The 144179-nt window shown below is 39.1% G+C and overlaps 1 protein-coding gene and 1 long non-coding RNA gene across 11 annotated transcripts; one reads left to right on the forward strand and one right to left on the reverse strand.

Annotated features, from left to right (window-relative positions):
- Nucleotides 1–11262: 11262 nt before the first annotated feature.
- On the forward strand, nt 11263–110990 carry LOC104088809 (sugar transporter ERD6-like 8). Of its 10 annotated transcripts, XM_070187376.1 has the most exons (18): nt 11265–11669; nt 11807–11869; nt 35118–35207; nt 36055–36114; nt 68132–68197; nt 68360–68425; nt 70527–70602; nt 70686–70750; nt 100288–100380; nt 100485–100565; nt 100953–101037; nt 101134–101177; nt 101523–101585; nt 101756–101815; nt 101908–101961; nt 102382–102441; nt 102580–102694; nt 110559–110990. In XM_070187376.1, exons 1-18 carry the CDS (start codon nt 11514–11516, stop codon nt 110672–110674), a joined length of 1413 nt encoding a protein of 470 aa, XP_070043477.1. In that variant the 5' UTR covers nt 11265–11513; the 3' UTR covers nt 110675–110990. The 10 variants fall into 10 exon arrangements, with proteins under 10 accessions (XP_070043482.1, XP_070043483.1, XP_070043478.1 ...); XM_070187381.1 differs by lacking the exon at nt 102580–102694 and having other exon boundaries at nt 11263–11669; XM_070187377.1 differs by lacking the exon at nt 68132–68197 and having other exon boundaries at nt 11264–11669.
- A 3390-nt stretch (nt 110991–114380) lies between these two features.
- Nucleotides 114381–116853, reverse strand: LOC138900523 (uncharacterized). Its single transcript, XR_011411589.1, has 3 exons — nt 116456–116853; nt 115459–115814; nt 114381–115104 (listed from the first exon to the last, which is right to left on the reverse strand). It is a non-coding gene; the product is annotated as an uncharacterized lncRNA (long non-coding RNA).
- Between the last annotated feature and the right edge of the window lie 27326 nt (nt 116854–144179).

Genomic DNA, 144179 nt, shown 5'->3' on the forward strand with positions numbered 1-144179 from the left:
TCTTTTCTTTCAATCTTTTACATCTTATAACAAGATTTCAACCTAGAATCTAGAATTTTTATGATGAAATTAGGATTTTTGGGTAGAACTTAGGAATTTTAAAATTTGGGTATTTAGACCACGAATTGAGGTAGGATTCCAAAACCAATTGTATATCCGGGCTCGGGGGAGAATGGATAAATGGATTTTGGTCCGAATCTCGAGTTTGGACCAAGCGGGCCCGAGGTCGGTTTTTGACTTTTGTTTGAAAAACTCAGGAAAACTGTAATTATGCATTAAAGTTGATTCCTTTAGCGATAATTGATGATATTAAACTAATTATGATTAGATACGAGTGGGTTGGAGGTGAATTCTAAAGGGAAAGCGGTACTTGAGCAGTGAGTGGCCTGCGAAATTGAGGTAAGTGTTGTGTCTAACTTTGGCTTGAGGGAATAGGTATTGTGTGAGTATTTTCTACGTGTTTTGTTGTTGAATACGATGTATAGTTGAGGTGAGTAGCATCTATGCATTGTGATCAAGTCATAGCATGCGAGTGAAATTTCATTCTTGCAAATTTTTAGTCTTAAATCTTGTTATCCATACTTATTGTTGTTGTTGAAATGTTAGATAACTTGTATCCGGTTCTACCAAGGTTGATAAAATTGTGAATATTGATTCGAGGTTGAGATGTTAAATTGTGAAAGTAATCATTGCTGAAATATTGATTTCTTTGTGAAACTTCTCTCTATCCGTTGTTATTGATTCTGTGAATTGTGAGGAAGAGTGTAAAGAACGAAGGGTGATGTCATGCATGATTTATTTATATTATGAGGAAGAGTGTAAAGCATGAAGGGTGATGCCGTGTGTGATTTATTTATATAGTGAGGAAGAGTGTAAATCACGAAGGGTGATGTCGTGCATGAATTATTTATATTATGAGGAAAAGAGTAAAAGTACGAAGGGTGATGCCGTGTATATTATGAGAGTAAAAGTACGAAGGGTGATCCCGTGTAGTTTTCCTTGCTGTTTTAATTGCTCAATTCGTTTAAGGATTTGCGGTTTAGTTCTGTTTTTTCATTATTCTCACTCTTTATGTTATATTCCCCCACTGTATGTTTCCTTCCCATTATTTCTGCGTTATTTTTTTATTTATTGTTGTTGCCACTAGCATGATTATATTGTTCAGGTTATATGTGAGTGTCTTGTCCTAGCCTCGTCACTACTTCGCCGAGGTTAGGCTCGACACTTACCAGTACATGTGGTCGGTTGTACTGATGCTGTACTCTGCACTTTCTATGCAGATGTTGATACCGGTTCAGGTTGATCGAGATTTGCTATAGGTCCGCTGTCCGAAGACTCAAGGTAGATCTGTCGGCGTTCACAGACCTTGAAGTCCCTATCTATCTTTTATGTCCTACTGTTTTCTTTCATTCAGACAGTTGTATTTCTTTCAGGCTATTACTTATAGTAAATTCTAGAATGCTCATGAATTGTGACTCCAGATCCGGGTGGTAGTAATTAATAAAGTTTTATAATTATTGTTATTTACTGAATGGACATAAGGAATTAGTTTAACGATTTTCTAACGTTGGCTTGCCTAGCAAGTGAAAGGTTAGGTGCCATCACGGTCCCGTCGGTGGAAAATTTCGGGTCGTAACATATATATACGTGTATATAATGCCATCTTGTCATGTGTCAATTTACATGTATAAATAAATTAAATGCATATGAAATACGTCAATAAAATCTCTAGGAATGTAATAGGATCATTATGCCTTTGATTAAAGTCTTGAAATAAAATTTATCAATTTACGTATTTTTTGAGACCCATGAACAGATGATAGAATAATAAGACACATGGAGAATCAAAAATATAGACACCCCTAGTATTTCTATTAATAGAGTCATTTATGAAAGTTACGTATTTTGCTCGTTTCATTTGTATCATTTGGATCATGCCAAAAAGAAAGAAGGGATAGCCTTGACATACCTGAGCCGATTCTCTTGACAACCCCCTAACACACGTCAATTCCGACAACACGTAACGGCGAATCGAGTAGGAAAAATCCGTATGATATTCTTGGAAAAGATTGCAACGTACTCCCTTATAATTACAAAATCTAACGTTCTGAACTGTTGAAGATGCTATGAAATCTCACGTTGAATTCTTGAAGATGCATATTTTGGCATTTAATATATGCTTAAAGTAGAGATGTCTTTTGTTGATGCTTCATCCGTATGTTTGTGAAAATTTCACAAAGTCGTAAGACTTTTTCACTTTGTGAATTTAGAAAGGCATCCTTAATAGCAATTTCCACCCAAAAATGAGATATGGATGTTAGTAGTGCCACCACCTCCTTAGGCATGATATTGTTGGCAATTTGCTGCCAAACCTTCATGATCCCACGTGGATTATTGTCCCCCAACAATTATCCAAATCTTTACTTAAATAATTAACCACAAAATTTAATTACAAGTTAATCTCCCACTTAAAAATCCATAATTACCCAATTATTCACATAATTAAGAATTATCTCAAATTCCTTAAAATACTAATTACTTTTAACATACCTTATACACCTTACTATCATGGTCATGTTATACCTTGTATGGCACTAGTCCATAAATACCGGATATTTTAGCTAGGGCCATATTTTACCCCAAAATGTCAAACTTTGACGAAATTTATTTTCTTCGATTTGCTTATCCTCTCACCTTCACGAATTAACTCATCACTTGTTTGAAATATCATAATGCTTATAGTCTCCAAATAATCTCATTCCCGAACTTGTGTCGATTAATTTACGACGAAACTTTAACGTACGAAAATGTGGGATGTAACATCTCATTTCCGAGTTTCCATCAATTTACTTATAGCGTACTTTCACATACGAAAACATGTGGTGTAACATCATTCCCCCTTTTGGAACATTCGTCCTTGAATGTTGACTGATGCACTTATCATTTACATAACTTATGTCTTCCGAATACTTTAGTACTCTCCTTGCCATCTAGGCAACTGTTCTGTGAATAATTCCAAAGGCCAGGGCATTCCCCCCTTTAGGCCTCTTTCTCACACCATGACTTATGGTCTCGTAACTTTTGCTACCTTCTATCATGCAGACTGTACGACTATGACCTTATAAGTGCGCCTATGCCTAGGCCTACTCCCCTTTTTCCTCTAGTTTTTAGCCCATATCTAGGCCTCACTTTGTAAACATATATAGAGCTTGACAAGATGTCCCTCTGGGAATCTATAGGTATACTGAAGTTCTTCGCTCGGTACTTTGTCGAACTTACGAATATTGCTATATCTTATTTCATAGGCCCGGTTATCTATCCGCATGACGTTATTGCATCTAAGTAGGTCATAATATACCATAACTCATACCTCGATTTATTGTTACCGAGGTCTGCTACCAAACTCTAGGTTACGTTCGTTGTTTATCCCATATGTATAAATCTATGTCCTTTAATGCTTCCTCAATACTATTCATCTTAAGAATGACGGCCTAATCTCACTTTATATTTTGTGACTTTTGTCCATCCATTGTTGATTCACCTTAATGTTGATCTATCATCTACCACTGATAACTTGATCTCTTATGTAACACTGCCGCTAGGGCTCACGTCTCATCGAGGACATCTAGAGTAATTTGACTGATCCACCTAGAGGCGATACTATACTTCCATAACCGTATTTCATAGCATCCCAATGTGATTCACTTACGTGGGTATTTTAATCCAGTACAATTCTTGAAATCCCTTTTCAAGTCATTACTCAATCGAAGGCCCAAACATCATTCTTCATCTAACACAATTACACCTTCATTCTACTACCAGGCTAGCATTCCATCTCTTCTAAATGCTACTAGTCTTAGATTCCTTTGAGTTCATTCAGGCTATACTGAGCTTTCTAGAACTTAGAGAAGACATCTACTCTCTTGTTTTCATGGGCTTAATCCCAAGGACTCATCCTTTTCTCGTTACCTTCTCATTCGCCCTTTCTTGTCCTTACTCCTGTCTTCCTAAAACCTTGTCGCTCTATCATACTTTAGCTTGCGATCTACACATATCCATTTATACTACATGCAACCTTCCTTCAACTAGCTTGCACCATAGATTTCCTTATGTTATTCTGGAACATCAAACGAGACATCACATCATCTCTAACACTTCTTTACTCTCTTGGCTAGATCTCTCGGTACCTAGAAACCAAAGGCTGGAAGATATGCTACTGACGATGCCCCTATATTTCTTGGATACTGAATCCCCGCGCTTCTAGCCATTTATCCGAAGTATGGACTATTCACAACCTTCTGCATTTGAGTATTTCGTACGTTGTTCACCTTTACCTTACTACCTTAAAATCTTGCATCGTATCTTCTATTTCTTTTCATGATCTCCCTTCCACATAGGTATAATTTACATCCATAACTTGAAGTTCTATTATAATACTTGCACCTCTGGTGCATCTACAATCCGGTGAGAGTGTCGTACTGACTTCTTATGAGGCTGGTACTCTTCTAACTGGCTTTATCGTAGAGCCGTTATAGAATGTGGGTGTTGTACTATTTCTCTTGTGCCTCTGACATTAAGGATGATCCTGCAATATTCTCAATCATGATTTCTATAATATTTTGGGTCCAATAATCAGACTCTTGATTTACTTAGTTAATGTAATTCTTTAGTTTCCTCTTCCCTCTGATCAGCCTTCATGTAGGCTTAAGCTATCTTCCGATCTGCGGCTCATGGTATTAGTTATTGCTTTAGCCTTTCATTGGCATTCTAGAATATCCATGATACAATCTTCTAACAATTCAATCCTTTGCCTATGCCCTGGGCTCAATTCTTTCTTTTAACTTATACCGAAGACTTCTATGTCTGTATGATTGTCAACATATATGATGTATGTATAATACTCTGAAATCTTAAGTGCGTTCATAATATAATATCTCCGGATCATTGATAGAATAATTCCTTTCGTTCCTTCTCAACTTTCTTTAATTGCAAGCAATTGCTTTTCCTAGTAGTTATGCCATCTTGTTGCGCGCATACTTAGCTTATCTTTGTTCCCACGCATGCCAGAATTTTTGTGCAACTCATATGATCTCGAATATTACTTTTAATTTTTTTACTCCCCGTTCATTAGCCACGGTAGGTGCCACTTTCTTATGGAGTGCATACGATGTTGTTGTGAGACCATTTTCTCCTTAGGTTACTGAGCTTAGGTTGAAGCCTTCTTCCTTACTTCCTCAGCTAGTCTTTCATTGTAGTATTTAGGGAGGATCCTCTGACTCTTGTACCGCTGTGAGCTAATTACATTGTATATTCGACAGACCTTTTGATGTCCTTCTTTGCCTATAATTATCCATAGTTACTTACTTCCACGCCCCTATGCTTGTAGGGTTGTTTCTGAACTGATATTTTGACTGTCTTCCTAGTGGTACTCTCTTTTATTTCTGTGGCACTCTCTTTTATTTCTGTAACACTCATTTGGTACCTTTAACTACCCCAACTCCTATCTGAATATTTCTGAAGGATCACGATGTCGTATCTGTGAGACTGAATTCCCCATGTTGGGGTTCACTATGTTCATCTTGCACAATCTGTTGATTTGTCTGTGTCCTCTTGTTTAGCCATAACTAGGCTCTTCCTGGATCAACTACTAACTACTCGTTGGCCCATTCTCATATCAATATTCCGCGTATTCTTCTTGGGTTATCTCCTTTATCTTAACTTACGTCTCGCACATGCTTCTTATCTATCAATAACATCTCGGGAAGGAACCCTTACTTCCTCTCCTTTATGTCATATTTGCATAATGTTCTGGAATCGTAGCATATCTGTAGCATTTGAATAAGTGCAACCTTATCCCTTTCTCATTTTTATCGCATTCTCCCTTTACCATTCCATAGTTACTAAAACCACTTAATTCTAACTTAATGCCACATCACTCCATATTTCCCCTTTAGGGGAGTACTAAGATCTAGTGCTATGATGATCTACGTATAGATATTTTATTTCTTCATCTTTGGCATCTTTTCATATCATCGATGACCCTTACTCGCCTTGCGGTAATCCTTCTGGACCAAGGACAACAAATTTCCTTGCGAGGGTGTAACTTGCACATATAGTCCCTTAAGCTTAACTTTGCTCAACTTTCTTGTTTTAGAAAAGCGTCTTCCTGAATGACCTTTAGTCTTGTAAGAAATTTCAGAGGTTGGAAATTGGGTTCCAAGGTTCATAGGCTAAGGGTGAAGGAAGAATCTCCGATTATGTTGAGTTGACGGACTTGTGTGGATTGGGGTGACGTGGGATATCCCCTTGGTTTATGCATAGTGAGTTTACACAGCGATTTGATGGTTTTGTAATGACTCTTGGCACGTTCAAGGACGAACGAATGTTAAAGTGGGGGAGAATGTAATGACCCGACCGGTCATTTTGAGCATTTGCATTCTGTTCAGCTGTTTAAAGTCTTGAGTAGCTTCATATGATGTATTATGACTTGTGTAAATCGTCGGTCTTGGTTTTCATGTAATTCGGGATTGATTTGGAAAAATAATTTTCAATTAGGAAACTTTAAGTTGGAAGAGTTGACCAAGTTTGACTTTTGTGTATTTGACCTCGGATCGGAGTTTTGATGGTTTCGTTAAGTCCGAATGGTGATTTTAGACTTGTGTGTATGCCCGAATTTGCATTTGGATGTTTCTAGAATATTTTGACAATTTGAAGGTTTTGAATGTTCATAAGCTTGACGGGGAGTTGACCTTCATGATATCGGGTTCGGATTGTGGTTCCGAGAATATGAATAGCTTCGTTATGTTATTTGGAACTTATGTGAAAAATTTGATATCATTCCTAGTTGATTTGATATAGTTCGGCATGAGTTTTGGAAGTTGAAAGTTCAAAAGATCATTAAGTTCGATTTGAGGTGCGATTCGTGATTTTGATGTTGTTAAGTGTGATTTGAGGCCTCGAGTAAGTTTGAGTTATTTTATGGGACTTGTTGGTATGTTCGGACGGGGTCCCGAAGGGCTCGAGTAAATTTCGGACGTGATTCAGATCATTTCGGATGGTTGTTGTATTGTTGATTGTTGGTGTATCTGCAAAGCATCGCGATTGCGGAGCCAGACTCGCAATTGCGAAGGGGTATTCTGGAGCTGAGTAATTTTCTTCTTCGTGTTCGCGTCACCAGGAACACGTTCGGGTAGGTTTGTGATAGTTACTGTTCACATTCGCATATGAGGCATCGCGTTCGCATAGAGCTGAGCTGAGAGCTGGGAGCTGGTGATTTCTCTTTTGCGTTCTCGTGGTATTGTCCGCGTTCGCGGAGAGTTTGCATCTGTGGGCATCGCGTTCGCATAAGTAAGCTCGCGAACGCGTAGAGTGTTTCAAGGCAGTGTGATTTTTCTTATTCGTGATCGCAATGGTATTTCGGCGATCGCGATTCATATATTTGTCCAGTGATTATAAGTACTCTATTTTCGAAGGTGTTGGACATTTTAGCATATTTTCAGCTATGGAACTCGGATTAGGACGATTTTGAAGGTGATTTTCACCACATGGAATGGGGTAAGTATTTTCTACTCGGTTTTGATTATATTCCGTGATTCCATCTTTATTTTTGGCATTTAATTGATGATTTCAAAAGGGAGTTTTTGTCTAAACTTTCCTAAAGTGAATTTTTGAGTTTTGAACATCGATTCAGAGTTGGGTTTGAGTGAAATTAGTATGGTTGGACTCGTAATTGAATGAGTTGTCAGATTTTTTAAGTTTTGTTGGGTTCCAAGTGTAGGCCCGTGTTTGACATTTTGGCTGACTTTGAGTAAATATGTAAAGACTCAACCTTTATCATTTGGAATTATTTTCTTAGGTATTATTTGATATTTTTGAGTTGCTTTGGGCTAGTTTCGAGTCGTTCAGAGGTTGATACGTTCGGGATGGCATTTTTAGAGTATTGTTTGGCTTGCTCGGTATTAGATTTGGCTTGTTTGAGGAAAGTAACATATCTAAACTTGGATTTGAGGGTATTTAACCCTGGGAACTATGTTATATGAGTTGTATTGGGGTGACGCACATGCTAGTGACGGGCGTGTGGGCGTGCACCGGGGTAATAATGATTCAAGTTGACTATTAGACCATGACCGGACTTGTTTTGCGATTATATCTTGTTGCATCCATGTTCTCCCTACTTGTTTGATTATCTAAGATGTGAATCATGTTAGAAGACATGTTTAGGCTATGTGGCTATTTGGTTGAGACCTAATGAGACTATTTCTGTTGCTTTGAGTTATCTGATTTAAATGTAATTGTACACTCAGTCATGATTCATCATTTGCTTATCATATCTCAGTCTCTGTTCATCATTCATTTTTACATCGCATGTTATCATTTATTTTTCATATGTGGAGTTGTTGGGCTGAGTGGTACGAGATTTTTAGCCATTGAGACTTGAGAGATTGCTGACTAAGGTGGGCTTGAGAGCTGTTGTGAGTGTTATTGTGGATCGAGTTGTACGCCGCAGCAGGCCATACTGGCTTTATTATTATCTATTATTATTATTATGGATCGGGCTGCACATCGCAGCAGGCCTTATTGGATTTATTACTATTGTGGATCGGTTGCACGCCGCAGCAGGCCTTATAGGCTTTATATTAGCGTTTGGGCAGGATCCGCCTCTCCAGAGTCTCACATACCAGCAATGGGCGCAAGCATGATGATATATATATACACGTGTTTTGGTGAAGGGCTTATGAGCCAGGCACCCGTACAGTGCTGAGTGATTAAGCGTACGTGTGATGAAGTGGGCATTTGAGACAGACAGCTTGAGTATGTTTGAGGGTGAGAGTACCTGAGAATATCACCGTGAAATTATTCTTTTGACATGCATACTTTGCATGTAGGCATAGAGATGCATTTTCCTCATGCTATACGGTGTTGTGACATTTATGATTTGACATGTAAATTCGATATATGGCATTGAGATATACATTCCTCATGCTAGACGATATGTGATAATTGATGACTTGACATGCATATTGATATGTAAGCATAAAAATGTACTTTCCTCATGTTATCTGATAATGAAATATCTTATCTGTTGTTGAAAGTTTGGGAAAAATTAAAGTTTTCTGATTTACCCTCATATTTTGGTGATTTCGGTGAAGATCTGGTTTTGAATATCTATCCATATAGAATAGGAGAAGAAAAATCACTATATTAAGACAAGCGGCATAAAAGCCAAGTGGCATTGTTAAGTCAAAATAAACTACCTTTCTAACTAAAAAGCTTTTTGAATTTTAAACTTTGAATTAATTAGTTACTCTAATTGAATTAATAAATATAGATATCTTATAATTATCTATTAAAAATAAGAATATAAAAAAAATACACTACTCATTCAAATTGGAGAGTAGTTTTAAGTTGGAATAAATTATTTTAAAATTAAAAAAAATAACAAAAAAATAAAAATAAAAAACTACCAATTCAAATTGGGGAGTAATTTCTTCCTAATATAGTAGAGAGAGAGAGAGAGAGAGAGAGAGAGAGAGAGAGAGAGAGAGAGAGAGAGAGAGAGAGAGAGAGAGAGAGAAGTAAATAATTCTATGATGTCAAGTGGCATAACCATAAGACGACACGTGTAGATTTTTAGAACAAAGCTCCAACAAAGTTGGAGTTTTAAATATAAGACTTATAATTAGAATTATTATGAGAAAATTCGTACATATACACATAACTAAAATCATAATAAAACAATAGTCGTAAAGGAAGAATACTAAAAAACATCAAACGATAGTATAAAAATATATATATATAGTAATTAAAGTTCTCATGTAGGAAATTTCAATTAATAAATAAAACTCATAATTTCATAATAAAAAATACAAAAATATAAAGAAACTATTAGGATATTATACATAAGATAATATATTATATGTAAAACAAAAATTATTAATTATTAAAAATATTAGTAGTTTTTTTTATAAAAATAATAAAAGGCTTATCTCTTTATACTTTTGATGAATTCAAAATTATAATTTAGTAAAAAAATTATATTATTTAAATTTTCAATAAAATACAAAATGAGAAAACTAATCAAATATTACAGTAGAAAAGAATGTACCAAAAAATGGAGATAATGATAATTTTATAATATTTATATTTTGAATTAATTAATTAATTAATATAAGATAAATAAATAACACTCAAGAAAATTATTGAAAAATTTAGACAATTGAAGAATTTTGAACAGTATAACATAAGTATAAAAAACAATTCCAGAATAAGAAAAATCTATACTTATGTTCAATTAAAAGAGAAGTAGTATCAAGATATTAAGCCAATTGACAAGTTACAGCTTGTTTGGATTGTTGTTACATGTCGTTTCATCATGTATTGTATTTATTATATTGTATTGTATTGTATTGTATTGCATTGTATTGTATTATTTGATGAATACAACGCTTGGATAGATTGTATCGTTTGCTAGCGTTTTATGATATCACACACTAACAATATGAAGAATAAACTTGCAACATTACTAAGAAAAAATAGGATGCGGAGGAGAATTATTATATAAAAAAGTAGGGTAAATGATAAAATATGATTATTTAATAATAAGGAATGGCAAGATGAGAGAACAAAGCAAGGAAACAACGCCACCATACCAAATCCGTCGTTCCATAAAGTGGCGCTTTTCGTCGTTACATAACGATGGATTTAACGATACGATACAATAAAATTTAAGTAACAATCAAAACAAACATTGTATAAAGTAACAATACGATACGATATAATAGGTAACAACCATCCAAACAAGTTGTTAATAAAAAGTCACATTAGTAAATGTATAGTACTAAGAACTTGCTAATTTAATAAAGAATAAACAAGGAATAAATAATTTATTTGATTATTATATGATGTGTATCCTTTGATTTTGTATAGATTTTGTTATATTTCTGTACACTACATTAAATAATAAAATAATAACTACTAACATTTATTCAAATAATATGATATATTAGATCATAATTTTATAAGATTAATATTCTGTCAAATTTTTCGCGCATCGCGCGGGTTGTAACACTAGTTGGATAGCAATAAAATGTTATCGAAATTCTTGGAATCATTAGTTTGCAAATTGAATGAGTCTTTGGGTAAATAGAAAATCTATTGGCTATAAATTGATGCAGCTAAATCGGATTTGAGAGGACGAGCTGAGAATTTGCTGGTGACTCGGCATTGTTAAATTGGAACTCTATAGACCTCTATTTAATTTTATTTTCATCTAACCCTCTCTCAATATATAGATTTTGAGTTTCTTCGTTAAAGAAAAGAAAAGAGATTTGGATTCCTGACCATGTGCTGCATCATGCTTTAACATCATCATTTTTCTATTCTTCTTCATGATATTTGAAAATTGTATGGCACATTCTTGGGCGTAGAAAAAGTAGCAAAAATTAGAGAAATTATTTTATAAGCTGGTCGATTAAACCCCAAAAACAAAAAGGGAAAAGTTGAGCAAATACAAAATGGCTTCTAAATATCAGGAAAATGGCAATGGAGATACAGAGAAGCCTCTCATAGTGAAACATGATGCTGATCAAACAGCTCATAAAGAGGAGTTAGTTATGGTTTATTTGAGCACTGCTGTGGCTGTTTGTGGCTCCTATGCATTTGGAACGTGTGTAAGTTCAGATACAATTTTAAATCATATAGTATACTCTTTTTATTTGTTTCCCTGCGGTGGTACTCTTTTTTATTTATTATCTCCTTAAGTTTTCTGTTGTATAATTTTTTCTTTGTGATGTTGGCCTTATTGCAGGTTGGATATTCATCGCCAACACAGTTTTCTATAATGGATGAACTTAACCTCTCGTATTCTCAGGTTTCCCATCTCCCTAGCTAGCTAATGGATTTCTCGCTTATCTATATTATATTAAAATCACAAAGGCCCTTGACGAAATATCATTCGCCTTTTTAACCCTTGAAAAGTATATTTCATATTGGATAAACCAGTAAATTAGTTATTTTCCTAATTTGTAGAACTTTAAAATTAACTAAAATTTTGATTATTTGATCATTCCTTATTTAAAATGATACCAAAATGCACTAAATCTCCTTTTATAAATAAACTACGGAGTAATATTTAGGAGTTTGAGATCATTTATAAATTTGCCACTTTTATTCCCAAAAAAGAAAGTTCAACGTCTATATGAATGGAAAAAATCTTAAAGCCTACGACACCCAAGTATGCTTCCAATAATCCTACCAAATCGGGTGGCAATTCACCTAAATACAAAATTCACCAACAAAGTTTTACCTTTCTCCATTTATTCCAACGAATGACTAAATGTAGTTTTTATTATATTAAGTTATTTGTGTTAGTTGATAAATCTGGAGAAATTGTGATAAAAGCATATGAAGTAACAAATATCCATAATTTTAGGATTTAATATTAGGCCATATAACTAATAATATTTTTTAAAAGATATATTGAAAGAATCTATTCAAATTCACGCGAAATTGATTGATCAAACCCTTATATAAAATTGAACGACCTTTTAACCTTAAAAAGAAGCACTCATTCCATAACATTTATGTACAAAAAAAAATAAACATATTCTAATAAATTTTTTCCATTACCCGCTATTATAAGTCTCTTAATTCAATATCAAATCCTAGAAATAATTCATTAATAAAAACACACTTAACTATTGCACATCAAGTTCAAACGATATAGTATCCAACATTAGAGGAGACAATGATATTATTATTACATCCTTATTATTTAATTTATGTAAATCAAGTATATTCTATTAATTAATTCCAAAATAAATAAGAAAATATAACTCCAATAACGTAGATACTAAAAATGAAAGTCCAAAATCGTCACCATTTAATTTTGAACTTCATTAGAATAATAAATGGAACTATAAATAGCACGCGAATCAGTAATTGTATACTCGATATCATCATTTTCCCAAAATCATCATTTAATTTTTTTCTAATATTTTAAAGTTTTTAATTAATTAAATTTTGTGTATTAAATCCTTACTTATTTGAACTATATATAAATTTTTAATATTAAATATATCGTATAAATTCTTTTCTTATTTGAATTATGTAAAATTTTATTTTATAACTCAAATATAATTTTAATATAACATTTATATAAATATTTTAAACATACTATTGAGATGAGGTACACACGCAAAGCGCGTACCCTAAAACTAGTAAATAAACAAATGATAAGCGGGTCGGGTTGTTCCCATCTATAAGTTAACTTGGAAATGTTTACTCATGTCATGGCTTTACATTCAGACGGACTACCGGTTAATTGGAGTTACAAACATCTAAGGATATATGCATTACATTTAGGGCTTGTTTATTATTCTAAGGTGCAACAGGAAATAAATCGAAGAATAAAACTTACTTTGCATTATTATATATTTGACGTATATTCCAGATATAACCTGTTATTGGTTTGCTCATATGCATCTTAAAGTTTACCTTTGCAAACTAAGCCTCCATCTTGCAAATCTTTTACATTCAATGTTTTCTTTCACTCACATCTAGCAACTCTCTTTTTGCTTGGTCTCACAACTCAAATGATCTCCTCTATAAAAGGGTATTTGCTACTCTCTTCTGGAATATTGCTACCAAATTTTTCTACAATATTACTCTAGAATTCTCATTCTGGAGTTATTCTTTGACTTCTCTAGAATTATTTGAACAATAAGTAAAGTTGGTGATGATTTAGTTTAACACTCCCCTCATCACCAACTCTATTCATGCTCGCAACCAATCCAAGAGATTATATTCTCGTAATATGATAAATTTCATGTTGTCTTTGTAAGTATGATCGTTACTTGCTCGTCCATTTTAATTGGCTTCACCAATAAAGAACTTTTCTCGAAAAAAGTAATCCCGATGGGAAAGACATGATTTTTGGCCAACATATATATGTAGCCACAATATCCTCCATTGGTCGATGCAAGTCCCTCGTGAGTTCTTCTGCTGCCATTGTTCGTGTTTTTTTATCATTTAAAGTGAAACAATTGAATCTATTTTGTTGTACCCTGATATATTAATATCATGTGGTGATGTTCGAATATCATAGTTACCAACATAATTCACAATATTCAATTATTTTCATTTACAATAAACAATTCCCTAGTCAATGGTTCCTTTCACATACCTTAATTAGTACTCTTAACGTCTTTGATTTCTGCATAAACCTACTAATGCGTACTTCAGATGTGAAAGGCAATATCTTGTTCGGTCAATGTTAAGTATATGAGACTACCAACAAGTTAATATGTAATTGTCCAATCCTCCCAGTCTTTGCCTTCTTCCGATCGAACATATGTCAGGACCCAATTTATCCAAGCCATGATGGCTAAAAGTAAGAAAGTACAACTACCTCAAATACACAAAACTCTCTAACATAAACAAAATAAATAGGATAGTGTGAATGAAAGCAAGAAGCACACCACTGGAAATTACCAAAGCTCGCTCCCTAGTAGCACTAGCACTCTCTGGTCTTTATATACAAACAGTGCAGAAGTATAGCATGAGTTGGGGAAGTACTCAATAAGTATCATAGACCGTGCTCAATAAGGTGATTGTATCGAAAATACTTACTTTCATAAACTTGTGTAGTTAATATTAACATTACTAACAGTCTAAATGCATAAACAACGCATATGTAAAATATGCACAAGTATAGCATTAGTAGAAATGCATGAAACATTATAAAGAATCATTGAACAGTATAAAAATTCAACCGTGACATAAAAAACAACGGTATTACGTATCAAACTTGGGCATACAGTACCCGTGGTAATCGGGTAACAGTGACTCGTGAGGGATAGGTCTAGATCAATACGCAACGGGAATGTTAGTCCACAAGCCCCAACTGATACATAAATCAAATATGAATCCACATACCCCCAATGGCTAACCAGATATGATCTCACATATCCTTAACAACCCAGATATGTGTTCACATATCTCTAATATCATCTCATACAAGCAATGAGAATTACAGTGTATGATTAAAATAGTTCAATTGTGGAAATCGGTATCCATGGAGGCAGGGGCGGAGCTACAATAGTGAATGTGGGTTCGGGCGAACCCAATATCTTTTTCTCGAACCCTGTATTTGCATTGAAAAATTTATTGAAAGGATATAAATATACAACAACGAACCAAGTAACAAAAAGGCTTTGGATTCAGGGGTAAGAGTTCTGCGTTCGGAGGCAACTCATACGGACCACGTTTTTTTTTCGATACTGCCGAGTAGCAGAGCAATTTTAACTCATTTTAACTACGTTTCCTCTTCTTTTTTTTTTTTGAAAAAACCCACAAACTTATTACTAAGGTAAAAAAGAAAAAGACAAAAGCTCCAAAAACAACCCGTCTTTCACTTCTTTGATAGAGTTATTCCCCAATCAAAATCAAAAGAAAAGCGAGGGAAAGAGTTAAGGTTTTTAAAGTTTTTATCATTACTTAAAATCAAAATCAAAAGTACCAACTAGTCATATTTTTTTTCAAAGTCCATACATGCTATTCCATCTTCTTTTATTTGTTTGCCTTTCTTTTATCTTTTGATTTTTTAAGTAAATGTTACTTGATTTTAAAATTTTTGATTCCAAAGGCTGAATTTTTCATTTCGACTTTTTATATTTGTATTTGTCAGCATCCCCTAAAATCTTAGACCGATCTCTTAATTTTTCTCAGTTTTGCCACGTGAATATGATTTGTGTATTAATTGGAGGGTGGACCATATATTTTGTTCATTTCCATTTCTTATAAATTTTTATAATATTTATATATGGCTTCAAAAGTTTTATTAACAAACACTAAGCGATTTAAATTCTTCACCTCTTTTATTTTTATTTATTTTATTGTGCAAAATCAAATTAAAGTGAGATATTCAATTTGTAATGGTTGACTACAAAATAATTTTTTAAAAATAAAAAAAATTATTTTTCATATCAATATTTGTTCAGGCTAGAAAAGGATTTGGGCATTAAGCTGGTGAGGAAACTTTGCATCATATGATAATCTTCATATATTAGCAAAAAGAAAAAAAGGAAAGTAGAAAAGCTTTTCTATGCATCTAGTATTCATTATTCAATGAACTTTTAGAACAAATATTCACGAGATATGGAGACTTGTTTATTTGCTTAAATTTGATATTTTCTTTGGCTACTGCAATGGTAAAAAGAACTTTTGCTTTTATGAAGTTTTGCATTGATGATAATATTTTGAATGATTGTTTATTTTTTTTTATACAAAGAAGAAAATGTTGAAACTTAAAGACCTACCTACTGATGTATCATTTTTTATTTTTCAAAACATGACAAGTCGTCAAGTGCAATTATAACGATAATATTTATAGTCATATATTGTGTTAACTGGTCGTTACTTTTTAAATATATATTAAATATTAGTACTCGTTTCTTAGTGTTATAATTGTGTATATTAACTTGAGGTCACGGTCATGTCTTAAAATTCTGAACCCATACACTTAAAATTCTGGCTCTGCCTCTGTATGGAGGCTATAATATTAAACTAGAATGTGAAGAATGTCTATTATACTAACAAGAATAAGATGCTCAACTAGTCATATAACAAGTTTAACAGATAATGCATACAAGATATAATATGATATCCCTAACATATAACTTCGGTATCCGTATATATACTTGTCGTCTTATATATGGTACCCCATATACATAGTATATGTGAAAAAAATATCAATTAAAAAGAATTATAGAGGTCAAAGCCTTAACTTACCTCGACCAAGTAAGCTCTAGCCTTCAAGAATGCCCTTTCCTTGCCCAAATCCACCAAATGATTCTAATCTACTCAAAAGATTACTCAACATGATTAAACTAAATTTCATAATTTGAAAAATCGGCCAAGGTCAAAGTCAACTCTAAGCTCACATAGTTAAACCCCGAAATAAATGTCAAATTCGGATTATCCAGAACCTCACGAGTTTAAATCTATGCTTAGATTTCTGCTAGGCCTATTTAAATGTTTAAATCTCAATTTAGGTGGTTCTAGGTCATAGTCCAAAAATTCCCTAAGTCCACTTTCAAATTTCATATTTTAGTTAAAAAATGATTGGAGAATTAGAATATAAACTCAAATCGATTTTTAGAACAATTACAACTAATGTGTAGGTGAAAACCTTGCTATAAATTGTTCAAAGCTGAGCTCAAAATGTCCCAAAATGGCAGTGGAACAAAATAAATCCTGAAACTCAACATTTTATACGCCAAGTGGGCCTTCTATGTAATGACGGAACTAGCCTCGAGATTGTGATTTAGCCGCTCCTAGAATTGCGTAATCATGGCGTATAAGTCCTTCACATTCGTGGAGATTAAATGACCTATACCTCTGACCTCTCTTTAACCCTACTCGATCGTGAGCCCACCTCCATGAGTGCGGAGAAGCCTTGACCAACACCCATTTGTGATCGCGATCCTAGATTTGCAATCGCGGTGTACAAATAAATTAGAAAAATATTCAACTGCCAACATAATTTTGAATTTACCGAAATGCCCCAGAGTCCCTCAATTGCCAAACCAAACCTACCAATAATTCCAAAATATTATATGAACCTATGAGAAGTCTCAAAACATGAAATAGGACACTAAAGCTCAAAATAAGAGGTGAGTTATTATATTCTCCCCCTCTTAAAAATATTTATCCTTGAACGAGTTTAGAAATATACATGGATTGTCAAACAAGTGCAGTTATCTATCACGCATGTCACTCTTAATCTTCCAAGTAGCCACCTAGTCCCATTATTTTTCTAAAGCACTTTTACCGAGGCGATCTTTTTTTATTTTAGCTCTCAAATCTGCCTATCAATAATAGCCAATAGCTTCTCCCCTCAAGTCAAGTTTTTGTTTAACTATATCGTGTGAGACTTAAAGATGTATGACTTGTCCTAATTACATCAAGAAAGCATGGATAAATAAAATAGCGGATGTACCCCCAATGACAAAGCAAGTCTATAACCTACATCCATGATTTGGTGCAAAATGTCGAACGACCAATGAATTCCAGACTTAATTTGACCTTCTTGCCAAAATGCATCACACCGGAAAACCTTCAGAAGTACTTTTTCACCCTCTATGTACTCTAAGTCATGAACCTTTCCATCCGCATAACTCTTTTGGCAACTATGAGCTGTGTGAAGCCACTCCTATATCACCTTGACCATTTCCAAGGCTTGATGTACCAAATTTATACCCAAAAGTTTGGCCTCATCGAGCTCAAACTATACAATGGGAGAACGATACCACCTACCATATAAAGACCCATATGGCGTCATCTAAATACTGAGACTAGTAAGTATTATTTTAGGCAAACTCTGCTCCAGAAAAAACTCATCCCAATGACCTCCAAAGTCAATGTCATATACTCTCAATATGTCCTCAAAGAACTGAATAGTGTGCTCTAACTGACAATTAGTCTGTGGATGAAAAGTAGTGCAAGCATAACCTATGCACCTAAATCTCACTACATAGACAACTAAAAACAAGTTGTGAACTGTGTCTCTCAATCAGAAATGATAAAAATAGGCACCATGTACAGCTTTACTATCTTTTGGATGTAAATATGTACAAGCTTCATAAAAGAGTAGGTAGTCTAAATCGGTAGGAAGTGCGCGAACTTAGTCAACATATCAATAATGACCCAGATTGAGTTAAACTTTCTCAAGGTATGTGGCAATCATACCACATAGTCCATAGTAATACGCTTCGACTTCTACTCGGGGATATTCATATTCTGAGTCAAACCTCTAGATTTTTTATGCTCATACTTGGCAATTCAAACATTGTGAAAACATAGCCAACAATTTCCTTCTATATCCTACGTCACTAGTAAGCACATAAATTTTCCTTTGAGTCGTATTACCCCGTCTTCACCAATGATAATAGTAGTAGCACCGCCTCATTGCACCGTGTCTCTAAGTGAAAGAAAATGAGTGTTCTTGTATTGATAAGCTTTAATGTGATCTACTAAATACAATTGGAAAATAATACAAGCAAGAACTTTGTTAGGCTCGGAAACATTCTCAAAAATTTATTAGCTATGGCCTAACCATCCATGGCTAGAGACCGCTCCTCAGCTGAAAGATAAGACTAGTGTCACGACCCAAATTCCACCAAGTCATTATGACACCTAACTCAGTTCTCTAGACGAATCAACCTGCTCAGACATAACCAGAATAGAAGATATCATATAAATGATAAAGGAAAAATGCAAAAATTAAATACACACTAAGAGTAGATATCACAAGTTATGAGAAACTAAGAGTAGATTTACAATATTGATATAAAAAAAATTCATGATCTATCTGAACATATATAAACAGAAATATAAGATTCTAGACTACCATGAACAAATGACAGCTACTAACTAGAATATTGATATATCTTCAATGTCCGCTCTCGAACTCCATAACAACTCAGCTTCAATATCTTCACACAGGGTGTAAAAGTGTAGTATGAGTAAACCGATCCCAATATTTTAAGTATCTCTAACTTTTCTCCCAATGAAGTAGTGGCGAGGGTTTATCAAAAATGTACTCATTTTAATAAATATGTGCAATTCATATACATCACAACAAAAGAGGGAGTGTATAGAAGAAGCATAACAAGATAATCACAATCAAAATGTATAATGATATGGACAAATAGAGGATATGAAGTGATGCATCCTATCTCAATTAAGCAATTCCCATGCATATCAATGCATTCAAATAGCATATATAAAGATATGCATCAAGTAGAATTTATATGAAATGCATCACCAAGAGCCTAGTATCTGAGATGTATGATAATGACCCAACCTTTAAATCAAACTGATACTTCTCAAGCTAGTCCTATGGATGTCTAAGAATGCATCAAAAGCATATATATACGATATTCATGAATAAAACATGTAAAAATGCATGAATATTCATAAAGGATCATTTAGCACAGATTTAAAGGTTCTACCTTTATGCTCAAAATCATTAACTGCTAACAAGGTACATATAAGAATTAGTATATGACTAAGCAATTCTATCATGTAAAACAGGTACATAAAATCCATAAATTAAACTAGTATATGAATGATGCTCATAATATTATACTAGTATGAATAAGATGCTCATGTAGTCATACAATAACTAGTCATGATATTAATATCCTATCATGTTAAACTAACATAGGAAAGATGCATATAACATGATACAAGTATGTAAAGATGCACAAATAGTCATACCACAAGTAAAGCATATGAAGATTATACTTCTACCCAAGTGTCACGATCAAAAACTCAATATGTCGTGATGGCGCCTATCATAGTACTAGGTACCGACAACCACAAATAACCACATATTTTTAAATTAAAAATAAGATAAAACAGGTTTAACAGTAATAACTCTCATAAATAGTCGATAAGAAATACTGCGACTCAAATACAACATTTCCAAAATCCGGGTGTCATTGAGTACATGAGCATCTAAATGACAATACAGTCTAACTGCTAAAACAACTGTCTAGAAAGATAGAACAGTGCTAATGAACTGAAAAGAAGGAGAATCGAGGTCTACGGACGCCAAGGCAGCTACCTCAATAGTCTCCAAACGGATGAAGCTCCAAATCTAGCAATCGTCGTGCCCAAAGATACCTGGATTTGTACACGAAGTGCAGAGTGTAATATGAGTATAACTGACCCAATGTACTCAATAAGTAACAAGACTAACCTTGGGTTGAAAGCAGTGACGAGCTCAGAAAGGTACAATCCAAATCCAGATAATAAAAACTCAGATATGACAGGAAAATAACAATAATAACCCAGTGAAAAACCTCAGAATCAGTTTGTAGACAGTTCAGAAATGTAGACATGCTTTCAAGTATTTAACAGTTCGAACTCAACACGGATAAAATATGTCAAGTATGACTAATATGAGGTATGCCACATCTCGATATCTACATGTCAATATATGCATGTCAATTGTAATGCAACACAGTGATAAAGTCATATACATACTCTCAGAGTATTCAACCTCACATCACGCTCAATCACTCAGTACTCCCAATCACTTAGCACTCTTAGTCACTCAGTACTCCCAATCACTCGTCACTCACACTCGGTAGGTATATGTGCTCACTGCTGGTATGTCAGACTCTGGAGAGACGGATCCTGCCCAAACGCTCATATAAGCCAATCATGGCACAAATTAATAAAGCATGTTGCAGCATGCAGCCCGATCCCATAAATATCACTCACAAATCAGGCACTCGGCTTAACTCAATCATCAATCTCTCTAGTCTCTCGGGCTCACAAATCTCATGACAATCAGCCCAACAATGATAATATGATATAACAATAAATGACAATGAAGACTGAGATATGATATGCAAATGGTAGATGTGACCGAGTACATAATTGCAAATTAAGTAAATAGTTCAACAACAAAACGACCTTTGTGGGTCTCAAGAGTACCAACATATTGCCTAAACATGATTGCTACCATAAATCACGGCTCAATTTTTCTAACATATTGAGAATACATAAATAACAACAAGATTAGATGACTACACAGTTCCACGAAATCAACCGAGTTACAATTACTCAGAATCCAACAAAATTTATAAAATCCGAACACCCATTCAATAACGAGTCCAACCATACCAAAATTACCCAATTCTGACATCAAATCATCACTCAGATCCCCAAATCTTACTATGCAATCCCTAGTCCAAAATTCCCCAAATTCCACCTTAAAAACACATAATCGAGGTGGAAAATTCAATATTAATAGATAAAAACGACCAAAAGTTGGTTAGAGCTCTTGAATTCTAGCGGAACCTCTCTCAAACATTGCCTCCAACCGAGCTCGCAAAGTCCAAAAATGAGAAAATAACTCAAACCGTCGACCTTATGAATTTTCCAGGCATCTCGCACATGCGGTTCACTTAACCGCTTCTACGGAGTCGCACCTGTGACCTGGGCTGCGCTTCTGCGGAAACTCCTCCCCCTCGCCACTTCGCACATGCGCTCCACATCCCGCGGATGCGATCTCGCAAATGCAGCTAAGACCTCACACCTGCGCATCCCCTCAGCCCAACAAAAATCCGCACCTGTGATGCCAAACACGCTTCTGCGATCGCGCACCTGCGACCAAATCCTTCGCAGGTGCGATCGCCCCAGACCTGAAACTCTTCAGCAATCTTTTAAGTTTAAATTGTTATACTCCATATATTCGTACGTGAAAGTACGCTATAAGTAAATTGATAAAAGCTCGGGAATGAGATGTTATATCCCGCATTTTTGTACGTTAAAGTTTCGTCGTAAGGTAATCGACGTAAGTTCGGGAATGAGATTATTTTGGGATTATAAGTATTATGCTACTTCAAACCAGTGATAAGTAAATCCGTAAAGGTGAGAAGGTAATCGAGTGAAAGAAAATGAGTTTCGTCAAGTTTGACATGTTAAGGTAAAATTCGGCCGGAGCTAAAATACTCGGTATTTATGGACTAGTACCATACAAGGTACCACATGGATATGATAATAAGGTGTATAAGATATGTTAAAAGTGAGTAGTATTTTAAGTAAGTTGAGATAATTCTTAATTATGTGGGTAATTGATTAATTATTGGGTAATGGAATATTACCTAATTAATTGGGGATATATTGGATAAGCATTAAAGAGAATAAGGTGGCAGCCCCCATGCAAACCAAGTGACTCACAACTTAAAATGGAAGGTGGCTATCTTAAATATCATACACAGGACACTTACATGGGTATATTAAAAGTTTGGCATCTTGGGCTTCATTAGCCTTTAAATAATCAAGGTAAGTTTATAGATTTCTTCATAAGCTCAATCATTTGCAAGAATGAAAGTTAATCTCACTCCAACAAGAACGGACATTAATCTTGAAACAAAACAATTCCAACGAGATTTCTTAAGCACCGTAGCAACGTAAAATTTTGCGATTCTAAAAGAGTACGGTGCAACCCTTTCTAAGAATATCATACGGATTTTTCCCTACTCCAGTTATGTTAAGGCTATCTCTTCTTTCCTTTTGGCATGATCTATACGACACGAACGAAATGAGCAAATGCACAATTTCCATAATTGACTCTATTCATAGAAATATTAGGGGTGTCTATATTCTTGATTCCCCATGTGAATTATTATTATATCTTCTGTTCATGGGTCTCAGAAAAATACGTATTTGATAAACTTTATCCGACATGCATATTATTTTTATGACATTCCGAGAAAATCTTATTAACGTATTTCTTAAGGCATATTATTTTTATGACATTCCGAGAAAATATTATTAACGTATTTCTTATGCATTTCATGCATTTATACATATACATTGGCCCATGACCAGATGGCGTTATATACGCGTATATATGTAAATTATATGTATATGGAATATGGGAAAAGGTTATGGCGTTATACATGCACCACCACCTGATCAGTTGGTATACATTGATGATTTGCCTACAATGGCTGAAATGATATGATGGGATACCCTCAAAGGCTTGATGAAGCTATGAACGCATATACCTATACATGGTATGATATTTATATGCATATGCATGACATTATAAAAATGAAATGAGTCACAGAGCTATACACACGTACATGTCGAGTCTTTTACTCTATTTTTCTCTCATGTCTATTATTTACTGACTTTTATTCCTTACATACTCGGTACATTATTTGTATTGACGTCGCTTTTGCCTGGGGACGCTGTATTTCATGCCCACAGGTCTCGATAGACAGGTCGAGAGTCCTCCAAGTAGGCGATCAGCTCAGCAGAAGATATTAGTGCACTCCATTTGCTCCGGAGTTGCTTGTTTTGTCAGTATGATTAAGATGTGTATGGTTTGGTATGGCGGGGCTCTGTCCCAACCTTTATGAAAATTATGTACTCTTAGAGGCTTGTAGAAATATGTCGTGTACGTGAAAGATTGTACGTCCTTGTCGGCCTATGTTTTGAGTTTATAAATGATGATGTTGGCCTATTAGGCCCGTATGTCACGTATATATGATGATGTAATAAGAAAGATACGTTACGTTAGTACTCGGTTGAGTAAGGTACCGAGTGCCCGTCGCGGCCCATGGGTTTGGGTCGTGACAAAAGTGGTATCAGAGCAGTTCTATCCTAGGGAGTCTACAAGCCGTGAGTCTTGTTTATGGGTGTGTTGTGCACCACACTTATAAGCAGGAGGCTACAAGGCATTTAGGACTGTCACTCTTTCTTCTTACTCTAGATCGTGTCATAGAGCTCAATTGTAAGAACTCAATTTTCTAACTCTATCTTATTCATAATACGACGATGCCTATGATGGTAAGAGATATAGCTGTGGAAGAGTTGAGTCAGAGGAACTCGATTTTTGCATCATGCTTATGATGGATAAATATGAGGTATTCAGCAAATCATGTGTATACTAAGATGTGTAAGCTTCTTGATAAGGATCCTTAAGGCAAGAATGCCAATCCGCTCTCACGGTAAAAAGGAATAAGGAAGGAGACACAAGTTTCAGCAAGTAAAAGAAGTAAGATGAAGAAGGGTACGAGGCACCCAGTTAAGGAAGATTATCAATATTACAGTTCCGGCAGAAAAATATAAGCATTGTGAGTTACCCTCAACAGTAACAGAGGTATGTGTAATTGGCCACACCCATCTTAGTTATACCTTATTGGGGGCTAACATGTGTAGATTAAGAAAAGGACGGGATATCAGAATCCGGCTGGGATTAGAGTAACCCAAAATGGTGAATTGATTGTTTGCGTTAGTTGACATTTCTGAAGGATATTGCAAATGTGCTAACAGGTCTCCTTGTGAGATACCCAGATGGTGCACTCTAGGATAGTATAGCTAGATATGAATACTAGAATGTCCAAGGACAGGCACTGAAATCCTGGAAGGAATAAATATTATCTTAGTATGGCTCCCGTCCCTAGTATAGAGATAATGCTAGGCAACCCGAAGGGCTAGTGGAGGGAGCAAAGGGGAGCTAACAGCAAAAGAATATCTTGTTGAAGTTTTCAGAATAAAGTGATAGACAGAAATGTTAGCAGGAAATAAGAAGAGAGCTAATGAAGCATTAAGAGTAAGATATGATACATGGATGACAACGGTAGATCAAAAGATGACAGTATTACAGAATCTATAGTCAAGTGAAGGAAGAGACGATAGGTGACAGGCCTTAAGACAACAAAAGAGTTTAGCCATAAAGTCATATCCTCACTTCGAGATATAAGTTCGTGACTCCAACGCAACTACCAGAAGGAAAAGTTAGACCCGAGAATAATAGGAATCAGTATGGGCTCGTGAACAAGATAGACTAAACATGAATTAGGGACTGAGTGATTGGATAATAGTCGGCATCATGAGAGTTTCAGATTTCGTTCCTACGATAATAGAATGGACAACAAAAGAAGATTCATGAGAAATTCAGAGAATGGTTGTTCAGGAAGACGCTTCCCTAAAGCAAGCAATGTGAGCAAAGTTAAGCTTAAGGGACTGTATGTGCCAGTTATACTAGGTGCCTCCCTCGTGAGCAAGGAATTTTGTTATCCTTGGTACAGAAGGATTACCGCAATGCAAGTAAGGGTCATCGATGATGTGAAAAAATGCCAAAGAGGAAAAGGTAAAACATCTATAAGTAGATCGTCATGGCTTCAACTCTTAGTGCTCCCCTAAAGGGGGGAATATGGAGTGATGTGGCATTAAGTCAGAATTAAGTGGTTCTAGTAATTATGGAATGGTAAAGGAAGAATGCGATAAAAATGAAAAAGGAGTGAACTTGCACTTACCCAATCCTACAAATATGCTACGATTCTAGAATATTATGCAAGCACGACGTCAAGGAGAGGAAGTAAGGGTTTCTTCCCGAGATGTTATTGATAAATAAGGAGCCAGTGCGAGACGTATGTTAATGCAACAGAAATAACCCAAGAAAGATTACGCGGAATATTGATATGAGAATGGGCCAACGATTAGTTAGTAGTTGATTCAGGAAGAGCCTAGTTATGGCTAGATAATAGGATACAGACAAATCAATAGATCGTGCAAGATAAACAGATTAAACCCCAACATGGGGAATTCAGTCTCGCAGATATGACATCGTGACCTTGAGAAATATTCAGATAAGATTTGGGGTAGTTAAAGATACCGTATGAGTGTTATGGAAATAAAAGAGAGTCCCACTAGGAAAACAATCAAAACTTCAGTTCAGAAGATACCGTACGAGCACATGAGCGTGGAGGAAAGTAACTAAGGATAATTATATGTGAGTACGAACATCAAATATTCTATCAGGTATACGATGTAATAAGCTCACAGCTTTACAAGAGTCAGAGGGTACTCCCTAAATACTACAATGAAAGACTAGTTGAGGAAGTAAGGAAGAAGGTTTCAACCTAAGCTCAGTGACCTAAGGAGGGAATGGTCTTATAACAACAGTCTCACAACAACATTGTATGCACTCCATAAGAAAATGGCACCTACCGTGGCTAATGAACGGGAAGTAAAATCAAAAGTGATATCCAAGATCATATCAGTTGTATGGAATTCCAATATGCGTGGGCACTAAGATAAGCTAAGTATGCACACGAAAGGGGGAAGAAAGACCAGGAAATGTAAAAGCCTACGTTTAAAGAAAGTTGAGAAGGAACGAAAGGAATTATTCAATCAATGATCCGAAGTTAGTTACGTTATGGACGCACTTAAGAGTTGGAGTTTTATACATGCAGCACATACAGCCGTGGAAGATTCCGGTATAAGTTAAAAGAAAGAATTGAGCCCAGGTCATAAATCGAATTGTTAAAGGATTATATCATGAATATTTCACAACGCCCATGAGCATCTAAATTACAATACAGTCTAACTGCTAAAACAGTTGTTTAGAAAGATATAACAATGCTAATGAACTGAAAAGAAGGAGAGTCGAGGTCTGCGGACGCCAAGGCAGCTACCTCAATAGTCTCCAAATTGATGAAGCTCCAAATCTAGCGATTGTGGTGCCCAAAAGTACCTGGATCTGCACACGAAGTGCACAATGTAGTATGAGTACAATTAACCCTATGTACTTAATAAGTAACAAGACTAACATAGGGATGAAAGAAGTGACGAGCTCAGAAAGGTACATTCCAAATCTAGATAGTAACAACGTAGATATGACAGGAAAATGACAATAATAACCCAGAGAAAAGCCTCATTATCAGTTTGTAGACAGTTAAAAAATGTAGACATGCTTTCAAGTATTTAACAGTTTGAACTCAACACGGATAAAATATGCCAAGTATTACTAATATGAGGTGTGCCACATCTCGATATCTACATGTCAATGTATGCATGTCAACTGTAATGCAACACAGTGATAAAGACATATACATACTCTCAGAGTATTAAACCTCACAACACGCTCAATCACTCAGTACTACTCCCAATCACTCAGCACTCTCGGTCACTCAGCACTCCCAATCACTCGGCACTCACACTCGGTAGGTACATGCGCTCACTATTGGTATGTCAGACTCCGGAGGGGCAGATCCTGCCCAAGCGCTATAATAAGCTAATCATGGCATCAATCAATAAAGCATGCTGCGGTGTGCAGCCCGTTCTATAATATCAATCAAAATTAGGCCCTCGACCTCACTCAGTCATCAATCTCTCAAGTCTCTCGGGCTCACAAATCTCATGACAATCAGCCCAACAATGATAATATGATATAACAATAAATGGTAATGGAGACTGAGATATGATATGCAAATGATAGATGTGACTGAGTACATAATTGTAAATTAAGCAAATAGTTCAACAACAAAACGACCTATGTGGGTCCCAACAGTACCAGCATATAGCCTAAACATGATTGCTAACATGAATCACATCTCAATTTCTCTAACACATTGTGAATACATGAATAATAACAAGATTAGATGACTACACAGTTCTACGGAATCAACCGAGTCATAATTACTATGGTGCACGCCCACACGCCTTTCACCTTGCATGTGTGTCACCTCAATACTAATCACATAACACATATTTTAGGGATTCATACCCTCAGAACCAAGTTTAGAAGTGTTACTTACCTCAAACCGCACAAATCTCTACTCCAACAAGCCCTTGCCTCGCGAATCGCCCTCCGAACGACCCGAATCTTACTATAAGCAACTTAATACAATCAACACAAGCTATAGGAATCAAGTCCATATGATAAAGCTAGGTTCTTTAACAAAAGTCAAAAAGTCAACCCAAAAGTCAACTACAAACCTACGTCTCGAAATTCAACAAAATTAATAAAATCCAAATACCCATTCAATAACGAGCCAAACCATACCAAAATTACCCAATTCCAACATCAAATCGTCACTCAGATCCCCAAATCTTACTCTCTAGTCCCTAGTAAAAAATTCACCAAATTCCACCTTAAAAACACATAATCTAGGTGGAAAATTAAATGGATATTCAATATTAATAAATAAAAATGACCAAAAGTTGCTTACCTCTTGAATTCTAGTGGAACCCCTCTCAAAACACGCCTCCAACCGAGCTTGCAAAGTCCAAAAATGAGAAAATAACTCAAACCCTCGATCTTATAAATCTGCCAGGCATCTCGCACCTGCGGTTCACTTAACCTCTTCTGCGGCTCCGCAGGTGCGGCCAAGACTCTGCTTATGCGGTTTCCATGAAGGCCCATGCCTTTGCTTTGGAGGACCGGGCTCCACTTCTGCGGAGTCGCACCTGCGACCTGGGCTCCGCTTCTGCACCTGCGATGCCAACAAAAATTTTGCGATCGCGCCTGCTCATCCCCTCAGCCCAACAAAAATCCGCACCTGCGATGCCAAACACGCTTTTGCGATCGCGCACCTACGACCAAATACTTCGTAAGTGTGATCGCACCAGACCTGAAACTCTTCAGCAATCTTCTAAGTCTAAATTCCAACCCGTTAACCATCTGAAATTCACCCGAGGCCCCTGGGACCTCAATCAAATATACCACCAAGTTCTAAAATATGATACAAACTTAGTCAAAGCCTCAAATCATATCAAACAATAACAAAAACATGAATCGCACCCAATTCAAGCCTAATGAAACTAATGAATTTTAAACTTCTACAATCGATATTGAAACCTATCAACCCAATTCTGATTGACCTCAAATTTTGCACATAATTCATACTCGACACAACGGACCTATTCCAACTACCGGAAGCAAAATCTAAGTTCGGTAACAACAAAGTCAACTCTCAGTCAAACTTCTCAACTCTCCAAATTTCAACTTTCACCAAATCAAGCCATAATCACCTACGGACCTCCAACTCAACATCTGGACACACTCCTAAGTCCAAAATCACCATACGAAGCTATTGAAACCCTCAAAACTCTACTCCAGATTCATTTACATATAAATTAATATCCTGTCAACTCTTCCAACTTAGACTTCCAACCTTGGGACTAAGTGTTCCAACTCATTCTAAAACATCCCCAGAACCAAATCAACCACCCCGGCAAGTCACAGAATAAGCAATAAATGGGAGAACGGGACCGGATCATTACACCAAGCATGGAATCACATGACATCCACATATACTCTCGTCGCCTTGTATATATGTTACCCCCAAATAGCATAGCAAAATGTAACCAAGATAAGTTGGAAAAAATTTCCTCATTGAAGTCAGAGTTTCAACTTACCTCGTCTGTAGACTACCTTTATTTTTTAAAATTTGACTTTTCTTGCTCCAAATCGATCAAAAGAGCCTGTAACTAAAAGAATTCTCCATGAAGTCAATCCGAGTCATAGGACTCAATTCTGTTGCAAAGGATAGACGTATGACAAAAGTCAACCCACCCCCCACATGGTCAAATCTTGAAACAAGAGTCAAATCTCGTTGACCCACAATCTCACAAGACTAAACAAGTAATTAGATTCTCAATCTGTGTCAAAATTAATATTCAAATTATCAAAAGTAATATTTTTCTTCAAGTCAAAAACCCTCTTTTACACCTTTTGTTTCCATGATTCTAAGGCAAATTCGAAGATATATTCATATTATTATTATCATCATAGATATGAGTGGGTATCACTTACCCTATATTCTTCGGTGAAAATCGCTTTAAAAATTACCTCAACCCAAACTCGCTAACTCTCAAAATGATAAAATAAAATTAAGGTATGAAATGGGATTATTTATAGAAAGTGCAAAATTATAGGTTTGAAGGCGAATGTATTGCATGCTCGATGTGAGCACCATTGACCAGCACATCTGGTGCAAGTTTTTTGTTAGTTTTCATGCAAGAACCTCTCTCGAATTACAAACTTATCCAAAGGCTCAAAACATGAAGTGAAGTGGTACAATCCAAAATGACAACTCAAGTCAAACTTAAGAATCCTTAAAGTTTCAACTTCCATATAATATTGCTAAAATACTCTCGAGCCCCTTGAATCCTAATCCAAACATACGTAGAAGTCTAAAAATATCATATAGACTTGCTTGAAGTTTCAAACCATGAATTCAAGCGCATATATTAAACTTAAGGGTAAGGTTGCTAATTTAATCTTTAACCATAATCAAATAGTAAGGTAGTATTCCAAATCCTTCCCGAAACCTTTGGAATTCAAATCATCCATACTCGCAAGTCATAAAATATCTTATAAACCTACTTCAAGGTCTCAAATCACAGAATATGATACTAGAACTCAAAACAATTGGTTGAGTCATTATATCAAGCTGCATGTACTCTCAAACTTCCCACTTAAAGCATCCGCTATAGTATTAGCCTTTCCCGAATGATAAATTTTAGTGATGTCATAATATTTGAGCAGCTCAAACAATATGTAATGTCTCAAGGCCTCTAAATCTTAAGTGCAAATACAATCGTCGATCCACTCCTTATCGCACGTAGGATAATTCTTCTTGTAATTTTTCAACTTTCATGAAGCATACACAATCTCCCTACTATCATGCATCAACAGACACCGAAGCCCAATACGAGTAGCTTTTAAATACACTGTGTTACTCTAGAACCCGTTGGTAGAGTCAAAATTGGTGTGACAATCAATGCAGTCTTGAGCTTCTGAAAGCTTTCCTTTCACTCATTAGACCATCTAGACTGTACATCCTTATGAGTTAACTTAGTCAATGGGCATAGACAATGCATAAATAAAATATGCATAAGTACATCATTAATAGGAATACATGAAACATATATCAAGAATCAATAAATATAGTAAAGATTCAATATTTACTCATAAATTGATGGTATCATATATCAAACCTACACACAGGCTGCCTCCGGTAATTAGGTAATAATGACTTATGATGGACAGATCTATATCCATACGTGACAAGACATGAGTCTACATGCCTTAATTGATACCTCAAATCGGATATGAATCCACATACTTGCAACAGACAACCAAATATGAATTAACATACCCTCAATAGTCCAGAGACAAATCAATGTATCTCCAATACCATTTTATACGGGCAATGAGAAATACATATGCAAATTAGTGTGCATAATCACAGTGTATGACTAAAGTAGTTCAACCATTAAAACAATATTTATGAGGCTATAATGTTAAACTAGTATGTAAAGTATGCTTATAATATTAAACTAACAAGAATAAGATTCTCAAGTGGTCATACAACGGATTAACGAATAATGCATGACCTCCGCTAAATTTGTCCCACTATTATACCGTATAGAATCTAAATTTGATCCATTAGGAAATGAGGCTAGTTAAATTATAACTATTGAAAGTACTCTTAAGCATCAAACCATAGAAAGCAAGAATCACAATCACAATTTTTGCTATATTAACCTAAAATCAAAATAGAGCAAAGGTTGATTGTTATTATTGGAGACTAATTACTAAGTAGCGACTAGCAATAATTAAAGGATAATCTAGATCATGAATCCTGTTAATTATGGCTGGCTAATATATGTTATCACGAATTCTCTAAAGTTATTATTAGTCATCAAGACCTAACAACTTCTCGTTTGTTGTCAGTTCTATCTTATTCTCCCTCTCGTTTAGATGTTAATGTGTTATCTGATAGCCTGCTACTCTCTCTTGGAAAATGAGTTATAACATATATTTATAGGTTAGAATTAGAAGTTGACTTTGTGAATTCTCTCCTTTGTGAATTCGGCCTACCTCGAGGGTCCCCAAAGCTTGGGCTTCCCGAATCGCCCCTTCGAAAAAAGCGGGGAGAGTAGGCGAATCTCTGATTACTGTTGCCCCAAGCGAGTCGCTTGGGGAGTTCTCTTCGGTTCAGAGATATTCAGGGCCAGACCTTTCAGATATACCCACCATTTGTTGACTTAGGTGAGAGGCATCCTCTACCCCTAACGATTCGGGGACTCTTCCAGAATCTTTCTCCGATATTCCCCCAGTTCGAGGCGGAGCTTCATAAACCACCATCGATCCAGCTGCCTTTGGGGCATCGATGGTTTTCTTCGCTCGGGATACCAGAATAGAGCCGTCATTTTCTTCTTCTTCTCCATCCCTTAGACACCGAACTGACTCTTCGGTCAAAAGGATGGTATTCTTCCTCGGCTTACGATCCGCCCTTGTCTTAGGTTGTGGATCCTCGGAAGTAGAGGCCCTTTTCCTCTTATGGTCCTTCGACGGTTTTGGGACCAGGTCCGGCGTCTCTTCCTCACCAGACGGGGGCCTCAAAACCGCATCTTTTCCCAGGCCTACACATAACACAATTTGGCATCATATGAAAAACATTTCGGTCGGACTATCAAAGACTTGAGAAAAAAGCTTACCATGATTTTTGGCCTCCCATCGACCCTTTGATAAATCACGCCACGAGCGCTGCATCACATGATTTTGTACCCAGCTCTTAAGGTTAGGAATTGCACCAGGCATCCAAGGAACCGCTGCATCATAAAAGGGGATATCGGTGAGAAAGAAATGAAGGGGCAAAACAACAGGAGATAACAGAAGAAGTATACTTACGCTTCATGTACCATTCCTCGGGAAATGGCATCTTCTCGGCCGGAATTAGGTCTGAAGTCTTCACTCAAACAAACCAGCCCATCCAGTCTCGATCCTTGTCCTCATCGATGCTCGAGAATAGCACCTTGGTAGCCCAGCGCTGGAGTTTTATTATCCCACCTCGAAAGAGGCGGGGGTTATACAATCTAATAAGATGGTCGAGGGTGAAAGGCATCCCCTCGATTTTGTTCACAAAGAAGCGGATCAGAATAATAATATGCCAAAAAGAAGGATGGATTTGGCCTAGGTTATTCGGTATTGACGGCAAAAATTGTCGACAACAGGGTCGAAGGGGCATAACGTGAAAGGGTAGGTATACACACTTAAAAACCCTTTCACATGGGTAGTAATATCTTCCTCGGGAGCCGGGATTACCACTTCTTTGTTCTCCCAGTCATAATCTCTTCTTATCTGTTCGAGATGCCCCTCGGTTATCGAGCACATATACCTCGATACTGGCTCGCATCGACCGGGAACCGACGAGCCTTTGTCAATCTTAAAATCGGAGGTATGAACACACGCCCCGGGAACACACTCCTCAGGCCGTGGCTCCACCGGTGTTTTGTCGACAGCAGACTGTGAAGAAGTAGCTTTTTCTTTTTGAGGAACGATTTTAGTTGTTTTCGCCATTTTTGATTTAGAGATGGAAAATAGAAGGAGATGACAAAGATGTGGTGTTTTGAAGAAAGATTTTGCAGTGAAAATCACAGAAGAAAGGTATTTGCAGAAAAATCACAGACTTAAAGATGAACCCAGAACATACGAGAAAGAGCTTAGAAAATTTTGGAAGTTGGAGACGTAAAAGTGGTAAATGGTAAAAAAAAAAAAGGCGCTATTTATAGATTGAGCAACGACGGTTCAATATCAGCAGTGGCCGACCACCGCCTGACACGCATTTAATGCCTTGGTAAACTAAACCGACAGGACAGCTATCACGTACGTCATGGTCGGGCTCGATGCAAACGTCAGTGTATATCAAATCGATCCGTTGAGAAATCATATCGTTTCTCGCCACATCCTTCCCGAGAAACGAGGGGACTATCTGTATATGGTCAAAACCGTTTTCGACCTTCGTACGATTGGTGAAGACGGATCGAAGAGCGTCTTCATAATATCGAGGTGAGATTTGAAGAAGGCACGAACGAGCTTCGAATTTCGGGGTCCGATTAAATACCGAGCTCGATATCATTATCGAGCTCGAGTCCAAATCGAGCTATGATGAGAAGCGATGGTATCAAGCTTAAGAGCCAGAGATCAACCAACACCGAGCCCGAACCAATACCGGGCCCCAAGTCGGATCGAGCTCAAGCCCACATCGAGCTCTAAACCTGGAAACCGACCAATACCGAGTCCAATTAAGATCGAGCCAAAAGACAAGAGCCGTTAAACCCGCACTAAGAGAGAGAATCTGCGGAAATTAGGGAAAAGCTGATTTATCATATGTTTTTTACTATGTATTTTTTATGATATTTAAAGTAGGATCCCTCCACTATAAGAGGGATGTCTATTATTTCTGTAAAGACCATGTTATGAATACACTGCAACTCAAATATTATTGAGACATTCTCATATTGAGAGATTATCCTTTTTTAACTTCATACATAATTTCATTTTGCTTATTCATAAATTATCTTTCTTTCAACTCGGTTTGTATCTTTTCTTATAGTCAATATTCAATTTTTCCACTTTCTTTACGATTTGTGTCAAGTTATATCACATACCTCGTACAAATTCAACTAGATGCATTTTTTGGGTAAATACAATTTCATGTCATTCTTGGTGCTATTATTGAAGCATGAGTGTATTCGGAAACTTACTCGGCTGTTGGGTTCGTATTGTTTAGTCGATTCCTTGGGACCTGCTAGTACTTTGTTTGAATAGATCCGCCTCCTGCAGCTGCTTCATTTCATCAGACCGACTTTCTTTTTGAGATTGCTATGTGCAGTAGGGAAAGTGTGTTTCTGTCTCTAGTTTCTTAGAAGCTTTAAAATAAATTAAGACAAGTGGTGAATTTGCATATAATAAATGTTATCTTTCTTCATCTAAAGTTTTGTCAATGCAGTATTCAGTATTTGGGTCAATATTAACAATTGGTGCAATGCTTGGTGCAATCACTGCGGGACGGATTGCAGATCTTCTAGGCCGCAAAGGAGTAAGTGCTTTAAGAATTTGTATTGCAATAGTACTAATATATGTACTGAAGGGGTTCATAGACTCCATATTGAACTTCCCTCTTGTTAGGGTGTTAGATGATTAACTACAATATTAATTGTTGATTGTATAGCTTTGCTTTAACCTAAATGTTCCTCTCTATTCCAATTTATGTGATGTCCTTTTTAGTCTGTCACAAAAAGAATATCATATATTTACATTTACAAGTAATTTAACTATAAACTTCTTATTTTATCCTTAATGAAATAATTTATAGTCAAACAAATATCTATAACTTATTTTAGGCCACAAGCTTTAAAAGTTTCTTTTCCCTTATATTTCATGTCCAATGAAACACCACAACGTAATTTGGGATGGAGAAACTAATACTCCCTCTATCCCAATTAGTTTGATAAAGTTTGAACTTCTAGAGTCAAGCGAGTTTTTCTTTTTTCTAAATATGTAAATTTTATTTCACAAAACTTAAAGATTGTACGTCCGAATGCACGATCAAAATTGAAAAGCTTGATTCTCGAAATTCGAATTGTACCAAACAAATTGGGACGAAGGAATTAACTAATTATACTTGAGTTAGGTTGTTATTTAATTTGAAATAAATCTAGACCGTCAAGACTTTTGTTGTACATGTGCCAACCATCTGGATCTACTGTATTAGAGGAAAGTTCACCAGAAAAAAACTCAACACGATTAGAGGTGTTCTATTAGATTCTGTGTTATTATTATTAAAATAATTAATGTTTATACTTTATTCGAACGAGATAAAAGTAATCTGGGTATTATCACTATCCTGCCTTATCTTGAATTGTTTTACTTTGAATCTTGATCAGGCCATGAGGCTATCATCTGTAATATGCTCTGCTGGATGGCTAGCAATCTACCTTGCTAAGGTTTGTATCCTCTATACATATATCTTACTTATGTCTTTCGTTCCCCTTGATCTTCTCTAACAATTCGTGAGAGAAGCATGCAATATAATTAATTACCTCATTAATAGTGTTCACTTCGTTTGCAATAAAGAAAATAAGAAGCTCATAAATAAATACAGATTGTATGAACTGTGAAATTTATCTACTGTAATTAGGGATTTAGATCAATTTGTGGAGAGAACAGAAGGATGAGACGGAAGAAACTATGTTAGCTCAAATAGAAATGATTACATGTACATGTTTATATAGCTGGTAGCTCTTCTCTCTCACATGCTTCTCACGTGACTTTAACTAACTCTGTTAACTGACTATTAACAGCTAATTGACAGCTCATTAACAGCTAACTACTTCTAACTACCGGCTAATAATTATACAACTGCTTTCATATTCCAATACTCCTTCTCAAGCTCGAGGGTGGAAGATATCGAGCACCCCTAGCTTGGAAAGAAGAAGATGATGTTGGCTTACACCCAACCCTTTGGTTAACAGGTCTGCAGTCTGAGACTAGGTAGCAAGATAAGTGGTTTGAATCATTCCTTCCTTCACTTTCTCACGTACAAAATGACAATCAATGTCAATATGCTTTGTCCTTTCATGAAATGTGGGATTTGCAGCAATTTGGATGGCAACTTTACTATTATAATGAAGTGAAACCGGTCTAGAAATGGACACTCCTAGGGCTTGTGACTGAACAATCAGTCATACAATTTCTGCTACACAAGCTGCCATGCTTCGATTCTCAACTTCTGCTTGGCTTCTACTGACAGTATATTATTTCTTCGACTTCCAGGATATCAAGGAGTCATCTAATTTGATGGCATATCCTGTGATTGAGCGCCTAGTGTTAGGGCATGCAGCCCAGTCAGCATCACAAAATGCAGTCAAGTTAGTTGTGGAGTTCTTAGATAAGAATATCCCTAAACCAGGACATCATTTAATATACTTGATCACTCTTAATGCAGCATCCTAGTGAGACCTCTTTGGTTGTTGCATGTTTTGGCCAAGAACATGGACTGTGAAGCAGATATCTGGCCTTGTGATATTTTCCCACCAATTTTTTATAGCTGCTTATGTATTCCAATTGAGGGTCATCTGTATATCCTATCAGCTTGTCATATTCTGCAGTGGTCAGTTTGATGTTGGTTTCAAGTGGTGTGGAGACTGTCTTTGCACCACTTAATCCTACATCTGACACTAACTCTAAGGCATACTTCCTCTGATTGAGTAGTACCCCTTTCTGTGATTTAAGCACTTCAATTCCCAAGAAATATTTGAGCTCATGTAAATCCTTTACTTTGAAATTATTGTATAGAGTCTTCTTTGCCTCATCAATAAGTCCTTGGTACTCCCAATGATGAGGATATCATCCACATAGATCATGATGATCACAATACAGTCTCCCTTCTACTTGGTGAATAGAGAATGGTCATGTGGACTTTGACAGTATCCAGCTTCCAATAGAACAGTAGTTAGTTTGATGTTACATTGCCTTGATGCCTGCTTGAGCTCATATAGGGACTTCAGCAATTTACAGACCCTATACTCCCCATGTCTATGGAAGCCTTGTGGTAAGTCTATATAGACATCTTCATATAAATCTCTTTGAAGAAAAGCATTATTGACACCCAGTTGGTACGAGAACCAATTCCTTGAAGCTGCTATACTGATTACTGTTTGGATAGTAACCATACCCAAGTCTCGTTGCCTTCCAATGCATCCACCTCTTATTACATTGCTTGAATCCATTTAGGATCTGTGAAGGCCTCCTTAAAGGATCTAGGTTATGTTGGCACCAAAAAAGAACCCAAATAATCTTGATAACTGGAACTGAGATGAGAATAGGCAACATATTGTGAAATGAAATATGAGCTATGTGCTCTTGGCTTGATAGAAGTAACATAGTCACTGAGCCAAATTGGTGGTCTGGCTACTCTACTTGGTGTTGCCTGTGTGCTCTTCTGTACATGATTATGTAATGTATTATCTTGGTCTTCTTCTACTGCCTGTTCATATTGTTGAATTTCTCTATGATCAAGTTGTTGAACTGCATTCTGATCAAATGATGCAGTTGGAGGAGCTTCATCTGATTGCATTAGATCTTCTTGTTCTCCTGTGTCTGGTGTTGTATCACAAAGTTCTTGTGAATCAACAATTGAGTCACTTGTGTCTAACATTGTGGTTAGGGGTGTAAGAGGTGTAACTTTTGTATGTGTCATCTCTTGTGTAATATGATTTTCAGCATGAGGACATTCTGCATATGTTGAATCTATTCATGTATTCACTGGTTCTCTGAATAGGAAAATATCTGGTGCTTCCTCTTGTGCTTCAGTTCTGAAAGGAAATATTGACTCCCTGAATTGTACATCCCCGCTAACAAAAAATTAATGATCATCAAGGTCATAAATTTTTATCCCTTCTGTGTTTTAGAGTATCCCACAAACACTGTCTAACTGGCTCTTGCTGCAAATTTGTCACCTTTAGGTGGCCTACTTGCATAACAGAGACAACCAAATACTCTAAGATGATCCAATTTAGGTGGTCTCCCATATAACAATTCAAATGGTGTTTTGCCTTGCAACACTATTGTCACGACCCAATTTCCCCTCCGTTGTGTATCGTGATGGAACCTAGTCTTAGGGACTAGGTAAGCCTGACATTAATTGAAACAACAACATTATTTAAATAACATATAACAATTTGAAATAGAAATCTCTTAAAATTTAAAATTCCCAAAATCGGTAGTACAAGTCATAAGCTCTACAGAGTGTTTGCTAGAACACTTCCCAATATAATTGTCCAGAAATAAGAATAAACAGTGCAAAACGAAAACTTGAAGGTGACTCTGAAGCTTGCGAACGCAGCATCAGGTTTACCTTGAGTCTCCACGGCAACAGTCCACACAGCTAGTTAACGAACAAATACCTGGATTTGCACAAAAATATGCAGAAGTATAGAATGAGCACACCACAGCGGTGCCCAGTAAGTATCAAGACTAACCTCAGTGGAGTAGTGACGAGAAAAAGTCAAGACACCCACTGGTCTAATAAACTGAAAAAGTTTAAGTATATGAACAGCAGAAATATGATATCTACAGAAAGACTATGCAATATGGCTCTCAATACAGTAATGGCAATAAGAAAGAAAACAACAAGTATCAGTGGAATACCATAAAAATGACACAGAAAATTGAATGGAACACAACCTAAATCCGGAATCACAAATACAGTAAGGACAAGTAATAACTCAGCAACTACAACCGCTTTTACATCAGGTTTTAGTCAACAAACTCCACGAGGTACCAAACCTCGGACAAAATCACAACTCACGGGTTACAATACCAGAACCCTAACACTTGGCATCCTGTGCCCTCATAACACCTCATAACCGCACTGACGACTCACGTGCCAATAGAGCCATTCTCACATAGAAGGCAAGTAAACAAGGGTGAGCATATATGTTCAACAATATCAAGAACACCTCTTATCCGATAAGAGTGCTTAACTACGTGTATGCTTGTGCAAGTGTCCTAACATAGTCCATACTAGCAAATAAGCATAAGGAAAAAGAACGGACAACACATAGAATATTTTTCTCACAACTTTCACAAGATAAAGCTCACACAGGTAAGTGTACCGCTACACAAATATCAACAACAAGAATGCCCCTAGGCCATTACAAATCATCACAAATCAATCCCTGACACAACCCACCTTGTCTCGCCACGTGTGCAATAATAAAGTAAGTGTCCGCCTTTTCTCGCTACAAGTGCATAACAATGTTCCCACCTTATCTCGCCACATGCGCAACCCCTCCCCCCATATATATATATATATATATCCCACCTTGTCACGCCGCATGTGCAAATATCAATAGTAACAATAGCACGGCAGAAACCTCGTGCAACCCCATGACAACAACCGCACGGCAGAAACCTTGTGCATCACCACAACAATGGCAATAATACAAAGTACGACAAGTAAATCAACTCAAGAACTTTAAATCACAAGAAACGGTAGAACCAATTCACAAGGAATAACCACAGTAAAGAATGCTAGGTGTAAAGAGAATAGCTCAGCAAGGGAAAACTAATATGTAGCAATGATCCCATAATATACATTTCAACAACAGGGAAGCTAACACGAGTCAAATAATTCCAAACAAAACAAGTCGGCTAAGATATAGGATATCTAAACTTCTTTTAAGGTTAAGAAATTACGAAGGATAATCAACAATTCAATTAAGGATAAACAGCGTAAAGATAATTATAACCTCAATTAAGACTGAACAATTATAGGATAAGATAATAATAATTTCAAATAAAGATAAGCAGTTATGAAAAGATAGCATGACAATAGAAGAGGTAAAATCTTCAGTTAAGCCAAATAAGAGTCAAATAGGCAATAAGAGTGAATTCTGAAGCAATTAATTCAAATTAAAGCATGTAGAGGTGAAATTAGTAAATAGGAACTTAATCATATCAAGAACAACATCATACTCAGTGAATATAAGGACCTAAGACCCTAAAAGGCCAATTTTCCACAAATAAGTCCGAGCACGCACTCGTCATTTCGCGTACATGGACTACAATCAACATAGAAGACTCAAATCCTAAAGGGAAATCCCCCACACAAGGTTAGGCAAGATACTTATCTCAAAGAAGACAGACCGATACTCAAAAATGAACTTCTCGGGAGCAATGACATCCGGGCGGCTCAAATCTAACATAAATAACTTCAAAGCATAAATAAAACTCATAAGAAATTATTCCGGACCATAAAGCCTCAATCTTTATCAAAATCTAAAAATTGGTCCAAAAGTCGACCCCCGGGCCCGCACCTCGGAACCCGACAAATTTCACAAAACCCGAATACCCGTTCCGATACGAGTTCAACCATACTAAAACTATCAAATTCGATACCAATTCGTCCCTTAAAACATGATTTTTCATTTTGAAACTTTCTTCAAAAACCTCCATTTTCCTCAACTCAAAACACAAATTAAATGAAAAAATAAAGATAAAATCATGGAATATAATAAAATCTAGGTGAAGAATACTTACCCAATGGATTTGCTTGAAAAACCCACAAAGAATCGCTCAAAACCGAGCTCTACAAGTCAAAATATTATGAAAATGGCCTAACCCTCGATTTGGAAAATTTATATTCTGCCCAGGTCTGAAAGCATCGCGAACACGGAGAAAGGCTCGCGTTCGCGAAGAAGAAAAATGGAAGCTGCCCAGTTGTACTTCGCGAACGCGAAGACAAGCTCGCGAACGCGGAGAAGAAAATAATTACTGCCCGAATTAGTGCTACGCGATCATGAACAAACATATGCGATCGCGAATAAGGAAATTGATGGCCCAGAAACTGAGCTACGCGAACGCAAAGAGACGGGTGCAAACGCGAAGAAGGGAAAAGCAGACTTTCGCGATCGCGAATGGAATTACGCGAACACAAAGAAGGAAATTGAGGCGGTCAGCAGAGACACTTCACGAACGTGAAAGGATCTTCGTAGTCGCGAAGAAGGACAACAGACACCAGAACCAGCAGTTCAAAAATAGGGAAAAATGACCCGTAACCCATCCGGAATACACCCGAGGCCCCCGGGACCCCGTCTAAACACACACATAAGTTCCATAACCTAAAACGGACTCGCTCGAGGTCTCAAATAACATCAAACAATGTCAAAACTACGAATCGCACCATGAATCGAACTTATGAACTTCCAAAAGTTCCAACTTCGAACACTCGTGTCGAAACCTATCAAACCAACCCGGAATGACATCAAATTTTGCAGGCAAGTCCCAAATAACATAACAGAGTTGTTCCAACCCTTGGAATCACATTTCGACCCCGATATCAAAAAGTCCACTTCCGGTCAAAATCTCCAAAAATTCGACTTTCGCCATTTCAAGCCTAAATGAGTTACAAACCTCCAAACCACAATCTGGACACGCCCCTAAGTCCAAAATCACCCAACGGAGCTAGCAGAACTGACGAAACTCCATTTCGGAGTCGTCTTCACTCAGTTCTGACTATGGTCAAAATCCTAAGACTTAATCTTCCGTTTTAGGTACCAAGAGTCCCAAATCACTCTGAATTATCCGATAACTGAATTCAACCACGCACGCAAGTCAATACACATAATACGAAGCTGTTCAGGGCCTTATGTCGTCGAACGGGACTTGAATTCTCAAAATGACCGGCCGGTTCGTTACATCATTCCCCTCTTAAACAAACGTTCGTCCTCGAACGTGCTAAGAATCGCCTCGAAGTCATTAAATCACTGCAAGTACATACCCAACATACACTCGTGGGTGACCCCACGTCACCCCAATCCACATAATCCTGACGACACCATCTCAACTGTAATTTATCTTTTCTACCAATATCGATAAGCCTTATAGTCAAAATTCTCACCTTCCATTTATCTTCAAAAGACCCGATTCTAAATCCATAACCGGTATCAGTCTCAACCAGCTGTAACAACTCATGCCTACACCTACAAGGAACGACCACACAACAAGACACACCACACATAGGGCCATAATAACATTTCTGATCACAATAGCTGCCCGTAATCAAAACCAACACCGACAATTAGTCTCATATCCGTTAGAACCCTGTTTCAAACCTCCACAACACTGACAACGATGCATGAAACATGAAGACCTCTTAACTATACACCTGAATCAACAAGTCACAACTAACACCACCGGGCACACACCCCGCAAGCTAAAACTCAAGAAGCACAGAACGAAAAATGACTGGATATGTAAAGAGAACACATAAGAGAAATATCAAACAATGCCTAACAAGCACAACTCTCTATGAGTACCATCCTACAAATCAATTTAAATGGAAAATTAAAGTATATGAACAAATCACAAGGATCTCATCCTGATATAACTTCCACCGCGGCATGCAGCCCGGCTCAAACATATCAAATCACATGGAATCGCGAGGGTCTCACCCTCAACTCTGAATCACAAGTCGAATACACATCATACCAATGGAAATCTTCCACTAACTCAAATCTACCAATAAAATCACAACACTTACTAAACTCTCACCCCGATAGAGTATCAAATCACAAATGGTAACCAAATTACTCAGGAATCACATCAAACCTGCCATAATGGACAATATGAATTCACTTCTAGTCTCGTAACTTTCAAAAATGAATTAAAACAACGATAGACACGGCTATCACTCATAGAATCTCCCAACAGGAGCAAACACATATACAGAATACTAAGTCATGAACTCACCCATAGGTGGAACAACAAATAGGGGAACTCGCCCCGATAAGCAGAACCGAATTAAAATACGAATGGTTCCCCTCGGTAACAATTCAAAAGCATACATGTATGACATCATCTGGCGTAGTGGCCTCAAGCCTACTATATAAAACACATTGACGGGCCGGGCCTTCGCCTCTTGGGCGCCCTCTACTCGCCTGAATACTCCGATGTGACATATCCATCCGGAGTCTAGGATAATCTCTCACCCTGTGACTGGTATCTCCACACTCAAAACAACCTTTCTGCTGATGTGGCTGTAGGAACTGTGCGGTATGGGTACTCTGAGACCCATGAGCACCTGAAATACTATGCATAGCCTGAAGTGCAAAATGAACTGGCTGGCCCACAAAACCTCTACCATGTCGTACCCTGCCTCCAAAATAAGGACCAGTAGATCTCTTCAGTCTACGAGGCCTCCTCGCCTCCCTGTTCTCTCTCTCCTGATCTCGCATGTACTCTCCCTCATGGCCCCGTTTGTCCTCTCTCTTGATCCCACATGTCCTCTACACGGCGAGCGATCCCTACCACCTGCTGAAACGAAACATCTGACTCTAACTCCCCAGCCATGCTGAACCGAATATCATGCCTGAGCCCCTTAATGAATCTACGGATACGCTCTCTAACTGTGGTGACCAAAACAGGTGCATGCCTGGCCAAATCACTGAATCCCACGGCATACTCTGATACTGACATATTGCCCTGGCGCAGCTGCTCAAACTCCGCGTGTCATGCATCTAGAAGGGACTAAGGTACAAACTCTCTCAGGAGCATCTCTGAAAACTGAACCAATGTAAGTGAAGCTAACTCGGCCGGGCTACCCAACTCATACGCCCGCCACCACTGATAAGTCGCACCCTTAAGTTGGAACATAATAAAAGAAACCCCACTCGTCTCAACAATACCCATAGTGCGGAGAATGCGATGTCACTCCCCCAAGAAACCTTGTGCTCTCTGAAGCCAAACCATTGAATGTACGAGGGTCATATTTCTTGAACCTTGCAAGTCTAAGCTGATCTTCCTCAGATGTTGTTACCCTGACCACGGGCTGAACTGGAACCACAGGCTGTGTTTCCATGACACCTGGAACCTGACCGACGAGGACTCGTTGTTCTGGAGTGTGGGTGGCGGGAGTTTGGGTCCCTCCCCCGGTCTGTGAAGTAGCTGGTGAAACCGGAATCAACCACGTCTAAGCCAATGTACCAAACATACTCAGGAACTGTGCTAAGATCTCCTAAAGTCCCGGGGTAACAGCAGGCGCGTCCGGTACCTACCCCCAACTGGAACTACTGGCGGCTCCTCAATTGCTGCTCTAGTAGGTGCCCTAGCTACGGCATGTGCTCCTTGTCGGCCTATGCCTCTGCCTCTAGTGACATCTGCTCTGGGTGTAACGTCATTAATAACTGCATCTCCTGTCCTCACCATCTGTGAGAGAATAGAATGATAAAAGTTCAAATTTCGAGATCAATGAACTCGCATGATAGGAATGAAGGAAGTGAAATTGTCCTAATAGTTCTGTAGCCTCTCGAAGATAAGTATAGACGTCTCCATACCGATCCGCAAGACTCTACTAAACTCGCTTATGACTCGTAGCACCTATGAACCTAAAACTCTGATACCAACATGTCACGACCCAATTTCCCCTTCGTTGGGTATCGTGATGGCACCTAGTCTTAGGGACTAGGTAAGCCTGACATTAATTGAAACAACAATATTATTTAAATAACATCTAACAATTTGAAATAGAAATCTCTTAAAATTTAAAATTTTCAAAACCGGTAATACAAGTCATAAGCTCTACAGAGTGTTTGCTAGAAAATTTCCCAATACAACTATCCAGAAATAAGAATAAAAAGTGCAAAACAAAAACTTGAAGATGACTCTAAAGCCTGCGAACGCAGCAGCAGGTTTACCTTGAGTCTCCACAGTAACAGTCCACACAGCTAGCTAACGAACAAATACCTGGATCTGCAAAAAAAATATGCAGAAGTGTAGAATGAGCACTTCACAGCGGTGTCCAGTAAGTATCAAGACTAACCTCGGTGGAGTACTGACGAGGAACAGTCAAGACACCCACTGGTCTAATAAACTAAACAAGTATAAGTATATGAACAACAGAAATATGATATCTGCATAAAGACTATGCAATATGGCTCTCAATACAGTAATGGCAATAAGAAAGGAAACAACAAGTATCAGTGAAATACCATAAAAATGACACAGAAAATTGAATGGAACACAACCTAAATCCGGAATCACAAATACAGCAAGGACAAATAATAACTCAGCAACTACAACCGCTTTTACATCAGGGTTTAGTCAACAAACTCCACGAGGTACCGAACCTCGGACAAAATCACAACTCACGGGTTACAATACCAGAACCCTAACACTTGGCATCATGTGCCCTCATAACACCTCATAACCGCACTGACGACTCACGTGCCAATAGAGCCATTCTCACATAGAAGGCAAGTAAACAAGGGTGAGCATATATGTTCAACAATATCAAGAACACCTCTTATCCGATAAGAGTGCTTAACTACGTGTATGCTTGTGCAAGTGTCCTAATATAGTCCATACCAGCAAATAAGCATAAGGAAAAAGAATGGACAACACGTAGAATATTTTTCTCACAACTTTTACAAGATAAAGCTCACACAGGTAAGTGTACCACTATAAAAATATCAACAACAAGAATGCCCCCAAGCCATCACAACTCATCACAAACCAATCCCTGACACAGCCCACCTTGTCTCGCCACGTGTGCAATAATAAATTAAGTGTCCGCTTGTCTCGCCACACATGCATAACAATGTTTTCACCTTGTTTCGTCAAATGCGCAACCCCCCCCCCCCCACACACACATATATATATATCCCGCCTTGTCACGCCGCAAGTGCAAACATCAATAGTAACAATAGCACAGCAGAAACCTCGTGCAACCCCATGACAACAACCGCACGTCAGAAACCTCGTGCATCACAATAATCACAACCGCACGACAAAAACCTTGTGCATCACAATAATAATAACCGCACGGCAGAAACCTCGTGCATCACCACAACAAGTACAACAGCAACAATGGCAATAATACAAAGTATGACAAGTAAATTAACTCAAGAACATTAAATCACAAGAAACGGAAGAACCAATTCACAAGGAATAACCACAGTAAAGAATGCTAGGCGTAAAGAGAACAGCTTAGCAAGGGAAAACTAATATGTAGCAATGATCCCACAATATACATTTCAACATCAGGGAAGCTAACACGAGTCAAATAATTCCAAATAAACAAGTCGACTAAGATATAGGATATCTAAACTTCTTTTAAGGTTGAGAAATTACGAAGGATATTCAACAATTCAATTAAGGATAAACAACGTAAAGATAATCATAACCTCAATTAAGACTGAACAATTATAGGATGAGATAATAATAATTCCAAATAAAGATAAGCAGTTATGAAAAGATAGCATGACAATAGAAGAGGTAAAATCTTCAGTTAAGCCAAATAAGAGTCAAATAGCCAATAAGAGTGAATCCTGAAGAAATTAATTCAAATTAAAGCATGTAGAGATGAAATTAGTAAGTAGCAACTTAATCATATCAAGAACAACTTCATACTCAGTGAATATAGGGACCTAAGACCCTAAAAGGCCAACTTTTCACAAATAAGTCCGAGCACGCACTCGTCACCTTGCGTAAATGGACTACAATCAACATAGAAGACTCAAATCCTAAGGGGAACCCCCCCCCCCCACAAGGTTAGGCAAGATACTTACCTCAAAGAAGACAGACCGATACTCAAAAATAAACTTCTCCGGCGAAATGACCTCCGGACGGCTCAAATCTAACCAAAATAACTTCAAAGCAAAAATAAAACTCATAAGGAATTATTCCGGACCATAAAGCCTCAATCTTTATCAAAATCTAAAAATCGGTCCAAAAGTCGACCCCCGGGCCCGCACCTCGGAACCCAACAAATTTTACAAAACCCGAACAACCATTCCAATATGAGTTCAACCATACCAAAACTATCAAATTCCGATACCAATTCGCCCCTTAAAACATGATTTTTTATTTTGAAATTTTCTTCAAAAATCTCTATTTTCCTCAACTCAAAACACAAATTAAATAATAAAAATAAAGATAAAATCATGGAATATAATAAATTCTAGGTGAAGAACACTTACCCAATCGATTTGCTTGAAAACCCCACAAAGAATCACTCAAAATCGAGCTCTACAAGTCAAAATATGATGCAAATGGCCTAACCCTCGATTAGGAAAACTTATATTCTGCCCAGGTCTGAAAGCATCGCGAACGCGGAGAAAGGCTCGTGTTCGCGAAGAGGAAAAATGGAAGCTGCCCAGTTGTACTTCGCGAACGCGAAGATAAGCTCGCGAACGCGAAGATAAGCTCGCGAACGCGGAGAAGAAAATAATTACCGCCCGAATTAGTGCTTCGTGATCGCGAACAAACATATGCGATCGTGAATAAGGAAATTGATGGCCCAGGAACTGAGCTACGCGAACGCAAAGAGACGGGTGTGAATGCGAAGAAGGGAAAAGCAGACCTTCGCGATTGCGAATGGAATCACGCGAATGCGAAGAAGGAAATTGAGGCGGTCAGTAGAGACACTTTGCGAACGCGAAAGGAGCTTCGCGATCGCGAAGAAGGACAACACACACTAGAACCAGCAGTTCAAAAATAGGGAAAAATGACCCGTAACCCATCCGGAACACACCCGAGGGCCCCGGGACCCCGTCTAAACACACAAACAAGTTCCATAACCTAACACAGACTCGCTCGAGATCTCCAATTACATCAAACAACGTCGAAACTATGAATCGCACCATGAATTGAACTTATGAACTTCCAAAACTTCTAACTTTGAAAACTCGTGCCGAAACCTATCAAACCAACCCGGAATGACGTCAAATTTTGTAGGTAAGTCCCAAATAACGTAACGGAGTTTTTACAACCGACCCCGATATCAAAAAGTTCACTTCCGGTCAAAATCTCCAAAAATTTGACTTTCGCCATTTCAAGCCTAAATGAGCTACAGACCTCCAAACCACAATCCAGACACACCCCTAAGTCCAAAATCACCCAATGGAGGTAACGGAACCGACAAAACTCCATTCCGGAGTCGTCTTCACACAGTTCCGACTACAGTCAAAATCCTAAGACCTAAGCTTCCGTTTTAAGGACCAAGTGTCCCAAATCATTCTGAATCATCCGGTAACTGAATTCAACCAAGACGCAAGTCAATACACATAATACAAAGATGCTCAAGGCCTTATGCCGCCGAACGGGACTTGAATTCTTAAAATGACCGGCCGGGTCGTTACAACTGTAGATGGTAGTTTGTTGATCAAATAGACAGCAATTCTGACATAGTCTCCCCAAAATTTGGCTGGCATTGAACTCTGAAAACTTAATGATCTAGCTACTTCTAATATGTGTCTATATTTTTTTTCCACAACTCCATTTTGTTGTGGAGTGTATGAGCAGCTACTTTGATGTATAATACCACAGCAAGCTAATAATTCATTGCATTTGGCATTAAGAAACTCTCTGGCATTATCAGATCTCAGAACCTTAATTTTCCTGTCAAACTGATATTTTATTAAGGCAAGAAAGTTCTTCAATACTACAAACACCACACATTTAGATTGAATCAAACAAATCCATATAAACCTACTGTGATCATCGACTATGGTAACAAAGTAGTACTTCTTATCATATGTAGCTTTCCTATATGGACCCCATACATCTAGGTGTACCAATTGAAAAGGACTATTTGATCCACTATGTCAAGGCCCCAAATTCCCTCTGTAGGATGTCATAATGGCACCTAGTCTCTAAGACTAGGTAAGCCTAACAATTTACGGAATAACTAAATATAAATCTGAAATCCAATCCTTAACAGCTGAAGTAAATAAGTACTACAAATTAAACAAATTACAACTCCCAAACCCGGTAGGAATAAGTCACAAGCTTCTAAGAATTTATCCTCAATGTCTCTATACATCAGAGTCTAAAGAAAATAAGGAAGACAACATGATAAGATAGAAGGGGACTCTGGAGTCTGTGGACGCTGGCAGATATACCTCGAAGTCTCTGCGTACAGCTAATTCACTAATGCCTGGTCTAATAGGAAGTACCTGGATCTGCACAAAAAGATGTGTAGAAGTGTAGTATGAGTACACCACAACAGTACCCAGTAAGTGTCAAGCCTAACATCGGTAGAGCAGTGACGAGGTCAGGTTAGGCCCTACTAGAATAATAAAAGATAGGGTGTAAAGTTTAACAATATAATAATGATAATGACAATGGAGATGAATCTAGAAAGTAGTATGTCACAATTTAACCACACAGGATAAGGGCAAATAACACCTCGCGAAATGACAACAGAAATTTACAATTTAAGGAAAACACCAAAATAACCAAAGGCAATGCAGCCATAAAGAAATATCAACAAGAGCACTCCCGAGGTACCGCCTCGTAGTCCCAAATCATAAATAAATTCACAATATCTCATTTCCTTATATCACCGCGGGAGCCTTCACATTTAATTTTAAAGAAAATATTTTTCCCGAGCATCCCGCGTTTTAGCCACCTTTATCACACTGCATGGCTTCTAGTAGTTCCCCTACTAGTCACGTGTATCAAGCCACCCTTATCTCACCGCATGCGTTGGAATACCCAGACCTTATACCACCGCATGCGTATCAATATCACAATATATCACAATTTGTACCTTAAGTGCCCAAATAATTCAACTTGCCAAAATAAATCAACAACAAGAATATTTTTCACAATAAAGAGCTCACGGCCCAATCACAATGAGTACAAAATCTCACAAAATATTTAGGAATGAATAACTCAGCAAAAATAATATTTCACAAATTAAACACCTTGCCTTAATATCAAAATTTTAAATGTAAAATACTTCATTTTAATAATATTTAAATTAAGAAATCCAACCTTCAAATAATGCACAGAACAAAATAAACAGAGTTTCAACTAAATAGGTAAAAACACTTAGTAGGAATAGGTCAGGCAAATTTAAAATATGAAAATATATTAATGATGATGAATATAACAGAATAAAATAATTTAGTTAATATGCAATAATGATCCACACAATTAAAAGACATAATCTTCCATATTTAGCCCGTGTACACACTCGTCATCTTATGTATACGATTTTTAACACATCAAAATTTTTATATCAATACGAGACCTAAGGGGAATTTCCCCCACACAAGGTTAGACAAGTCACTTACCTCGAAACAGGTAATTCTTTACTCTACTATGCCTTTGTCTCATGAATTGGCCTCCGAAAGCCTCGTATCTAGTCACAATTAATTCGATTCAATCAATACAAATTATTGGAATTTAATCCATATGAAAATATAAATTTTCCAACAAAATTCGAAATTTAACTCAAAAATTGCCTGTGGGGTCCACATCTCGGAACCCGATAAAAGTTATAAAATATGAATTTTCATTCAACCACGAGTCCAACCATACCAAAATTACTAAATTCCGACCTCAACTTGATCCTCAAATCTTCAATCTAAACTAAGAGGGTTTTCACAATTTTCCAACTCAAATCACCAATTAAATGTTAAAAATAACTATGGATTCGGGTAATTTGACCAATATTGAGTTAAGAACACTAACCCCGATATTTTTCTTGAAAGATCGCCTCGCCCGAGCTCTTAAAATCCAAAAATGAGTCAAATGGCCAACCCCTGAATTATATGTTCTATCCAGGTATTTTCGCATTTGTGGGCCAATTGTCTCTTCTGCGGAGTCGCATTTGCGACCACATTTCCGCTTTTGCGAAACAGCACTGGACAGCTTCCTTTGCACCTGCGGACAATGGTCCGCTTTTGCGCAACCACAGGTGCGACCTCGTTGTCAGAGCCCCAAACTCGGGGAGCGCGACCGGCGCTCAACCGAGTGAACCTGGCCGAGCAAGCCTGTTAGATTTCCTTCTATCCAAACTCATCCATGAATAAAGAGGAGATGCACTCCATTAATCAAACACTGAAAAGATTTCAGTAACAACTCCCATTTCATTTCCATTAGCAGCTTCATTCTTAATTTCCAAAATATTACAAGTTTATAGATATAATAAAAAACATGTTTGCCAAATACCAATATTTCTGGTTCAATTCCCAAGATTAGACTACCACCCACAACCTGTCTACGGAGCCTCTAAGTACAACACAAGAGTAGTATAGAAGTGCCGACAACAAGGCCCCGGCTATACCTCAAAACACAATGTACAACTCGAATGACATCAGGTCCGGAATAGAGTAGGGCTCACCAAAACCTGCTGAGTAGAGAGCGACTACTAACGAGGACCAAAGCTGCCCGCTGATGAACCACCTGCATCCATTAAAGATGCAGCGCCCCTAGCAAAAGGGACGTTAGTACATATGGAATAGTACTAGTATGTAAATCTAACTGTCCTCTTTCAAAATAGAATGCCAATGTAAGAAAGAGAAAATCATGGAAATAACAATCAACAATCAATGGTATTCAAATGCCAAGTTAAAATATAATAATTTCCAAAATATGAAGATAACACTGTGAAGTGATAATCAAAATATGATGATAATATTATTTTTGGTTGGAAGATCTTTAGCACCGATATACCACTATTCACAATACCATTGTTCACAATACTAATGCCACCGTACTTTTAGCACGGAGTCCGAGCACGATCCGATCGGCTAGGCCATCTCATTAGAGACATCAACCACAATCACTCTCAATACCAATACCACCGTACTTTTAGTACGGAGTCTGATCATGACCCGATCGTCTAGGCCATCTCATTAGAGACATCAACCACAATCACAATTTCAATTACAATTTCCAGCACAATCACCACCATGTGTGCGGCATGACATCCAATCACGACCCGATCGGCTAGGCCGTCTCACCACAATGCCGTGTGGATCGACATCATCCTTTTCTATTAATCAATCTCATCCCAATTAAGGAAAATAATTTTATCACATCAATCTCATCCCAAATTAGGAGAATGATCACAATCCACTCCTACACCGGCACGTGTAGTTTCGGGGTTAGGTTATTTCAACCTACCCTTCCTCGGTGACTATCGATACTCCCAAAAATATTATTTTTATTTTTGCACACAAAGGTAACATAGGTACAAATGTATTTACCTCATCATCTTTCACGTTGTATGAATCTCCACTAGTATTTTCAACCAATAACAATAATAATATTCCCTTGGCTCTTTTGGCCATTTGCAATATTCTTTATTCAAGGCACGGTGGCCGTATTTGATATTCCACACTTTCATTTCTTCTTTCTCATGTATCATCATCATAAATATCAATATATATAATATTCCTGAAATCACAATTTTAAGTTCATTAGAAATGAACAATTTAAGCACAATAGATTTCTTTCCAAGAAATGGAGTAAAATAATTGGCAATTGATGCGCAAGTTAAAATCATCAACAAGTAACACACCATTTATTCTTGAAATACTTTTCCCCAAAATGGACAATACACAATTTCCACTCACGAATATGTAAGAACGCAAAACACATTGAAAATACTCACAAAGCATAGCATTTGTTGAAACAGCCACAAATGGACATTGACTTGAGTACAAAAGCTTTTAGGCAATTTTATTTTCGAAGTCAATTTGGAATAGTTGAATCAAGGCTCATTTCATAACCTTTCTCACATCATTTCATTTCATTGGCACCATTGGCCGCAAGTATAATTTTCACTCTTGGCACGTTGGCCACACTTTATATCCCCAATTCACTTATTTCACTTCCAACCATCTTTATAGATTGTAAACAATAAGACATTTCCAATCAAGACTTTAGGTGCACATATGAGCAATTAAGAGTCTTAAGCATATTGAGATTTTCTCACACAATTTGGCATCATAAACTTCATTTGAAACACGACTCAAAGACATAGCATTTTAATACACATATCATTCTTGAATACATTCCCAAAGGATAACATAACGTGATAGGAACATTCAGAACACGTTTTGAATACATAATTCTCGACACTTTGTTTATTCGGGACAATCGAATTTATTGGGAATATCTCGGAACATAGAATAAGCAACTTGAGACAACCATACTTGAAACTTACGGGGACATCATGGAATTCATTTCTAAGAGAGTAGTTTAGCCAACATACCTAGAATTCATCCCTTAATGATACTACAACGATCCACTACACTAAGCAACTTCAATCCACAATAACAACATCCAATGGGACCAATATTAGTAACAAATTCCATGATTTAGGCCATATAGACACTTTATCAAACACCTAGTAGGCATGAATCTCTACATCTCTTAACCATAGATTTAGTTCATCCAACTATTACCATTTACCAACAATTTATCCCACCATCATTCTTAAACAATTCTTAACTGCCAACATCATATACATGACCATCCATCCACACCCAACCAACAAAATTCCATCAAATAATCACCTTTAAATCTCTACAATGGTTATGTATTTAAATTGGGAACTTATAGCTTCCAATCACTATACCATAAGTTATAACACATATTTCATACATAAATAATCACCATAGATTAATTGGAGATGGTAGACATACCTCTTGTAGTGAGACCCTTGAAAATCCCAACTTGTAGGGTTCTTGACCAATTTGGGAATTTGAATGGAATTCTATGAATCTTCAAAATTAATCCTAGTTAATATAGGTGTTTAGGAGTAGTAATCAACTCAAAATACTCCAAAAACATTACCTTAGTCCATGGGAGGGAAGTGTTTGACGGATTTCCCTTGATATGCAAGCCCTAGCTCAAAGAAATGACTTAACCCCTCTCTCTACCCGGACTTGGGGATATTTAATAGGCTCCTACGTGCGCGGCAGCGCACCTGGGCAAGTGGCCGTGCATCTGGCCGCGCACACAAGGCAGAAACTCTCAAATATGCGCGACCGTGCATCTGGGCGCGCATATGATACAAGTCCAATAAAATAGCCATAACGTTTTGTATACATATCCAAATGACGAATGGTTTGACGCGTTGGAAACTAGACTCAGAGGGCTTTAATTTGATAGGTAGATCACCTCGTAAGTCTTTATAGTTTGGTAGAAGCATACGTTTGAAGTAGGATATTGTGCGAATTGGGACATCCTTTCCACTTAATGTATCCAACTTGTTCCACACAAGTTCTTGCCATTCACAAAACTCCTTAGTATGTTCCAACACACCTTAAACATATATTTTCATTTCAAAATGATGTGGTTCTATCCCATGGGTCTCCTTTAATACTCGAACACGTTATTCCCAAATACTATTGGGGCACCATAAAATCTTAAATCATTAGGAAATTTTAACGGGGATTTACACTCGCCTCCCGCTTCTGCGCAACCTTCGCTTCTGCGGTTTGTTCCATCGCAGAAGCGGCTTCACTTCTGCGGAGCTCTTTTCGCTTCTGCGACTCCAACTGGGCATCCCTTTGTCCGCTTCTGCGAGCCACAACTCGCTTGTGCGAGTCTGCACCAGCAGTCAGTTCCTCCGCTGGTGCGATGACACCAGAAGCTGCAAATTGCAGAATTTGCCCAAGTCCAAAAATTGATCTGATTTCGACCCGGATCTCGGGGTACTCGGGACCCCGTCCGAATATACCAACAAGTCCAGTAACATAACACGGACCTATTCGAGGTTTCAAATAACATCAAACAATATCGAAATTGTGAATTGCAGTTCGAATCGCGCTTATGAGTTTTCAAGTTTCAAATTTACAAAACTCGTGCCGAAACGTATTAAATCAAGTCCGATTGACCTCAAATTTTGCACATAAGTCATAAATGACATAACGGATCTATTCAAATTTCCAGAATCGAATTTCAACCCCGATATCAAAAAGTCAACTCCCTGGTCAAACTTCCAAACTTAAATTTCTATTTTAGCCATTTCAAACCAAATTTAACTACGGACCTCCAAATTTAACTACGGACCTCCTCGATCGGATGATCCCTCCACTGTACTTTTACAGAAGCAATGCTCTTCGGTCTCAACTTCCTAACCTGTCAGTCCAAAATCACCATACAGAGCTATTGGAATCATCAAAAATCTATTCAGGGGCCGTTTTCACATAAGTCAATATGTAGTCAACCTTTTCAACTTAAGCTTTTAACCTTGAGACTAAGTGTCTTAATTCATTCCGAAATATCTCCAGACCAGAACTGACTACCCCGGCAAATCACATAACAGTTATAAAGTAGAGAATGAGCAGTAAATAAGGGAACGGGGCTACAACTTTTAGAACGACTGGCCGGGTCGTTACATCCTCCCCCTCTTAAACAAACGTTCATCCTCGAACGGGTTTAGAATTATACCTGGAGTGGTGAAAAGATGAGGATAACAGCTGCGCATATCATGCTCGGTCTCCCAAGTCGCCTCCTCGACCGGATGACCCCTCCACTGTACTTTTACAGAAGCAATGCTCTTCGATCTCAACTTCCTAACCTGTCTGTCCAAAATGGCCACTGGTTCCTCAACATAAGATAAATCCTTGTCCAACTGAACTGAGTTGAAGTCTAACACATGAGACGGATCGCCGTGATACTTTCGGAGCATGGAAACATGGAACACTGGATGGACTGCAGAGAGACTAGGTGGTAGTGCAATTTTGTAAGCCACCTCTCCAACTCTCTCAAGAATCTCAAAAGGTCTGATATACCTAGGGCACAACTTGCCCTTCTTTCCGAACCTCATAACACCCTTCATAGGCGAAACCCGGAGCAAGACCCGCTCACCAACCATGAATGCAACATCACGAACCTTCCGATTCGCATAACTCTCCTGTCTAGATTGGGCTGTACGAAGTCGATCCTGAATCAACTTAACCTTTTCCAAAGCATCCTGAACCAGGTCAGTACCCAATAGTCTAGCCTCACCCGGTTCAAACCAACCCACTGGAGACCGACATCGCCTATCATATAAGGCCTCATACGGAGCTATCTGAATGCTCGACTGGTAGCTGTTGTTGTAAGAAAACTCCGTAAGTGGCAAGAACCGATCCCAAGCACCCCCAAATTCCATCACACACGCATGAAGCATATCCTCCAATATCTGAATAGCGCACTCGGACTGTCCGTCCGTCTTAGGGTGAAATGTTGTACTCAATTCCACACGAGTACCCAACTTTCGTTGTACGGCTCTCCAGAACCGTGATGTAAATTGCGTACCCCAGTCAGAGATGATAGATACCGGTACGCCATGAAGCCTGACAATCTCGCGAATGTAAACCTGAGCCAGTTGCTCCGAAGAGTAAGTAGTAACCACGGGAATGAAATGAGCTGACTTAGTCAATCTATCCACAATCACCCAAACTGCATCGAACTTCCTCTGAGTCTGTGGGAGCCCAACAACAAAATCCATAGTGATCCGCTCCCATTTCCATTCTGGAATCTCTAACTTCTGAAGCAATCCACCCGGTCGCTTATGCTCATACTTCACCTGCTAACAATTTAGGCACCAGGAGACATACTCTACTATGTCTTTCTTCATCCGCCTCCACCAATAGTGTTGCCTCAAATCCTGATACATCTTTGCGGCGCCTGGATGAATGGAATACTGCGAACTGTGAGCCTCCTGGAGAATCAACTCACGCAAACCATCTGCATTAGGCATACATAGCCTGCCCTACATCCGTAATACACTGTCATCTTCAATAGTGACTTCTTTGGCATCAACGTGCTGAACTGTGTCCTTAAGGACAAGCAGATGGGGGTCATCATACTGACGCTCCCTGATACAATCATAAAGAGAAGACTGAGAAACCACACAAGCCAAAACTCGGCTCGGAAATATCCAATCTAACAAATTGTTTGGCCAAAGCCTGAACATCCAAGGCTAAAGGCCTCTCTGCTACCGGTAAATATGTTAAGCTGCCCAAACTCTCCGCCTTACGACTCAAGGCCTCAGCCACTACATTGGCCTTCCCGGGGTGATAGAGAATGGTGATATCATAATCCTTAAGCAACTCCAACCACCTCCGCTACCGCAAGTTAAGATCCTTCTGCTTAAACGGATGTTGTAGACTCCGATGATCGGTATAAACCTCACAATGGACACCGTACAAATAATGCCACCAAATCGTGAAAGGCATGAATAATAGCTGCTAACTCAAGGTCGTGGACCGGATAATTCTTCTCATGTACCTTTAACTGTCTGGACGCATATGCAATCACCTACCGTCTTGCATCAGCACTGCCCGAGACCAATACGCGACGCATCACAATACAGAGTATAATACCCTGAACCTGTGGGCAACACCAATACTGGGGTTGTAGTCAAAGCTGTCTTGAGCTTTTGAAAGATCTCTTCACATTCCTCGGTCCACCTGAACGGAGCACCCTTCTGAGTCAATTTGGTCATAGGTGCAGCAATAGAAGAGAAACCCTCTACAAATCGGCGATAATACCCTCTCAAACCAAGGAAACTCCGGATATCCGTAGCTGAGGACGGTCTGGACCAACTCTACACTGCCTTAATCTTCTTCGAATCTACCTTGATCCCTTCGCACGAAACTATATGACCCAAAAATCCCACTGAATCAAGCCAGAATTCACACTTTGAAAATTTTGCATACAACTCCTTTCCTCTCAAAGTTGAAGCACAGTCCTCAGGTGTTTCTCATCATCCTCCCGACTCCTGGACTACACCAGAATGTCGTCAATAAACACAATGATGAAAGAATCAAGATAGGGCTGAAATACACTATTCATTAAGTGTATAAATGTTGTTGGGGCGTTGGTTAGCCCAAATGACATTACAAGGAACTTGTAATGACCATACCGAGTTCTGAAGGCAGTCTTTGGACTATCTAGTTCCCGAATCTTCTACTGATGATATCCTGACCGCAAATTAATTTTTGAGAACACTCTAGCACCCTGAAGTTGATCAAATAGGTCATCAATACGTGGCAATGGATACCTGTTCTTCACTGTAACCTTGTTCAATTGGCGGTAATCAATACATATCCGCATAGAACCATCATTCTTCTTCACAAATAAGATAAGAGCACCCCAAGGCGATACACTAGTCCGAACAAAACCCTTATCAAGCAGCTCTTGTAACTGCTCTTTTAATTCTTTCAATTCTGCTGGGGCCATACGATATGGTGGAATAGAAATGGGCTGAGTGCCCGCTAACAAATCAATGCCAAAATCAATGTCCCTGCCGGGTGGCATACCCGGAAGATCTGCTGGAAATACATTAGGAAAATCCCTTACTATAGGAACTGACTCCACGGTAGGAGTATCAACACTAACACCACTCACATAGGCCAGATACGCATCACACCCCTTCTCAACCATTCGTTGAGCCTTAAGAAATGAAATAACCCTGCTAGGAACATGATCCAAGTTACCTCTCCACTCTAGCCGTGGTAGACCTGGCATAGCCAACGTCACCGTCTTGGCGTGACAATCAAGGATAGCGTGATAGGGAAACAACCAGTCCATGCCCAAAATAATATCGAAATCCACCATACTGAGCAATAATAAATCAGTTCTGGTCTCAAAACCACTGATAATAATCAAACACGACCGATACACATGGTCAACAATAATAGATTCACCCACGTGTGTAGATACATAAACATAAGAACTCAAAGAATCACGGGATACGCCCAAATACGGGGCAAAATAAGATGACACATAAGAATAAGTGGAGCCTGAATCAAATAAGACTGATGCATCTTTATGATAGACCGGAACAATACCTGTGATAACAGAATCAGATGCAACTGCCTCTGTCCTAGCAGGAAGGGCATAATATTTGGTCTGGCCTCCCCCTCTAGGGCGACCCCTACCTGTCCGACCTCCGCCTCTAGCTGGCTGTGCAGGTGGAGTGGCATCTGGTGCAGTAACCATGGCCTGAGAAGCCTGAGGGCCCTATGGAATAGGTGGGGCCTGAGAAATCTGTGGAGGTGCACCCCTCTTAAGTCTGGGGCAATCCTTCATGATATGACCAGTGTCACCACACTCAAAACAAGCCCTCGGAGGACGTGGCTACTGGGACTGGCTCGGGCCTGATCGACTGGACTGCCCGCTGAAAGCACCCCGTACAGGAGGTACAGTAGATACTGGTGGTGCATAATATGGAACCTGGGGTATGGGAGTAGCCGGAATACCGCTGGAATCTGGAAGTGCTGAATGAATAGGACGGCTCACGTAGCCTCTACCATGACGGGCTGCAGCTGGGGCACGAGAACTGTTATATGTGCCAGAATCCTAAGGTCTCTTAGCTGACTCTTCTCTCTCCCGAGTCTGCATACCATCTAATCTACTAGCAATTGATACCACTTGTTGGTATGTGATGTCCATCTCCAGTTCTCGGGCCATACTGAATCCCATACTAGGGTGGAGCCCCTCAATAAATCGACAAACCCGCTCTCGAACAGTAGCAACCAAGGCTGGTGCATGCCTAGCCAAATCACTGAATCGGACTGCAAACTCTGACACGGTCATAGAACCCTGGTGCAACTGCTCAAACTCTGCGCGCCATGCATCTCTAAGACTCTGAGGAACATACTCCCTCAAGAACATATCCTAAAATTGAGTCCAAGTGAGTGAAGCTGCCTCATCTGGACTATCCAACTCGTATGCCCGCCACCACTGGTAGGCCACTCCTCTAAGCTGGAATGCCATGAAAGAAACTCCGCTAGAATCCACAATACCCATAGTACGGAGAATATGGTGACATTCCTCAAGAAAACCCTGAGCATCCTCTGAAGCCAAACCGCTGAAAGTGGGAGGGTGATACTTCTTGAACCTCTCGAGCCTGAGTTGTTCCTCCTCCGAAACTGTTGCCCTAGCCTCGGGCCGAACTGGGACAACTGGCGGCACTGGTATAACCTCTGGGGAATGCTCAACCTGGGCTCGTGGCTCTGGGGTACGGGCGGCGGGGGTCTGTGCTCCTCCCCCGACCTGAGGTGTGGCAGGAGCAAGTGGAATCAACCCTGCCTCAGCTAGAGTGCCAAATATGCTCAAACACTGGACAAGAGTCTCTTGAAGTGTAGGGGTAGTAACAGGCGTCTCAGGTGCCTGCTCTCCAACTGGAACTACTGGTGGTTCCTCTGCAGCAGCTCGTGCAGGTACCCTGGTTGCACCACGTGGTCTTTCTTGGCCTCTGGCTCGGCCTCTATCCCGGCCCCGACCTCTTGCGGCTCCAACATGGGGCGTGGGTGTCTGATCATCGGATCCAGTTTGTGCGTGTCCTCACCATTTGTGAGAGAATAGAAAGACAAGAATTTATAATTTCGAAGTCAACAATTGCGCACGATAAGGAATCAAAAAAGTGAACATTTTCCTAACAGTTCCATAGCCTCCCGAAGATAAGTACAGACGTCTCCGTACCGATCCGCGAGACTCTACTAAACCTGCTTGTGACTCATAACACCTATGAACCTAGAACTCTGATACCAACTTGTCACGACCCCAAATTTCCTCCGTAGGATGTCGTGATGACACCTAGTCTCTAAGACTATGTAAGCCTAACAATTTGCGGAATAACTAAATATAAATCTGAAATCCAATCCTTAGAAGCTGAGTAAATAAGTACTGCAAATTAAATAATTTACAACTACCAAAACCCAGTAGGAATAAGTCACAAGCTTCTAAGAATTTATCCTCAATGTCTGTATACATCAGAGATTAAAGAAAATAAGAAAGACAACATGATAAGATAGAAGGGGACTCCGGAGTCTGCGGACATTGGCAGATATACCTCGAAGTCATGCGTAGGGCTAATTCACTGATGCTTGGTCTGAGAGAAAGTACCTGGATCTGCACAAAAAGATGTGCAGAAGCGTAGTATGCTACACCACAGCGGTACCCAGTAAGTGCCAAGCCTAACCTCGATAGAGTAGTGACGAGGTCAGGTCAGGCCCTACTGGAATAATAAAAGATAGGGTGTAAAGTTTAACAATATAATAATGCTAATGACAATGGAGATGAATCTAGTAAGTAGTATGTCACAATTTAACTACACAGGATAAGGGCAAATAACACCTCGCGGAAGGACAACAGAAATTTACACTTTAAGGAAAACACCAAAATGACCAAAGGCAATGTAGCCATAAAGAAATATCAACAAGGGCACTCCCGAGGTACCGCCTCGTAGTCCCAAATCATAAATAAATTCACAATATTTCATTTTCTTATATCACCGCAGGAGCCTTCTCATTTAATTTTAAAGAAAATATTTTTTCCGAAATAGCATCCAGTATTTTAGTCACCCTTATCACACTTCATGGCTTCTAGTTGTTCCCCTACTAGCCACGTGTATCAAGCCACCCTTATCTCACCGCATGCGTTTTAATACCCAGACCTTATACCACCGCATGCGTAAATATGTCACAATATGCACCTCAAGTGCCCAAATAATTTAATTTGCCAAAATAAATCAACAACAAGAATATTTTCCACAATAAGGAGCTCACGGCTCAATCACAATGAGTACAAAATCTCACAAAATATTTAGGAATGAATAACTCAGCAAAAATAATATTTCACAAATTAAACACCTTGCCTTAATATCAAAATTTTAAATGTAAAATACTTCATTTTAATAATATTTAAATTAAGAAATCCAACCTTCAAATAATGCACAGAACAAAAGAAACAGAGTTTCAACTAAACAGGTAAAAACACTTAGTAGGAACAGGTCAGGCAAATTTAAAATACAAAAATATATTAATGATAATGAATATAACAGAATTAAATAATTTAGTTAATATGCAACAATGATCCACATAATTTAAATACATAATCTTCCATATTTAGCCCGTGTATACACTCGTCACCTCGTGTATACGACATTCAACACATCAAAATTTTCATATCAATATCAGTCCTAAGGGAAATTTTTTTCCCACACAAGGTTAGACAAGTCACTTACCTTGAACCGGGTAATTCTTTACTCTGCTATGACTTTGCCTCGTGAATTGGCCTCCTAAAGCCTCGTATCTAGTCACAATTAATTTGATTCAATCAATACAAATTATTGGAATTTATTCCATATGAAAATATAAATTTTCCAACAAAATCCGAAATTTAACTCAAATATCGCCCGCGGGGCCCACGTCTCGGAACTCGATAAAAGTTACAAAATATGAACGTCCATTCAACCACGAATCCAACCATACCAAAATTATAAAATTTTGACCTCAACTCGACCCTCAAATCTTCAATCTAAACTAAGAGGGTTTTCACAATTTTCCAACTCAAATCACCAATTAAATGTTTAAAACAATCATGGATTCAGGTAATTTGACCAATATTGAGTTAAGAACATTTACCCCAATATTTATCTTAAAAAATCGCCTCACCCGAGCTCTTAAAATCCAAAAATGGGTAAAAATGGCCAACCCCCGAATTATATGTTCTGTCCAGGCGTTTTCGCATTTGCGGACCAGTTGTCGCTTCTGCGGAGTCGTATTTGCGACCACATTTCCGCTTCTGCGAAGCAGCACTAGACAGCTCGAATCGCACTTATGAGTTTTCAAGTTTCAAATTTACAAAACTCGTGCCGAAACGTATTAAATCAAGTCCGATTGGCCTCAAATTTTGCACACAAGTCATAAATGACATAACAGACCTATTCAAATTTTCAGAATCAAATTTTGACCCCGATATCAAAAAGTCAACTCCCCGGTCAAACTTCCAAACTTAAATTTCTATTTTAGCAATTTCAAGCCAAATTTAACTATGAAGCTCCAAATAATTTTTCGGACACGCTCCTAAGTCCAAAATCACAATACAGAGCTATTGGAATCATGAAAATTCTATTCTGGGGTCATTTTCACATAAGTCAACATCCAGTCAACCTTTTCAACTTAAGCTTTCAACCTTGACACTAAGTGTCTCAATTCATTTCGAAATCTCTCCGGACCCGAACCGACTACCCCGGCAAGTCACATAAAAGTTATAAAGTACAGAATGAGCTGTAAATAGGAGAACAGGGCTATAACTTTTAAAACGACTGGCCGGGTTATTACACACTACTAGTACTAGGAAATTTTAGTCTACTTTGCTTTGCCAAAGGGCATAACTCACCACACTCAAGAGTGCTGATATAAACTTTATTCTTGAAGTTTGCAATACGTTGCATTGCTCCAATTGCAGGGTGTCCTAGTCCTGGATGCCATAGCCTTCTACTACTGTCCTCTTTATGAACTGATGCTCCTACTGCAGGCTTCATTACTTCCTGTACTATGTACAAGCCTTTCCTCTCCTTACCAATCCTTAGACTTTTCCTATTGAAGAGTCCTTGAAATACATAGAAATCAGGGAAAAACAAAGCTACACAGGAAAGTTGCTTGGTTATCTTTGATACTAAGAGAAGGTTGAACTTGAAGTCTGGAACATGTAAAACATTTTCAAGTTTATAGTTTTTTAGGATCACTGCATCCCCTACACTTGTAATCTCTGCTTTACCACCAGTTGGTACTTGCACCTTGATGCTATTTTGATCTCTTAGTGTTCTAAAAAGTAGTCAATTGTTCTCTACATGATGTGATATGGTGTGATGCCCCTGAGTCAATTATCCATTCAGAGGTAAAGGTGTAGGATAGCAGTGAGATCATACCTGCCATGTTACCTGTCATATTGCCTACACATTCACTTGATGCAGGCTTTTCCAGCATGCTTAGAATTTGTTTGTACTGCTGCTCTGTGAAGAAATGACCTTGTCATTGACCTTCACATATATTTCCACCATCTCCTGCTACTGTGGAATTAGCAAAGGTCCTAAATCCACCAGTTTGTGGACTCTTCTTCTTGCTTTTAAAATTCTGTTGGTAGCCAACTATTTTGTAGCAATTTTCTTTCAAATGTCCCTTATATCCACAATGCTCACAATTATTCTAGGTTTTTTAGGTTTAAAACCTTGGTATGTCTTTCGTGCTAACATTGTTATGGGATCTCTATTCACATCAACTACACTAAGGCATATCTGACTTTCCTCTTGAGTCACAATAGCATAGGCTTCATTAACGGACACTACAGGTCTCCTTGCCAACAGATTACTTTGTTAAGTCCCATAAGGAATTATAGTAAACATTGTGATCTCAAATGCGCAACATAGGGTAGAGATTCTTCACAGTCACATGAGGGAAAAGGAGCTAAAACATCAAATTCATCCCAAAAAACTTTCATCTTAGAATAGTAAGTAGTAACTGAATCAGTACCTTGCCTCAAAGTAGCAATCTCAGTCCAGAGATGATATATTCTCGCCAGATTTGATCTATCAAATCTCTCCCGAAAATTACTCCAGACCTTCTTAGTGTTAGAAGCATAGATGATGCTTGGTATTAATTCACTTGAAACTATACTCCTTATCCACGATAGAACAATCGCGTTGCATTTCTCCCACTGCTCGGCTAATTCTCCCATGTACATGCTTTTGACGCATGTTCCATCCACAAATCCAAGCTTGCTTTTGCCTCTGAGTGCCAATTTCATCGCTCTACTCCGCAATGTATAATTTTATGGCCCTGTGAGTTTTAGAGGGATTAAAACTAGTCGAGGTGCATCTCCAACTTGAAGATATAGTGGATGGTTGTGATCCAACGATGTGACTTCATTTCATGTCATTGTCGTGAATACGAAGCTTCACATTCTTCAGTAGCTGCCGGAATCTCGCCGGAAATCAGTCTCCCTTAAGACACCCGCTCTGATACCGTGTGAAATTTATCTACTACAATTAGGGATTCAGTTCAATTTGTGGAGAGAACAGAGGGATGAGACGGAAAAACTATGTTAGCTCAAATAGAAATGAGTATATATACATGTTTATATAGCTGGTAGCTCTTCTCTATCATGTGCTTCTCACGTGACTTTAATTAACTCCGTTAACTAACTATTAACAGCTAATTGACACCTTATTAACGGCTAACTACTTCTAACTATCGGCTAACAATTGTACAACTGCTTCCATATTCCAATACAATGATCATACTATATTATAAGTGTGAAGACTTTTAGGTGAAGTTATTTTATCAAAATATCCTTCAAAAGCTAATTGACCAAATTACCCTTTACCTAAAGTCTTTCTCCTTAGCTATCATTATTTATTCTTTAAATCACTTAATTTGTATATATAGTTAAATACGCACCAAAATATAATTAACAAATTAGTTATGTAATCTGAATGTGACTACGTGAGGAAAAAATGAAGAGACTAATTAATTGCATTAATAGTTGTTCAATTAGTATTATTTTAATGGGGATGTATGTAAAGCGTATACGTTACTGATTATTTAACTTCTCATTTCCTAAAACTTGACTGTTTAATTCTTAGATTACTCTAGATGTGATTCTTGGCCTATAAATACATTTTTTTGAGAGATAAATGACTTGGTAACTTGAAAAGTTCTGCCGTCAGTGGTCGGAGATAGGGGTGTACAAAAGAAATCGATAAACCGCATAAAACCGATAATACGAGTCAAACCGGAAAAAAACCTGATTGTGATTTGGTTTGGCATTGGAAAAAAAACCCGACCATAATTGGTTTGGTTGGTTTTAAATAAAAAAAGTCAAACCGAAACCAAACCAACCCGATAGTATATTTATATAATTTATAAAAATATTTTATACATATAAATATTTATTGTAATATAATTTATAAATATTTCTTAAACTTTTTTACAGTTTTGTCTTTTAACGTATTATTTGAAGTTTGGACTTAACATTCTTGAATGTTAAATAAATTTATAGCCTATAAATGTAGTAACTCAAACAAACTTCAAATCAATACTAATGCTAACAAAGAAATTCAATTCTAACACTAGGAATGATGATAGTATTGGATATCTATTTTTTAGTTTTACATTGGTTTATAATGAAAAAGCATGACTTAGTTTATCTTTTTCTTTAGTGCTTAGTTGTATAATTAATAGTACTTATTAACTATACTTATTTTATCATGACCTATATAGTATTTTTAGATTATGTTAATTTTCATTATTGCTTATTAATTAGCAATATTTGCTTTATGCAATTTTTTTATCTTTGTTATTGAATATTTTAGTATAATGCTGTGACTTATCTCATATTATTGTGTTATTTCCTTGAAAAATATATTATATAGTTGTATCTTACTAAGACTAAAGAAATATATGTAGCACAAGTCATGTATTTTTTGCTATGAAGACTTTATCGGGAAAAAAATCCGAAAACCTGAAAAAAATTGAAAAATCGAGATTGAAAAACCCGAATTTGTTGGTTTGGTTTGGTTTATAGATTAAAACCTGACATCATTGGTCTGGTTTGGTAATTAAAAAATCTGAACCAACCCGACCTATATGCACCCCTGGTCGGAGATGTGCACAGAGACGATAAGTGGCCATAGAGTTCTCCTCAAATATATTTATAGATCAATCTACCTTTATCTAGCTAATATCGTAAATGGATTGGCATCTCTAGTATAGCAGATTTGTAGGGTATAAAACTTTTTATTTTTATCTTTCCTTCAGATTAACAACTTGCAGGCTTAAGTTTGGCAGCTTGCATTCAAACTGCTCAATGTTGTTTTTCTCCGTTTTTGCAATTGTTGTCATTTCAATTTTGAAATGTTCTCATGGTCTATTTTATTGTTGAAGCCTTATGCAACTATTTCCTTGTGTAAGGTTTTAAAGGATCTTTTTCACATGTATTCATGATTTTGAACGTGTGTGAATTTTCAGAATGCACCAGCAATTGTTTTGCTTTTTTGTTGCAACTTGTTTATGTTACAAACTGAAATTCATTTATTTTATCATCTCCATTTTCTTATCATTACAAGAATTTCTAAAATTTTGAAGAAATTCTAGCATTATACACAAGGTTATATTTCAAGAATAACATGCTCTAGCAGTTGGAGTCTAAGTTGCAATTGCAATGTGGATTCATTATTAGTTGTGGGTATTTGGGGACCCATCACTCATCTCTACCATCTTCCTTTATATATTTAGTTAAATAGGATCCATATTAATAGTACTTATAATTTTCCCTTAAATTTTTATTTTATGACTTAAATATATATTTTAATAATATTTATGCATTATTTTTAAAATTTTATACTAATTGATATGGATACACCGCCAACGCGCGTGCATAAAACAAATGTTATAAAAAGCGAAATTAGGATTGCTCTCGAGGTGAGGCATCCACAAAATGGTACAAGATTCATGTGGTGGAACGGTGAAGTCCTATAAAGCTTAGGTGAATAATTTACCTTTGTGTCAGCTTTATATCTTGAACTATTCATTTTGTATGCCTTAAAATTATCGTGTTGGCACTTTACTCTGAATTCTTCGTTCTTTACGTTTAAAATATTTTATTTTTAGATTTTCTTTTAAATATTTGATTATAATTTATTTAAATATGTTGTTCTATAATTGAGAATTTGTTGAATTACGATCTTATTTATTTGCATATTTTACAATGCCTAAATAGTAGTAGATAATTTTACTTTTTCTTGATTTTGTAAATTTAATGTAAATCTATTTTTAAATGTCAGTTTTATTTTAAAGATATTACTTTTATTCCCTTTTATGAACTGAACAGAAGAATTGAGATCTAACTGTAGTAACGCTAATTTCATAATTGAAGGAACCGATGGTGCTATATTTGGGGAGAGTTTTGTCAGGTTATAGCATTGGCATTATTTCTTACGTGGTATGCTTTAAATTCTTCGTTGTATGTTTCCTTCTTGGATATTCCTAGTCACACATAATTAACAAAGAAATAGGCATTGCACCCAAATTACAAAGAAAATATCAATTTGTACTACGTATGAATTTAAATTACCTCCTTTATTGCACGTGAACCTTCATGTAGGTTCCTATGTTTGTTGGAGAGATATCGCCAAATAAATTGCGAGGGGCACTATCCTCTACTAATCAGGTATAAAGAAATTTTCCGATTCTGTTTCTTTTATTTATAGCAAATTTCCTTTTTGGCTATCGGGGAAAGATTAAAAATAAAAAATGGATAGAAGTGAACAGTTGGATTTATAGTTATTTATTTAAGTACATTCTAAATCCACTCCTTCCAATTTAAGTATTGACCCAAAAATTTTATTGGGCTCTAATACCTAAGAATGGATAGAAGTGAACAGTTGGATTTATATTTGGGTATTTTTTCGTTCCTATAGAATATTTTCAAACTTATTTACCAAGATAATTCTAAATTTGTATCTTAAATTAGGGAATTCAGTTATAATTTTTTTCTTTTTTTCTCTCCTCTCTTCTTTCCCTATTCTCTGCCGCCTCTCTCCATCCAAAACTCCCTTAATTAGTGTCACCTAATTAAGAAGATGTAGTCTTTAACACTTTTGATGATGATTTGAGTTGATTTCCCTTGAGTTTGGGATCTTGGGATATGTTAGAGGGGATTTTGGAGAGCTTTTGGACGAATTTTGGGTGAGAAATGACCCGAAATGAGGCTGAAACCTCTTTTAAAAGAAGTAAGGTCGGTGGGCCGTCTCAAGTGGGTCCCAACAAGAGCTGCTTGCACAGTCTCGCGAAAACACGAATATCTCTCTACTCCGACGTTGTATCGACAGACGGTTTAATGCGTTGGAAACTAGACTCGTGGATCTTCAATTTGGTGGTTAGATCACCCCGTAATTCCAAGAATATTGAGAGAAAAACTTAATAACATTAGACCTAAATTTTTAGTAAAATAATGAACGTAACTTGCGACAGCTTTTTTCGACTTTTGTTTCATAACTCGCTTAGCTTCAAAACTTAACACACGACTATCATACGACTAATACCTCATAACATTACCTTCTTGTCATCTCAAGCACCCTAGTCTCACCCCACAAGTACAGGTTAAAACATTCCCAACTTCCCGACTTTCGACGAAACTTATTTTCTTCGATTCGATTAGCTTTTTAACCTTCCAACCCTCTCGATACTCCTTAAAATTTGTTTTAACCCATCATTATCTTTGTAAAGTTCCTTCAATTCTCTGACTCATTTTGATTCATTTAAGATGAATTTTAACTTGAAAGTACGGGATGTAACAGTTCCATCACGAAGCAAACCTATAAGGTTAATGTTATTACTTTAAAGATAAAAAAAGAAATGAAACATTAAAAAAAATACCAAAACTTAAGGTTTCTTAAATAAATATAGCAACTTTTAAGTTAGAGTTTCGCATCCCGCTAAACATTATCAGATAGATGTTATAAACTTTTATGAAATTAATTAAATATTATGCGACCATATAATATATTCTAAATTCTCGTTATCGAACAAAAGTTGTTCAGGAGGTATAATCCATCTAAACATCATAGATTATAAGTATGAAATTTTTTAGTTGAAGTTATTCTACTAAAATATCCTTTAAAAACTGAAGCACCAAATTACCCTCTATGTAAAAGTAAATTTGTCTCCCATTTAATAAATAAGTAAAAAAAAAATCTCTTTTTAAATAAGTTATTTGGACTACTTATTTCTCTATCTGTTTCACTTATCAATGCACCCAAAATAAATTGGCTATTTAATTGGGACTCTATTAATTGCAGGTTAAATAAAACTGGTATCAAAATAGGAATTTGCTAATAATTGAGATTTTTTAATTTATAAGCAATGGCCGGGTAAGGATATTTGTTTAATTTATAATCTTGGTCTCATGTTTTTTGACTCAAACTCATGCAAAAATACTAAATTAATGAATACATAACACGTGCCTGACATTTTACATATACTATTATTACTTAAACATGATTTATTAATATTTTTTTATTTACATACTTTTTAACCATGACAAACTAATGCTTTTGGTGAAAATATCGATTGTGGGTAAGTAGATTCCCTCATCCAAAAATAGGAACGAAATCCACAATGAACGTAATAAACTTTAACCAACACGCCCACTCTTTTGTTTATTATGAAAAAAGCAAATTGTGAGAAAACATAGAAATGCATTTATGACATTTTCTACTAGTAATAACTAAATTAAAGTTTCTTCTTCTTTTCTTTTCCTCAATCGGCAGCTATCAATTGTAATTGGTTTATCCGCCGTCTACGTGATCGGTGCCTTCGTCGGGTGGAGGATTCTAGCTTTACTAGGTAATGTTATCATCCTCCATAATCTGCAATTCTCTTTGCACCAACTTTTTTTTTTAAACTTAAATTTCTTAATAATTTTTCAGGAGTTGTACCATGTGGCCTGCTGTTTTTGGGTCTCTTCTTCATCCCCGAGTCTCCAAGATGGCTGGTAATATTTTTTCTGTGCCTGTTTATATTTAAACGCTCTGTTTTAAAGGTAGAATTGGGACTCGCCCGGGCTCGCCCCAGGGCGGATCACTCGTAAAACGTCCATGGGCTTATGTGTGAGGCTTAGTTTTGTGAGACTTATCTCGGCCGTCGGGGCTTACGCCCCGGACATGCCCAACGTCCAGCGTACTGCGCTCGCCTAATAGAACCTTATGCAATTGTGTGTAACTAATCTTGTAAATCCTCAAATTTTCTTAATAAATCGTTGACTACAAAATTACTTTTTTCTTAATCATAAAGCATTAAGTTGAGAGTATTTTATGTCATAATTAAAATAAATATTATTGCACGTTATCCACTAAGACTACTATGATAGTAAATTTTAAATAAATCTTTCTTAAAAAGTATTTATTTATTAACTTTTGTTATGTCTTTATTATATAATAGTCCATAATTCTTTTATAATTATTTTCCTAAATATTATTTTTTCACGTTTACGAGATACAATACTTTTTAATTTAATAGCTCAATATTAGCTATTAACTATTTACAAATAATTAGTTATCATGGTATTGTATGGTGAATTATGTGTCACTTTATTAACTTGTTGAAGCTTAAATATAAATGATGCTAGAGAATTATATTTAAATTGTGAATTATGTTTTTATATAAATTCTCTTTCAAATAGAAAGCATATTAAATAAAAGGAGTATTTTAAAAGAAATATTAAATTATAATATCGAAATTCTTTCCAGATTTATTACTCCTTAAGAGATACATATAAGATTTCGTATCGAATAAATTACTTTTGATGTTTGAGTTGTAACGACGTTGCAACTAATTTGCATATTATGATATATGTCATACTTTTCGTATTATTCATTGTTTAATTATAATTTATAAATATTTTAAATATATTATTTGTTATAATTTTTTGATTTTAATGTAATTTTTATAATTATTTTTTATTTTATACTATCTTAAAATTCTTGAAATTAGTAAAACTTAAAGATCTGTGGTACTTACGCCCCATGTCTCAAAGCTTACGCCTCGCCTCGTCAGAGGTAAAATGCCGTGCCTCACGCCCCCACCTTCTAAAAAATTGTTTAAACGTTCTACATTGTTATTTCTTTTTAATGGAGAAAGAATTGAATCTTTTTTCTTTAATGTTAATAGTTAAATCTACTAGTTGAGAATATATTTTAGACTTGTTAGAGACTTCTATTATTATTATTATTATTGAATATACCAGTAGGCAGGGTGATCACGTCAAACTATGCCTATAAAAAAGGCTAAGCGATCGTTGCAAATATAATTCAACTTAGAGTCCGGAGTCGAAATCTTCAGGAAACTAACCTATCTATTACAACCTTCACTATTGCCAAGAGTTAAGTGAATCAATTTTCCGGATTATCAAATAATGATCTGAGGTTTAAATGAGTACTTTCAGCTAATAGAATACAGGAAATTAGCAACTAATTAGGCGAAGAGTTGTTTTCAAGATTAAGGAGGTCTAGGGTCGAGACTTCCCCAATTGTCGAATTCTTTTTGGCTATGTTAGCTATAATTTCGCTAATTATTCTCTATGGATCGTGAACACTCAACTTAAAACAGTCATCTGTCGATCAATCACGATACTATATTAGACGTATTCTCTCGAATTGAACTACTCTAGTAAGCTATTTTAACAACTCACACTAACCACGTCAAAGTTTTGTAATTTTTAAACCTGCTTTTAAACCCAAAGCATTAATCTCTCAAATACCTAGGAGTGACGTCATTCAACAACAACCTAAATATGCATTCTTTCTCATGCAATAGACACCAAATAGGCACCATTAATTGAGGGCCCTTCAATTAACTAAGATAAGCACTTAGTTGAACAAGTAAAGAATTATAAAGGATCAATTATAATAACATGCAGTCAAGAATTCATCCCACAAATGGTTCCATCAAATCCTAGAGTAGAAAATTGGCTACTCATAATAGTATGTGAATATACACTACTAAAATTCAAAACCAACACTGAAATATAGGAAGAAAAAGTAAAAAAAGCTCGTCGCTAAATCCTTCGTCTTGCTCCTAGCATATTTCTACCTCCGAAATATTATGCTTCCTTAAAAAACAATTTAAATATATAATTGTATGGAGTAGGACTTTTATGGGGAAGAACTACTCAATCCCAACTAGGAAAGAAGAGTTGGGACGTCGCGTCACACGAGCTCCCAGCACTTATAATTTTTTTCTCGCGAAGCGATCTACGCCTTCATCTTAATTCAATATATTTCTTGAGGGCCATCTCCTCAGGTTCTTCAGCCCTCGTGCGACGCACGAACATAGATGAGCTTCCAACTCTTTTCTCTTCTTGCTTCTTCACCTTTCGTTTCGCGTCAAATCATCTTCTTTTGCTCCACTTCATTCAAACTTGTTGCTACACATAAGAAACACGTAATGAGCATAATTCACTTTAATAATCATGTAATATCACACAAATCACATAAGATTTAACACGAAAATATATCCCAAAATATGTACTTTTTTCAAATATCACCACCACACACTTAAACTATTGCCCGTCCTCGAGCAACACTAAAATTAGGCACACCGGCAAGGAACACATTCAAAAGCAAACTTAAACATCGCAGTAATGATAATGGTTTATATCAACGCTTAGAACTCAACATATATACTATTGACACTCTTCCTCAAGTTTTAAACCCATGCCAAGTCTCTTAAAAAAACTTATGTGACTATTTCTAACATTCTAAACTCAAAAATTGACTCCAATACATTCCATACTATGACACACTTTATGTGCCAACTCAAGATCTAAGGACTTTACAAGTCCTTTACAAATCATGTGCTTTCACCATAAACCAAAGAGAGAAATTAGTCTATACACTCAAATATAATTTAAGGACTCACATATCAAAAAACTTCGCTCACTCTCACAAATAAACTCTTATGCCACCCAAGTCCGTACCATAGGATTTCTCGTATGGTAAGACTCGAATAATCTAAGATAGTACATTCTAGGATCAATTAGGACTGTAGGCTAAAGGGCGAGTAGGATATATCTAGAGAAATAGTGATTAACCTTCTTAAGTAGTTTTAGTACACTATACTTTATTTTCATGCACCTTCTTATCATAACCAACTCAAATACGTTGCCATAACACTATACACAATTAGTCTCATCTTCTTTAAGGACATCAACACATAGATACTCACTAGACGGGATCAAGGTATGGGAGGTGTCATCTTTTTCTTTTCCCCTTTGTGTTTTTTCCTACAAACTCTGTATTTTGATATCTCTGGCTAATAATTCTCTTATACACAGGTGCACCTTTTTTTACCTTTTTATGGTTTCACTCAAAAGCTACTCAATCTCTTTTTTACTCTTCTTGCGACTTAATTGCTTTTAAAATGGTTAACAAGATTTGATCAAGAACAAAAAAAGTATTTGGCTTTTAATTTCTTCGGCACCAAAGAAAGGTCTATAGGCTTAAAGTAGCTGACTACGGGTAATATTAGCACTGGTAGATACAATAACTCAATAGTCAATCAAAGAAATACCTATGCCATCTCCTAGACTTCACTGACTTAGTCATTTTTCTTTGGCTCACACAGGGGGCAAGTTCTAGACTAGCAAGGTTTGACATAAAGTACAATCAAAACCTTACATCTTAAAATGCACATAACTCACTCAGACTCTAAAATTGAAGCACTTAGGTACAATCATCATATAGTTCAAACATATATGAAGTCATAATAGGAGTCAAGAGATGAGCCCAAGTATCAAAATAAAGTCATTTATATTTTCAAGGCATGTAGTTACAAAATTCCTTAAGGAAGTAATCAGCTCACAAGCTTCGAACTTAAGTACTAAATAGAACTCATCAAATAGCACATATATTCAAGTTTGTCCAATTTCACTTGTTAGTTATAAAAGAAAAGAAATTTTGTATTTTTTTTTTACTTTAATCCATCAAAAAAACTGTCTAGGAACTCCATTGTCAGGAAAAGTCGAAGATTTTTTGAAAAGTTTGAAAAAATCCACCTAAAATTATCCGGTTCAATAAAATTAGCATCCTCGGGAAAGAATAGTGGTTGAAAGAAAATTCAGGATTAAGCCAATAAAAATCTAGCTACAAATATACAATTACAATGACATCAAGTGTGATCATATAATAGCAAGTAACATGTATCACAAGATCAATTAGCAATTAAGTATAGGCTAACAAAATCCAAAACTGATACCCCCACCCCACACTTAAGAATGTGTATTATTCTTAGTTGCACAATATTACAAAAATAAAAGATCAAAAATAGAGTGGATATCAGAAACTCCCTTAGGTGGACTTTAGTTGCGGGGAGAATCGGTCTCAAACCTCGGTCCTCGATGATGTTGGGTCTGCCAATTCAATGCCACATGCGTTGACTACTTCTATTAACTCACCCTCCCCAGCAGGAGGGTCTCCAACCGCATCTACATCAGCCTCAGTAACAACCGTGGCTGGCTCAGCAGTAGTAGTGCCCTCAGTAGCACTTACATCGATCATCTTTTCAACCATTAGCTCCTTAAAATTGGTTAGGACCCCAATATGCCTTACCTGTTTCAACCCACAAACTGTCTCGAGCATCACAGAAAACTACTTTCGCATCCCCTGATCTCTCGTCTTCTGAGAAGCTAAAATGCACGGTCTTGTGCCTTCATACTACTTTCAACTGTTGAAGTGCACCTTCCATATCAGTGATGTGCTCACCATATCCCTTCTTCTGTATGCTCCCTACTGTCGGGTCCTGAATAGCGAAGATATCATGGAGTCCTTTCTCATTAACCCCATGCATCTTATCACCCTTCTTAGTTGACTTGTATTTCTCTAGTAGTGCAATCAATGTTTATACAAAATAGAGTGTCCACCGCATGTTCTTAAGTATCATTGTCATTTGATTCCCCAAGATTGCCCCGACGTTCATAATAATACTTGTTATCAGAGCATCCGCTCCTAAATTACAATAGACTTGTGCATTGTTGGCATCCACTTGTTGTAGATCCTATTCAATCAAGCTTTGGCTTTTCTATTCATGTATGACTTTGTCAAACCTCGATTCTTACTCCACTTTGCCTTCCCGATCTCCAACACAATACCTCAAGTATATGGGTGTATACGGTCAAAATCGAGCTTGCCCGATTTTGTATGGTTAATCGAGACCGAGGTGGCAGACCGAGGTTCAATCCCAAGTTACATTGGATCGTTACATGAATAAATATTGCCTAGCTCGTGATTCAGGGATCGATCGAGATTGAGACCAGCTAAGGTCGAGACCGAAAAGGATAGAGATCTAGCGAGATCGAATGAAGCCTGCTAAGTCGAATAACAGAAAGTCGAGAAATCCGTGATCGGGCGAGGATTGTGGCGGAGATCTCGGCATGTATCAAGTCAAGACCGGTTGATTAGCCAATCAGGAGATTTCCTTCTGTATTTAGAATTGTACCATATGTAGAACTCCTCTACTATATAAAGGGGGGTTCCAATCATTTTGTAAGGACATATTCACGCATAACAAAGCAATATATTACATTTTCTCTCGTAAGCTCTCTTATTCAGTAGTTCAGTTCTTACTCTTCAATAATACACTTAGTTGGTGCGAGGGCAACCTAGCTCAAGGGCCAAAGCTGTATGATATATCGGTTTACTTTATTTTACAGTTAATTTCTAACTTCAATTTTCATATTTCTCAGTTTATGCCAAGTGAAATCACATATCCTTAAAACCACTTATAAATTTAATTGTTATCTGATTTTAAGGGTAAACAGTTTGGCGCCCATCGTGGGGCTAATGATAATAGTGATTGCCTGGTGTTAATTTTCATAACACACACTGCTTTACATTTGTTCTTGTAAGCGTTTTTGATTCCAGGATTAGCATGTCGAACTCTTAAGCAGTGCCCACACACATCGACAATGGCATTGGTTTTCATGGCGAAAACGACAACGTAGCCGCCCCAGGAAACGAAGTGCCTCTAGTTGACCTCGAGGGAGTACCAGTTGTAGACCCCATCGACGTTAGTTCCCATGTTGCCCTAAATGCACATCTGGGCGTTGACCCCGAAAATAGCATCCGCAGAGACGTTCGATCAGCCGGTCAGAACGCACATGGCGGCGAAGAAGGCGGAATCAGCATTCGAATAATATTCAAAATGTTGCAGGCTCAACAAGTTGCAATAGCACAACTTCAAAATCAGAACCACGCACCGAGGAGGGTCGAACCCGAGCCATCACATGAAGTTGTTCACAGGGCCAAACCAGTGCCGGCGATGTCAAATGTGAATGAGTCAGGGACCGACCCCGCTATCTTGAAAATGTTCGAGGAGCTGATAAAGCGAATTGAATCGGGGGAGAAGAAGATTGAAGCGAATGACAAAAAAGTGAAAATATATAACTCCGAGTTGATCAAATTCCGGGGGCACCACCGATTTTGAAGGGTTTGGATTCAAAGAAGTTCGTACAAAAGCCCTTCCCCCTGAGCGCGCCTCCTAAGCCCATTTCGAAGAAATTCCGCATGCCAGAAATTCCCAAGTATAGTGGAACTACCGACCCCAACGAACATGTCACTTCTTACACATGCGCAATAAAGGGGAACGATCTAGAGGACGATGAGATTGAGTCCGTACTGTTGAAGAAATTCGGAGAAACTTTATCAAAGGGGACGATGATATGGTACCATAATTTGCCACCTAACTCCATTGATTCTTTTGCCATGCTCGCAGATTCCTTTGTCAAAGCACACGCCGGAGCGATAAAGGTCGAGACTAGAAAGTCGGACCTCTTCAAAGTAAAACAGGAAGACAACGAGATGCTTAGAGAGTTCGTATCTCGGTTCCGAATGGAGCGTATGGATCTGCCATCGGTCGCCGACGATTGGGCCGTTCAGGCTTTCACTCAAGGCCTAAACATACGAAGTTCGGTAGCCTCACAACAGTTAAAGCAGAACTTGATCGAATATCCACATGTAACCTGGGCCGATGTGCATAATCGGTACCAGTCAAAGATTAGGGTCGAGGATGACCAGTTGGGGGCTCCTTCCGGGTCCGTTTATACAAACAGGACCATCGACAGAGTTAAAAGGGATATTGACTGGGAACCACGGTCAAACAGAGATCGATATCAGCCATACGGTGGAGATCGGAGAAACAACGGGCGTGGACGCAACCCTGTTCGAATTGATAGAAGAAATGATCGAGGACAAAGCTCTCGAGGGCTCATGAGTAAGAGCGGTTTCGACATAAATGTCGAACCCAAAGAAGCACCACGACTATCAGAATACAACTTCAACATTGATGCATCAGCTATTGTATCGGCCATTGGAAGCATCAAAGACACCAGGTGGCCCCAACCTCTGCAGGCTGATCCGGCCCAGAGAAATCATAATCAAATGTGCAAATATCATGGCACCCATGGTCATAGAATAGAAGATTGCAGACAACTGAGGGAGGAGGTAGCCCGTTTGTACAACGAAGGGAATCTTCGAGAATTCTTAAGCGATCGGGCTAAAAACCACTTCAAGAACAGAGATTCAAACAGACAGAATGAGCAAGAAGAGCCGCAGCACGTGATCCACATGATTGTTGAAGGGGTCGATATTCCTCAGGGGCCCGTATTCAAACGCACCAAAGTGTCGATCACGAAGGAAAAGCGGACTCGAGACTACGTACCGGAAGGGACCTTGTTTTTCAATGACGAGGATGCAGAGGGGATCTTACAACCCCACAATGATGCACTCGTAATATCTGTCCTTATGAATAAAATTCAAGTTAAACGTGTTGATTAATCCAGGTAGCTCGGCTAACATTATTCGATCGAGGGTCGTAGAACAGCTCGGCCTACAGGATCAAATTGTGCCCGCAGCCCGAGTACTTAACGACTTCAACATGGCAAGCGAAACCACCAAAGGTGAAATTATTTTGCCAGTGAACGTGGCCGGGACCATCCAAGAAACAAAGTTCCATGTGATCGAGGGTGACATGAGGTACAACGCCCTGCTTAGAAGGTCGTGGATCCATAACATGAAGGCAGTATCCTCGACCCTTCACCAAGTTCTGAAGTTCCCGACATCGGAGGGAGTCAAAACAGTGTACGGGGAGCAATCCGCCGCCAAGGAGATGTTTGCAGTCGATGAAGTGATACCGGTATCAGCACTCTCATCAACAAAGGGATCAGATTCGAAGGGAAAGCAGGAGGCCAAATAGCAACCACAGACACCGGCCTCGACCCAATTGCAGGAGCATGGGATCGACGTAGATGACGACTACTGGATCCCTCGATCCTTCATAATTCCCGATGACTCCGACGCCACCAAGTCAACGGTCGAAGAGCTGGAACAAGTCATACTGGCCAAGCATCAGCCCGAACGAAAGGTATACCTGGGCACAGGGCTAACCCCCGAGCTCAGGAAAAAAACTTATTCATTTCCTTAACGCTAACACAGATTGCTTTGCTTGGTCCCACCTCGATATGACAGGGATCCCACTAGAAATTACCACTCACAAACTGAGCTTGGACCCTAAATTTTGCCCGATGAAGCAAAAAAGAAGGCCCCAGTCCGAGGTCAAACATGCCTTCATCAAGGACGAGGTAACCAAACTTCTCAAAATAGGATCCATTCGGGAAGTTAAGTACCCCGAATGGTTAGCAAACATAGTGGTAGTATCTAAGAAGGGAAACAAACTTAGAATGTGTGTAGATTATAAAGACCTGAATAAAGCATGTCCCAAGGATTCTTTTCCTTTGCCTAATATCGATCGTATGATCGATGCCAGGGCCGGCCACGAGACTCTCAGTTTTCTTGATGCCTACTCCGGGTACAGCCAAATACAGATGAACCTAGAGGATCAGGAAAAGACCTCGTTTATCACTAAGTATGGTACCTATTATTATAATGTAATGCCATTCAGTCTAAAAAATACTGGTGCAACTTATCAACGCCTAGTAAACTGAATGTTCGAAGAACAAATAGGAAAATCAATGGAATTTTATATTGATGACATGTTAGTTAAGTCCCTGCGAGCAGAAGACTATTTAAAGCATTTCCAGGAGACTTTCGATATATTGAGGAAGTACAATATGAAGCTCAACCCCAAAAAGTGTGCATTCGGGGTTGGCTCGGGCAAGTTTCTTGGTTTCATGGTGTCCGATCGGGGAATCGAGATCAACCCCGATAAAATCAATGCTATCGAGGATATCACGATAGTGGATAATGTAAAGGTCGTGCAGAGGTTGATGGGGCGGATAGCCGCCCTAAGACGATTCATTTCGAGGTCCTCAGATAGGAGCCACCGATTCTTCTCGCTGCTTAAGAAGAAGATCAATTTTGCAAGGACTCCGGAATGCCAACAAGCCTTGGAGGAACTAAAGCGGTATTTATCGAGCCCACCGCTGCTTCACACCCTGAAAGTGGATGAACAACTTTACCTATACTTGGCAGTCTCGGAGATAGCGGTAAGTGGAGTCCTGGTCCGAGAAGAACAAGGTACGCAATTCCTTGTCTATTATGTTAGTCAGACATTAGGTGAGGCCGAAACTAGATATCCAAACTTAGAAAAATTAGCGCTTGCTTTAATAAGCGCCTCTAGGAAACTAAAACCATATTTTCAATGTCATCCAATATGTGTTGTAACAACTTATCCTCTTCGAAATATTTTGCACAAACCCGAGCTTTCGGGTCGATTGGCCAAATGGGCCGTAGAAATCAGTGGGTACGATATTGAGTATCGACCCCGAACCGCCTTCAAGTCTCAAATCTTGGCGGACTTTGTGGCTGACTTTACGCCGACTCTCGTACCCGAGGTTGAAAAAGAACTACTGATAAAATCGGGTACATCTTCGGGAGTCTGGATCCTCTTTACGGACGGTGCTTCAAACGCGAAGGGGTCCGGACTAGGCATCGTACTAAAATCACCAACATATAATGTAGTTAGACAGTTTATTAGAACTACAAAATTGACTAACAATGAGGCCGAGTATGAGGCCATGATTGCAGGTCTCGATCTAGCTAGAAGCTTGGGAGCGGAGGTCATAGAGGCTAAGTGTGATTCCCTCCTCGTGGTAAACCAAGTTAACGAGACTTTTGAAGTCCGAGAAGTCCGAACGCAGAGGTACTTGGATAAACTATAGGTGACTCTACATCGATTTAATGAATGGAACTTGCAACATGTACCTTGAGAATAGAACGGGGCCGACGCTCTTGCAAACTTAAGTTCATCGGTCGAAGACGACGAACTCAACACAGGGACTGTCGTACAACTCGTGAGATCGGTAATCGAAGAAGGTCACGCCGAGATAAACTCCACAAGTTTAACCTGGGATTGAAAAAACAAATACATAGAGTACTTAAAGAACGAGAATCTTCCATCAGATCCAAAGGAGTCGAGAACTCTGCGCACAAAGGCAGCATGGCTCACTTTGTCCGAAGACGGAATACTGTTTAGAAGGACGTTCGATGGACCGTTGGCAATATGTTTAGGACCGGGAGATACCGACTACGTCCTACGGGAAATTCACGAGGGCACTTGTGGAAATCATTCCGGTGCCGATTCGCTGGTCCACAAAGTAATCAGAGCAGGGTACTAGTGGACCGATATGGGGAAGGATGCATGGGAGTTCATTCGAAAATGTGATAAATGCCAAAGGCATGCGCTTATGATTCATCAACCCAGGGAACTATTCCACTCGGTCCTGTCCCAATGGCCCTTCATGAAATGGGGAATGGACATCGTTGGCCCTCTCCCGTCGGCCCCAGGTAAGGTTCAGTTTATTTTGTTTATGATTGATTATTTCTCTAAATGGGTTGAAGCACAGGCTTTCGAGAAAGTCAAAGAAAAGGAAGTCATAGACTTCATTTGGGACCACATCATATGTCAATTCGGGATGCCCTCCGAGATTGTATGTGATAATGAAAAACAATTCATCGGCAGCAAAGTAACTAAATTTTTCGAGGATCACAAGATCAAAAGGGTCATATCAACACCTTATCATCCCAGCGGGAACGGACAAGCCGAATCGACCAACAAAACCATCATCCAAAATATTAAGAAGAGATTGACCGACGCCATAGGAAAATAGAGAGAAATACTACCCGAGGTTTTATGGGCATACCGCACAATATCGAAATCCAGTACCGGAGCAACACCGTTCTCGTTAGTTTATGGCGCCGAAGCTCTGATCCTGGTCAAGGTCGGAGAACCTAGCATCAGGTTTCAATATGCAATAGAGGAGTCGAATAACGAGACCGTGAATACGAGCCTGAAATTATTGGACGAAAGAAGCGAAGCCGCTCTCGTCCGATTGGCCGCCCAAAAATAGCAGATCGAAAGGTACTACAATCGAAGAGCCAATCTTTGATATTTTAACATCGGGGACTTGGTGCTAAGAAAAGTCACCCTCAACACCCGAAATCCGAATGAAAGGAAACTGGGTCCGAACTGGGAAGGACCGTACCGGGTTTTCGAAATCATCGAAAAAGGATCCTACAAGCTCGGCACGATGAACGGCGAACAACTGCCAAGCAATTGGAACGTATCACACCTAAAACGATACTACTGCTAAGGTACGACCCCTCCCATTTTTATTTATATTTTAAACTAACCCTTGCAAGTGTTCGACCAGAAACAACGATGGATTCTTCGACACGAAGCCTTTAGGTCTGAAAGCACGCGTTGCACTCTTTTTCCCTTAGATCGGTTTTGTCCCAAATGGTTTTCCGGCGAGGTTTTTAATGAGGCAACCATTGATCGTGCTAACTTAGGATAATTCAACAGTATCCGAGGCTTCTTTACAATCAACCTCGAATACTGGGGGGCATTGCCCTCGAATGTCAACTTTGATGCGAGGAAGTTACCTCATGATAGCAGGGTCTCGATAGGAAAAATTTGTATGGGCCAAACGGTCAAACGAACCGTGCCCGCGTAGTTTGCTCGAACCCTGGCACAAAACATGTACGCATGTATAATCATTTATAAAGAGAAGTATTTTTCTTTACCGATATCTCATGCCTTAGAAAATTTTTTCTACTTTACAATTTCATACTCTCGATCTATTATATAAACAGGATTAAGGGCCGACCATAACCAGAGTTCGGATAATTACCCCCACGCTCGGGGACTACCGTCCGAAAAATAAATGAGACCGAATTCTAAAAACTTCGAGATCATAAGACCTTTTTAAGCAACCCTCGATTTTTATAGGCCACGGCCAACCCACTCAGGGACTACCACTTCGGGAAAGCTCGAAGTAAAATGAGAAAATAAGCCCAAGGGGAAAATCCCGAACTAAAGAGGCTACGGCCGAATTAACACGGGTCGGAGACGTCCGAATTCCATAACAAAACAGGCCTTCGAATTCTTTCATAAACCGGTTAAAAAGGCTACCCCCGGTAAAATCATAAAAGGCTTCGATAATATTAAGCCTCGAAAACTCTAGTGAGTACAAAATTGTTCGAACTCTCCAACAATTCCTTATTTCATGCTAAGGCATTATAAGTTTTGCAAATACAAATGATAAAAAACTTTTTCAAGTCGAAAAGTGGAGAAAGCCATAAACAATCTTTTTACAAAAGCCTAAGGGCTATTTTTTGCTTTGAGTTCAAGAGACCATCCTCGCTCAAATAAAAAACCTAAGGGTTACCTTACTTCGAGTTCGAGTAAGCACTCACTCGATCGTGAAGCCTAAGGGCTATACTAGTTCGGTTTCAATCAAATTGTCTAAACCTCGGACCTTAGAATACAACTTCATAATTTTATGAGGCAGAAAGGAAGAAAGTTTATATATATATATATATATATATATATCAAAAATCATTTACAAGGGCAGCATGGCCTGATCAAATTTCTCTACAAAAGACCAAAACGGTCTTAAAAGAAACACAAAAAAATACTAATCCTAAAGGACTTAGTCTTCTTCGGGAGAAGCATCTTCGCCCTCGAGGCCTTCTTCGCTTTCAGATCTGCTCATACTCCTAGAATCATCATCATCAGGAAAGGCCAACACTCTGGCTTTAGCTTCAAGCTCCTTAGCATTCTTGATCTCGGTTGTAAGATCGAAGCCACGAGCATTGATCTCCTCGAGATTCTCCCTTCGAGACTGGCATTTAGCATGCTCGGTAGCCCAGTTTGCTCGAGCCTGAGCAGCTTCGGCAACCTCCTTTGCTCGAACTTGAGCAGCTTTAGCGTCGGACCACTAGACGGCCACCATTGCATCAGCATTAGCCCTGGCCATTTTGACCTCCGATTTGGCCGCTGCAAGTTCTGTGGCCACCCTCTCTCAAATGGAAGTTGCTGAACCCAACCGAGACTGGAACTCCTCAATTTTTTTGGCTTACACCAAGGCCTTCTCTTTCAAGCTTCGGAGTTGGGTCTCAACCGAGGCCAGTTGAGCTCGGGCAGCCTCCTTTTCTGAGGCAAGGTGATCCGTGTTCTTTTTCCACGCCTCGACCTCCGCTTTCACTGCGTCCACTTCCTCACGAAGCTGCCCGGTAACATCGAGCTTTCGCTGAACCTATGGGACCGAACTGTTAGCCACTATGCCTGAGTCAGTGTCAATAACTTCAAAGATTCTTTTTACCTGCTTGGCCAGATCATCTTGTTCTTTCTAAGCTGCTTCTAGCTCATCCCGAAGTCCTTTTCCTTCTTCTTCTCTCTGCTCACTAAGAAGCTTGAAGGCATCTCTCTCCTCAGTAAGCCCTTGGATTTCAGCTTCGTACCAGCTCAGCTCCCCTCGGGATCGTAAGAAAGCCTCGTGATGAAGCACAAAAGCCTACAAAAATAGAAAGAAGGAATTATACAATGGGAGAAAAGTAGAAGTATGAAAATTGACAAAGAAAATATGAATTTACCTGGTTCAGGGCCTGTTGGGCTTCGTTGAAAAGACAAGGCGCTCCCACCTCGTCCATCTCGGCTTGGTCTTCTTCCGTGACCAAACATCGGAGGTAGCTAGCCACCCCTATGGGGGCAGCAAGAACCCAGGCATCCTCCGGGACCTTGATAACGATTGTTCGCTTGCACCCGGGATCGACACTAGGGGTTGGAAACTGATTGGTCAGTTTAAAACTTGAGGAAGCCTCTCCCAAACTCTTCTTCGGAACCTCCAATTCACTCAGATCGGTGAAACCTTCTACCCCAACAAAATAACCACTGAAAGGATCTTCCTCTCCATGGGCTCCTTCCCCGTAACAAGTCTCCACGGCCTGAGCGTCGCGTATCATCGACTCGAAAAATAAAGGAAACGAGGGGGAATCCCCAATCTTTATTGCCCCACGTGGGTCTTTTGGGGCGCCGCCTCCATCTTGGGGAGCCTCGAGCCCGATTTCTGCACCAGCATCCACCACCTCTTCAAAGGTTTCTTTGCCCCGAGATAAAGCATCTTCGGATCCTCTCGGTTCTGGGAATTGGACCGAAGTCTCCTCCTTGACCTCATTGAGCCTAGATAGAGTAGCATCAACTCCCACCGGTTCCGGAGTTCTCCGAATCTCGGTGCTAGCTCGCGCACGGGCCACCAGCCCAGAATCATATTCTTTCTCTTCTTCTTATTCTTCCCTTAGCCTTTGGACTGACTCCATAGACAGTGGGATTGTGTTCTCCTTGGGTTTACGGGCTGTTCTCTTCTTGGGTTTTTTACCCTCGGAGTTCGAGGCCTTTTTCCTCTTATTCTCTTTCGCCGGTTTCGAGAGGTCTCATAGTCGTGTTCTTTCCGAGACCTACAAAAGGAGAAAGTAAGTAAACTCATGTTTGAAAAGATGTTTGAACGATAAACAAATCGGTAAGTCAGGAAAAAGGCTTACCATGAGTACGAGCCTCCCACCGACCCTTTGACAAATCGCGCCATGCGCGCTCGGCGTGTGTTGACGTCGAAACCTGTCTCCTAACCCAGTTCTCGAGGTGGGGAACCGCACCCGGCATCCAAGCAACGGCTGCATCGAGAGAAACACTGATAAGAAAGGATGAAGAAGTAAAAACAACAAACAGAAATTAAAGACGGAATCATACTTACGTTTCATATTCCATTTCTCAGGAAATGGCATGCTCTCAGCCGGGATTAGGTCCGTGGTCTTCACCCGAACGAACCGGCCCATCCAGCCCCGATCTTTATCTTCATCTATACTCGAGCTAAGAGCCGTGGTGGCCCGACGTTAAAGCTTTATCATCCCACCTCGATAGAGTCGAGGGCTATATAATCTTATGAGGTGGCCAAGGGTAAAGGGAAGCCCATCGATTTTGCTCACGAAGAAATGGAGCAGTATCACGATCCTCCAGAAAGAGGGGTGAATTTGGCTGAGGGTCACCTAATATTTCTTGCAGAAGTCTACGTTGATCGGATAGAGGGGACCCAACGTGAAAGGATAAGTGTAAACACTCAGGAACCCTTCCACGTGGGTGGTGATCGATTCTTTTGGTGCCGGTATCACAACCTCTTTATTTCCCCAATTGCAATCTTTCTTCACCTAGTTGAGGAGGCTGTTGGGTATCGAGCATATATATCTCGATATCGGCTCGCATCGACCAGGAACTGATGAGGGTTTCTCGACCTTAAAGTCGGAATCTATGACACACACCCCAGGAATAAGTTCTTCAGGGTGTGGCTCTACCACTGGTTTCTCGCTGGCCGGCCGAGATGAGGAAGCAGCCTCTTTCTGCGGAACAGTTTGAGATGTTTTGTCCATTTAGTTTTTGTGGGCAAAGAAGAATGGAGACCGAAGTATTTGGTGTTTTCGAAAGAACAAGTAAAGAAAGTCAAAGATCCGAAGAAAGGAAGCTTTGAAGAAGGAAAAGAACTATAAAGATTGGAAAAAAAAGAATTGAAAGTAAAGTTTGAAATAATGAAGAAGGGGCTATTTATCAGTTTCACAACGACGATTCAAAATTGGTAGTGGCGGACCATCGACTGACGTGCATTAAATACCTGGGAAACTATACCGACGAGACGTTTCAGTCACTTCTGCTTCTTATGTCACGACGATTACGCCATGATCGAAGGCTCAAATCGTTTCTTGTCATTACTCTCCAAAAAACGAGGGGACTATCTGTATACGGTCTTGCTCGATTTTGTATTCTTAATCGAGACCGGGGTGACAGACCGAGGTTCAATCCCAAGTTATATTAGATCGTAAAATGAATAAATATTGCCTAGCTCATGATTCAGGGATCGATCGAGATCGAGACCAGCTAAGGTCGAGACCGAGAAGGATAGAGATCTAGCGAGATCGAAGGAAGCCTGCTAAGTCGAATAACAAAAAGCCGAGGAATCCGTGACCGGGCGAGGATTATGGCGGAGATCTCGGCATGTATCAAGTCAAGACCGATTGATTATCTAATCAGGAGATTTCTTTCTGTATTTAGAATTGTACCATATGTAGAACTCCTCTACTATATAAAGGGGGTTCCAATCATTTTGTAAGGAAAGATTCACGCATAACAAAGTAATATATTACGTTTTCTCTCTTAAGTTCTCTTATTCAGTAGTTCAGTTCTTACTCTTCAATAATACACTTAGTTGGTGCGAGGGCAACCTAGCTCAAGGGCCAAAGCTGTATGATATATCTGTTTGCTTTTATTTTACAGTTAATTTCTAACTTCAATTTTCATATTTTTCAGTTTGTGCCAAGTAAAATCATATATTCTTAAAATCACTTATAAATTTAATTGTTATCCGATTTTAAGAGTAAACAATGGGGTAAGTCTGGCCTCTGCTATCTTCTTAAATACTCTGACTGAAGGGGAATGTGGTAGTATATATTTATCGCAATGGCGGAGATGTCAGCATTCTTCCCTCGAACCGACACAATGTCATTGCCTTTGTGAGGATCCCAGTTTGAGTATAACTCCCACACGAGGGTCAAGTTTGACTCGCCTTTCGAACCTTGAGTGAAACGTGCCCAACCTTTCTTCTTTATATCTGTCAGAATGTTCGAGCAGCTCATCTTGGTGGCCTCAAAGTTCAGTGGCCTCTCAAACAAAAGTGGATTGATTTGGTTCTGCTTAACACTACCCCACAATCGCCATGCTTTTTCACTTGCAAGTTCTCCTACACAGACTTGTCAACCGGAGCACTCGGTTCTCTTTTGATATATGTCTCACCATTGTAGTAATGTCTGTGTTTACCCGAAAAATCGAATAACGTTAAATTTATGTATGGTTCTAAGGATACGTAATACCCTTTGATACAAATCATATAGAGAGATAGCAATACGAATATTCTTGACTACGAAAATGGGAATAATGAATCAGAAAGAATGAATAAAATGAAGTAAAAGAAGCACAAGGAGATATCTTTTGTTCCAGTGTATTCAGTATGTCCATAGCTTACAAGGATCCCCCTTTTATAGTAGAGGGTCATTACTTTATTTATAACAAAAAATAATAAAATAAAGCATATAGTGGAGGACCCATGATGATTTGTCTCTTCCTCGATTCCCGCCAAGATTCTCTCTCTTGGTGCGGTTGCAACGGCTCTTTTCTGTGAGCTCGATACTGACTCGAACTCGTTACTAGGTCGAGCCCTTCGGTCTTGGCTCAAGTTCGACCTTCGGGATGGGCGTCGCGTATTTCCGAGCTCGAAGCAATGCCTTGCGGATCGATTTGGTCACGGGCTCGATAAGGTTATCAAGCTGACTCCTCGAGCAGCCTTCGGACTCGAGGCTCGTTAGTACTGTCTTCGGAGCTCACTCCTAAAATCCCACTCCGATTTCCTACCACTTGAACTCGATCGAACGTAAGAAGGTCGAAATCTATTTCGACCATATACAGATAGTCCCCTCATTTCTCACGAAGGATGCGGTGAGAATCGATATGATTTTCGACGGTTCGATCGGGTTATAAGCTGACATTGTAACAGGGATCGATTATGACGTATGTGATAGCTGTCCCATCGATTTAGTCTTTCAAGGTATTTAATGCTTGTCAGATAGCGGTCGACCACTTTTGATATTGAACTGTCATGATGCGAGCCTATAAATAACCCTTCCATCTAACATTTACCACTTTTACGCATTCACTCTTCCAAATTTTCTTATCATTTCTCTCTATTCGCTTGCAGAGCCATCTACACCAGAGTTTTGGTGTCGTCAATTTTTCACTTTCCTTTGCCTTTCTTCCTCTCATATATTGCCAAAACTTCGAAAACTGTACCTCAGAAGGAGAAAGCTTCTTCTTCACGGCCATCCGGCGACAAGGCGCCGGTGGAGCCGTCCACCTGTGACTATGTTCCCGGCCCGTGTACTCTGAAGATCGATTTTAAGGTTGAGAATCCTTCATCTGTTCCGGGTCGATGCGAGCACGTGTCGATGTACATGTGCTCTATAACGGAGGGTCATCTCGAGGCCGTTAGGAAAGACTGCAACTGGGGTTCCGAGGTTGTGTTGCAAATTCCATCCCTCGAAGAGAGCGTCGTCACCCATGTGGAGGGGTTTTTAAGTGTTTACACTTATCCCTTTACATTGGGTCCCATCGACCCGGTGATCATTGATTTTTGTAAAAGATATCAGGTCACCCTCGGTCAAATTCATCCCTCTCTATGGCGTATAGTAATCCTACTTCGCTTCTTCTCCATCAAAGCCGGGGGGGCTGGATTTTTCCCTGAATCACCTCATACGATTGTATCGGCCTCAAATCTTTCGAGGACTAATCAGACTTCATCGTCGGGCATCGAAAGCTTTGATGTCGATCATCAACGAAGACAAGGATCGGGGTTGGATGGGCCGTTATATTCGGGTGAGGACCCGTGACCTTATTCCGGAAGAGAAGATGTCGTTCCCCGAGGAATGGAATTTCGACCGTAAGTGGTTCTCATAAGACGTTGCTTTTCGTATCTTTTCCCGATTTTTTCTGATGTCTTTCTCCGATATACAGCTGCCCCTTGGATGCCACAAGCGGTGCCCGACCTCGACGATTGGGTTCGGAAGTTAGCTTCGACTTCCTCTTATGCCGAACGCGCTTGGCGTGATTTGGAAAAAGGTAGATAGGAGGCCAAGAATCATGGTAAGGTTTTACTTCTCGTTTCCTTCGAAGTGTTCTCTGTGCTCCATTCGTTACCGATTTCCTTTCAGGCAAGTGTAACCAAGGATGCCGCTTTGAGGCCTTCGAGCGGTGAAGAAGGAACCAAGTCCCCGGTCCCGAAACTGGGGAAAGATAAGAAGCGAAAAGCTTCTTCTCGGTCAGAGGACCCCAAGCGCAAAACTCGAAGGGTGAGGAGGAAGGCAATTGCTCTTCCGATTGACTCGGTCCAACGACTGAGAGAAGAAGAAGAAGAAGAAGAAGAAGGCGGTGCCTCGGCTTTGGTGATCCGACCTATGAGAGCTATCGAGGTCACCAAAGCTCCTGAGCCGATGGTGGCTGTACCGGTCGGGGTTGGCCCCGGGATCTCGAGTCTTGATGGGAGCGCCCTGAGTGATTCGCTTGGGGCTATGACAGTGGGTCATTCACCTTCCCTTCCAACCTTTTCTGAGGAGGCGTTAAAGGAAGCTCGAGAATTGAAGACCCCCGATATGGGCGGAGGCTCTAGTGTTGGGGATCCCTTTCGGGATTGCTTTACTGGAGTCGATGATGCTTCCGATATTGGTGACGCTTCTCTTCTACTAGAAGAGGCCCAACATTTCATTACTCGGGTAATGATTTTACTATACTTGGTTTCTTTGTTCTTTTCCAAACTTGACTTGTGTTCTTTCCCTACTATGCAGGCCATTAGTAGGTTTCGAGTCGACCTTAGCCAGTGTGAGGTCCAGCTTCAGAAGGTCTCGGGAGAGAGATGCCCCGCGGCTTCTTTGCTGCCAAAAGGATGAGGCTATAAAGGACCTCCAAGCGGATTTGGCTAAGGCTCGTGAAGAAGAGGCCGAACTCGATAAGCAGGTGAGCCTCGTTATGTTAAAGTATGGGTTTGACTCAACTGTGGAAGTTAACCCTTCTTTGTCTCAGCTATAGTAAAAGGTTGAAAAGATCGGGTCACTTCGGGAAGAAGTTGATCAAATCAAAGCTGAATGTAATCGGTGGAAGGAGACTATCGACCGCCTGGCTGCGGAAAAAGAGACCATTTTGACCAACTTATTATCGGCCGATGTTCAGCTTCGAAACGTCAAGCAAAAGGGTTCGGCTCAAGCTAAGAGGATCGAGGAGCTTGAAGCTCGGCTTGCTGAGGCCAAGGCGGAGGTTGAGTCGTCGAAAATCTTGGTGGATAATTCCATTGTCGTGTATCGGGCTGATGTCGAGGCTGCTCAGATGGAGGCACGAGAGGCGGCAGATACAGCCGACACTCGAGTACATTGGGTTGCCGAACTTGCTAAATGTAGGTCTCGGAGGGAGACCATCGAGGAGATACATGCTCGAGGTTTCGACCTTACTTAAGAAATAAAAAAGGCTAAAGAGCTCGAAGTTGAATCTGAAGCCTTGGCTTCTGATGGCGATGATGATGATGATGACGGTAGCAAGAGCGGATCCGAGGACGGGGAAGAGCCTGACAGAGAAGCAAATGCCCCTGAGGATGTTCAGGAAGCTTAGTTCTTAATTTTTTAAGTTTGTAATCAATCATGTAGTAATTTTTGTATATAGACAACTTGGCCGACTTGTGAAGACTTTATACGTGCCTTACAAATGTTTTCACAAGGATCTTAACAATTTATTCAAATTTGGACTTCGTAGTCTCTATGATTGATTGTTTTTTCAGACTCGAAGTGACGTAGCCCTTAGGCTTACTAGTTGAGTCAATGTTTCGAACTCGAAGAAATATAACCCGTAGGCGTAATAGTCGAGTGAGTGCTCGTTTGAACTCGAAATGAAAGTAGCCCGTAGGCTTTAGTCGTCGAGTGAGTGATTCGAACTCGGAGTAATGTAGCTCGTGGGCGTAATGGTCGAGTGAGTGCTTGCTCGAACTCGAAATAGAAGTAGCCCGTAGGCTTAGTCGTTGAGTGAATGATTCAAACTCGAAGTAATGTAGCCCGTGGGCGTAATGGTCGAGTGAGTGCTTGCTCGAACTCGAAATAGAAGTAGCCTGTAGGCTTAGTCGTCGAGTGAATGATTCGAACTCGAAATAATGTAGCCCGTGGGCGTAATGGTCGAGTGAGTGCTTGCTCGAATTCGAACTCGAAATAAAAGTAGCCCGTAGGCTTTAGTCATCGAGTCAATGATTCGAACTCGAAGTAATGTAGCCCGTGGGCATAATGGTCGAGTGAGTGCTTGCTCGAACTCGAAATAAAAGTAGCCCGTAGGCTTTAGTCATCGAGTGAATGATTCGAACTCGAAGTAATGTAGCCCGTGGGTGTAATGGTCGAGTGAGTGCTTGCTCGAACTCGAAATAAAAGTAGCCCTTAGGCTTTAGTCGTCGAGTGAATGATTCGAACTCGAAGTAATGTAGCCTGTGGACGTAATGGCCGAGTGAGTGCTTGCTCGAACTCGAAATGAAAGTAGCCCGTAGGCTTTAGTCGTCGAGTGAACGATTCGAACTCGAAGTAATGTAGCCCGTGGGGGTCGAGTGAGTGCTTGCTCGAACTCGAAATAAAAGTAGCCCGTAGGCGTAATGGTCGAGTTTATCTTATTTCTGATTGCATAATAAATCTCCAAATAGAGGAATTTTTCTTGGATATAAGATATCGGTAAAGAGGAGGACTTTTTTTGCAAGTCATTATACATGTGTTTATGTTTCGCGTCTGGGTTCGGGCCAACTACATGAGCATGGTTCGTTTTGACCATTTTGGCTCTTACAACTTTTCCTACTAGAACCCCGTTGTTGCGAAATAAATTTCTTGTATCAGAACTTGATATATCTGAGGGCTAATGCCCCCCCAATATTTGAGGTCGATTGTACAGAGGCATCAGATACTTGTTGTAAGTGCAGCACGATCATTGGTTGCCTCATTAAAAATCTTGCCGAAAAACCCATTTGGGATAAAACCGGTCTAAGAAAAAAAGAGTGCAATGCATGCTTTCAAGCGAGGGGTCCATCTTAGCTCTTGTTCGGACTTCTGCAGGGGTCAGTTTTGAAATGTAAATGAATATGGAAGGGTCGTACCTTAGAAGTAGTATCGTTTTAGATGTGACACATTCCAACTGCTTGATAGCTGTTTGCCGTTTATAATGCCGAACATGTACGATCCCTTTCCGAAGTTCTTGAGAACCTGATATGGTACTTCCCAATTTGGTCCTAGTTTTCCTTCGTTCGGATTTCGGGTATTGATGGTGACTTTTCTTAACACTAAGTCCTCGGGCTTGAAATGACGGAGCTTGGTTCTTCGATTATAATATCTTTCGATTCGCTGCTTTTGGGCGGCCAATCGGACGAGAGCAGCTTCTCGTCTTTCGTCCGATAATTCGAAGCTGGTATTCATAGCCTCATTATTTGATTCTTCCATCGTGAATCGAAATCCGGTATTGGGTTCACCGACTTCGACTGGTATCAATGCTTCAGACCCATATACTAAGGAGAATGGGGTCGCCCCCGTACTGGATTTTGACGTTGTTCGATATGCCCTAAGGACTTCGGGCAGGATTTCTCTCCATTTTCCTTTAGCGTCGTTCAACCTTTTCTTTAAGTTTTGAATGATAGTTTTATTCGTTGATTCGGCCTGTCCGTTCCCACTGGGGTGGTATGGTATTGATAGTATCTTTCTTATTTTGTGATCTTCGAGGAATTTTGTTACTTTGCTGCCAACGAATTGTTTCCCATTGTCACATACTATTTCGGAGGGTATCCCGAATCGGCATACGATATGATCCCAAATAAAGTCTATAACTTCTTTCTCTCTTATTTTCTCGAACGCCTGCGCTTCAACCCATTTAGAAAAATAGTCAGTCATAAATAAAATAAATTTGGCTTTACCTGGGGTCGATGGCAGAGGGCCGACGATATCCATTCCCCATTTCATGAACGACCATGGGGATATGACTGAGTGAAGTTGCTCTCCGGGTTGATGGATCATTGGCGCAAACCTTTGAAATTTGTCATATTTACGAACAAATTCCTTCGCATCTTTGCCCATATCGGTCCAATAATACCTTGCTCTAATTATTTTTTGAACTAATGTATCGGCACCGGAGTGATTCCCACAAGTGCCCTCGTGCACTTCCCGTAGGATGTAATCGGTACCTCCCGGACCCAAGCATACTGCCAGCGGTCCATCGAATGTCCTTCGATATAGCATTCCATCTGAAGTCAACGTGAATCGAGCAGCTTTAGTCCGTAGGGCCCTAGAGTCTTTAGTGTCCGATGGGAGCTTTCCGCTCTTTAAGTATTCAATATACTTATTTCTCCAATCCCAGGTTAAGCTTGTAGAATTTATCTCGGTGTGACCTCCTTCGATTACCGATCTCGAGAGTTGGACGACAGTCCCCGAGTTCAAGTCATCTTCCTCGACCGACGATCCCAAATTCGCAAGTGCATCAGCTTCATTGTTTTGTTCTCGTGGATCATGCCGTAAAGTTCGTTGTTTGAAATGGTGCAAAGTGAAAAGTAGTTTGTCTAAATACCTTTGCATTCTACCTTCTCGAAATTCGAAGGTTTTGTTCACTTGACTCACCACCAGCAAAGAATCACATTTGGCTTCAATGACTTCTGCTCCCAAGTTTTTAGCTAGCTCGAGACCTGCAATCATGGCTTCATACTCGGCCTCATTGTTAGTTAACCTGGTAGTTTTAATAGATTGCCTAATAGTGTTACCCGTGGGTGGTTTCAAAACTATGCCCAACCCGGACCCCTTCACGTTCGAAGCCCCGTCCGTAAAAAGGATCCATACTCCCGATGATGTACCCGATTTCAACAGGAGTTCTTTTTCGACTTCAGGTACGAGGATTGGCGTGAAATCGGCCACGAAGTCTGCTAAAATTTGAGACTTGATGGCCGTACGGGGTTGATATTCGATATCGTACCCACTGAGTTTGACTGCCCATTTGGCCAATCGGCCTGATAGTTCGGGCTTGTGCAAAATATTACGAAGCGGGTAAGTGGTTAATACGCATATGGGGTGACACTGAAAGTACGGTCTTAACTTTCTAGAGGCGCTTATCAGTGCAAGTGCCAATTTTTCTAGGTGCGGATATCTAGTTTCTGCTTCTCCTAAGGTCCGACTTATATAATAAACGGGAAATTGCGTACCTTGCTCTTCTCGAATTAGGACACCGCTTACAGTGATTTCCGATACTGCCAAGTACAACAAAGTTTTTCATCCTTTTTTGGAGTGTGAAGTAGTGGTGGGCTCGATAGATATCATTTTAGTTCCTCCAATGCTTGTTAGCATTCCGGGGTCCAAGCGAAATCGTTCGTTTTTTTGAGTAGAGAGAATAATTTGTGACTTCGATCTGATGATCTCGAAATGAATCGGCCTAAGGCTGCAATCCGTCCCGTTAGTCTTTGTACAGCTTTCACGCTATCCACGATGGTGATGTCTTCGATGGCCTTGATTTTATCGGGGTTAATCTCGATTCTCCGATTTGACACCATGAAGCCGAGGAACTTACCCGAACTGACCCCGAAAGCACATTTTTCGGGGTTGAGCTTCATGTTGTATTTCCTCAAAATCTCGAACGTTTCCTGCAAATGGGTCAAATGGTCCTCTGCGCACAGGGACTTAATTAGCATGTCGTCAATATAAACTTCCATTGATTTACCTATTTGTTCTTCGAACATTTTATTTACTAGGCGTTGGTAAGTAACCCTTGCATTTTTTAGCCCGAAGGGCATCACATTATAACAATATTTTTCATATTTGGTGACAAATGAAGTTTTTTCTTGGTCCTCCAGGTTCATCTGGATTTGATTATACCCGGAATAGGCATCGAGAAAAGTGAGGATCTCGTGGCCGGCCGTGGCATCGATCATGCGATCGATGTTGGGCAGAGGAAAGGAATCTTTGGGGCATGCTTTGTTCAAATCCTTATAGTCCACACACATTCTAAGTTTATTCCCTTTTTTAGGCACTACAACTACGTTGGCTAACCATTCGGGATATTTCACCTCCCGAATGGACCCTATTTTGAGAAGTTTGGTTACCTCGTCCTTTATGAATGCGTGCTTTTCCTCGGACTGGGGTCTTCTCTTTTGCTTCACCAGTCTGAACCTAGGGTCCAAGCTTAGCCGATGCGTCGTTATGTCCGGTGGGATCCCTGTTATATCTAAGTGGGACCAGGCAAAACAATCAATGTTATCGATAAGAAATTGAACAAGTTTCTTCCTGAGTTTGGGGCTCAACCCCGTTCCCAAGTATACCTTTCGCTCGGGCCAGTGCTCGATTAGTGTGATTTGCTCTAGTTCTTCAATCGTTGATTTGGTGGCGTCGGAGTCATCGGGAATCGTGAAAGATCGAGGGACCCTTTGACCATCATCTTCTTTGATCTTCTGGTTATCTGGTTGGGTCGAAGCCGACATCTGTGATTGCTATTTGGTGTCCCGTTGTCCTTCTGAGCCCAATCCCTTTATCGGCGAAGGCGAGGATATTGATTTCGCTTCCTCGACGACGAACATTTATTTTGCGGCGGTTGTTCTCCGTACACTGTTTTGACACCTCTTGATGTTGGAAATTTGAGGACCTGGTGTAGGGTCGAAGGTACAACTCTCATGTTGTGGATCCATGGCCTTCCGAAAAGGGCGTTTTACCTCATGTCGCCTTCGATCACGTGAAACTTCGTTTCGTGGATGGTTCCGGCCACGTTTATTGGTAGGATTATCTCGCCTTTGGTGGTTTCACATGCCATATTGAATCCGTTTAGAACTAGAGTTGCGGGTATGATCTGGTCCTGCAGACCGAGCTGTTCTACGACCTTCAATCTAATGATGTTGGCCGAGCTACCTGGATCGATTAACACACGCTTAATTTTAGTTTTATTCATGAGTACTGATATTACTAGTGCATCGTTATGAGGTTGGATGACTCCTGCATCTTCATCATCGAAGGACAAAGTCCCTATGGGTGCGTAATCTTGAGTCCGAGATCGCTCTTCCCTCACAATTTATGTTTTAGTGCGTTTAAGCATTGGTCCCTGAGGGGTATCGGCGCCACCGATGATCATGTGAATGACGTGCTGCGGTTCTTCTTGCTCGTTTTGCTTTCCGAAATCCCTGTTGTTAAAATGGTTCTTCGCCCTATCACTCAGAAATTCCCGAAGGTGCCCTTTGTTAAATAAGCGGGCTACTTCCTCTCTTAGTTACCTGCAATCTTCCGTTCTGTGACCATGGGTGCCATGATATTCCTACATTTGATTAGGATTCCTTTGGGCAGGATCGGTCTGCATGGGTCGAGGCCACTTGGTGTCTTTGATGCGTCCGATAGCCGACACGATGGCGGATGCACCAACGCTGAAGTTATACTCTGATAACCAAGGTGCTTCTATAGGATCGACATATTTATCAAAGCCGCTCTTGCTCATAAATCCCCGAGAATTTTTCCCTCGATCAATCCTTCGATTGTTCCGAACTGTATGGCGTGTTGAACCGCTGTTCATCCGATCTGCGACGTACGCTTGATATCGGTCTCTGTTCGACCTTTGTTCTATGTCGATCTCCCTTTGGTTTTTTGTAGCTGTCCTGTTCTGATGCATGGGTCCATACGGAGCTCCCAACTGGTCATCTTCGACCCTAATTTTCGATTGATATCGGTTGTGTATATCTGCCCAAGTTATTGCTGGATACTCGATCAAATTTTGCTTCAGCCGACATGATGCTGTCAAACTTAGCTCGTTCAACCCTTGGGTGAAAGCTTGTACGGCCCAATCGTTTGTGACCGGTGGCAATTTCATGCATTCCATTTGAAATCGGGATACGAATTCCCTCAGCATTTCATTACCCCTTTGCTTTACTTTGAAGAGGTCTGATTTCCTTGTTGCAACCTTTATGGCACCAACATGTGCCTTTACGAACGAATCTGCTAACATGGCAAAAGAATCGATGGAATTTGGCGGTAAATTGTGATACCGGATCATTGCTCCCTTCGAGAGGGTCTCCCCGAACTTTTTCAACAACACAGATTCGATCTCATCTTCCTCCAAATCGTTACCTTTGATGGTACATGTGTAAGAGGTGACGTGTTCGTTAGGATCGGTCGTAATGTTATATTTGGGAATTTCGGGCATACGAAATTTTTTGGGGATTGGTTTTGGGGTCGCACTCGAGGGAAAAGGCTTTTGTATGAATTTTTTCGAATCAAGCCCTTTTATCATTGGTGGAGCCCCCGGGATTTGATCGACCCAGGCATTGTACGTTTCCACTCTCTTGTCGTTGGCTACGATTCGTTTTGTGAGTTCCTCGAGCAATTTAGTAATTTCGGGAGTGGTCCCCGATTCTTGCTCGTTTGATTTCACTATGGCGGGCTCCGTTCTGGGGGTGATTTCTCGAAGCGGATTGGGATTCGTCCTGCTTTGTATATGAGTTTGGCTCTGTAACTGGGCTATCACTACTTGTTGGGCTTGTAGCATCTCGAAGATCATACGTAAGCTGGCTCTGATTTCCCCCGCGTTATGGGTATCTCGGGCTACGGATCGAGTACCGCCCTGAATATTTTTTTCCGGTTCGGAACGCTAATTCGCCTCCAGAGCTATTCGTGAATTGACATCCAATGGTACTTCGGCTCGAATTTTGGGTACTTCGATTCGAGCCTCAGTGCCATCGTCAAGTGGCCTTCCGCCCCCCCGGGTGCCAAGTTGTTGGTTTCATCTTGAAGGCCGGCTTCGTGGTTGATAGGTAAAGCCATTGCTGATTTGAAGTTGTAAATTGGTGTGTACTACAGATTTATGTCAAACAATCATTGTTATCCTTAGCCCCACGGTGGACGCCAAACTGTTTACCCGAAAAATCGGATAACGTTAAATTTGTGTATGGTTCTAAGGATTACGTGATACCCTTTGATACAAATCGTATAGAGACATATCAATACGAATATTCTTGACTACAAAAATGGAATAATGAATCAGAAAGAATGAATAAAATGAAGTAAAACAAGCACAAGGAGATATCTTTTGTTCTAGTGTATTTAGTATGTCCATAACTTACAAGGATCCCCCTTTTATAGTAGAGGGTCATTACTTTATTTATAACAAAAAATAATAAAATAAAACATATAGTGGAGGACCCATGATGATTTGTCTCTTCCTCGATTCCCGCCAAGATTCTCTCTCTTGGTGCGGTTGCAACAGCTCGTGTGTGAGCTCGATACTGGCACGAACTCGTTACTGGGTCGAGCCCTTCGGTCTTGGCTCGAGTTTGACCTTCGGGATGGGCGTCGCGCATTTCCGACCTCGAAGCAATGCCTTGTGGATCGATTTGGTCACGGGCTCGATAAGGTTATCGAGCCGACTCCTCGAGCAGCCTTCGAACTCGAGGCTCGTTAGTACTGTCTTCGGAGCTCACTCCCAAAATCCCACTCCGATTTCTTACCACTTGAACTCGATCGAACGTAGGAAGGCCAAAATCTATTTCGACCATATACAATCTGAATAATCTACCAACAAGATTGATAGAATAACCCTGTAAAATCATCAAGACCACTAGAGCTCTCACTACTGAATCCAAACACTGCTATTTTAATGCTCATTGACTTATAGTGATCAAAGTAGAGATACGTTGTAGAAGATCAAAATTATCTCGAATCCTCTTTTTTGAAAATTGTACCTGAAAAAAATCTGTCTACCTCATTAATCATATCAGTGTTAGATGTTACCCAACCACCTTCTACATTTTGTAGTCGGCTAGGCTAAGTTTCCTTCTTCTTACCTTGACATAGGCATGAAAGAAATTTGTATTTCTTTACCCCCTCCTGAAACCACTGCATTCCTGCTTTTTGCTTCCAATATTTTTCTTCCAAATGCAGGTATCTACTTGATCAGCTTGTATCTTACGTAATTTTTTTTTATTTTGTCGGGTATTATTATTTTTATTATTGTATATATATATATATATTTTTTTTTTTATTTATTTTATTTTAATTTTTAACTTATTTGGTATGATAATGATTTGAATTAAACTTGAAGATATAATGATTCATATTGCCGATGATAACTTGTTTTTGACGAAAACAGAGTTATTTTAATTGTTGTTGTTGGGAATAGTGAAATATTATTTAACTATTGAAACTCGCGTGAAGATAGCGATAGGCCCTAGCTATTTCATTACATTTCATCACATTTAAGTGTAAGGTTCAACTTCTACTAAACTCTCTCTTCTCTGCCTCTTTTCCACACCTATTGATCAACCAAGAAAAGAGAAGAAACAAGCGAAATCGTTGTATACCTATCGAACGTTGTAGAACAACAAGTTATAGAGTTTGATTAGAAAAAAAATTGCTATATTCTATCTCCCTTATTATTCCTCAATCTCTGTAGCTCTATTCAACTAGTTGTCTTCTAAAAGGTGAAAAAAAACTAGTGGTTTCTAATCAAGTCATTTACACATGAAAAATTGTCATCACTCGTATCTATTATGATTGTGAATCATAGATATGCCTCTATCTACTTCCCTGCATTAGTTCGTATCTTAACAAGTAAAAGGAGAAATGAAGAGAAAGTAGTGTGTTGGAGCAGGCTATGAATGGAGAAGAAGAAGAATTTGAAGCAGCTCTAAGAAAGCTAAGAGGGAAACATGCTGACATTTCATATGAAAGGTCCACTATACAAGTACGTATATATGTGTCTCTAGCTAGCTAGCTTGCTCCATCTTTCCATTTTTCTACTACAAGACGAATGATGAATGATGAATGCGCTGAGATTCAATCCTACAGGAGTATTTGACCATTCTTCAAACGCTCCCCAAAGTCACCTTTGTAAACTTGTTCGACAGATCCAATTATCGAGCTGTGATTGTAAGCATCCCAATCATTCCACTCCTTTTTTTTTGGGATTACTTACACAAAAGGTCATCCAACTTATGATCAAACTGCACAAAATTATCTAACTAATTATTCTAACAAAAAAATCATTAAACTTTACTACTCCATATATAAAGATAAATGCGGATCTAGTATTTAAATTTAATGAGTTCTTTGAGTTAATTTTGACTGAGATTTTAGTAGATTTTTATACATGCCCGTTCAAAAGTTCTAGGTTCATCATATGAACTGTATCAAGAATATCATTTTGCCTAAAATCTGGTCAACCCTAATATCATTGATGACCTTTTGTATAATTAATCCCTTATTTTTTGTTTTGTTAAGCTAACATTACTTATTTTTGCTCCTTTCTGCCTTTAGATATCTGTTGGGTTGATGGCGTTCCAGCAGTTTGTGGGAATTAACGGAATTGTTTTCTATTCTACTGAAATTTTCAAATCAGCTGGTATGTTGTAGTTTTAACTATAATATTGTTGTTATTGTTGTTTGTTGTGGCGTCACTGTTGCCATCTTCCACTAATTATACGTCATTTGATGTCAGGTTTTAATCCTAGTCTGGGAACGATACTTTTTGGCATTTTACAGGTTTCTGTTTTCTCATTTCTAAAAATAATTACTCTCCCCGTTTTAATTTAGATGATACATTTCGCTTCACGAGAATAAAACTGTGTGAAGTTTGACCAACTTTTTAAAATGTATATTTTTATCATATTGCCATGAAAAAAAGTGTAACTTATACTTTTCATATAGTTTTTGAATATCTAAATTTTAATTAAAAATACCGAGTTAAATTAATCTAATTTAATTTCAAAGTTTAGTCAAATTGATTCTTGATAAGCGAAATATATCATCTAAATTGAAATAACGGGAGTATGAAAAATCTTTGATAATTTTCTAGAAAATGTAAATGTACGTATATTTTTCTTTCAGGTGGGAGTCACTGCAGGGGGTGCACTTTTGATAGATAGAACTGGTAGAAGACCCCTTCTAATGGTAATAATTTACAGACAAAAAGGCTGTTGAAAATATTCATACTCCCCTTGAGTTCAATTTAAGAATCCAAAACTCCCCACAAGGACAAACCCCTTGAGTTCAATTCCACAAGGACAAAAAGAAAGAGAAGGTCACATATCCAAAACTAATAGTATTTCTTTATTTTTCAGATGTCTGCGTCTGGCTTGCTGTTGGGGAATCTACTAATTGCATTTTCATTCTTTTTCAAGGTTAATTAATGTTATGGTTGGTGTGAGTTTTTTTCCCCCCTCTGAACTTATTCATTTTTATAAGTATATACTATTGTTTTATTTTCTAACAGGCTCATTCTGTGGCACTAACTCTGGTCCCCAACCTTGCTATTCTTGGCGTTTTGGTAAGACTTTGATATAAAAATTTTATTGTAGTCTTAAAGTAATTTCATTTTGTGTGGTAAGTTCTTTCATTCCATCCAGTGATGAGAGTCATTTTTCTTTAAAAGACGGTACAAGAGAAGAAAAATAATGAAAAACAGTGTACACATTTATCTTTAAGCATTTTTAATTTTATACATTTTATATACTTTATTCTGAAAAAACTATTCTATCAATGCCATATCAAACAAAAATTTAGATTGGCTCTTCCTATCCTTGGAACAGTGTAGTGTAAAATGGGAGGAAAAGGATATATATTTAAAAGGCATGTAATTTCTCATGGAAGCTTAACTGTATCTTTTTATTGTTTAGTTCTATATATAAGCTCTTCTCATTAACTCTTTGAACATCTCGGTTTATTTTTAAATTTGTATCGGGTACAGGTCTACATAGCCTTCTTTTCAATAGGAATGGGGGCAGGTCCTTGGCTCATTATGAGTGAGGTAACATTGAAATCAACGTTTATGTTATTTTATATTTTATCTTATATACTGTCATAATTAAAATCAGCAAGCTATCCTTTTTATACAAAAAAGAAAGAAAGATGGTCTTAATTAACAACCTTTCTATTATATGTGAAGGTATTTCCATTACATGTAAAGGGATTAGGCGGAGGTTTAGTGACATTGATGAATTGGTTTGGTTCTTGGGTTATTTCTTACACCTTCAACTTTCTCATGTTGTGGAGTTCACATGGTAATCCCATTGAACACTACCTTCTGTTATTTCTTAGTCTGAGTTTCTTTTCCAAAACAAAAAAAAGATACTTATATTTCAGGAGTTAATGATTCTCTTATTTGATTAAAATTTCTTTGAGAGTAATAAACTGTCAAAAAAAAACCATATATCTCAACCAACAAAAGAATTTCTAGCTGCTTAATTTCATTGAATATACTAGTGTCACGACCCGGAATCCCAACCTCAAGGTCATTGAATACATGTCCAAAGCATACTGACCAAATAAGTAACTCCGGAGCAAGTGGAGTGTACCAACACCTTCCACTGAGCTGATAGCCTACTAGGAGGACTCTCAACTTGTCTATCGGGACCTGCGGGCATGAAACACAGTGTCCCTAGGCAAAAGGGACGTTAGTACAAATAAAGTATCGAGTATGTAAGACATGAAAAATAGTATATAATAGACATGAAAGAAACATGGAGTAAAAAATTCAACCTGTAAGTCTGAATAGCTCTGTGAATCATGAGACATCTATAATGTCATACATATATGTATAAATGTCATACCATGCATAGGTATATGTGTACATAACATCATCAATCCTCTGAGGGCATCCTATCATATCATCTCGGCCACTATGAGCGAAATCATCAACGTATACCAGCTGATCAAGTGGTGATACATATATAATGCCATAACCTTTCTCCATACCTCATATACATATAATATATGCGTATATAATGTCATCTGGTCATGGGTCAATGTACATTTATAAATGAATGCAATCCATAAGAAGTAAGTCTATAAATCCAAAGGCCAGGGCACCGGTCATGGGTCAATGTACATTTATACTCTCCCTGCCATCTAGGCAACTGTTTTGTGAATAAATCCAAAGGCCAGGGCATTCCCCCCTTTAGGCCTCTTTCTCACACCATAACTTATGGTTGGAATTCTTCCAATCTCGTAACGTTGCTACCTTCTATCATGCAGTATGTACGACTTTGTCCTTGTATGTGCGCCTATGTGACTCTTCTCTCATTTTTCATCTAGCTTTTAGCTAATCTCTAGGCCTCACTTTGTGAACATATACAAAATTATGACAAGTTGTACCTCTGGGCGTCTATGGCCTTACTACATCTAAATAGGTCATACTATACCATAACTCTCACTTCAGTTTATTGTTACTGAGGTTTGCTACCAAACTCTAGGTTACTCTCGTTGCTTATCCCATATGTAGTCCTTTAATGCTTCCTCATTACTGCAATGACGGCCTAATCTCATCTCATGCTTTGTAACTTTTATCCATCCATTGTTGATTCACCTCAATGTTGATCTACAATTTACCACTGATAACTTGAAACTTCTTACGTAATCATTAGGGCTCATGTTGCATCGATGAACATTTGAAGTGATTTTCCCGATCCACCTGGGGGCGATACCATACTTCCATAACCATATTTCATGGCATCCTTACGTGGTTCATCTTATGGTGGTATTTTAATTCTGTACAATTCATGAAATCCCCCCTTTTCTTTTCAAATCATTACTCAATCGAAGGCCCAAACGTCATCCTATTACTATCACAATTACACCCTCATTATACTACCAGGGCAACATTCCATCTCTTCTAAATGCTATTAGTCTTAGACTCCTGTAAGTTCATTCAGGCTATACTGAGCTTTCTATAACTTAGAGAAACCATTAGCTCTCTTGTTTTCATGGGATTAATCCTGAGGACTTATCCATTCTCGTCACCTTCTCACTCGCCCTTTCTTATCCTTACTCCTGTCTTCCTAAAACCCTGTCGCTTTACCATACTTTATCTTGTGACCTACACATATTTATTTATATTATTCGCAACCTTCCTTCAACTTATTTGCACCATATATTTCCTTATGTTATTCTGGAACATCAAGCAAGACATCACATCGTCTCTAACTCTTCTTTACTCTCTTAATTAGACTTCTCGATACCTAGAAGTCATAGGCTGGAAGACATGCCACTGAGGATGCCGCTATCATTCCTGGATACTGAATCCCCATGCTTCTAGCCTTCTATCCGAAGTATAGATTGTTCACAACCTTCTGCACCTGAGTATCTCGTACGTTGTTCACCTTTACCTTACTTACCTTAAAATCTCGCATCACATCTTCTATCTATTTCATGATCTCCCTTCCACATAGGTATAATTCATATCCATAACTTGAAGCTCTATTATAATACTTGCACCCCTGGTGCATACACAATCCGATGGGAGTTTCATACTGACTTATTATGAGGCTGGTACTCTTCTAACTGGCTTTCTCGTAGAGCCGTTATACAATATGGTTATAGTATTATCTCTCTTGTACCTATGATATTAAGAGTGATTCTGCAATGTTCTTAATCATGATTTCTAATTTTCTGGGTCCAATAATTAGACTCCTGATTTACTTAGTTGATGTAACTCTTTAGTTTCCTCTTCCTTCTGATCAGCCGATATGTAGGCTTAAGCTATCTTCCGATCTTCACCTGGTCCATTCTCATATGTATCTTTCACGTAATCTCTCTTGGGATATATCCTTTGTCTTAACATACCTCTTGCTCTGGCTCCTAATGTATCAAGCGTCCATTCGCACTTATTTATCAATAACATCCTGGCCGGGAACTCTTAGCGCCTGTCCTCGGCGTCGTGCTTGCATAATGTTCTGGAGTCGTGATATATCTGTAGGGTCTGAATAAATACAACCTCATCCCTTTCGCCTTTTTACCACATTCTTCCTTTACCATTCCATAGTTATTTGAACCACTTAACTCCGACTTAATACCACATCACACTATATTCCCCCCTTTAGGGGAGTACTAAGATTTAGCGCTACGACGATTTACCTATAGATATTTTGCCTCTTCATCCTTGACATCTTTTCACATCATCAGTGACCCTTACTTGCCTTACGGTAACCCTTCTGTATCAGGGATAACTGAATTCCTTACGTACTAGGTGTCGATTTACCTATAGGTATTTTACCTCTTCATCTTTGGCGTCTTTTCACATCATCAATGACCCTTACTTGCCTTACGGTAACCCTTCTGTATCAGGGATAACTGAATTCCTTATGCACAAGGGTGACACCTAGTGTAACTGGAACACTTAGTCGTTTAAGCTTAACTATGCTCACAGTGCTTGCTTTAGGGAAGCGTCTTCCTGAATGAATTTTAAAGGCCATTCTTCTGTTGTCTATTCTATTATTGCTGGAACGCGATCTCTGAAATTCTCACGATGCCGATTATTATCAAACCCTTTGGTCCCTAATTCATGTTCAACTTATCTTGTTCATTAGCCCATGCTGATTTCTATTACTCAGGGGGTCAAACTTTTCCTTTCGATAATCACATTCGAGTCACCAACTCATTTCTTGAAGTGAGGGTATGACTTATACAATTTTATTGTCTCAAGGCCTGCCACCTCTTGTCTTTTTCTTCACTTGACTATAGACTCTGTCATGTCATATTTTGATTTACCGTTATCACTCATTTATCACCTCTTACTCATAATGCTTCATTTACTCTCTTCTTATTCTCCGACTAATATTTCTGTCTATCACTTTATTTTGAAAACTTCAACAAAACGTTCTTTCACATTTAGCTCCCCTTGCTTTATCTCACTGGCTCTTCTGGACGCCTAACATTCTCGTTTGTTTTTTAGGGGCTGGAGTCATACTAAGGTAAATATTTATCCCTTCTAGAATCCCACTGCCTATCTTCTGAAACTTCTGAATATTCTAGTATTCATATATGACTGTACTATTCTTGAGTTCACCATCTGGGTGTCTCACAAGGAGATCTATTACCACATTTGTACTATCTTCGGAAATGTTAGCTAATGATAACAATCCATCAACAATTTTGGGTTACTCTAACCGCAGCTGGATCCTGATATCCCTTCCTTCTCTTAAACTATATTCTGTTAGCTCCCATAGGGCATAACTGAGATGGGTGTGGCCAATTGTATATATCTCCGTTACTGTTGAAAGTAACTCAGAATGCTTATATTTCTCTGCCTGAATGATAAATACTGATAATCTTCACTAATTGGGTACCTCGTACCCTTCTTCACCTTATTTTTTTTTACTTATTGCAACTTGTATCTTCCTTCTGATACTCTTATTGCTTTTTACCATATGGGCGGATAGATATTCATGCCTTAGGGCTCCTTATCAAGAAGCTTACACGTCTTAGTACACACATGATTTGCTGAAAACCTCACATTTACTCATCATAAGCATGATGCAAAATCGAGTTCCTCTGACTAAACTCTTCCACAACTACATTCAATCTCTTACCACAACCACATTCAATCACTTTGGGGGTGAAATTATACTCAACTCAACCCGTGTGCCTAACTCATGTTGTACGGCCCTCTAGAAGTGCGATGTGAACTGCGAACCCCGATCAGAAATGATGGACACCGGCACATCGTGAAGATGAATGATCTCACGAATATAGATCTCAACCAACCGCTCTGAAGAATAGGTAACTGCTACTAGAATGAAATGTGCTGACTTGGTCAACCTGTACACAATGACCCATACCGCGTCGAATTTCTTCAAAGTCCGTGGGAGCCCAACAATAAAATCCATGGTAATATGCTCTCACTTCCACTCAGGAATCTCAAGCTTCTGAAGGAAACACTATGCGAAGCCTGAAGTGCAAACTGAACTGGCTGACCCATAAAACCTCTACCATCTTGTACCCTGCCTCCAAAATAATGACCAGTAGATCTCTCCGGTCTACGAGGCCTCCTTGCCTCCCTGTCTCCTGATCTCGCATGTACTCTCTCTCATGGCCCCACCTGTCCTCTCTCTCCTGATCCCACATGCCCTCTACATGGCGAGCGATCCCTACCACCTACTGAAACGAAACATCTGACTCTAACTCCCGAGCCATGCTGAACCGAATGTCATGCCTGAGTCCCTCAATGAATCTACGGACACAGTCTCTAACTGTGGCGATCAAAGCAGGTGCATGCCTGGCCAAATCACTGAATCTCACGGCATACTCTAACACTGACATAGTGCCCTGGCGCAGCTGCTCAAACTCCGCGCGCTATGCATCTCGAAGGAACTGAGGTACAAACTCTCTCAGGAACATCTCTGAAAACTGAACCCATGTAAGTGAAGCTGACTCGGCTGGGCTACCCAACGCATATGCCCACCACCACTGATAAGCCGGTCCCCTGAGCTGGAATATAGTAAAGGCAACCCCACTCGCCTCAACAATACCCATAGTGCGGAGAATGCGGTGGCACTCCTCCAAAAAACCATGTGCACTCTCTGAAGCCAAATCACTAAATGTAGGAGGGTCATATTTCTTGAACCTTGCAAGTTTAAACTGCTATTCCTTAGATGCTGCTGCCCTGACCACGGGCTAAACTGGAACCACAGACTGTGTCGCCATGATACCTGGAACCTGACCAATATGAACTCGCTGCTCTAGGGTGTGGGCGGAGGGAGTCTGGGCTCCTCCCCCAGTCTGTGAAATAGCTGGTGCAACCGGAGTCAACCCCGCCTGAGCCAATGTACCAAACATGCTCAGGAACTGTGCTAAAGTCTCCTGAAGTCCGAGGATAACAGCAGGCGCCTCCGGTACTTGTCCCCCAACTGGAGCTACTGGCGGCTCCTCAACTGCTGCCCTGGTAGGTGCCCTAGCTGCGACATGTTCTCCTCGTCGGACTCTGCCTCTTCCCCTAGCGACATCTGCTCCGAGGGTAATGTCATCATTAATTGTAGCTCGTGTCCTCACCATCTGTGAGAGAATGGAATGATAAAAGTTCAAACTTTGAGATCAATGACTTCGCACGATAGGAATGAAGGAAGTAAAACTGTCCTAATAGTTCTGTAGCCTCTCGAAGATAAGTACAGACGTCTCCGTACCGATCCGCAAGACTACTAAACTCGCTTATGACTCGTAGCACCTATGAACCTAGATCTCTGATACCAACTTGTCACAACCCAATTCCCCCCTCCGTTGGGTATTGTGATGGCACCTAGTCTTAGGGACTAGGTAAGCCTAACATTAATTGAAACAACAACATTATTTAAATAACATCTAACAATTTGAAATAGAAATCACTTAAAATTTAAAATTTTCAAAACGGGTAGTACAAGTCATGAGCTCTACAGAGTGTTTGTTAGAAAATTTCCAAATACAACTGTCCAGAAATAAGAATAAACAGTGTAAAATGAAAACTTGAAGGTGACTCCGAAGCCTGCGAATGCAACATCAGGTTTACCTTGAGTCTCCACAGCAACAGTCCATACATCTAGCTAACGAATAAATAACTAGATCTGCACAAAAAGGTGCAGAAGTGTAGAATGAGCACACCACAGCGGTGCCCAGGAAGTATCAAGACTAACCTCGGTGGAGTAGTGACGAGGAACAGTCAAGATACCCACTGGTCTAATAAACTGTACAAGTATAAGTATATGACCAACAAAAATATGATATCTACATAAAGACTATGCAATATGGCTCTCAATACAGTAATGGCAATAAGAAAGGAAACAACAAGTATCAGTGGAATACCATAAAAATGACACAGAAAAGTGAATGGAACACAACCTAAATCCGGAATCACAAATACAACAAAGGACAAGTAATAACTCAGCAACTACAACCGCTTTTACATCAGGTTTTAGTCAACAAACTCCACGAGGTACCGAACCTTGGATAAAATCACAACTCACGGGTTCCAATACCAGAACCTTGGGGTATCAAATTACATCCAACACGTCGAAAATACAAATCGCACCACGAATCGAACTTATGAACTTTCAAAACTTCCAACTTCGAAAACTCGTGCCGAAACCAATCAAACCAACCCGGAATGATGTCAAATTTTGTATGCAAGTCCCAAAAAACATAACGGAGTTGTTCCAACTATCGGAATCGCATTTCGATCCCGATATCAAAAAGTCCACTTCCGGTTAAAATCTCCAAAAATTTGACTTTCGCCATTTCAAGCCTAAATCAGCTACAGACCTCAAATTCACAGTCCGGACACGCTCCTAAGTCCAAAATCACCCAACGGAGCTAACCGAACCGACGGAACTCCATTCCGGAGTTGTCTTCATACAATTCTGACTACGGTCAAAATCCTACGAATTAAGCATCTGTTTTAGGGACCAAGTGTTTTGAATTATCCGGTAACTGAATTCAACCACGCACGCAAGTCAATACACATAATACGAAGCTGCTCAGAGCCTTATGCTGCCGAACAGGACTTAAATTCTCAAAACGACCGGCCGGATCGTTATAGTATACAATATTATACTAAGTGTATAATATTGCAAAAAAAATGAAAAGGGCTAACTTAATAATATGACCATATAGATGAGATGTAGTGTTTTGGATTGTACTTTTCTGAAATTCTCTCTTAGTTAAATTGATTAAAATATAATAACTTGGTACAAGTTGTGTAAAATAACATTACAAGCAGAGTGAATCCAGAATTTAAAGTTTATGGGTTCCTACAACGACCTCAAGTTATATATACAATATTTAGTGGGTTCATAGTCAAATATTTATAGATATTAAATGGCTTTCTTAATATATATACAGATTTTGAGAAAAAACTATTAGGTTTATGGGGACCCACAAGCTTAAGGCTGGATCCGGCCGTGCAATATTAAATTTTTTGAAACGGTCAAAATAGAAAGAGTGTCATGCAAATTGAGATAGTACTAAGGTGTAGAGAAGGCTTAATTGACTAGGTGTTGCTTTCAGCTCATCAGATATTAGATAATTATATAAACTCATAATTGTATGAGAAAATACGTTTGTTTTTTTAAAATACAAGGCGATGGATAATGTCATTTTCTCTTCTTGTTTCTTAATATGCAGGAACGTTTTTCCTATATGCATTTGTTTGCCTACTTGCTACGATCTTTATCTACAAAATGATCCCTGAAACAAAAGGCAGAAGGCTCGAAGAAATTCACGCTTCACTCAATTCATGAGCTGAAAGTAATCAAGGAGGAAAAAGGAATTTGATTTTTATTAAAAATGCGACGCTTACATTTGGCCTCGTAATATTTGGTCGAGTGATAATTTTTGAAGAAATTGGAAGGAATTGAAAGGATGTTGCACGTCAACTAAGTCGTGTATACTAGCATTAAAGAATCAATACCACAAAAAAGGGAAAAAGAATAGAAGAATTAAAGATATCTTCTTCGATTCACTAAAATTAATTAGAATAAATCAAAGTAAAGTTGTAATACCCTTGTCAATTATAAAATTGATAGTGCTAATTAATTATGAAAGAGGTGTTTTACATGTGGTTGTCTGTTAACTTCTGATTTTGAGTGTGTTTGATCATATTGGATGTTGTCCAGAAAAGATTAAATTATATATGTGTCACGACCCGGAATCCCACCCTTGGAACTGTGATGCTGCCTAAAATTTTACTTGCTAGGCAAGCCAACATTAGCTAGATTTCTTAACTAATTTTAACAATCCAAAATAAAATATTAATAAACAATAAACCGAAAAAGTCTAAAATGAAACAATAGAGTACTAATGACGATATCTAAACATATCCTAGAATCCGGAGTCACGAATACATGAGAAACTAGAGTACTGCACATATGGTCTGAAGCAAATACAGCTGTTTGAGACTAGATAAATAATAGAATAGATAAAGAAGGGGACTTTAGGGCTGCATACGTTATGCAGCTATATCTCAAGTCTCCAAATGTAGCTGAATCCGAGCAGAACACCACTAGACGTCGCTGGAATCAATGCCAGCATCTGCACAAGAAATGCAAAAGTATAGCATGAGTACAACCGACCCAATATACTCCGTAAGTGTCGAGCCTAATCTTGACGAGGTAGTGAAGAGGTTATGACAAGATACCAACAGCTAAAATATTAACTGGGAGGGGACATGTGAAAGGAAATATTATAAGAACGACAAGTATGAAATCACCGAATAATATCTTTCCGAAATGAGCAACATTGTAATCAAGTAAATCACCAATACGGGAATTAAATAAGGCAATGTAATAAAGATGGCACGGCATCACTATTCGTGCTTTTACTCTCGTCCTCACCATGTAATATCATAAATAAAATGGCACGGCAGCACCCTTCGTGCTTTTATTCTCAACCTCACATGATATGATAATGATGATAAGCAATCAAATTCACGGCATCACCCTTCGTGCTTTAATCCTCACAACCTCTCAATAGATGGTAATATATGCAAATAAGGCACGACAACACCCTTCGTGCTTTTCACTCTTCCTCATTAAGCAACAATATAAATTTGAATTAACAATGCAAGGCGAGAAGCAATTTCACTTCAATTGTAATGCCATGATAGCAAATTCAACTTTCAAGATTTCCAACATCTTTGAAATAAACAATAAATTCGAGACGAATAATTAAAGAAGTAATAATCTAACCTAAGCATGGAAAACTTAGTCAATGAAACAATCAAACACAAAGAAGCAATTTCCACCCGCATGCTTTAACCCAATGGCAACGCATATATTCTCGTCTCTTCACATATACGTTGTCCCAACTCATAATACACGTAGAAAATAGATCAACAAGTCCTAATCCCTCAAGTCAAGGTTATCCACGACACTTACCTCGCTCTGCAACCAAATCAAGGCACAACCACATCTTTTCTTTTATAATTAGCCTCCAACCAAATCAAATCTAACCAAATATAGTTCAAATAATTCAAATTAGGCTTTAGAAACTACCCACGAGTGAAAAAGATTCAATATTTAATGAATTTGAAAAAATTCAGCAAAAGTCAACACCGGGACCGGTTGGTCAAAATCCGATATTCGGACCAAAACCCGATTACCCATTCACCTCCGAGCCAGGTTATGTGATTTGTTTCGAAATTCAAACTCAATTTGAGGTCTAAATCTCAATTTAATAAAATTCCCAATTTCTACTCAAATTCCTAATTTCTACCATGAAAATCCTAGATTTGATGTTGAAAACACATCAAAAGTAATGGGTAATTGAAAAGAAATGGATTAAAGTTACTTACTAATGATTTTGGGAAGAAACATCTCTTGAAAAATTACCTCGAGAGTGTTTAAGGTTGAGAAATGGTGTAAAATGAGCTAAGTCCCGACTTTTCCATCTTTTACCCAGCTGCAGGTGTCGCATTTGCGATAATATTAGTAATTGCGATAACATGTTCGAACCCTGACTCAGAAGCCCAGTAGTCGCAATTGCGATAACATGTTCGCAAGTGCGAACAGCCCCACTCGCAAATGCGATAAATTACTTCGCAAATGCGAAGCTCACACCCCAGAACACTGACTCAGAAGCCCAGTAGTCGCAATTGCGATAACATGTTCGCAAGTGCGAACAGCCCCCCTCGCAAATGCGATAAATTACCACACCTCAGAACACTGAATCACAAATGCGACCTCAGATAGTTCGCAAATGCGAACTCATTCCTCGCAATTGCGAGATCACCCAGCCCAGGCCGCTGCATGCAAATGCGATGTCTTGATCGCAAAAGCAAGGATCGCATTTCCCAGCCAGACTTCGCAAATGCGAGATCTGGAGACCAACACCAGAAATAGGAATGCACCAGCTATAGCATTTCATCCAAAACTCATCCGCACCCGAGCCCCTCGGGCTCCACAGTGGCCAAATATGCACACAAGTATAATAACCTCATACGATCTCACTCGCAAGGTCAAAACACCAAAATAACATCTAGAACTACGGATTGGACATCAAAATGCATGAAATTTCAAAGAAAACTCAAGAAACTCTAAAATCACAATCAAGCGTCAGAATCCAATCAAACCAACTCCGATTTGTACCAAATTTTGCAGACAAGTTTCAACTAGCAAAACGGACCTACACCAAGTCTCAAAATCAAAATCTGAACCCGTTAACCACAAAGTCAAGCTACAGCCAAACCTAGTAAATTTTCAAACATTTAAATTGTTAACTTTCGGCAAAACAAGTCAAATCAACCTAGGGACCTCCGAATTCGATTCTGTCCATATGACCAAGTCCAAATCATGATACGAATCCAACGGTATCGTCAGAATATCGATTTGAGATTGTTTACCAAGAATTTTGATCGTAGTCAACCCTACCTTATTTTTAATCAAAATTTTCATTTTAATCAAAATTTCATATAAATATTTTTCGAAAAGTGACACGGACTATGCATGCAAACCAAGAAACATCAAGTAAATCTACGGGAAGTCTAGGAACGTAGAAATAAGGGTTAGTACTCAAAACGACCTATCGGTCGTCGTAATATGTGGGAATTATTATGGTTTTATTTGAAATTCATTGAAACAAGAAAGAGAAATATGCCCTCTATCAAGCTCTACAGTTCTGAAACGGATGCTATAATGCTAGTTAGAATCTTAGTTGTAGGGGGAACTATCAACTTCGATAATTCCAGTACTATAGTACTGGTTTTGACACCATAGGCACAGGCTATCCCTCCTTTATGCTAGATGCTACGTCGTCATATCGGATGTCACTGCACTTGTATCTCAAGATAAAATAGCCTGAAACACAAGAGGGAAGGGGTGGATCGTGCCAAATTTAAAAATCAGTTGACCAACTATGATATTAATCGACTCTTTTTCCTGCAGAAACTAGGTTAGAGCATAATAACAATGAAGAGAATTAAAAAAAGATAGAATAAGTGAGACACAGAGTTTTATATTAGTTTGTGTACCGGTGTGATAGCTACATCCAATTCCCTTGGGTCACAAGGGTTCTCTTAGATCTTCAAGAATGATTTGTTACAATGGTAGTGGTTTTCCTTCGTTCATCGCCAACGATATACAGACGAATGTTTGTCCAACTTTTGACATAACCTCTTGATTGTTTTATTTTTTCTTTCTATCTTTTGTGACACTAATAAACTCAAGAATACAATATTTGACTAAGAACAAGAAAGATGTAAAAAGCTTGTATGTGAAGTTGTGCACAGTTTTCTCCCTCTTTGAGTTCTTCATATAGGCAGTGGTTGATGTCTCGAGTTATTTTCAGTGAACAAGATCTTCATTGATAGTGGGCAAGATTGATATATTTCTTTGATTGAGGCAAGACTTTTTCTAAGAGATGCCTCTGAATCCAGTCAATAGATGATGACTGAATTCATATAACAGAATACGGTCTCCTTCCTTGTGCTTGCCATATCCTTCGGAGGGATTATTGGACAATTATGTTGATTGAGAGTTGATGTCTCTATCATTTCTTTTAGGTGACATATCTTACCGTAAGCTGAGTTGTCTGATTGACGCTCTTTTGATTTTCCTGTGATCTCGGATATTTGAATCTCAATTAGCTCTTCCTTGATCACTTGATTTTAGACATATCACTTGCATTCCTTTCCTTTTGCAGTTATCGTCTCTTTCTCTTCCATTGATCTATTTTCCTGTACAGATTAAAATGAAATTAGTATTACCATTAATAAATGTGTCATTATTAAAACTTAAGGTTGAACAATCTCCTCCTTTTTGATGATGATAATAAAAAAGAGTAATAATGTGAATGATATTTTTTCTGTATGTTTGCGTGCTTCCCCTGTGTTGTTGAAGTGGTTCTCCTGGTGACTCATTGCCTCTTCCTCTCTACTTCTCCCCTTTGACATCAATAAAAAAGGATAGAACAATGCAAGACAAATAGGGTAATAACAGTAGTAGCAAATAATTTCATATAGTCCAAAAAATCTAATAATAAAAATACTAGTTATGGCAAAAGATTATTTTTGGCGAAGCACATAATCAACCTTAGTTTCTCCCTAGAAAGTACTTAGGGTGCTGATAACATTAGTGCAGAAAGGAACCATATGAGGTCTCAACATCTTTGAAAAGCTTGTCCATCATGTCTGCCATGTTCTGGAAAGCCTTGATCCCTTGATTCTTGGTAGCTCCAATGCCCGTCCTTAGCTTAGCTGCATCTGTTCCTATCTCCTTTGTCACTTCTCCTTCCTTGTCAACTTGTTCCTGCATGGTTATGAGCATGCTTGTCAGGCCTTCCAACCCTTACTGAATCTGATGTAGGTTGCTAGAAGCAGTCATCTGTATCTTAACTGGATCAGAAGGTGGTTCAGCATTTGCTGGTGCCTCGGGTGCTTTCACTCGCCTTCATAGTAAAATCAGTCTTATCATAAGTGATAGAGATAAGCTTAGGTGAAAAAGGTGGAAGGTCTACTTTCATCACTTCAAAAATATGTGAGATAAGTATACCATATGTTGAATATGAGGCAGAGGATGAGACTTCTCTAATACTATCTAGCATGTACTGATGGATCCATATAAATCATTCAAGCCTTTTGTTTTGCACAAGACAGTAAAGTACAAAGATGTCTCTGGTAATCAAAGAGCTAAAAGAACCAGTTCTTGGTAAAAGAGTAGTTGCAATCATGTCATGTTCCAATTTCAAGCTTTTAGGGCCAATATTTGGGGAATTTTCAGATAGCATAACTTTTGCCTCATCTAGAGAAACTTCGAAATCCTTTGGCCAAGAGTTTAGAACAAACACATCATAAACATGAAATTTTGAAGAAAAGATTTTCTAAAACTAATAAGCATCAAGCATAATATGAGTACCCAAAATCATAGATTTCAACTAGTCTTTATCATTGACAAACAAGTTTGCATAGAACATTCGCACATGTTCTTCATACACAATGTTCCCAACAGTAGCAAACATGGGTAATAATCGTTAAAAGTCAAGATTGAGACAACATCACAATGTGTATCCTTCATGAGAGAGAGACTTACAGTGCAACCATATACCATGAATATTGATTTGTGAGATTTAAACTTTGATTTCTCCGGGGTCCGTAGAAAAGCATCTTGTCCTCATGCCCAAAATCAATATTTTCAACTTTTCCCTTCTTGCAAGCAAACCTTTTTGGGGTCTGGTCCATAGGTCTCCTACCGACCCTTTTCTGGCTTATTACTTGGTCTTCAGAAGAGTTACTACTTTCATCATCAGTTTTGAGAGGGTCAGAATCAAGGGATGATTCTAGATCAACAGTTTTTCTGGGGTTTGGGCTTTCTGAAAATAGTGGCTATGCCGTGTGGCATTGGAAAAGGAGAAGGTTTTAGGTTTAGCCATAACAGACGAGTGTCTGAGAAGTAGTAATGAAGTGATAGAAGAGTGAAGGGGGATGGTTTAAAAGGACTTAAGGAAAGTGTGAGGGGTTATCTCGATTGAAGAGAAAATGTGGGAAAAGGTGATGAAGTGGCTATTTTGAATAGTTTCTTCGGTGGTTCATATAGCAGGTAATAATGAAAATCAGTCATGCAATTAACGGATGCCATCAAAAGACTATACATTGCACAAGGCAATAAAATATTTTTGAAAATATAGTAGGATTCTATTAAGTAAAAATCTTTAAGGAGCAGGCATAATACCAATTTGATTTCGTATCGAGCAAAATCTTTCTTTCAAGAGAGGTTTTTTAAAAACATCAACAAGTTAAAACTCGATATTAATAAATTATAACATTATATCACCTTTGAAAACATGATCATGAATAAAATCATGCTTAATGCTTGGCCCTAGAGTAATGTACAATTTTTTTTGATAGACAAATAGCATTGGTATTATCACATAGAATATGAGTGGAGATTAGATGAAGGTCGTAGTCTAAAAGTTAATGAATAATCCATAATATTTGAGTACAACAACTTCCAACTACGAGATATTCAACCTCTGTAGTTGATAGCGCAATACAATTTTGTTTCTTGCTATGCCATTATATTAGAGCATTTTCCAATTATTGACACGACCACTTGTACTTTTTCACCATTTCCGTCACCTACAAAGTCCACATCTGAGAATCCTTTGAGATTAAAATTGTTAGAGCAAGGATACCATAAATCAAATTCAGTTATACTGATAAGATATCTAATGATACATTTTACCGCTGTGAGATGGGATTCCTTGGGAGTCTGGTGAAGTCCAATCCTACACCTCTAAATAAAGCGTAGCACAGTCATTAGCAATAAAAACCCAACATGGTTGGGGTCAAATCCCACAGGGAACAATATATAGGTGATTAGGCAAGTAAGAGAATTATCGCTTATTATGCTAAGCCAACAACTATTACGTGTTTTTGAGTAAATATTATAACTAATACGAAAATGTAAACTAACCTAGAAAGAAAGTAAAATGATCAATGACTACAAGCATGGATACACGGGAAATTACACTCAAGTAATGATTCAATGTATTTTATAATTTTACACATATGAGCGAGTTTATGTTAATTAGCCTTGGATTATAATTCTATATTAGCTTCTTCTGAAAACTAACAAGACTTCCTAATTGAATTATACCTAAAATAATTAGGAGAATAAAGTACACCCGAATGTAGCTACAAATAGTTCAATCATATCCCTAGGTAGAATCTATAAAATGAGGATTAACGCCTCAAGTTATTGTTAATTAATTTTTTTCAACCCCGATTTTGTCTTTTTCAAGATTAAACCGAAGTTAATGGGCGAGTCCTAGGGTTAGCTAATCCCTTTTAAAAATATTAAAAAATAAGAATAATTAAAGAAAAAATTAATTCACTTCATAATTAATAAATCATTCAATACTAAGCATAACAAGAGATTTAATCCAAACTTTCACAATGAATATTTCCATAAACAAGTTTCAAGTATTGGGTAAGAAAATCTCATCCAAAGTCTTCAAATCTTCAACTCCCAAGTGTGAGTGCAAGAACCCTAACTCCAAGCTTGTATTTTCAGTTTAAAAGGCCAAAGATTTGCCAAATGTTTTTTCCAAAATGAGCTAGGTCGAGTATTTGTGTGATTTGGGACAAAAAAATTGAAATTCCATAACTGCCCAGTTCAAAAGCCCGTTCGTCGCATTTGCGAACTTGGATGTTACACCCCATATTTTCATACGTAAAAGTACGTCGTAAATCAATTGATGTAAGCTCGAAAATGAGATCATCTTTGGAAGTACATAAAGTAAGTTATTCATTTTACCTTGGATATTACAAATATTTAAGATCATCATTAACAAGTACCAAGATGTCGGAAGGCTTAGAAACTAAACGAATTGAAGAAAATAAATTTCGTCGAAAGTCGACAAGTTGGGAATGTTATAACATGTACTTTTGGGGTGAGACTAGGGTGCTTAACATTATAAGTAGATTATGTCATGAGTTATTTTAGTGGTATGATAGTCGTTTGTTAGGTTTTGAAGTCAAGTTAGTTTTGGAACAAAAGTTGGCAAAGGTGATCACAAGTTACATTCATAAATGTGCTGAAAATTAGGTCAAATATAGTTGAGCTTTTCTCCCAATATACTTAGAATTACGGTATGATCCACCTAAAAAATTGAAGATCTACAAGTCTAGTTTCTAACTTATTTAGCCGTCCGTTGATACAATGTTGGAGTTGAATGATATTCATATTTGTGCGAGACTGCGCAAGCAGCTCCCAATGGGACCCACTTATTCGGTTGAGATATCTTGATATATATGTGACGCCTACAACCCGTTTTTACTCAATCGTTTTCAATCTATTCAGATCCCAGACACCTAAAACCTTCTCTCAAAGTTCTCTCATGATTCAAGACCCAAACAAAGGACAAACAACACAAATCAAGTGTTGGGAATCCTGTGGCGCTAAAGAGTTCTTGTTCTTCTTGTGGTTGCAGATTTTGTTGTGGTTCTATCTAATGTGTCCGGGGGGTGGGGGGTTTAAGTTGTTTAAGTTATGTAAAATACTCCTCCAAGGTTTTTATATCAACCCTAGGTGATTTCATGTCTTCCAAAGGGATTCTAGTGCCGAGAAACTCGAAGTGCCTGCTAGTTTTGCTTCCTTGTTCTTGTGGCTATGTTAGAAGGATACTTTGTGGTGAAGTAATCTCAAATTCGAGTTGGTCTATCTGTTTAAAGTTAAGGAAACTCTGACTATACATATATTTAAGCTTATCCAAGTTGCGGCTAAGTCGTGGAAGCTAGAACTTGTGAGATATCTATCGAAAAGCTTGTTAGTAAGGTTATTGAATGATAGACTATTTGGGAGGCTTAATATGAGTATTATAGATGTTGTTTAAGTTGTTGTTGGCTGTTGTGATGTGTGGGAATTCATATAAACATGGGATGTGCTGTCAGTTTTCTTATAGAATAATTGTGTCATTCAAATGCGATAAGTTATGACATTCGTATTGTGACGATAGTATTGTTCATTGCTTGTAGACACAGGAGATGCAGGTTAAGTTAGCTTGAGGATTGGATAGGATATTATGAGGTACGTAAGGTCTTCCTTCCTTTTCTTTGGCATGATTCTGTAAGTTACGTTGCCCTTATAAGGAATTCAAGGGGGCGTGTCTTTCTATACATACTATTCTGACGATTATGGTCCGTTCACGAGTGTAGTCATACGAATATTGAAATGGATTGTGTTGGTCGTAGTTTCATATATTCTTAAGGAGTAAATAGAGCTTCCGAAAGGTGCTTGTCTTCTATATGTAACAAGACATATCTATATGTCAATTAAGGATTACATGTGAATGGTCTAATGAATCAGAAGCAATATAATGTCCGTATAATGAGGGAAAGTTATACACAAATAGTTCAACAAGGTAGAATAATATATAGTTTGCAGAATGATAAGAATTATTCAACCTAAATAATGCCTTGACTTCCAATACTTACCAAGTTTGTGTTCACAAAACTGATAAAGACCCATGAAGAAAAGTCACGTTGCTCTCAAGTTAAGTAAGGTTGATTATATATAAGGGTGATGTTAAGAGACGATATACGTTACCTATAGATTCGTAAACTACAGAATATGATAACTTTAGCAATAAGAATATAAGTTGATAGAACGTTAATCCCACATCTCTTGTTACGTATTGATATATATATATATATATATATATATATATATATATATATAAAACGAGTAGTCTCACAAACTAAGCATATTACATAGCTAAAAGTAGATAGAATCATGTAATCCCCAAAAATTAGTCGTGATGTGATATAAGGATAAAAGTGCGATTCTGAAATAGTTACAATGTTCTTTACGACTAAATAATATAGAATTCGAACGATAATATAGAAAGCGACTAAGGAATAAGGATTGGTTATTGTAACGAGTTACTCACGAACATATTTGTTTATGAATACGAGTTTATCTATTGATGATTGAATGATGTCTGCACGAGTTATATGAAATGAATATGTATAAGACATGATTCCTACGGATGGTCTATGAACACGTAGGTGTACTTTGAAGACCTATGGACGGTCTATGAACGCATAGGTGCATAATGAGGGTTGGTTTTGGACAGTCTCAGTTGCACGCATAACCAGACCTGTATTATGATGCGTACGGATGGTCTACTATGTTACGTGTACGAGCCCCTAGCTATTCATGATTGTTGTGAGCCGTAGGGATGGACTATGTTGCACGTACGAGCCACTGGTTATTCATGTTGAGTGAGCCTTACGGACGGTCTCCATTGAAATGCGTAAGTGCCACTTTTATGTTTTAGTGTAGCCCTAGAGATGTTTGATCTGTCTGAGGTAACTATTCAGATATAAGATGAAGTTCCATAATATGATGGTTTCCAGTACATATAGCATATGGGAACAAGTTCAGGTATATCATAATGCAAATTAAATGTATATACGAAAGTCGCGACATTAGATGTTCTCGGCCAACGGAGCCTTCCCTTTTCAATCTAAATCCTTTGTAAGGTAAGTTGGATAATTCAATAATTTAGATATGTTACGAGTCCGAATAAGGTAAGTATGATTCTCGAATTTCATTGACCCTCCAGATTACTTTCAGTATATCATATATACATATCAGTTCAGTTTCAATTCCTTATTCATATGTTATCTGTCTTACATACTTAGTACATTTATTTATACTAATGTCCCATCGTCGGGGCACTGCATTCATGCCTGCAGGTTTAGATATCCAGTTTGACAGGATCTTAACATAGATGGAGTTGATATCCAACTGAGGATTGGTGAAGCTCCATTTCATATGTAGTATAGCCGAGTCAAGAGGTTATCAGACTGTCCTATGTATATATATATACTTATGGATAGTTCAGGCCCCTGTCGTGACCATGTTTTCATGTCAAATACTCTTAGAGGCTTTGTAGACACAGGTTCATCGTGTACAGTATGTCAGAAGACTTGACAACCCGTGTGTATTCATAATTTGAGTATAATGGCTCGCTAATACAGAGTTTACCCACTTATAGTTATGCATTACGAGTTGTTGCCATCTCGTCCCATGACAATTATAGAAAAAATGAGTTACAGAGTGGTTCGCTCGGGCCAGTACGATATCGGGTGCCAGCCATGCCTCCCCAGGTTAGGGCATGACAAAGTGGTATCAGAGCAGGTCGTGTCCTAGGGAGTCTACAAAGCCGTGTCTAGTAGAGTCTCACTTATGGGTGTGTTGCGCGCCACACTTATAATTGAGAGGCTAAAGGGAATTTAGGAAATGTTACCCTTCTTTCGCTTTCATATTTTTCCATATAAGTTGAGTCATAAGAAGTTAGTATGAAACTTCTGCTAGATTGTATATGCACCAGAGGTGCAAGTATTATAGTAGAGCTTTACGGTGTGGATGTAAATTCCACCTATGTGGAAGGGAAGTTATGGAATCGATAGAAGATACAATGCAAGATTTAAAGGTAAGTAAGGTATAGGTGAAGAAGATACGAGATACTTTTGTATAGAAGGTTGTGAATAGTCCAAACCTCAGATAGAGGGCTAGAAGCGTCCTGATTCAGTATCCAAAAATGATGGTGGTATCATTAGTAGCATATCTTACAGCCTATGGTTTCCAGGTACCGAGAGGTCTATTTACGAGAGTAATGAATGTTTAGAGGTGACGTGATGTCTCGCTTGAGGTTCTAGAATAAAATAAACAAAAATGTATGGTGCTAGAAAGTTAAATGAAGGTTGCGAGTAGTATAAATAGATATGTGTAGGTCACAAGCTAAAGTATGATCGAGAGACAAGGTTTTAGGTGGATATGAGTAAGGTGAGTGAGAAGGTGACGAGAATAGGTAAGACCTAGGGATTAAGCCCATCAAAACAAGAGAGCTGATGGTTTTCGTAAGTTATAGAAAGCTCAGTATAGCCTGAATGAACTCAAAGGAGTTTAAGACTAGGAGTATTTAGAAGAGACGGAATCCTGCCCTGGTAGTAGAATAAGAGTGTAGTTGTGATAAATGATAAGAGGATCATTCTTAGAATATAGCTTTCGATTGAAGTAATGATTCAACGAGAAGGGATTTTATGAATTGCATGGGGTTAGAATACCTCCCATAAGATGAATCACATTGAGATGCTATGAAATACGGTTATTGAAGTATAGTATCGTCCCTAGGTGGATCAGGCTAATAACTTTAGATGTTAGCCGACGAAACGTGAGCCCTAGTGTAAATGTATTATGTAAGAAGTTTGCAGTTATCACTAGTGGATTATAAATCAACATTAAGGTGAATCAACAATAGATGAATAAAAGTACCAAAGTAGAAAATGAGATTAGGTTGTCATTCTTAAGATGAACAGTTATGAGGAAGCACTAAATGACTTAGATTAATACTGCCACAACCCAAATCGATGGGCCATGACGAGTGCCCGAGTCCTACCCGTCCAACACCCCTAAGCATGCGTCTAAGATATAAACATGAATTAAGGGTAGGTCATGAATAATATCTATCAATAAACTGTTGAATTATGTGAATGACATACGTGAGGGAAACATGTCCAAAAGACATATACACACACACACACACACACACACACACACATATATATATATATATATATATATATATATATATATATATATATATATATATATATATATATATATATATATATATATATATATATATATATATGTGTGTGTGTGTGTGTGTGTGTGTGTGTGTGTACTGTCACGCCCCAAAACCGAGAAGCGCGACTGGCGCTCAACCGAGTGAACCCGACCGAGCAAGCCTGTTAGATTTCATTCTACCCAAACACATCCACGAATGGAGATAATGCATATTTTCCTTAATTGGACAAAAGGTGTCCACGTCTACAATACCAATTCATTTCCAATAGTTTCATCATTTTTAAAGTCTCAATTGGTCAAGTAATACAAACACAACATAATATATATGCTTTGACTTTCCCAGCACCAATACACAACCCACACTATGTCTACGGAGCCTCTATAGATAAAGAAGAGTACAATGATAATGCCGGCAATAAGGCCCCGGCTATACCTCAAACAGAATACATAAAGTACAAAAGATTCATGACCTCAGAATGAAGTGGGGCTCACCAAGTCAGCTGGGAGGAAGGTGCACTGCTATCACTGATCAATATCTTCTGCTGTGGAACCACCTGCATCTATTTAAAGATGCAGCGCCCCCGGCAAAAGGGACGTCAATACCGTTGAATAGTACTAGTATGTATAACTAAACACCCTCTCAATAGAATGACAAATACAAGATTATCGTAATATCAATAAAAGCCTTAATCAACACCAAACCTCAATTTAGGATCAAGACAGTTTTCAAATTAATTTCCATATCTCACATTGGGAGATTTTTAGTATCGATATACCATTGTTCACAATACCAATGGCACCGTACTTTTAGCACGGAGTTCAATCACGACCCGATCGGCTAGGTTATCTCATTAGAGAATCAACCACAATTACTATTAATACCAATACCACCGTAAATTTAATATGGAGTCCGATCATGACCCGATCGGCTAGGCTATCTCATTAGAGAATCAACCATAATTACTGTCAATGTCAATACCACCGTAAATTTTGTACGGAGTCCGATCACGACCCTATCGGCTAGGCCATCTCATTAGAGACATCAACCGCAATTACTATCATTACCAATTTCCAGTACAATCAAAACCATGTGTGCGGCATGGTGTCCGATCACGACCCGATCAGCTAGGCCGTCTTATTTGAGACATCAACCTTTTTAGATCAATCATCGCATTTCATAATACTTTCACATCTTTTCATTTCATTGGCACTAGTGGCCATAATTATAAGATCATTCTTGGCACGTTGCCATATTCAGTATTTCATGCTCACATTATCAATTTCAAATATCATCCTCATCATCAACAACAAACACAATTCAAATCAAAGTGTGTAGTACACATGTGAGCAATTTAGAGTCTAATGCATATAGAGATATTTCACAAAATTTGGCATAATAGCCTTCATTTGAACTTGACTTAAAGTCGAAACATTATTAATGTACAGCCCATATTTTAACACATGCTCAATTAGTAACATAACATGAATAGAGCATTTGTGATGCTTGTTGAACATATATTGTTCAACCCAATCTTACTCGGAATAGCCAATTTCATAATGAATCACTCGGGACTTACATAATTTACTTGAATATCGTGGGATTCAATTCTAAGAGAAGAGTTTAGCCAACATACCTCACTTGAGCTTCCTTACACTCTAAATGTTCCGAAATTCTTAGCAACTTCAATCTATTATAGAAATATAAAAAATTGAATCAAAATTAGGAAGATGATCATGGTTCTAGCTCATTTGAGTATTTTATCAAACACTAGGTGTGCACAAGGTTTCAAGGTCCTTTTATGAAGGATTCTATTATCCCACAACCCAATCTTTGCCATGCTTAGTTCAACAATCTTCCTACACCCCTTGATATCACATGCATGTAAAATAATCAACTCTCATGTCCAAAAATTATCTTGCTAATTACCCATTTTCAGATGATTTCGAAATTAGGGTTTAGGGTGTAGAATCTTACCTCTAGGATGAAGACCTGGTGAGCTTCCCTTCTTAATCTTCCAAAACTTGAGCAAGAATTGAAGAAAAATTATTGAAGAACACCTTCTCACTCTAGGGAACTCACTCTCTCACTCTAAAATATCAAATTATGTCTCAAAAATGGCCCAAAGAGTGTATTTAACGAAATAGGGTCGGGTTTTAAAAACCCAAAAATGGAGCTCCGGAACAAAGTATGCGATCGCATAACCGATATGCGGACCGCATATCGATCGCATAATTGGTTATAAAATAGCCAAAAGAACTGCCTGTGTATGCGGTCACTATGCGATCCGCATATCTGTTATGCGGTCGCATAATGCACCGCATAACAGTTATGCGGTCGCATAATGCACCGCATAACAGTTATGCGGTCGCATAGTCTACCACATCTTTGCTTCCAACTGACCCAATTAACTGCCTCACTCTGTGGCCATTATGCGATCCGCAGAGTGGTTCTGCGGTCACATAATGGACCGCAGAAATGTACTTTTCTGCCAAAAATATTTCTTTACTTCTCAGGCCCAGAGATCGAGTGTTGGGCCTGCTCCTTCCAGTCAGCCAGGGGAATCTGCTAGTTCCAGAGTGAACAAGTTTCTTCAGTTAGATCCTCCAGTGTTTACGGGTACTAATCTTGAGGAAGATCCCTAGGATTTTATTGATGATATACACAAGACTCTCAGAGTTATGCATGCTACTGAAATAGAGGCAGTGGAATTGGCCTCCTACCGCCTGAAAGAGGTGGCGTATTCTTTGTTTGAACTATGGGAGGAGTCCCGTGAAGAAGGGAGCCCTCCGGTAAGGTGGAGTGAGTTTACCGATGCTTTCATTGGCCACTTCTTGCCTGCTGAAACTAAGGCGGCCCGTGTCGCTGAGTTTGAGAGCCTGAGGCAAGGTAGCCTGAGTATATGGGAGTACCATATGAAAGTCGCCCACCTGTCCAAGTATGTTATTTACATGTTGCCCACTATGGAGGCTAGAGTGCGCCGATTTGTGCAAGGACTTAGTCCCTTGGTAATTAATGAGGCCGCTACAGCTGCCTTCAATTCTAATATGAATTATGGAAATATGGTGGCGTTTGCTCAAGCTACGGATGATCGAAAGTTAAAAAGGAAGAGAGAGCTAGATAATAACAAAAAGACCCGTTCCATGGGCAATCTTAGTGGCTCATACAGTGGGGGTAATGGTGGAAATGCATTACATAGGAGAGTGTCATCCAGACCCACACAGTCAGTTGCTCAGTCTTCAGTTAGAGCACTACCATCAGGGCCTGATCAGCAGCGGTGGGGCCATAGTAAGCAAGGCAACCATGGGTTTAATTAGCAAGTCCAGTCAAATGGGGATTCTCAGCTGCAGCAAAGGCCCCCATGTCCCAAGTGTGGGAGGCGTCATTTGGTGGTGTGCCGACGTGGCACAGATGAATGTTTCGGGTGCGGAGTCAAGGGCCACTAACTAAGGCACTGCCCCAACAGTCAAGGGACAGCAAGTAAGTCCCTCAACCCCAATATTAGGATATCCTAGCTATGTGGTTTCACTCGTGAATATTTCAGAATCTAACACATATCATGAGCATGTTGAATTGAAAGACAGATTCGTCGTATCTCTAGTCCTCTCATATAGGATCAACTATTGTGAAGGGTTAAGTGCTCAACTTCTTTTTCATCCTCGTAGGCTTGTGGTAGAGATTCCTTTTTGCTAGTTACTGTTAAGAGCATAATGCAACTTCAAGTATTTTGAAACCCATATCACATTCAGGGTGTTAGAATATTCTCATTTCAAGTTAAACTGATTTTTTCCTACACTCCAGGAGGCGATTGGTATCACATAAGTGTTATCTCTCTTTGAGGCCTACTATTGCCAAACAAGGCACGTATGGAATGAAACAATTATTGTTGTCCTCTTCATGACTCATAGCTTTCCAAGAATAAGTGACGCTAATGTCTTTATCCTTCCGATTATACCTCCCATATGCCACATGTCTAAACTGACTCACTTATTTAAATCTCAGAATCATGAACATGGTCCCTACATTATCAATGCCTATGAGGCAACTCTATGCCTCATGTGTCGAATCAATGATGTCATCACAATGATTAACAATATCAGTACTATTGGTAGTAACCTTCATGTCTCTTAGGATATAACCTCCTAAAATACTGTGACCAGTACCTTGATGGATTTTTGAATAATTTTAGCCAATCTCTAACCTCGTTGTTCATATTTATAGAAACCAGTGGGGGTTGAAGGCTCAAAAATGTCAAAGAAGAAGCATTATCTCGTGATCAAATATATTGGATAGGAAGTTTTATGGTAATATTCAAGCTAGCACATCTTAAAGTAATCGTTGGAGGTTTCCAAAGGTTTAGTTTGGGTGTTTGGAATGGAAATTTAGATTTGAATATAGTGAATGGTTTATTCTCAATATGTCCTCCATGAGGATGCTATGTGAATTGTTAATAGAGGTAAAGTTTGTTTAGTCACACTAGGCCTTATGAAGTCTTGAAGAAAATAGGCCAACCTATGAGAATGATGTTTCCCTATTAGTGACCTCCGTTTACCCGGTGTTTCATGTGTCTATGTGTAAGAAGGTGGAGTTAATGGATAATTAGATTATGAGGAGCGACTATTTGCTATCCTTGTTAGATAAGTCCGGAAGTTAAGATTGCCTCCGTCAAGTGCTATGGCGAAACCAACAGGTTGAAGAGACTACTTGGGAAACTAAGGAAAAAATAAAGAAAAGTATCCTTACTTGTTTAAATAGCTATGCATTTACAAAGTATTCTAAAAGTTTCTTTCTATGAATTATGTATGATTTGTACATTTGATGTGAAGGGTGTTCCGTTCTGGTAATATAATTGCTTGTGAGGCCACAGTTGGTGTTGTTTTGTATTGTGTTAAGTTGTTGGCTTACGTATATGTTGTTAGGATGTTTTTTTGGGGCTCTCTGACAGGTGGATAGGCCTAGTTACAAGGGAAACTCTGGCAAAACTTTTGAAAATTTTGCGAGTTAGTCAAATTTGTAGCTGCTCGAATGTGGTATGAAACAAACTGAGTTGCATAAGATGTTAATAACATGTTTTAACCCTCATTCGAGGACGAATGATCCTAAGCGGGGGAGAATGTAACACCCCGAAAATTTTTGAAGAACTTAAGTGTAAAGCCTGGTAAAATTTGAAAAGAAAATAATGTTTCATGGTGCCAGACTAGGATTGCGTGTTTGAGGATTGTAGAAATTATTCGCGGCGAGCAAGGTCGCCGTGGCTTGGACCTTTTGGGTTGAACAATGCATGGAAAAGTAAAGAAAAATTTGTTTCTGCGGAAAAGTGCATTTCTACGGTCCATTATGCGACCGCAGAATCACTCTACGGACCGCATAATGGCCGCAGAGTGACGTAGTTAATTGGGTTAGTTGGAAGCCATTATGCGGTCGACTATGCGACCGCATAACCGTTATGCGGTGCACTATGCGACCGCAGAAGAGTTATGCAGACCGCATAGTGACCGCACACACAGACAGTTCTTTTGGCCATTTTGTAACCAATTATGTGACCGATATACGGTCCGCATATTGGTTATGCGATCGCATACCTTGTTCCGGAGCTCCATATGGGCGACAGTTCTTTCCAGACAGTTGTATTAGAAGTTTTGACTGTATTGACAGTTAGTAGCTCATGTACTCAATGAGACCCGGATTTTGGGGACTTTTTATTGAGTCACGTTATTTGTTATCAATTATTTATGAGATTATTCACTCTTAAACCTGTTTCATCATGTTTTTAATTTAAAATGCGTAGTTATTTATGATTGTTGGCTTGCCTAGTTCTGTGATAGGCGACATCACGACATGTTGAGGTTTGGGTCGTGACAAGTTGGTATCAGAGCCTAGGTTACATAGGTCTCATGAGTCATGAGCAGGTTTAGTAGAGTTTTGCGGATCGGTATGGAGTTGTCTGTACTTATCTTCAAGTGGCTACAGAACCAATAGGTAAACTTCACTTTCTTGTATTCTTATCATGAGAATTTGCTGATTCCAGAAACTAAACTTCTTTTATTCTATTCTCTTATAGATGGTGATGACACGTGCTACCGAATCGGACAGACAACCACCAGTACCACCAGCTAGGGCCGCGAGAGGCAGGGGTCGCGGTAGAGGCCGAGGTGCAGCTCGTACAGTAGCAAGAGCAGCACATGTGGAGCCACCAGTTGCTCCAATTCAGTAGCAGATACCAGATGTGGTTGAGCCGGTGGGATCAGCTCAAGCACCAGCTGTGCCCATTGTGATTCCAGACCTTTAAAAGGCTTTGGCCCAGATATTGACTGTATGCACTAGCATTGCTCAGGCAGTTTCAATTCAGGCAGCACTAACCACTTCTTAGGTCGGGGGAGGTGCTCAGATTCCTGCCGCCCGTACTCCAAAGTAGGTGGTTCAGGGACTTCAGACATCGGGGGTACTACCAGCCTAGCCAGTTGTCGTTTCTCAGGCCTAGGTAGGTCCACCTATGAGTGACGAGGAACAAAAGAGGCTAGAGCTGTTTGGGAGGCTCATGCCTCCAGCATTTAGTGGGGTTGAGTCAGAGGATGCTCAGGACTTCTCAGACAGGTGCTAGTAGATTCTTCGTACGACATGTATTCTGGAGACTAGTGGAGTCTCATTTACTATCTTTTATCTGTTGGGGCAGCCTTCGGATGGTGGGAGGCCTATGAGTTGAGCAGCCCAGTCGACGCTGCACCACTTGCGTGGTATGAGTTCTCAATTCCCTTCATGGAAAAGTTTGTTCCATAGACCCGTAGGGAGGAGTTGCATAGGCAGTTTGAGCAGCTGCGCTAGGAGGGTATGTTTGTGACCCAGTATGAGATGAGATTTACAGAGTTGGCTCATCATGCTATATGGTTGGTTCCCACGGAGAGGGAGAGGATTAGGAGGTTCATTGATGGACTCAACTATGGGCTGCACTTCGTCATGACTATGGACGTTGCATCAGGTGCTAGGTTTGATGAGGTGGTTGATATTGCTAGGTGGCTAGAGCATGTACGTAATCAGGAGCGTCAGGAGAGGGAAGCTAAGATGCCTCTTGGTTCGGGTGGTTTCAGCGGTGTTTTTTCTGGAGGGCAGTCCCACCACAGCAGGGATCGTCCTTATAGGCCCGCTCATCTGGTTCATCGTGGTGCATCAGCTAGCCATAGTTCATACAGTGCTCGTCTGAGTTAGTCATCTCTTAGTGCCCTCCTTGCTCAGAGTTCATCTCATGCTCTATCAGTTCAGGGTTCATCTGTGCCTGGTCCTTCTAGTAGTTATTCTGGTTCTCGGGGTCAAATTCAGTACCTGCCGCCATTGTCGGAGCGGGGTTGATTTGAGTGTGGTGATTTTGGTCATGTGAAGAGGCATTGTCCCTATCTTTTGGGAGGTCCAGATCAGCAGAGGGGCCAAGCTATGACTTCTGCACTAGTTACTTTACCAGCTGCTCAGCTCGGGGTGGGCCTCAGGAAGCTAGAGGTCTCCTTAGAGGAGGAGGCCGATCAGGTGGCGGTCAGGCTTGATGCTATGCTTTCCCTGCCAGGCCAAAGGCCGTTGCTTCAGATGCAGTGATCACTGGTATTGTCTCAGTATACCACATGGATTCTTCCATATTATTTGACCCTAGTTCCACTTATTCGTATGTATCATCATATTTTGCTCGTTATTTGGATATGCCCCGCGAGTCCTTAGTTTCGACTGTTTATGTATCTATGCCGATGGGCGATTCTATTATTGTAGACCGTGTGTATCGGTCATATGTGGTGACCATTGGGGGACTGGAGACAAGAGTTGATCTCTTATTACTTAGTATGGTTTATTTGGACGTGATTCTGGGCATGGATTGGTTGTCCCTATGTCATACTATTCTAGATATTCATGCTAAGATAGTGACGTTGGCGATGCCGGCATTACCTAGGATCAAGTGGAGAGGTTCTCTAGACTATGTTCCCAGTAGGGTGATTTCATATCTGAAGGCCCAACGGATGGTTGGGAAGGGATGTTTGTCATATTTGGCTTTCGTGAGGGATGTTGGTGCTGATACTCCTACCATTGATTCTGTTCTAGTTGTGCGAGACTTTTCGGATGTGTTTCCAGCAGACCTGCTGGGCATGCCGCCTGATAGGGATATTGATTTTGGTATTGACTTGGTGTCGGCACTCAACCCATTTCTATTCCTCCGTATCATATGGCAACAACAGAGTTGAAGGAATTTAAAGAGCAGCTTTTGGAGCTTCTTGATAAGGGGTTCATTAGGCCTAGTGTGTCGCCTTGGGGTGCACCGGTTCTATTTGTGAAGAAGAAGGATGGTACTATGCGGATGTGCATTGACTATAGATAGTTGAACAAAGTTACAATTAAGAACAAGTATCCTTTGTCGCGCATTCATGATTTATTTGACCAGGTTCAGGGAGCTATAGTGTTATCTAAGATTGATATTAGGTCTGGGTATCACTAGTTAAAGATTCAGGACTCTGATATTTTGAAGACGGCATTCCGGACCCGCTATGGTCACTATGGGTTCCTTGTGATGTCTTTTGGGCTGACCAATGCCCCAACAACTTTCATGCATCTGATAAAAAGTGTATTCTATCCATATCTTGATTCGTTTGTCATGTATTTATTGATGATATTCTGGTGTACTCGCGTACCCAGGAGGAGCATGCACAACATCTAAGGATTGTGCTACAGACGTTGAGGGAGGAGAAGCTTTATGCTAAGTTCTCCAAGTATGAGTTTTGGCACAGTTCAGTGGTGTTCTGGAGACACGTGGTGTCCAGTGAGGGGATCAAGGTGGATCCGAAGAAGATTGAGGTGGTTTAGAGTTGGCCTAGACTGTCTTCAGCTACTGAGATTTGGAGTTTTCTCGGCTTGGCCGGATATTATCCTCGCTTCGTGGAGGGTTTCTCGTCCATTGCAGTGCCTTGACCAGGTTGACCCAGGTAGTCTGATGAGTGTGAGGAGAGATTTTAGAAGCTCAAGACTACCTTGACCACAACTCCAGTTCTAGTTTTGCCTTCAGCATCAGGTTCTTATACAATGTATTGTGATGCTTCTCGGATTGGTATTGGGTGTGTCTTGATGCAGGAGGATAGAGTGATTGCTTATGCATCATGCCAGTTGAAACCTCATGAGAAGAACTACCCTATTCATGATTTAGAGTTGGCAGCCATCGTCCATGCATTGAATATTTTGAGGCATTGTCTCTACGGCGTGTCTTGTGAGGTATTTACGGATCATCGGAGTCTTCAGCACTTGGCCAAGCAAAAGGATGTAAATTTGAGATAGAGGAGATGGTTGGAGCTGTTAAAAGACTATGATATTACCATTTTATATCATCTCAAGAAGGACAATGTGGTGGCCGATGCATTGAGTAAAATGGCGGTGAGTATGGGCAACCTTGCATACATTCCTGTTGGTGAGAGACCCCTTCCATCAAATGTTCAGGCCTTGGCCAATCAGTTCGTGAGGTTAGATGTGTTCGCAGCCTAGTCGGGTTCTAGCTTGCGTGGATTTTCAGTCTTCCTTATATGATCACATCAGAGAGCGTTAGTATGACAACCCCCATTTGCTTGTCCTTAAGTACAAGGTTCAGCATGGTGATGCCAAGGAGGTTTCTATTAGAGATGATGGGGTGTTACAGATGTAGGGTCGGATTTGTGTGCCCAGTGTGGATAGGTTACATGAGTTGATTCTTAAGGAGGCCCACTGTTTGCGGTATTATATTCATCCAGGTGCTGCAAAGATGTATCAGGACTTAAGTCAGCACTATTGGTGGAGGAGAATGAATAAATATATAGTGGGGTTTGTAGCTTAGTGCTTGAATTGTCAGCAAGTGAAGTACAAGCATTAGAGGGCGAGCGGCTTGCTTCAGAGGCTTGAGATTCCTGAGTGGAAATGGGAGCGTATCACCATGGACTTCGTAGTTGGGCTCCCACGGACTTTGAAGAAGACCGACTGACTAAGTGTGCACATTTCATTCTAGTTGGGACTACCTATTCTTCGGAGCGATTGGCGGAGATCTATATCCGCGAGATTGTACGCCTTCACGGTGTGCCGGTGTCCATCATTTCATATTGGGGCACGCAGTTCACATCGCAGTTTTGGAGAGTAGTGCAGCGAGAGCTAGGCACACGGGTTGAGCTGAGTACAATATTCCACCCTCAGACAGACAGACAGTCTGAGCGCACCATTCAGATATTGGAGGATATGCTACGTGCTTGTGTCATGGATTTTGGGGGTTCTTGGGATCAGTTTCTTCCGCTTGCAGAGTTTGCCTACAACAACAGCTAACAATCGAGTATTCAGATGGCTCCGTATGAGGCCTTGTATGGGAGGAGGTGTCAGTCTCCAGTTGGTTGGTTTGAGCCGGGTGAGGCAAGGCTATTGGATACTGACTTGGTTTAGGATGCTTTGGACAAGGTTAAGTTGATTCAGGATCGGCTTCGCATGACACAGTCTAGACAAAAGAGCTACGCCGATCGGAAGGTTCGTGATGTTACTTACATGGTGGGAGAGAAGGTATTGCTCAGAGTTTCACTCATGAAGGGTGCTATGAGGTGCGGGAATTAGGTCAAGCTTACAAGCTTGAATTTTCAACCTAGTCTATCGAGTGTTCATCTAGTGTTTCATATTTCCTTCCTCCAAAAGTATTTCGGTGATCCGTCTCATGTTTTGGACTTTAGCACGGTTCTGTTAGATAGGGAATTGACTTATGATGTGGAACCGATGGCCATTTTGTTTCGGCAGGTTCGAAAGTTGAGGTCAAAGAATATAGATTTAGTGAAAATATAGTAGAGAGGTCAGCTAGTAAGGATGCTACTTGGGAGACCGAGCGGGAGATGTGGAGCAGCTATCCACACCTATTTGAGGCTCCAAGTATGATTCTAGACCCGTTCGAGGACTGTCACGCCCCAAAATCGAGGAGCGCAACCAGCGCTCAACCGTGTGAACCCGACTGAGCAAGCCTATTAGATTTCATTCTACCCAAATTCACTCGTGAATAATGAGGAGATGTACTCTGTTAATCAAATACTGAAGAGATTTCATTAACCGCTTCCATTTCATTCCTATTAACAACATCATTCAATATTTCCAAAATAGTACGAGTTTATAGATTTAATGAAAAACATGTTGCCAACTACCAACAGTTCTAATCCAATTCCCAACATCAAATACTACCCACGACCTATGTACGGAGCCACTAAGTACAACTGAAGAATAATATGGAAATGCCGGCAACAAGGCCCCGGCTATACCTCAACCACAATGTACATGAGAAACAAAAGATGCATGACCGCGAAATGAAGTGGGGCTCACCAAATCGGCTGAAAGGAGTGTACTGCTATCACTGATCAATGCCACCTGCTGTAGAACCACCTGCATCCACTAAAGATGCAGCGCCCCCGGCAAAAGGGACGTTAGTACTGTCGAATAGCACTAGTATGTATAGCTAGAAATCATCTTTCAAAATAGAATGCCCATATAATCTATACGTGGAGCACATAATATAATGTAATTGAAACAACCTGTACAAACATGGACAACAAAAGGGACACCTATTGTCTGCATTAATAATGTGTCTCATTAGACCGTCCTTAGTGTTCACATATCATATTATACGCTTATGCGTTTCATAGACCGTCCATAGTATTTATTCATACCGTACATCTATACCTCTTATACACAATGCACCTATGCATTTCGAAGACCGTCCACAGGATTTCATATCACAATGGATTTCATAACACAATGTACCTATGCATTCATAGACCGTCCACAGGATTTAATATCACAATGTACCTATGGTTTATAGACCGTCCACAGGATTTCATAACATAATGTACCTATGCGTTCATAGACCGTCCACAGGATTTCATATCACAATGTACCTATGCGTTCATAGACTGTCCACAGGATTTCATAACACAATGTACCTATGCATTCATAGACCGTCCACAGGATTTCATATCACAATGTACCTGTGCGTTCATAGACCGTCCATAGGATTTCATAACACAATGTACCTATGTGTTTCATAGACCGTCCACAGGATTTCATATCACAATGTACCTATGCGTTCATAGACCGTCCACAGGATTTCATAATACAATGTACCTATGCGTTCATAGACCGTCCACAGGATTTCATAGCACAATGTACCTATGCGTTCATAGACCGTTCATAGGATTTCATAACACAATGTACCTATGCGTTTCATAGACCGTCCATAGTGTTTCATAACATAATATACCTATGTGTTTCATAGACCGTCCACAAGATTTCATAACATAATGTACCTATGCGTTTCATAGACCGTCCACAGGGTTTCATAACACATTGGAAATAAAAGTACGAATACGTACATCTCATAACCTTTCACACCACATATCACCTAATCCGTACTTTCAACCACTTACAACATTATTATTTCATTGGCTCTCTTGGCCATACATATGATTCTTTATTCATGGCGCAATGGCCGTATTTCATATTCCACACTTTCATTTCTTCCCTTTCATAGATCATCATCATAATTATCAACAAGTAGAATATTCCGGAAACCACAACTTTAAATTCATTAGTAATGAAGGATTTTAATCATAATTGATTTCTTTCCAATAAATGGAGTAAAATGATTGGCAATCAAAGTACAAGTTAAAATCATACATAATTTACACTCACGAATATGTAAGAACGCAAAACACCTTCAAAATTACTTACAAAGCATAACATTAGCTAAAACAGCCACATATGGGCATCACTTGAGTTCATAAACTTTTAGCCGATTATATTGTCGAAGTCAATTTTGGAATAGTTATGTCAAAGCTCATTTCATAATCTTTCTCACATTATTTCATTTCATTGGCACCATTGGTCACAAGTATAACTTTCACTATTGGCACGTTGGCCACACTTTATATTCCCAATTTACTGATTTCACTTCCAACTATCTTTATAGGTTATCAATAATAAGACATTCCCAATCAAGACTTTACAATTCAAGCCACCACATTTTAATACGCAACCCATACTTCGAAACTCACAGAAACATTATGGAATTCAATTCCAAGAGAGAAAGTTTAGCCAACATACCTCAATTGAGCTTTCCTAAAATTACTACAACATTTCGGAAATTCTAGCAATCCCAATCTATTTGAGACATAACAAAATTTAACTATAATTAGGAAGATATTCATGGTCTCAGCTCATTTGAGTATTTTATCAAACACTAAGTGTGGATTAAGGTTCAAGGTCCTTTTATGGAGGATTCCATCATCCCACTACCCAATCTTTACCATTTTTAGCTCAACAATCTTTCTACACCCTTTGATAACATATGCATGTAAAATAAACAACCCTCTTGCCCAGAAATTATCTTGCTTATTACCCATTTCTAGAAAAAATTCAAAATTGAGGGTTAAGGTGTAGAATCTTACCTCTAGGATAAAGACCTAGTGAGTTTCACTCCTTAATCTTCCAAAACTTGAGTAAGAATTGAAGAATCAATTATTGAGGAACACCTTCTCACTCTAGGGCACTCTCTCTCACTCTAAAATATCAGATTATACCTCAAAAATGACCAAAAGAGTGTATTTAACGAAATAGGGTCGGGTTTTAGAAACCCAAAAATGACGCTCCGTAACAGGTTATGCGGGCCGCATATCGGTCGCATAATTGGTGTCCAAAATGATCAAAAATCTGCCCGAGTCTGCGGTCCTCATAACTGTTCTACGGTCGCATAGTACACCGCATAACAGTTATGCGGGCGCATAGTCGACCGCATAATTGCTTCCAACTGACCCAATTAACTGTCTCACTCTGCGGCCGTTATGCGGTCCGTAGAGTGATTCTGCGGTCGCATAATGGGCCGCAGAAATACACTTTTCTGTCAAAAATTTTCCTTTATTTTCCCGTGCATTGTTCAACCCTAAAGGTCAGAGTACCATGAAACATTATTTTCTTTGCAAATTTTACCGGGCTTTACACTTAAGTTCTTCAAAAGTTTCCCGGGTGTTACAAGGACGAACGCTTGTTTAAGAGGGGGAGAATGTAATGTCCCGGCCGGTCGTTTTGCGTATTGTAGCCCCGTTCCCCAATTTATTGCTTATTCTATGTTCGTTTGTTATTATGTGACTTGTCTGAGTGGTTGGTTTGTTCCAGGGATGTTTCGGGATAAATTGGGACACTTAGTCCCAAGGTTGGAAGCCTAAGTTGGAAGAGTTGATCGGATGTTGACTTATGGGTAAACGACTTCGGAATGGAGTTTTGATGGTTCTGATAGCTCCGTATGGTGATTTTGGACTTAGGAGTGTGTCCGGATATTGATTTGGAGGTCCGTAAGTGATTTTGGCTTGAATTGGCGAAAGTTGAAAAAGTTGAAGTTTGGAGAGATGAGAAGTTTGACCGAGAGTCGACTTTGTTGGTACCGGGCTCGGATTTTAGTTCCAAAAGTTGGAATAGGTCAGTTGTGTCATTTATGACATGTGTGCAAAATATGAGGTCAATAGGAGTTGGTTTGATATGTTTCGACATCGATTATAGAAGTTGGAAATCCATTAGTTTCATTAGGCTTGAATTGGGGTGTGATTCGTGTTTTTGATGTGATTTGAGATCTCGACTATATTCGTATCGTGTTTTAGGACTTTTTGGTATGTTTGGATGGGATCCCAGGGCCCCTGGTGTGAATTGGAATTAATTCGGTATCAAAATTAGACTTAGAGGATTGCTGAAGCAGTTGAAGTCTGATGTCATCGCGTTTGCAGTGGGAGTGGCCGCAGGTATGGTCACGCAATCGCAGGTGCGAGATTTGGGGAGGAGGCCTGGGAGCACAGGTGCGAGGAAGATTTCCACACCTATGAGGTTGTAGATGCAGGAAAAGTGGTCGTAGAAGCGGAAGAGGGGCTTGAAGGGCAGGTCCGCAGAAGCGCACCTGCAGGTGCGGACAAGGGACATCAGAAGCAGTTGGTCGGGCCAAAAGTGGTTTTTGCAAAAGCTGACTTTTGATCGCAGAAGCGGTGAAAGGGCTCGTAGGTGCGAAATGCCTGGCAGATTACATAAAGACGAGGGTTAGAGTAATTTCTTCATTTTTGGACTTTCGGAGCTCGGATTGAGGCAATTATTGAAGGGGTGTTTACTAGATTTCAATAGATAAGAAACTTTTGATCGTTGTTAATTATTAATATTGAATACCCATTGATTTTCCCACATAGATTAGGTATTTTTGAGGTGAAATTTGGGGGGTTTTGACCCATGTATATGAGAGTAAAATTTGTGGATTTGAGTGTCGATTTGTGGTCGGAATTGGGTGATTTTGGTATGGTTGGACTCGTTATTGAATGGGTGTTTGGAATTTCAAAATTTTATTGGATTCCGAGATATGGGACTAGGGTTGACGTTTTGGGTTGACTTTTGACTTTCGTTAAAGAACTTGGCTTTATCGTATGGAATCGATTCCTATAGCTTGTACTGATTGTATTAAGTTGTTTGTGACTAGATTCGAGCTGCTCGGAGGCCGATTCGCGAGGCAACGTCTTGTTGGAGTAGGGACTTGCGCGGTTTGAGCTAAGTAACACTTTTAAACTTGGTTCTGAGGGTATGAATCCCTGAAATACGTGTTATGTGGTTGGTATTGAGGTGGAGCACATGCTAGGTGACGGGCGTGTAGGCATGCACTGTGGTAATTGTGACTCGGTTATTTCTGTGGTACCGTGTAGTTATTAAACCTTGTTGCTATTCATGTACTTCCTACATGTTAGAGTAATTGAGCTGCAATCCATATTAGAAATCATGTTTAGGCTATATGCTTATTCTGTTAGGACCCACTGAGGTCATTTCTGCTGTTGAATTAGTTGCTTAAATTATAATTATGTACTTAGTCACATCCATCATTTGCACTTCATATCTCGGTCTCTGTTGTCATTTATTGTTACATCATGATATCATTGTTAGGGCTGATTGGCATGAGATTTATGAGCCCGAGAGATTGGAGAGATTGATAATTGATTTGGGCCCTGAGGGTCGGATTGTGAGTGATTCATGATGGGATTGGGTTGCACGCCATAATGGTTTTTGTTAATTCACGATGGGATCAGGATGCACGCCGCACCAGGTTTCATTGATTCACGACGAGATCAGGCTGCATGCCGCAACAGGTTTTATTAGAGCTTGGGTAGGATCCTCCCCTCCGGAGTTTGAAATATCAGTAGTGAGCGCAAGTATTGTTTAGTGCTGAGTGATTAAGGGTGACGAGTGAGAGTTGAGACAATCAGATTGAGTACTCTGAGAGCGTGAGTACATGGGAGTATCGTTGTGATGCATAGCATTTGACAAGCATATTTGTTTATGTAGGCATAGAGATGTAACATTCCTTATGCTAGATATACTTGGCATATTTTACCGGTATTGAGCTTAACTGTTGAATTTGAAAGCATATCTATATTTTTGTATTGTGTATAAACTGATTATGAGATTTCTCTGAGTATTACTGTCATTTTCCTGTCATATCTGTACTGTTATTATCTGGGTTTGGAATGTACCATTCTGAATTCTTCACTGCTTTCAGCCAAGATTAGTCATGTTACTTCTTGAGTGCATTGGGTCGGTTGTACTCATACTATACTATGCACTTCATGTGTAGATCCAGGTACATCTGGACCCTGTGGTTGCTAGACTTGGAGCTTTACCTGCTTGGAGGCTTTTGCGGTAGCGGCTTTTGCGTCCGCAGACCTCGACTCTCCTTCTTTTCAGTTTATTTAACACTGCTTTATCTTTCCAGATAGTTGTATTAAATGTTTTGACTGTGTTGACATTTAGTAGCTCATGTACTTAGTGGCACCCGAATTTTGGGAATTTTTTATTGAGTCGTAGTATTTCTTATCGGTTATTTATGAGATTTTTCACTGTTAAAACTGTTTCATCATGTTTTCAATTTAAACTGTGTAGTTATTTGTGATTGTCGGCTTGCCTAGTTCTGTGATAGGTGCCATAATGATATGTTGAGGTTTGGCTCGTGACATAGGTTCAGGTATCCTATTTGACGGGCTCTCATCATTGATGGAGTTGATATCTAGCTGATGATTGGTGAAGCTCCATTTCATCTGTAGTATAGCTGAGTCTAGAGGTTATCAGACTTTCCTAATGTGTATATATACTTATGGATAGTTCGGGGCCCTGTCCAGACCATGTTTCGATGTCAAATACTCTTAGAGGTGTTCTAGACACAGGTTCATCATGTGCAGTATGTCAGAGGCCTTGACGGCCCATGTGTATTCATGTTTTGAGTACGATGGCTCGCTAATACAGAGTTTGCCCACTTACGGTTATGCATTACAAGTTGTGGCCATATCGGCCCATGACAGTTATAGAAAGAATGAGTTACAAAGTGGTTCGCTTGGGCCAGTACGGCACCGGTTATCAGCCACACCTCCCCAGGTTGGGTCGTGATACTGGACTCTACTATTGACAATCTAAATTGCGGCCCAGACTTTCGCAGTTGTGAACTATGACTTCTTCGCTGATGCATCACAATTGCGGTGTAAGGGATCACATTTAAGAAAGTTGACTCTCTTGTTAACTTTGCATTTGCGATTTATGCTTTTCTAACTTGCCTTCGCAATTGCGGCCAAGGAGTTCGCATTTGCGAACATTGACTGGTATTGTTGACTTCGCAATTGCGAAGCCCAATTCGCAATTATGAAGCCCAATTCACATTTGCGATATCTGGGGCTTTTATCCTATTTTCTTCATTTGAGCTCTTTTTTGACTTGTTTTCACTTGGTTTCTTTCCCGATCATTTTCAAATCACATGATCCTGTAAAATAGAAGTAAATAAATGCACTATTTTATCAATTAAAAAGGACAAAAGTCTAAGATTAAAGAAGAGATAAGTGGGTAAAATACCAACTTAACAAACCCCCAAACTTAAACTATTTCTTTTCCTCAAGCAAATCAAAACATAAAATTTCTTTCTAAGGACTCAATTCAAAAGTGCACCACATCATACCAAGTCAAAAAGTCTACTACAAGCATGCACACATGACTTTCATTGGTACCAACAATAATCCAAGACATATGAATTAGCAACATCTCACAAATGTCATTTCATTTTAAGTGCTCAAACAATACGTTAATCAAAGTAGCAATCAAGTCATGACAGTAAAGTTTCAAAATTTATCTCATTATCACAAGCAACTTTCTTTCGTTCATTCCTCCCAATTGAAAATTGGATTAAATTTACAACTCAAATATCATGTGCCCTCACGCTTAAGAGAGAATCCCACACATATAAATGCAATTCAGGACGCAAAAGGATACCAAATGGAAAGGATTAACTCTCTCTCTCACACAAAGATGTTCAAATGCACACAAGTAGTGTCATATGTGTAACGCCTCGATCATTCATTTGAGATCTAGCATGTCATTAGGTGGTTTGAGACCTTGAGTAGCTTCACTTTATGTAGTATGACTTGCTCGTGTTGTTGGTTTTGATTTTCGAGAAGTTCGGAGTTGATTTGGAGGAATAATTCTCAATTCGGAAGGTTTAAGTTGGAAGAGTTGACCAAGGTTTGACTTTTAAGTAAATGGCCTTGAAATCGGGATTTGAAGGTTCCTATAGGTTTGTAAGGTGATTTCGGACTTGGGCATATGTTCGAGTTGAGTATCGGATGTTCCGAGAGTGATTCAACGCTTATTATCGGAAGTTTGCATTTTGAAGATTTTGAAACTTGCTAAGTTTGACTTCTGGTGAACTTTGGTATTATTGGACTCCGGGTGGTGTTCCGGGACCTTGGATAGTTTCATTTTATTGATTGGAACTTGTGTGTGAAGTTTCATCGTGATCCGGAATAACTAAGTGTAATTTGGACGCCTTCAGCGAACGATGAATGTTCGAAAGATAAGAGCGTTTAAGAAATTGGGTTTGATCTTTAATTCTTGGTTTCGATGTTATAATTCGGGTTCCGAGCCTTTGGACAAGTTTACATAGGGTATATAATCTTGTTAGAATGATTGGATGGAGTTCCTCAGACCTCGAGTGAGTTTTGGGGTAATTTTAGACCACTTTGAGGTCCTTTTGAACTGCTGATAACTGATGCCAGGGGTGTGAATCGCGAACACAGAGGTCTGGGACGTGATCGCAAAGAGTAAAGTGCTTTGCAGGCCTTGTGAATCGCGATCACCAAATGTAGGATCTCGATCGCGTAGAAAGAATTTCTGCTTTTAGTGGTCTGACTTCTAGAGCTTATATCTTGCAATATGGAATTTGGGGATGATCTTAAAAGTTGTAGCTCTTTGAATCTAGTTTTCAGAAAATTAAACTGTTTATCATTTGGAACTTTGTACAAAAGGTTATAGCCATTATACCGAAGGGTGTATGTGAACAAGAAAACACAATTTGTACATCGCGATTGCGTGATTTTTGCCGTGATCGCAATGAAGATAAATGATGCTGGAATATTTGTTAATCGTGATCGCGTGTCTAATGACCACGATTACGAATAAGGAGGCATGTAAGGTGTATTAAACATCTAATTTTTGGATTTTGAGCTCATTTATTCATTTTTATGTTCTTGGAGCACATGTGGGAGGATTTAGGGTGACTCTTGAAGACGATTTTTGCTATATATCATAAGGTAAGTTATTCCTACTTGATTTGAGTTAAATACATGGATTATATATGGATTTTGTATCATGAACATTTGTAGAAATTGTGGGATTTTTGAAAGAAAACCTAGAAATGGTGAATTTGGATTTTGACCACGAAATTAGATTCTGGCTTGATTCGGTGGTGTTGTTTTGGGTCATGTGGTGTATAGTGAGGGCATCAAGATAGATCTAAAGAAGATTGAGTCAGTTTAGAGTTGGCCCAGACCATCTTCAGCTATAGAGATTCAGAATTTTCTTGGTTTGGCCGGATATTATCATCGTTTCGTAGAGGGTTTATCATCTGTTACTGCACCTTTGACCAGATTGACCCAGAAGAGTGCTCGATTTAGGTGGCCTAACGAGTGTGAGGAGAGCTTTCAGATGCTCAAGACTTCCTTGACCACAGCTCCAGTCTTGGTTTTTCCTTCACCATTAGGGTCATATACAGTTTATTGAAATGCTTCGTGGATTGCTATTGTGTGTGTCTTGATGCAGGAGGGTAGGATGATTACTTATGCTTCACGGCTGCTGAAGCCCCATGAGAAGAACTACCCCGTTCATGATCTAGAGTTGGCAGGCATAGTTCACACATTGAAGATTTGGAGGCACTAACTCTATGGCGTGTCTTGCGAGGTATTCACAGATCATCGGAGTCTGTTGCACTTGTTAAAGAAAAGGGACCTGAACTTGAGGTAACGGAGATGGTTAGAGCTATTGAAAGACTATGATATCTCTATTATGTATCATCCCGAGAAGGCCAATGTAGTGGCCGATGCCTTGAATCGAAAGGCGAAAAGTTTGGCTAGTTTGGCATATCTACAGGAAGCAGAGAAGCCACTAGCCATGGATGTTCAGGCCTTGGCCAACCAGTTTGTTAGATTGGATGTTTCGGAGCCCACCCGGGTTCTTGCTTGCGTGGTTTCTCGGTCTTCCTTATACGAGTGCATCAGAGAGCGTCAGTATGACAGCCCCTATTTGCTTGTCCTTAAGGACACGGTACAGCAC

This window comes from Nicotiana tomentosiformis, chromosome 10 (genome assembly GCF_000390325.3).
Source record: "Nicotiana tomentosiformis chromosome 10, ASM39032v3, whole genome shotgun sequence".
NCBI classification, from domain to species: domain Eukaryota; kingdom Viridiplantae; phylum Streptophyta; class Magnoliopsida; order Solanales; family Solanaceae; genus Nicotiana; species Nicotiana tomentosiformis.

Coding starts and splice junctions, on each gene's coding strand:
- LOC104088809 (XM_070187376.1), top strand. CDS start 11,514: ATGGCTTCTAAATATCAGGAAAATGGCAATGGAGATACAGAGAAGCCT. Junction 35,208..36,054: donor ATCTTCTAGGCCGCAAAGGA/GTAAGTGCTTTA, acceptor AATCTTGATCAG/GCCATGAGGCTATCATCTGT. Junction 102,695..110,558: donor CATGTTGTGGAGTTCACATG/GTAATCCCATTG, acceptor CTTAATATGCAG/GAACGTTTTTCCTATATGCA.